This window comes from Primulina tabacum, chromosome 6, assembly GCF_025594145.1.
Source record: "Primulina tabacum isolate GXHZ01 chromosome 6, ASM2559414v2, whole genome shotgun sequence".
Taxonomy (NCBI): Eukaryota; Viridiplantae; Streptophyta; class Magnoliopsida; order Lamiales; family Gesneriaceae; genus Primulina; species Primulina tabacum.
This window is the reverse complement of record NC_134555.1, coordinates 40,641,906-40,758,697: the sequence shown is the minus strand read 5'-3', so window position 1 is coordinate 40,758,697 and position 116,792 is coordinate 40,641,906. Positions and strand designations below refer to the sequence as shown.

At 33.9% G+C, this 116,792-nt stretch overlaps 8 protein-coding genes across 12 annotated transcripts; 1 reads left to right on the top strand and 7 right to left on the bottom strand.

The window, feature by feature from the left end:
• Positions 1-4,951: 4,951 nt before the first annotated feature.
• LOC142549554 (uncharacterized) lies at positions 4,952-10,015 on the bottom strand. Of its 4 annotated transcripts, none has more exons than XM_075658548.1 (3): positions 6,741-10,015; positions 5,896-6,612; positions 4,952-5,790 (listed from the first exon to the last, which is right to left on the bottom strand). In XM_075658548.1, the coding sequence occupies exons 2-3, from the start codon at positions 6,053-6,055 to the stop codon at positions 5,126-5,128; spliced, it is 825 nt and encodes a 274-aa protein (XP_075514663.1). In that variant the 5' UTR covers positions 6,056-6,612; positions 6,741-10,015; the 3' UTR covers positions 4,952-5,125. The 4 variants fall into 4 exon arrangements, with proteins under 4 accessions (XP_075514663.1, XP_075514664.1, XP_075514661.1 ...); XM_075658549.1 differs by having other exon boundaries at positions 5,896-6,603; XM_075658546.1 differs by having other exon boundaries at positions 5,896-8,267; positions 9,711-10,015.
• A 1,880-nt stretch (positions 10,016-11,895) lies between these two features.
• LOC142549553 (mitogen-activated protein kinase kinase kinase 3-like) lies at positions 11,896-15,834 on the bottom strand. Its single transcript, XM_075658545.1, is given in 12 exon segments — positions 11,896-12,400; positions 12,555-12,649; positions 12,744-12,749; positions 12,751-12,981; positions 13,077-13,184; positions 13,263-13,322; positions 13,578-13,656; positions 13,778-13,935; positions 14,023-14,085; positions 14,177-14,264; positions 14,399-14,725; positions 15,173-15,834. Coding segments are annotated over 12 exon segments (1,896 nt in total). The 5' UTR covers positions 15,592-15,834; the 3' UTR covers positions 11,896-12,138.
• A 14,007-nt stretch (positions 15,835-29,841) lies between these two features.
• On the bottom strand, positions 29,842-31,949 carry LOC142549552 (nascent polypeptide-associated complex subunit beta-like). Its single transcript, XM_075658544.1, has 6 exons — positions 31,794-31,949; positions 31,098-31,165; positions 30,791-30,939; positions 30,636-30,692; positions 30,255-30,293; positions 29,842-30,158 (listed from the first exon to the last, which is right to left on the bottom strand). The coding sequence occupies exons 2-6, from the start codon at positions 31,163-31,165 to the stop codon at positions 29,992-29,994; spliced, it is 480 nt and encodes a 159-aa protein (XP_075514659.1). The 5' UTR covers positions 31,794-31,949; the 3' UTR covers positions 29,842-29,991.
• Positions 31,950-34,972: 3,023 nt separating this feature from the next.
• Positions 34,973-53,472, bottom strand: LOC142549551 (uncharacterized). The gene is made up of 9 exons (XM_075658543.1): positions 52,602-53,472; positions 52,394-52,513; positions 51,958-52,006; positions 50,863-51,077; positions 50,708-50,776; positions 45,140-45,234; positions 44,384-44,477; positions 37,506-37,575; positions 34,973-35,977 (listed from the first exon to the last, which is right to left on the bottom strand). Exons 1-9 carry the CDS (start codon positions 53,424-53,426, stop codon positions 35,226-35,228), a joined length of 2,289 nt encoding a protein of 762 aa, XP_075514658.1. The 5' UTR covers positions 53,427-53,472; the 3' UTR covers positions 34,973-35,225.
• Positions 53,473-55,726: 2,254 nt separating this feature from the next.
• LOC142549550 (NAC domain-containing protein 82-like) lies at positions 55,727-69,169 on the bottom strand. 2 transcript variants are annotated; one of them, XM_075658541.1, is made up of 10 exons: positions 68,851-69,169; positions 68,211-68,425; positions 67,400-67,478; positions 67,272-67,326; positions 65,519-65,681; positions 64,245-64,399; positions 61,652-61,926; positions 56,563-56,904; positions 56,321-56,440; positions 55,727-56,223 (listed from the first exon to the last, which is right to left on the bottom strand). In XM_075658541.1, exons 5-10 carry the CDS (start codon positions 65,530-65,532, stop codon positions 56,098-56,100), a joined length of 1,032 nt encoding a protein of 343 aa, XP_075514656.1. In that variant the 5' UTR covers positions 65,533-65,681; positions 67,272-67,326; positions 67,400-67,478; positions 68,211-68,425; positions 68,851-69,169; the 3' UTR covers positions 55,727-56,097. The 2 variants fall into 2 exon arrangements, with proteins under 2 accessions (XP_075514656.1, XP_075514657.1); XM_075658542.1 differs by lacking the exons at positions 55,727-56,223; positions 56,321-56,440 and adding an exon at positions 58,910-59,285 and having other exon boundaries at positions 56,821-56,904; positions 65,631-67,478.
• Positions 69,170-77,921: 8,752 nt separating this feature from the next.
• On the bottom strand, positions 77,922-79,197 carry LOC142548229 (transcription factor MYB61-like). Its single transcript, XM_075656544.1, has 2 exons — positions 78,894-79,197; positions 77,922-78,805 (listed from the first exon to the last, which is right to left on the bottom strand). The coding sequence occupies exons 1-2, from the start codon at positions 79,021-79,023 to the stop codon at positions 77,955-77,957; spliced, it is 981 nt and encodes a 326-aa protein (XP_075512659.1). The 5' UTR covers positions 79,024-79,197; the 3' UTR covers positions 77,922-77,954.
• Positions 79,198-102,713: 23,516 nt separating this feature from the next.
• On the bottom strand, positions 102,714-103,692 carry LOC142548228 (uncharacterized). Its single transcript, XM_075656543.1, has one exon. It carries the CDS (start codon positions 103,556-103,558, stop codon positions 102,818-102,820), a length of 741 nt encoding a protein of 246 aa, XP_075512658.1. The 5' UTR covers positions 103,559-103,692; the 3' UTR covers positions 102,714-102,817.
• An 8,929-nt stretch (positions 103,693-112,621) lies between these two features.
• Positions 112,622-114,471, top strand: LOC142550277 (uncharacterized). The gene is made up of 2 exons (XM_075659509.1): positions 112,622-112,907; positions 113,012-114,471. Exons 1-2 carry the CDS (start codon positions 112,622-112,624, stop codon positions 114,469-114,471), a joined length of 1,746 nt encoding a protein of 581 aa, XP_075515624.1.
• Positions 114,472-116,792: the final 2,321 nt, after the last annotated feature.

The following is a 116,792-nucleotide window of genomic DNA, read 5'->3' as shown; positions in this document are numbered from 1 at the left end:
TGATGACATTCTTTATTAAAAGTTGAAAGGCATAATATTATATAAAAATTTATAGTTTATTTAATATTTTATAGAGTGTGTAGAACTAAATATATAAAAGTAACACAAAACTCAAAACTGTGACCGAAATTAAATGATACGATCAATCCAAATATTTAAGGACTATTATTTACGCTCTAGTTTTTATAAAACACACTTCATATTTATTTTTTACTCTAAAATACCTAATGTGTCATCAAATGATTTTAAAAATATTGATATATATACAATGTCTTTTATATATTTTTCTTTTACTATTAAATATAAGAAAATATAAAAATTATTCACAAAAACTCTTATGAAAGCATCTAATGAGTCAATTTGTGATACGAGTCTTCTACCCGATCCAACTCCATTGAAAAATATTGTTTTATAGAACAATTTCAGTGATGGCCTTTTACTGATCTCATCTTTTGTGGTTGTTCTTCCCGACCCAACCACCCACTCAATATTAGAGAAAAACATATTCTGAAGTTCTTTTTCTATTATCTCGATCTTCTGCATAATCATTATCACAAAAAGGCATCAAATCCGATTGTTTTCCTTCCTTATAATAGAGACCAAGTTCTGGCTTTCGTTGCAAGCATCATAAAATCTTCTTGTAGGCTAAAAGATGCATTTATGTGGGATTCTCCATGTATCTACTTATGGGACTAAAATAATAGATGATATACGGCCTTCTTGTTATCTAACACATTAAGCTTCCAACAATTTGATTGTAAAGTGTGATGACAATATTCTTTCCTTCACAATATTTGGTTAGCTTCAAACCATACTCTACATGAGTACTTGCAGAATTGCATTTCTCCGTCTTAAATCTGTACAAAATTTTGAGAACATATTTCTTTTGGGAAATAAAAATCCCATAATTAAGTAGATTGAACTACTGCAGTATCAAGAAAATAATCCATCTTGCCAAGATCCGACATATCAAAGTCAACCATCATTGACTCTTTAGAATTTTCAAACACGACACTATCATTACCCATGAATATAAGAATATCAACATATAATCAAACAATGATCATTTTTCCTTTGTCTTCAAATTTGTACAAAGTGTATACTCATATGGACATTTTTGAAAACCCACCTTAAAAAAATAAGCCTCAATTCGACTATATCATGTTCGTGGGACTTGATTTAGTCCATACAAAGCTTTCTTCAATTTATATACTTTATGCTATGTATATATAAATGTTCTTCTAAATCTCTATGTAAGAACTCCGATTTCACTTCCAATTAGAAGATAAACCCATGAATATTGCGCTACTGGGGAAATTATCAATATGATCGTATCATGTCTTGCAATAGGAGCAAATATTTCTTTATAGTATACTTCAAACTCTTGTTTGTAACCTTTTGCTAACAATTGTGCCTTGAATTTGTCTATTTTTCCATTTTCTTTCAATTTACTCTTGTAAATCCACTCCACGCCTATTATTTTTTGAATTTTTGGAAGCTCGGTCAGTTCCCAAGTGATTTCAGCATCCATTGTCTTTCGCTATTTTGATTCTTTGACATCACCTTCAAAAGCTAATGGGTCACAATATGAATATAGAGAAAATTGTACAAATAGATCATCAATTTGGTTAATACCGATTATCTTATAATATGTCATCCATGGCGGTCTTCTTCTAACTCGTTGAGATCTTTGTTCATTTTCTATCTCATTGGCTGAAATGTGTTGATTGATTGTTGCTTGTTGCTTGTTCTGTATAGATTGTGCATTCTTCAAAGGATGCTGCATTTCTTCTCCATTTGTTCCATCAAAATCAGCTTGAATTTGTTGTCTAATAGTATTTTTATCATCGAAAAGCTACAGAACATCGTGAATATTTTTTGCATTGGGATAGATAAATCTGCATATTCTCGTGTCAGTATCTATTTTGTTCAACTTTGAACACGAGTCTTTTTTCGTGCATATATTTTATCTTGCTGACATGTATCTCAACAGAGTTGAGATAAAGTTATTATGTTTTGTTAGCCCAAATCAATCATGCAAAAAATCTACTAGGTTGAGTACATATTGATAGTCATAATTTGAAAATTGAAAGCTAAAGAATTCCACTGTTCATTGTTGCGATTGCAATTAATAAATAACAAAATGACACGTAGTTATTGTATGTTGTTGAATTAGTTCAATATAACTCGTCATAGTAAATTAATAAAATAATGAACTTCTTCGAAAACATTGCTTAATAATTGAAATTCAATCATTATATAACATTAAAGAGTATGTGCATTAATCGAGATTATAACAGTTGTTTATTTTTTAAAAATTATTTATATTGTGTTTGTTTCATTTTATTTTAATTTCAATTTAGTTTATTAATTTATTCAAGTTTTTGTTGAAGTTAATACACAATGTTATTGAGATAGAATTGTAATATATCAATTCCTGTCGGGTGATATCCGTACTTGTTATTAAAACTTGACATGTACACTTTTAATAATATTGTGTTTAAATATATTCAGTTGTTATAAATTAATGTGCTAACAAAACTCGAATGGCTAGATTACATACAAAATCGATATTTTCACATATATTGTATTAGATATTCAAGACATGCATAAAATATATCATCAACATTTCATTTACGACTAAGAAAGTACACCTTTGATATTAAATATAATGAGAAAAATTTGTATTCACTAAGAATTTAAGAGAAGAAGATAAATGAAATGGTATAACGAAAAGTAAACTATATAAAATAAACATGTGAAAACATGCAAATTTCATATTTGTGATTAATATGAATTTATAAAAAATAAATTTTCATTTTTATTTATTAAATTAACTAATTTTATCTCAAATAAAATCGTTTCCACGTGTAACCGTTTATAATTTTAAATTCTCAACACTTGCATTTTATATTTATATTCGAAATGACTGATTGGGTATATGAATTCATAGACATGGAATGCATTCCTTCTTGCGTGAAGTAAAATACGATGGTAAATGATTATTAGATTATAAATTGAATCACTCACTAGTAAGTTGATGGTTGATTATAAGAAATAAATAGAGAGGTAAACGAAAAAATTATAGCTTCAATTACAAATTATCTATGGAGAATTAATTCATATATAATGATTATATCAATGCACTACTCTTTTCATAGAATAAGATATTCTAAAATGAAGAATAATGCAATTCTATAATGGAGTAATCATGAAATTAATAAATTAGATGAATTAATTAAAGAGTAATTATTTATCGATTTTATTATAGTCTCTCATAAACAAATGGTCCCCATTACGTATTCCAAATTAATGAAGAGATAAAATGTAATTTAAAAAGTATATGTGAAGATGGAAAATTATTTTCATAACTTCAAGAGTTTGGATAAAAATATGATTTTGAAATATTAATTAAATTTAAATTATGATTTGGATTATTGTGATGATATCCAAAAAATATTAATAATATCTTTAATATATAGAGAATATATATTATATATTATTTGATATCTAAAAGACATTAATAGAATAAGATTTTAGAAATATAAATTTTTAGAGATTATATTTTGTAGGAATTGAGAAATCCTAAACAAAAGAAAATCGATAAATACAAAATTCTGGCGTAATTTCGGTTTTTGGATCTTCAAAATCTGAAATTTTGAGTAGATTTTTTGTGAGACGATCTCACGAATCTTTATCTGTAAGACGGTCAACCCTACCGATATTCACAATAAAAAGTGATACTCTTAGCATACAAAGTAATATTTTTTCATTAATGACCCAAATAAAAGATCTGTCTCACAAAATACAACGTGTGAGACCATCTCACACAAGTTTTGCCTTAACTTTTTAAACATAAATGTATTTAGAAGTTTTTTTAGAAAATTAGTATTATTTAAATTCATCATTGATTTATGTTCATGAGTTGGAGTTTAATTAATGAAATTATATAGTCGTTTCCACGATGATCGATAAGAAATATGTACCGGAAGCTCAGAATACTAAACTTCATATTATGCATCCACCACAGTACCATGATTGTTGTTCACAAGATTATGATTAATACCCTTTTCCTCGATCTCATTGTCTTTGGATTTGGATATTTCACAACATTTATCTTTAACAGAAACATAGTCGTCTGATACACATGACGAGTGTAGAAGTACAAGGAAAGAAGAGAGACGACCGCCGAAAAAACTAAAGGATTTTGTAGTTCAATGGAAATAGAAGATATATAGATACAAAATATAGTCACTTGGTTGTATGAAATGGTTACAAACAAGCGAAAAATATTCTTGAATTCTATTGAGTAAAATCTCTTCTTTCTCGTCTCGCCGGGTTATTCACCTCTTTCCTCTTCTTTCTTGGGACTTCGGCCAACTCAAACTAGCCTTGCATCATGTGGTCTATAAGTTATGACACATTCCTCCTAATTTGTTTGGCAATATTTTCAGCATAATGGGAACTTTGGTGTTTACATCATAGATATGTATAAATTTCTTAGATTTGATCAAAGTAAATTGACTTTTATGCAGTGAGAATCCATTTGTGGTATTTTTGTATTATCCAATTAAAACTACGGGTTGAGTTAATGAATGTCGCATCATAATTTTTCCTCGCGGCTGCATTTGAAGACAATCTTGTCTTTGTGAAAGAAACTTCCAATGCTAAATTATGTCTTTCTATGAATTATAGTGCCATCATTGTGGCAAGAAATGCCTCGACAGATGGACTTGCCAGTGTGGTCCGAACGAATGCTCCGGTTAAAGTACAGCGGACAAGGTGCATCCAATCTGGTTCAATCCCAAGTCATTACACAGTATAGGGACTCGCAATTTACGACCTTGCCTACTAGTCTTTAATCGGCCTCCGCAGGCAGACGAGAATCTAGCATCTTGCAATTTGGGAATCGAATAAAATTTACTTATGTGCAAGTTTAAAAACCCAGATAGAAGCCAAGACAGAAATAGGGAAAAGGAAACAGTTTTATTAACTCAACAGACCCAAATCAACAACAGACTGACTCAAAGCACAAACTTTAACAGGATGACATTTCCTGATATACAAACTTCAACATAAAAACAAACACACACAACATAAAAAAGAAAGTACGAAAGCGACTTTATCAAGGTTTTTCAAGCCCAAAAAAGTCTATGAAGCTATGATCTTTGACACATCCTTGCTGGGGAGGACTGACTAAAGGAAGATTCAAGAGTTCGGTATAGCTAACATCAGAATTCATCGCATCGTCCCAGATTGTGTTCTGATCGGTACCAATGTATCCTAGATTAGCGTTATCAAAAGAATGAGGACCAATCATGCCCGGATCCGAGCCACTTGCAGCATACCACATTTCATTCTTGCCATAAACAGAAGGTCCGTTGTCAATAAACGGCACCTCAACCCTATAAGGTATGACATCAGAACATGGATCAAAGCCACTGTTGTTATCTCTGTTATAAGAAATATTTGAAACTTGAGTTCCAAATGCCATTGTTGATACATTCTCAAACTGAGACAAATTCATAGATGATTCTTCTTTAGGAGTGTCTTCAGGGTTGTCACCAGAAGGTGGGCTAGTGGCTCTGAACGTCCGACTGCCGATAAGTACATGGTACTGATTCTTCACTTGATTATCTGTTCGACCACGAAAATGCTTAGAAATAACTGACCATTTGTTTCCATAGCATTGATGAAGTTCAAGAACCTTTCGCTTCTCCTCTACATTAAACGGCGTCTTATTAATTTGGGGATCCAATTGATTCACCCACCTTAAGCGACAACTCTTCCCTGCAATTAAAATAAAACAAAGAAGCCGCGATTTTAGTTAAGAAAATTGGAATGGATGGGAAAAATGCAATCGCATGTGGTGAAATAAAGAATGGATATGGATACCTGTTCTTCCTGGGAAGTGTTTTGCTATAAGCTCCCAATTATTTGGACCAAACCTTTGGACAAGTGTTGTCAGCAGTATATCTTCCTCAGGCTTCCAATGAAATTTGCTGCATGTGAACTTCTTTTTGTTTGCCCCATTCCCTGTTTTAGAGTCCTCCATTGCCAGAAATTCATAGATTATCGAGCTCTTATCCCATGGGTTCTCCCACTAAGCAGCCCGCACCGAGATATAAATAGGTACAGAAACAACTATCATGGATGTATGGTAGGTGAAATTTTATTAATTTGAATCAGATTATGAAAGTGAAACTGATTGTGTCGATTTGATTACATTGACCGAATCTGTCACCTAATTCACCAAACTCAAGGCGTAACGTAAACACATTTATTGGAACAATAAATTAGTCCAACGCCCTCGATATCTCTTTTCCACGTGTCAATACAAGGTTAAGTACATAATAAGAAAGACATGCAAAGAGAACATTTGCTAAAGCAATACTAAAAAGTAATATGAAATTAAATTAAAACGTGTTTCCCTCGTAATCATAATTGTAAGTTGATACATGTGAATACTCGAAATGATGCGATTTTCATCTTTCTAACAAGAGTGGAGAGAGTTTGAGGAACTTCTCTGATAGTAATTGGCACATTATTTGAATTTGAGAAGACCAGTAGACCACCCAGATATGCAAGCCACTAGATCAAGGGCTGTGCCAACTGTGCCAGACATAGATACCAACAAAAGTGGGCAAGGATGAAGACATCTAGTTTTCTAAGATAGCTGAGTACAAAAATACACAGCACTGTAAGCTCTTAATCATACTGAGAGTCTTTAGTCGTGTTACCTCTTTTGGCATTTCGAGTTATCCAGGGACATCTTGAGGACGCCCTCGTAGAAAATAGAAAGAAGGAACATAGATTTATCGAAATTAAACAACATGCCAGTTTAGTGAATAAATGCAACTCCAAAAAAGAAAATGACCAGCCGAAAACTGAACAATTAACCAGATTTTTTTAGAAAAACAATTAACCAGATTTATTTTAGAGTAATAACAGATTTATCTAAACCAGATACATCGTCGTTACTGTAATTTTTGTTTACTTAAGTTCATTTTTCATTCCATTAAATAGTCAACCCCCAAACATCAATGAATTTTCTTCTATTTCTCTGAATTTGTCTCATCACGAATTTGGTAGGACATTACTTTCTCACATCGAATGGAAAATATTATTAGCAAGATCCAAGGCCAGTTCAACACTGCAAGTTGTGTCTCAATAGGGTGAAACCTTGTGGAAAACAAGAGCATACAATGTCATTTTGTAGAACAAATAGAAAGCAACTACGTATGATGCCTTACACAGAAATATTTGGAAATTAAGATGTCTTGCATACCACCTCATGTTTACACTGATGTTCACCAAACCAGTGCCAAAGATTAATTGACGACTAGACCACATAAAGGTGGTGGAACCTAAGAATAAGTATTTGCTTGTGGATCACTGGCATATATTTGACAATCTGCAAACCTGATCTATTAGTGATGCCAAGTAAATGTTCATATAAATTGAAGGGAGTTATACATTTCTGAAATAAAAACAAGGAATATTTTCATCTTGTATAGGTGAAAAATAGATTGTCAATAATTCCAAAGTCATTGAACAATTTTCTACAATATTATTAAGTGAAAAAGAGATCGGGATGTTAACAAGAAGTTATTGCCAAACATTGAGCAATTTGGTGATGTCAAATTGATTATGAGGGATTCTATGACTTATTTAAGAAGCTTTTGTGTAAACATTGTTGTTCAATTGTTTCATCCCGATTATTTTGAAAATCACTTCACTGGTTCTTTGGAGTAAGTTAATTGACATGATCAGAACTTAGAAGATATGATTTTTTACTTTTTTTATGTAGCTGTTATTCTATCTCTATATTTGTTACTCAGCTGAATCCACATTCGTAATATAAGTTGTAGACATAACTTGTACCTTTAAAGCTTTCAGTTCATATATATTTGGGGTCTCTAAAATCATGAAGATAATAAGCTTCTAAATCACTTTACACACATCAATATCACTCCAAGATCCAAGTTACTATCACAAAAAACAGAGCAATTTAACTGTCTCAATGATCCACCGCCATCATAGGTTTTTGTACATTTTGAGGTATTATACATGATTGGTTTTCAGATAAATATTCACTTTGGGATTCATAGAGTACAACGATTCAGTAGCCGAATATTAGAGGAAAATGTCACAAGCAAGAAGAGTACTGCCACGTCAGCTGAACCAATCAAGCAATATGTAATGAGTAATCCAGCCCACAACCAGCCCAGCACACATCTCGGATTTGCAAACAAGGAAGATATTATCTACAAGGGAGGCACATGGGAAGTTTAAAGAGAAAAAGAAGCAACTTGATTTTAGAACAAAAAAAAATCTTCATTATTGTTACTAAAAATAAAGGATCATCTCTTATTGAAGTAATCATAGGCAGATCAGAAGCATTCATGGTTATTAGCATGATTAATTCATAGGTTCAATTTGTATCAATAATGGCAAGCACTTGTATTTATATGATTGAATGATGAATGAAAGAGCATCAGAAAATTTATTCACAAATTCATTTGTTACACGAGCTTTGGAGTTTTCTCAAACGAGCCTCGCCCATCATTAACATCGTAGGGAAGAAAGTCAAATAAAAACAAAAATATTTCGGATTTAAATGATTAAGCACTCAATCGCCTTATAACACAGTCATTTGCACGAGCTCATAACAGAAAACTCTTGGGGTTCCTTTACCAGATCCATGATGATAATGGGGAGGATGATTTTACACTTTCCACGTGAAAAAATCATTCCAGGCCAGGTAATCAATCACAAGGAAATTGCATTTTTACTAGTAATGTGACAGCTGTGTGCCAGTGAAACAAAAAATGAGGTGCTCGCAGAAAATGAATATAATATGGATGATGTTCAAATGTATATCTTTAACATCAGACACAGACAACACAAGAAGGATAGGCAGCTCTTTTTGTACAGCCTTGAGGTAATAATTGGTAGTCCACTTCATTCTTCTCTGGATTTTGTCAACAGTATACAAGAAGTATTTTTTCTCAGATGATGGATTGTTTAGTTTTCAAGTTATACAAATCCTCACAGGCAAAAGGAGGTTTATGGAGCCTGCACGAGACATTTTTACATTCGAACAACTGGAAAGATAAGTCAAAGGTTAGAGATTTAAGGTATAGCTCTCAATAACAACCTGAAAGAACTTCACAAATATCAGAGCATTTTGTGTTCCAAAACCCCAAATATCAGTACTTCTAATTTTTTATTATCTTGTCAAAAGGGTTGGAATGGCCAAAATGCAGTAAGCCCGTCAAAAAACCAACTATTTTATATGCCACTAGCTATTCTCCAATTCCTAGGCAATAAACCTAAATCGTACTCCAAGCATTGAGGCTTAAACTTAGGACTGAAACACTATTTTTCAGCAGCTTCAATTAGCATGTCCATTTTGAATAATTCTGTCACATACGAATCTGTTTGTTGTAAAAACGGGACCTAAGACCCAAAAGAACACAACGGAAAAGGAGGATTAAAAAGCTCACGTTCTAGGGGGTGAATCACCTGTACCATCCAAGAAAACTAGCTAAGCTCTAGGCAGGACGTCAATGAAGTAAAAATTCATGCTTTATAAAACCAGAGAGTTGGCGAGTAACTCAAGATTGTTTCAAACAAGGAATAACATGTCTAAATATATCAAAAACAAGCAAAATGCTGCCTCCAAATCGTTGAAAATAAGAACTTACAGTGACGGAAAAGGGGGTCCGAATGACGAGAATGTGGCTGGCAAAGGACTGGCCTGAAGTAGAAGAATTAACGGCCCAGAGAAACGGGAGGCAGAAAAACCCCCACTTGAAGAATTTTCGGGCGTAGGTCAAATATTCATCATGGCTCAGGCCGAGCAGACCCTCGATGGTGGGACCATTCGACCCGCCCAGGTCTTCTCGAAGATGAGTTGCCGACATCCACTGCGACGGCAGCGGTGGGATTGGGGTATCCACCGGGAGTTTTCCATGGTATCAACACTTCCACTAGCTGGGTGCCTGATTAGACCTTTTGAATAAATTTTTATTTATTCGAGTTTTCTTTAAGAAAAAAAATTAAGATTATTTAGATATCAAAATTAAATATTAGATTTTTTTAAAAAAATAAATATTAGTTAACTTTTAGAACTAATTAATTACATAATGCACGTTCGAAGATGAGATAGTATATGATTTATAACAGAGAAAACATATTCAAATATATGACTAGTTGAATAACGTATTAATTGTCTCCACTAGGAAAATAATCGATATTTCATATTTTATGGTTATTAATAGCTATAATTTTTTATAAAATAAAAAAAAAAACTCGGTCATAAAACTCTAATCATAAACTATATTATATGTTATCACTTACTTGATCATACTGATTCATATGCATATATACGTCACTATAACTTCACTTCTCATTGTGGAAAGACTTGAATATAAGGAGAAAAGAACCAAATACTCACCTTCCTTTCAAAAATTACTCTTCAAATAGATGTTATTGACGATCCAACTTCATATTTAATGAAGAATTTCATTTCAACGTTAATTTTTCTTAAAAAAAACGACGAAAGTTAGTATGAAGTTATTTTTTAAAATATTTAATCGTGATTTAATTGCAAACATATGAGCATTTTGTAAAGAAGTAAACGTCGTAGACAAAATTTGGTTATTATTTAGTTGTTTCGAGTATGGGCTATACTTTCGAGTCCCATGCATTTCTAGGCAAAAGAGATCCGAGCATATTAATCGTAGAATGTCGATCAAGCTTGATATCAAATATCATAATTTCTATCAAAAAAATTATTCGATGCATAGGTTCGGCTTGATTTGAGTACTTTATGTCTTGCATCAATCCTGACGAGCCCTAGTCGTTATTTTGATAAGATATTGTTGGAAATTGGCTTTTGCTTCGTCTTGGAAAATAAAACTCAAAATTATTAGAAAAACTGGAACCTACTAAAATATTAATTTGCTTTCGGATTACTTTCAAAATAAACAAATATTAAAGCAAGATTGGGTTTGGAATATGAGGGAAAGTGAGGTCGTCCCACATTGGAATAATATGGAGAAGGGAATTACCATTACACCATAAATAGTCATCGGCAATAAGGATTAGTGGCTCTATTCATAGCTAGACTTTACTTTAGCCATCGGCTGTAAAACTGTAAAAATACAATTGAATAAATTTGGATTCTATGGATTTAAAATTTATTAATCCTAACACAATCCGAATATATGTTTATTTTATGTTAATTGAGACGTGGATTTAATCATTTAAAATTATTTTGATGAAATTTAACTGGTGAATCACAAATCCATTTCTTATCAACTTCCTACACATTGACGCTGTAAACAACACCTAACAAAGTTTGAAATTATTGCCGGATCAAATCCATTCATCTCAAACACAACCTAAACCAACAATTACCATAATCACAATAGGATATTGGAGACTTTGGAAAATGATAAAAAAAAAAAATCATGTATTATCATACACAATAACTACTTTAACGTTTAACGTACGCGTTGTATTATTGTACAATCTTTTCAAAAAACATATAGAAAAAAATTGTACTCTAATCAACTTGTCGTGATTAGCTCGATTTATAAGGTTTGTTACAGTAATTTGGTCAGACCAACTTGTCGGTCTAGGGTGACGAGGCTTAACGATAGTAACAGACAGATTTATACTTGCTAAACTACAAAATAAAAAATTGAGGAATTGTAGCTTATATGTTTGTGTATGTGTAGTAGTAGGAAATGTATCAGTTAGGGGAGCAGAGGATTTTGTTCTTTGAAAATTTTCATGGTGCGGAGTTATCCATTTATTAGGAGGCCTAACTTCAGGGTTAATGACTCGATCGAACACAAAAGACTACATGCTTCAATCCACGGATGAGAAAGTAAATAATTTTTATGATTAATTAAAATATGATCTACATTCAAACAGCAGACAACAGTAAATCTATATTCTATTTACAGAGGAGCATCAAGAAATCCGGTGATTACAAAATAAGACGAAACCGTAACCTGTCCTGCCGGATTTTTCAAGGCCACAAAGCAGCTCTCACGTGCATCGACGACCACATGTGGAAATGAGTTTTCCAGGTAAAAGGATTCTTCGTAACATTTTAAAATTCTACGGCATGGTTCTTGCAGGGGATCTTGATGAGGTTATAGCTCTAAATTGAGGGACTTCGAGAAATGGATCAAGGGTGCTTCTCGAGTTGGGTTGTCTGAACGGAAAAACAGAGTGTTCACTATAATTATGATTGTTTTGACCAACAGTATAAGAGGGGTGTGGTGGAGAAAGGAATGCGTTCCTATACGCAGGCGCATCTCGTCGTAACGGGCTAGAGCTGGGGGAGACAGGCAATGATGTTATGGTTCGTGCATTATCCCTGAAGAAATAACAAATAGAAACAATTCAAGACTAGAGTAATTCAGTAACATGCACAGTGAAGAACAAATCCAGTAACATGTCGCCCTTCTTTCCCGATACTGGATGGATATGCATATATAAATAGCAAATAGTTCAAGATTTAAATTGAGTACCTCGGACTTATCAAGGTTCTCGGGACTGCGAATCTCAATGTGTCGTCTCTGTCCAAAGAATTGTTGTTTCTGCTGGACTGAAGTTCTTGGGCCGTCTGTAAGAAAAAGAGTTAATAAAAAAACCATGAAATTTGTACCGGTTTCTAACTACCTTTACTAGAAGCAATGAAGTCGACAAAAAGGAAATACCGGAGTAGCGGCTTCCATCAAAGGCACGAGGAAATGCTTCTCGGGTTATATTGGCATTGGTTGCTCTTTGTGGAGTTTGGTTTTTAACAAAAGGGTGACAGAGTAGTTGAGATGCAGTAGGCCTCGCAGATGGTTCACGCTGCAAACATAGCCTTATAAAACCTTTCAGATCGGGAGATAAGTGATCGGGAATCTCTGGAGCATCTCTACTATTTCCAATCTTGAATATAGCAGCTACCTGTCAGATAATAAAATCAGAACACTATTAACTCCAGTACTTTCAATGCTACAAGTCAATCTTTGGAATCAATGGCGTGAATCTAAAATACGAACCCCTTCATATTGGCTCCAGGGTGGTTTTGATGTTGCCATTTCAAGAACCGTACATCCTAAGCTCCAAATGTCCACTGGAAGGCTGTAACCATTTGTATTCATCACAACCTGAGAGGCAATAGCATATGCTTCCTTAAAAAAATAGCACACAGAATAAAACATATATATATATAGAAAGAGAGAGACCTCAGGGGCCATCCAGTAAGGGCTGCCTTTGAAGGATAACATCGACGAACAGGCAGTTATCTGCATTTGAGTGTAAGACGAAAGTAAATACCAAGATTTTATTCAGATTATCCATTGATCTGAAAAAAAGAATCGGCCAAAATATTACTCCGATCACCATTGTAACATTTTTTACTAGTTCAAGAAATCAGTTTGTGTTCATGTAATGTTCTATGTTTAGATAACTATTTACTTCGGAAAAAATCATTGATCATAATGTGTCTAAATTCATCTGACAGACAAGTACACAATGACAACGTGAAAGAAGATACATACATGTTTTGCCATGCCAAAATCGGCGAGCTTAATTTCACCATTGGGATCCACTAAAATATTTGCGCCTTTTATATCCCTGCAGAGAAGAAACCGAATTGGAAAAAGAAAAAAAGAGAAAAAGAAAAATGAAACACCCAAACAATATTTCATGCAAAACAAATAATCTTTAGCACCAGGGGAGGGCATCGGGCATCACCTAGTGAACTGTATTTTTTCCATGTAAGTAAGAAAGGCCAGAGAGAATCTGCCTGGTGTAATTTTGAATAACAGGTTCCCCAAAAGCTCCATATTCTTGCAATAATTTGTGGATCGAACCACCCGAAACATACTCCAAATAAACGGATAACCTTTCTTCGTTCTGGAAGAACAAAGGCACATTGTTACAAGGTGTATGAGGCTGAATGTCAATATTAGATTGAATAATAAAATAATATTTGACTCTCACCAGATCACTTCCATAGTACTGAACGACGTTTGGATGGGAAAGCTGACTAAGCAAGGTTATCTCCTGTTGTAATAATCAAATATGCCATAAAGAAAACAATCAGTTAAAAGCCTTTGAATTATATGCACGAAAGTAAAAAAATATTCTATAGTACCTGATTCAGTTGCCTGAGGCTCTCTTTTGATGATTGATCATCTGAAACGACCCTAACTTCTTTTATCGCGCACATTTGCCCATTCTCACTGCAAAATTACACAATACAAGATAATACAAATAGGCCAAAAGGTGTACATAATGAAACCTATAAAATATAGTAATAAATGACCATTTTTTCCCAAATTCGTGCATATGCTAACGATATTAGAATCTCTGTTACCTATTAAACCCGAGGTAAACATGACCAAAAGTGCCTCTTCCAAGAAGCCTCCCTTTCCTCCATTTTGACGAACTACTACCCGAGCTTTCGGGGATCCCGGGACTTCTTGGGGGAGTAGGTAACGCAGAAGGGCTAACAGGAGCACTACCAGGTGGAAGAGGTAACCTGTGGCACTCGCCTTTTACATCTTCTAGTCTACCATTTGTCGTGTCCAAGTTAATACCATTAATTCGAGCATGAAGAGGCGATGTGACAGCGTTGGTACACCGCGATCCTCGACCTGGGCTCCGTGACAATGGGCTTAGCACTTTGTTCTCCCCACTCCCTCTGCAAGATAAACAGGAATTAATTGAGACACAACCGAACCGTAAACAGATAATGGTGTAATTTATTGGCACAAATTTACCACTCTGATAGGGATAATACTGTTGTGATATTTGATTCTTGGAGTTTCTAGTTTTACTCTTCACAATAAGTCAACGGCTCAAGTATAGGATGGATGGACACAAAATCAGAGAAACACAATAAAAAAAACCCTAAGACTGATTGAATTAAACATTTTACAAACTTCCAAATTAAAAAGAAATCCAATAAACTATAAAACGAATCAAGAAAAGATTGACCCGCGAACAAAACGAACCAAAATTTTCAATCTCGATGCCAAAAATCCAAGAATCGATTTAGATCCAACAATTAAACTTATCCAAGAGTAAGATTTCATTCGTCAAGAAACAAGAATAAAATCTAAAATCTTCAGCTGAAAATCCAACAAACCTTAAACCAGCCATATCAGCAAGATGAGCCGGATCATCAGACGACCCAGATGAACTAACACTGGAAGCAGAGCCCGACCCGTGCCCCAAGCCGACACCATGGCCCGGATGCTCTGACGGTGATTCCAAAGGCCTAGGCAAAGGGTGCCCCCTCTCCAAAGATGAAGCCGAATCAAAACCCGAAAACCCCGAACACCCTCCTCCTACAGGGGAGAATTCCCGACTACTTCTCGGAGAATTTGTCGATTGTTTCAACACAAGAAACTCGTCAAAGCTCCGGGCTTTACTGTCTCTGTTGTTTCCATTTTCTTTCCCCTTCTTCTTCAAATTTTTCAGTGATGAACCCTCTGAAGACGAAATCTCAGGCCTGGTTTCTGAATCCTTGCTCCTCCCGGATATTTTATCCCACCAAGCTGGCATTTTTTTCACAGAAAAAAAGTAGATAAAACACCAGAATCAAGCTCACCTATGCGTGTATCTTTACATTAACACACCTAGATGTGTGTGTTGGGTATCCGTATACCTATCTTCTATGCGTAAAAAAGAAAGAGGAAGAACAAGTCTGGAATCGGGATATTTGGGTTGAATTTATATGAAGAAAGAAGAGGTGAAGAAGACAAGTTGAAGAAGAAAGGACCCATTTCTTGTATTCTCTCTCTTATATTTAATAATTGCGGTGGTGTTATCCTTTATTTGTATTTTCTGTATTTATTATAAAAAAATATAAATAAATATATATATAATTAATATAAGTGGAGAGTGGTGAAGGGTGGTGGGGTCCCCATAAAAAAGCCAATGGGAAATGCCACAGTTGGGGGTCGGCAGCCGGTTGTTGGATCGAACCAGCTGTATGATGTGGTTTATTATCATGTGTGACACGGACTTTTTTATTTTAGATATATATGAAAAAATATTTTTAATTTTTTAAATCTATATATATATAAAAGTAGAGTTTTTGTCAAAATAGAAAAGTTCTCGTCAAAATTACTTATTAAAAAAAAAATAAAACATTTAATTAGTTTATTTATTTTTTCTTAAAATAATTAGTTGAGTATTAAAAATTATCACTTAAATAAAGTTTTCAATGAACATTAAATTACCACTTAATAATCATAAATGTTTAACCAAAATGCACGTTATTTATTTCGAGATTATTTTAATTTGAAAAAGTTAATATATATTAGTTTTTAGGGATGGCCCCGCGGTAAAAACCCGAAACGGGGATGGGGATCTCCTAACCCGCCCCAAAAATAATATCAATAATAAAATAATAGTATTATTAATATTGATAATATAATAATAATAGTATTTTTTAAATATTAATAATGATATTAATATTAATATTATCTCTAATAATAATAGATAATAATAAGTTTTGATTTGAGAAAATCTCCGAATTCTTTATCGTCTTGCAATATTAATATTTTTGAAACGCGGATGGGGACATGGATGGGAAGTTGATCCTCGAAGTTTCCCGAACCCGAAAAAATGGGGATTGGGGCGGGGATAGGGGTGGGGGTGGAATTCGGAGATGGGGATGGGGATGACAAAATTATATGTATATGTATATTGTATCTCTTGATCTTCTTAAAATTCAAATAAGAGAGCCCAATAAATTAAAAGATAGATTCAAGAGGGTTTCAAATAGACATTAAATCATCATCAACAAACATGTTTATTACCCTCAATAATCTGAAATATTTGACACTCAATACATGCAAAGAGATTTTCATAATTTGAAATAGTTAATGCATGGTATAATTCTGTTAAAAGCATCTTATGTAAATTTTTGTCTATTGGACCGACTTATTTGAATTTTAAATTATAAATAATGCAGTGTTGCATATTATATTGGAAACCAATTTTATTATATTTATCTTACTAAATTTATATACTTCAAAATTGAATTCTGAAACGACTCCTCTTTTTAGGATCATACGCGAGTTGAATTCTTCCAAGATGCAATACACGTTTAAACTTAGATTTGTTTGTTATGAACTACCTACATATGGAAACAACAAAACAATGAGACATTAAGTTTTGAATCTGTCTTTTCCTGATCGAGAAGTGAAAAATATCATTCTCATATTGTACAAAATTTTAATTATTACGTATTTACTATATGATAATTTTTTCCTATATTAAAAAATTTATGGATACATGGTAGTATAAAATGTCGCATAATAGAAATGATTAAACCAATTCTAAAGGAAGCATCTTATTAGAGGATACCTTATAAAAATTATTGGCATCGTTTTAGAATACACATAGTAAATGTTGATAAAATAACTTTTCTGGTTTATACATAACTTACTTACAATCACATATTTCACTTTTCTTTAGGAATAATAGGTTGTTGTGTATATTATGAAGAGATTTTGTGGACAATCTATTTGGATAAGATACTGATGAAACAACAATTGTTGTTATCTTTTAAATGTGTCGAACACGTAACATTTCACAAAAGTATTTTTGAATGAGGATTTTGAATTTTGAAAAATGTATTTCTCATTAATTTTAATGAATTTGATTTTAAAATATTTATTTATCACATGTTAAAAAATTATATATATATATATAACTTCTCGGAAATTAAAGAATTAAATATATATTTAGGTTGGTGGTCGACATCGATATACTAAACATGATAAGCACCATGTCATTATCTTAGGCTAACATAATCTAAAAATTTGATATATGATAGTGATTATCAGTCAAAAAATTTAATTGACATACATTGTATTTAAGAAAGTTATTCAAAATTAGCGATTTTTAGTTTTTTTATAATTATATTATTTTTTTGTAATTTAAATATATATTCATTTTTTTATAATAATTAATTTTTAACGTGCATCGCACGGGTTAAATACTAGTATAAATAAAATTGATCTATTTTACCGATATTGTCTCATAAAATATCTACTAATTATCATTTTAATATAACCAGACATATTTCACATAAAACTAAATAATTTGATTCGGTAAGAGATATATAGATTTTTTGTCTCGTAATTTACATGGTTATCGATTACTTCACAGTTTCAGTATACTAATTTGTATATTTTTAAGTTTTAGTATTTCTCCACTTGAGTTGCTGATGTAACATTGGACACGTTAGGAATTTATGCCCACATTAGCAGTTTTTATGACACGTCATTTTTTATGTCATGTCATCATTTTATGAGGTGATGTCAATTTTCAATGAAAAATAACTAAAAAATTGAATAGAAAACACTAATTATTGCACCAGAACCACGAATTAACTTGTAACATTACCCAAAATTAAGAAATGTGTGAACATTCATAACCGAAAATAATATTTTTTCCCCATCGTTGAGATTTCCACCCAAGTTATCGAGACATGATTCCTTCCGATAATCTTTTGGGTATCATCGAAAGGATGACACATATCCAAATCGAGATGCGTTTAGTTTTTGGAACTTTCGGAGAACTCGTATAATTTCTTACAAGTGGCTAAGGAAATTTTGGTTTATAGCCACTCTCAGTTTTGTTTTCGAACAATAATTATCATTATCTATGTTAGATGACAATCAAACATATGATTTAAAAGATTAAAATTTTCGATATCATCACTTATAATTTTTAAGAGTAGGTCTCTTGTGAGACGGTCTCACGAATGTGTATCTGTGAGACGGATCAACCCTACCGATATTCACAATAAAAAGTAATACTCTTAGCATAACAAGTAATACATTATCATGGATGACCCAAATAAGATACTCATATCTCATAAAATACGACCCGTGAAACCGTCTCACACAAATTTTTACAAATTTTTAATACAACCACTCATACGTTATTTTCCATCTAAGTATTATCATGGCGGCCACCAATCATCAGGTGAATATTGAAGCACAGAGGCAATTAGGTAATTTTTTTCTCTGGATAATAGATAAATAATAGTTAAATATATGGTTAATTATCTCATATCGGTTGGATAGAATTTTTGGGATTTGTATATATAGGCCTGGATAATCATCCCCCTTGATATATATATTGGATTTATTTAAATATTATATGATGGAAAACTAAATTTTAAAAGCGTGTCTGCGTGTGAGTGAATGCATGTATCTGGTCAAGGGAAAAGGATGTGCTACTGGCCTACTTGTACTGCTGCCTAACTCAATCCCTAATTTTACATTAAATCACTAACTATTGAAGGCTTTTATCGTAGATGACTTTTGATTAATAGACAAAGTACCATTAGTATAATTACTAAGCCAACATAGACAAGGGTTATTTTACATACTCGTGCCTGCTCTCGCGATTAAACTAGTATAAAATTTATTCATACGAATATCATTATGCACGCGTTGAGTGTTTATATATACTCGCAAAATAATTATATTTAGTAACCCAACTCACTAGAAAGCATTTTCCACCAAGAAGAATCAAATTTCTCTTATTACGATAGCGGCACTGTTGGAAGGAAGGGGCTTGGAGTTGGGAAGGGCTTGCGCGGGAGAGGATTTGACCTTGACGAAGGCTTGCGGTGGCTCAGAGAACCACATATTTGTCCAGTCTGTCATTCTGGGGTGGTTCTTGGTAAATTACAAACCTCACGTTTCTTTTTCGTCTTGTTATTATGTATTGATGCTATCAATAAAGAGACTAATGAGTATGTTGTCGATTCATTTAATAGTTGTAAAGATGTCAAAAAAGATTTTCAGAAAGATTTAACTTTTATGCCACTTGGATCATTAAAATGTTGGTTGAACCTATTATTCTGCTAACTTTTGCAGTCTTGATAAACGAGAATCACACTTCGCTACATAACAATATTGTGAAATTTATGAGTTTTGATGAATGTAAGTGACACATCTATGTGATGGATGCATAAATATTAGAATAAGTGAAAAAGAACTGATTGAGACTTATAACAAAAATTGAAAACATTCGTACTTTGTTTGCAAGGACGTGCATTAGAAGGATGCGATGAATCTTGATCTTTCAAAAATCAAGGTAATATTATAGAGATTATAAAACTTGAATGTTAACATTAATAACATTGTCTTATTAAAAAAAAAACCAAAAAATGCAAATATATATCACCAGACATTCAAAAAGATATTTCGCATATTCTCATCGAGAGAGTGAGAAGAAAATATGTGAGGAGGTTGGAGCTGCAAAACTCTGTCTTTTGGTTGATGAGGCTAAAGCCATATTAGAAAAGAGCAGATGGTTATTGTGTCGAGATTTGTTGATCGTGAAGGGTTCTTAATAGAGCGTTTATTTGACTTTCTACGTGTTGCTGACACCACTGCGATAACACTTAAAATATGTAATGTGATTGACGACATAAGTTGCATATAAAAGATATTTGGGATCAATGATAATGTGGAGCTAGCCATATGTGTGGCTCATGGAACGGATTGCAATATCTTTTTTCTTAGGGATTATCTTCAAGCATATTATGTACATTGTTTTGCACATATGATTCAATTGGTGTTGGTAACGGCTGCTGAAAATAAGAGTCATATTTGGATACTTGTTTCAAAATTGAAATCTATTTGTAATCTTATCAAGGCTTCTCCAAAACTCAAAATAAGTTGTAATATGCCAAAATATTGAAATTGCAAATATGATAGCTATTGGTATTCGCGAGAAATGTACTGCCATTGATCATATGAAGGTACTGACCTTAATCAGGTTGTTACTTCGTAGCAAGATGAAAAAACACATTGGAGTTCTCATTTTGAGTCGATTTGGAGTATGATAAATATGTATTGTGATACCCTTATTCCACATCTTAAAAATTAAAGATTTAAAATGAGTTTATAATGTGCTTACAATGGACTTCTATAGCAACATGGGTTAATCATTTTCGTAAAACGAAGACGAATACGAAGTAGTTGCTATAAGGGCCCATTGTGCAGTCACGTAGGCGCGGGCCCTGACTCGTGGCATAACAGAATGGTATCAGAGCCGGTCACCAGCAAAGAACACCGGGAAATAAGTGATATGCGGGGCAAAGTGCTACGTTCATGAGAACCACCTCTTAAACATGCGGGGCAAAGTGCTATATGACGGGAGCCACCTCTTGAACCTGTAGGAGCCACCTCTTGAACCTGTAGGAGCCACCTCTAGATTCTCGGCGCTTGTGGATTCAGTGGTCAGGCCGCAACGAGAACATCGCGTTCTGAATGAGGGGTGATTGTGATACCTTTGTCCCACATCTTAAAAATTAAATATTTAAAATGAGTTTATAATGGGCTTACAATGGACTTCTATAGAAACTTGATTTAATCATTTTCGTAAAGTGAGGACGAATACGAAGTAGTTGCTATAGGAGGCTCATTGTGCAGTCACGCAGGCGCGGACCCGGGCTCGGGACGTGACAACAACTATGTGATTATCGTGCTTGAGCACATGGTGGATGAAGCATCTTCAAATTCTAAAATGTATATCATTATCACTTAATTGACATATTGATTCATCTCATTTTAATGTTTCTTATTTCTAATATAACAACAGAACGATCATTCTCAACCATAAAACTTCTTAAAACACTTCTCCGAAATAAGATGGAAGAAAAGTTCTTGACAGATTCTATTTTTTTCTATATTAAAATAGAGTTTAATGCAAGAACTTATTCAATAATCGATTAGTTACATTAAATGAAAAACCGCATGACGCATCTTCAATAGTTTATATATCGTTCGTGTCACCGTCGTTTATCGAATCACCCAGTCCAGAATCAAAAAAATGTCTGCCTATGCACCTGTTTACATGTACAGATATATTATCATTATATAATGTATAAACGAATTACATATATTTACGAGACGGAAAAATTATAATATTTGTTCGGTATGTTTGTCTATTTGCAATTTTGATATTTTTTATAGTCAAAATTGAGTCTTAATTTTTTTCCCAAAGAACAATTAAGGCTTAAATATAATTTTATTAGAAAAAATGAAATGATATTTTTCTTGAAAGAAAATGAGGATTTTTTTTTTAAGTTTAAAATAGAATAGAGGTATTATAATTTATTTTATTTGTTTGTTTGGTTACTAAATTTGTATCACTGCGTGTGCAAGTTAAAAGAAAGAATAAAGTGAGAATCCATATCGACATTTGTGCAGCGACAAACGCGCCTACATGTGCCTTTTATTTGCTTGAGTTGTTTCTTTGTTACCAGTTATTTTGCAGCATTTTTTATCATTATCGATATATTAAAGTGAAATTTAACAAATTATGGAGGGACTAAATTAATATTTAAATTGTTGAAATAAAAAAATAAAAATAAAAGTGTGTTGAAATTAAAAACAAAAACAAAACACAAAAGTGTAATATTAGTATCATATATGTGTAAAATTGGAATAAAAAGTTGGTGTTCCCCAGGTGGTTACTATCATTTCCTCCCTTTTAATAAAATAGAATATATTATTAAAAAATAAAAAATTAAAATGAATATAATACATATATTATTTGTTGTAAAATAAAATATTAAGCAGTTATTTTTAATTTTTTTAAATGAACTTTCAAAAATAATCTCATCAAATAAAATAGATAATAATATCTGTCATTTTATTTTCTTTTAAGGCACTTATAAATTATGGTTTTATACATTTTTTCTTGCGATAAGTATAAATATAACATGAAAATGAGTTTTTTGTTCGTGGTTCTGATTTTAAAAATAAAGATTTATCGTCCCTAATTTTAAAATAAAAATACAGTATAAACGAAAATAAAGATTAAAAATAATAAATATTCGAAGTAACCATGAGAAAATCTCATTAAAATCATCAAGAAAACTAATTTTAATATAATTTCTAATTTTTTTTAGGTAAAACGATTTGATCTTTGAAAAATATTAAACAAAAAAAAAAAACATGGACACAATCTATATGTTAGGCATGTTACTTGAGCGATTAACTCGGTTTTTTATTGTGGAATAATGAGATCGAACCAATCCAAATACAAGATCGAACTCGATCGAAAGTGTTACTTTTAATCCGAAACCAAAACCAAGTTGAATCAGATTGAACTTGATTGGATCCAAATTGGAATTAAGGTAAATTATTTATCAAACAAAGTATTCAAAAGATTAAGTATATTTTTTTGAATAGATCTCTTGTGACACGGTCTCACGAATCTTTTATCTGTGAGACGGGTCAACCCTACCGATATTCACAATAAAAAGTTATACTCTTAGCATAAAAAGTAATACTTTTTCATGGAAGATTCAAATAAGAGATTCGTCTCATAAAATACGACCCGTGAGATCGTCTCACACAAATTTTTGCTTATTTTTTTTCAAGTTTAAAAGTACAATTGACAATTATAAATTTCGATATGATGTCGAAATTGGTAAACTAAATTAAATCCAATCAATTTTATTTTTTTTTTTTCAATTGATCCGATTCGATAAGTGTGTATAAAAGGTACCCACTTGTTAGTACTTTTTTCTTTTTTTTTTTTAAAAAAAAAAGGAGATTAGTGTATTTATTTATGTGGAGAGATTTAATAATTTTTTTTTTTGGTGAAAGTAAAATTTAAAACTAAAAAATATTAAAAACGGAAAAAACGTGTGGATAGTTTAGGAGTTGGGACCATTGGCGCGGCGCGTGTTGCGATCCTTATTCATATTTTTTTATTTACTATTTTTTAAATTTCTTGTCGTTAAAATGCATCAATTCGTTAAAATAAAACAATGAGGTTCAGTCTCTCAAATTAAATAAATAAATAAATCGAATAGTAAATATAGATTTCCAAAAACTACATATAAATTTGAAGGGGAAAAAAAAGCAAAATATATTAAAAAAAAAGGCTCAGTTGATATCATTTTTGATACTTTGATTGGTAAAAATTAGATCATACAATAACTTGTTATTTTATATAAAAATGTATTTCACCGACGTGCATTTACAACGTCATTTATTGTTGACATGGTTATAGTTTATATATATTGCCATATAAACACTCCAACGAAAAAATAAAAGTATAAAAACAAAATCTTGTGTGAGACAGTCTCACGGATCGTATTTTGTGCAAAATATTACTTTTTATGCTAAAAATATTACTTTTTATTGTGAATATCGGTAGGGTTGACCCGTCTCACAGATAAAGATTCGTGAAACCGTCTCACAAGATACCTATATAAAAAAAATCAAGTTGGCGTGATTTTGATCAATTGAAGAACAAAAAATATAATTATTTTGATCCATTGTTCATTGTTGACATGGTTACACATATAACTTTTATATATATATATATATTGTCATTTTAACACTACAAGGAAAATAACTGTATAAAAAAAGTCAGGTTAGAGTAATATCTGATTTTTATCAATTGAAGGGCCAAAAATATAATTATTTAATCGAATGTTCTCGATCTTTAATATTTTTAATAAATATAATTTGATTTTTTCAAGTATTTATTTTCAATCAACAGGTTTCAAAAATTTAAAAATATGTTTAAATCTTTCAAGTCAATCTCAACCTCAAACAAAATTTCTAAACTATTCAAATTTCGAATCGGACTTGCAAAATGAGATTTGTCAAGAGGTCAACAGGGGGCTAACTTGTTTTTATTTGCCAATTTTTTTAAAACGAAACAAAAATTTTTTTATGGCCAATTTTTTTTATATGGTTAGCTTCTTCATCTGTCTATTTTTTTATGGGTCGACATTTTTTTTTTTTTTAATGAATCCAATCGAAAAAAAAAATTAGTACGAATTTAAGGTTTGAATTCAAATTGAATTAAGTATATTTTTTGTTCGAACTCGATTCGAAACTCGAAATTTTAATATTTTCGAATATATCTAATTCAAGCCGAATTCAAACTTTAATATTTTCTTTATATTTAGTTCGATTCGATTTGTTTACACAATGTGATAGATCAATGAATTTTATTATCCGAAAGATAACCCTTATTTAAAATAATGATAAAAAATTATTTAAAAAATTACAGAATAAAATTTGCTATAAAAAAAATTTGGACATTAGTAGGAGTTTGTGTCCGTCGGTAATTTCAAGTTTAATATTTTTAAAATAAAGATATATATTTGTTTTTGTATTGAATAAAAAGGGATATTGACGTGTCTAGCTCTTTCGAACTAAACCCTAGACATACAAATGTCCAAAAAGCAAGATTAAAATGTAAACAGTGATATGTTACATGTTCAACTCATTAGCATTTGCTATCCAATTTAATAAAATATCCCAAACTTGACCAAGTGCTCTTTGACACAATTGTTCGATATCCTACTATATCGTATTGAAAATTCCATATATCATATGTCGTATCGAAAATTACAGTACATATAACTAGCATACTAGTTATACCAAAATTTTTGGTACGATATTAGTATATACCATTTTATACCAAAAATCTTATATTTTAAAATTTTTATAAATTTATTGTTTAAATTTTGTATATTTTTATATATTATTTCGGTATTTTGTTATTCCGATAAATATCGAAATTTTCAAATTTCATACCGTCACAATACCGAAAAATTCAATATAATAACCATACCGTACAGAAACCTTCGATATACCGAAGTGCTCTTTGACACAATTGTTAAAATGTCAACAGTAATATGTAAGCATTTGCTATCCAAATTAATAAAATATCCCAAATTTAACCAAGTGCTTTTTGACACAATTGTTCGATACTCACTACTGTATCGTATCGAAAATTTCATATCATATATTGTATCGAAAATTACTGGTAGATATAACTAGCAAACTAATTATACCAAAATTTTGGTAGGTATTGTTATATACTGTTTTATACCAAAAAAAATTTATATTTTAAAATTTTTATAAATTTATTGTTTAAATTCGTTATAATTACCATAATGTACAGAAACCTTCGATATACCGAAAATTTAACAAATTCGATATTTTTTCGGTATAATAATATTGATATATCGAAAATTCAGTATTTTTATCCCTTCTTAATCAGGGGTTCAATTATCAACAAGTACAATAATTAAGTATCATTTTGTCGAGTTGTGTTTCGAACACGGACAGATGGTGGATGATATTGGAGCTCATTTTATTCATAGTCTACATAAAATTTAAACTATGAGATTTGAAATGTAACTCAATTTTACTTTTTAGGGATATCCGATAAAATTGTAATGTTATAGAAAAATTTCATGATCATTGTGTAAGAATGACAAATATAAATCGAGAAATAATTTAAATTTAATTGTAACGGAGAAATAAGAAAGTATCTTGTAAAATAGTCGTTAAATCAATCGAGCTAAACAATATCTATTATGAAAAGTAATATTTTGATATAAATAGAATACTATTTTTTTAATGAAATGAATCAGATTAAAAATCAGTCTCATAAAATTGACGCATGAGACGATTTCACTTAATTTTTTGTGTTTCTAAATTAGTTGAGAGAGTCCAACAAAGAAATAAAAATAATATAACTTTGAGTAAATCTCTTGTGAGACGGTCTCACGAATCTTTATTTGTGAGACGGGTCAATCATACCGATATTCACAATAAAAAGTAATACTCTTAGCATAAAAAATAATATTTTTTCTTGGATGACCCAAATAAGATATCCGTCTTACAAAATACGACCCGTGAGATCGTCTCACACAAATTTTTTGCTACAACACCACTGAACTGACAACCTAATTATTCTCTCTTCTTCTTTTTTTTCGAAAAAAATAATAATAAAAAAAACAACCTAATTCCTAAGTCCTAACACTTCGAAACACCTTTATATAATTTTGGAATAATTTGAGGCCCCACACAAACACTTGTTATTTAAGCCATTTTTCTTCTGCGCATATCGTGTCAAAATCTACCAGAAGTCTCGGTTTGTTTCAACCAGTGCCTGCTCGGGCAATGAACGGTCCGGATCATTCCACATGAGTGATCCGAGCCCACCTCCCTGTAAAAAAAAAAAAAATTGGCTCGAAAAAATCCGAGCCGTTGGATCGACCCCTGCAAGCAGTGCTCGCAGGGGTAGGTCGACCGAACCAGAAGTCTCGGATTAATTTTTTTAAAAAAATTATAAAATAATATTTACCGATTAATTTTGAAACAATTAGAATTTTTAGACTAAAATCTTAATTTTATTGAGCTCTGTCTTTCTTTTCTATTTAAGTTATCTAAGCTAAATACAACCTTTTTTTTTTAACTTTTCTACTTTCTGTTTTTTTTTTCTATTTGATTTAACCTGAATAAACACAAGCTTGTGCCAAGATTTCAATATAAAAAATAAAAAACAAAAGTTCCATCCGGACTACAACCCGGATGGGCTATAAAATGGCGGGTTGTGACACAAGCGATATACGAGGTCGTGGAAAAAAATAATGAAATAATTATGGTTTAAAAAAAATTTGAAATAAAAGTTATCAAAATTTTAAATTGAAATAGCTAGTATGATTAAATATGATTGGAAGAGAAACCATGAATATGAACTTGCGTGGTTAAATAGTATTTTTCGAAATAAAAAATAATAATTTACCAACGTACTAAAATGAATTTAACTTTATTAAAATTATAAAGATAATAGAATAGACAATGTCATTTCGTTTGTTAGACTCGAGCGCGAATGCTATAATTTATGGTAATGATATAATTTAAATATTTTAAACCATATAATAACACACACATCATGTTACAATCGTTCTCCTGACATAAACAACTTAACTCTCCAACACGTCTATAAAATTAGCTACCTCTTTAAAAAATTCACATAATATTTAGCATGGATATCATATTTCGATCGCTCTTCTGATATAATAACTTTAACTCCTCAACACCGTATCTGAAATTAGCTATCCCTTTTAAAAATTCACATAACATTTAAATTTCATCACCAAATCCAAATGTATACCAAGTCTTTTGCGTTTTTTTAACGTCCCATCAATTAAAAAAGAGCTTTTGTTGGTTAAAGTGAGGTTGAAAAATGATTTGCTTGGTCTTCTTTATGAGGTTTCAAGTTTCCACATTCTTTTAAGAAACCCAGAGTTGCTAAATAATACAGAGTTGCAGTCATTTTTGGGAGTCTCCAATATTACATAAATTATTATCCCAAATGGATTAAAATATCAAGAGACTTAGTCCTGTTTTGACATTTTCTTGGCCACAAAAAATCTTCAAGATTTAGTTTCCGATACGATTGAGAGACAAAAATTAGATATTGTCAGAACAAATATTGCAAGATAAGAATTAAATACGATTAGAGATTATCAGTTAAAATTTGGTTGGTGAGTTGAGTCAACCCGACAGATCTAATTCGCATCGACGGCTATTTAAATATAATTGGTTACAAGTTTTTGAATCCCATAATTTTGTTTGTTATTACCATGTATCGATATATTTTAGCATAGTGAACATTGATATTCTTCTAGATAACGAACCAAGTAGACCCTAATAAAAATTGGTATAGCCATAGACCTCAATTTGTTGTAAAAAGGGGAAAAGCTTTTTTTTTTTTAAAAAAAAAACGTAAAGAAATGGTAAAGTTAAAAAATTGGCTTCTAATTTTAAAACGATAGCAGTATTTTACAAAATAACTTTTGGTAACAATTTGTGTGAGACGATCTCACTGGTCGTATTTTGTGAGACATATCTCTTATTTGAGTCATTCATGAGAAAGTATTACTTATTATGCTAAGAATATTATTTTTTATTGTGAATATCGGTAGGATTGATTCATCTCACAGATAAAGATTCGTGAAACCATCTCACAAGAGATATACTCATAAATTTTTACCATATTATTAGATTTGATTGAACTTATTATGAAACTTGTTCTCACGAAAAGTCAACTTAAAATATCCAATGAAAATAATATCCCTACATCATCTACGAACCTGTAAAATAACAAAGGGAAGATTTTTTTCTAATATTACATTAATTTCAATTCTTTAACGACCATTTATTTTATCATTCAGTATTTATTTTTTTTACTTAGGTAGTTCATATATATTTATTATTACAGAAATAATTGTTCAAAAACTTCTGGACGGTTTCAATTATTGCAACTTCCCGAAGATGACCGGCAGATTGATATTATTTTGGTGTAATTAATTTTGAGCAGAGTTGAAGAGGAAGAAACTTGTCTATCAGCGTGCGGGCACACATATACTTGTCACTAGGGGTGGGCATTTATTTTCGGGTTAGATTAATGCTCGAAAAAATCGAACTTGTCAAACTCAAGTTATCCGATATCATCAAGTATCTCTACTTGATCGAGTTAGAGTTCCAAGGATTTAATTTGTTTAACTAGTTCTCTTGTGAGACGGTCTAACGAATCTTTATCTGTGAGACGAGTCAATCCTACCGATATTCACAATAAAAAGTAATACTCTTAGCATAAAAAGTAATATTTTATAATAGATGACCCAAATAAGAGATCTTTCTCACAAAATACGACACGTGAGACCGTCTCACACAAGTTTTTGCCTGAGCATTAAGGTTTTGCTCAAGCCAACTTGGCTCATACACAGACCTAGTCGGAGAAAATGTCGAGACGAGGTACAGGTCAACGTCGACAGAACAGACTTTCACTCCAAGTGAACTTGCAGTGGAGTCCGTTGCAATTTAAATATTTTCATTCAACAAAAACATCTGCATTTGCTACAAAATCTAAATCATTTCATTGAATTTCCCGTATTACATATGTTTCGATATCCTTGGGCATTTCAGGAAAAAAGACATCTCAAGAAGCGAGTATCGAATAGAGAACTTTGTGAAAACATTAAGCCACTAATTTTTAAAAGCATCAAGAACCAATCTTCAATTGTCCGAATAGGTATTGAATAAAGCAACATAACATATTTCAAAGAAAACAAAAACGAAAAAGGGAACTCTAAGAAGCGTGATTATGGCCTTCCTCGGCAGCTGCTTCAAACGTCTCACCTTCAACAAGATCTGGCACCTCATCACCATCGTCTTCTGGTGCTCCGGTGCCAGAAGTGGGAGCTTGTTTTTTGAACTGTTCTGCTAATTTCTTCAAATTCTCCAAGTTATCTGGACCTGCAGGTACGGAAATTAATTCTCGTTGAGTAAAATCCTTGGAGCCAGCCGAATTACATATAATATATATCAGGAATATGTATATACAAAGCTTACCTAATTGGTGAATAATTTGAGGAAGAATGTCTTGCAAATCTGGAACAAATCAAGAAACAACATTATAAACTTAAATGATGAACAACAGCATAAAGGGATAGCGATCAAGTAAAAAAGGTTCCCTCCTAACTATAACCATATACAGGAAATAGATGTCCAGTACTAGGTGCCCAAAAACAATGGAGAATTGGAGACAAGGGCAACCACTGTCATCCCTAATTAATAATATATCACATGCATCCCATATAAAGAAAATTCATAGGTATCATAGAGCAATAACAAATTAAACTAAAGGAAGAAAAAAACACCATTGAAAGAAAAAAACATCATTCGATATAACAGCTATTGGAGAAGAATTTGAGTCGAGAAAAGAAATCATACTCTTGGTCTGAGGAGTTCCACTGACAACCCAAGTGTTTGCAGCAACAGAAGCTTGAACTGAAAACAAAAGAAAAGAAACAATCAATGGCAATAAGTAAAAGGTGAAGAAAGTGCGTGGAACAAAATGAAAATTCTTGTAACATATATTATGGTACCTTTTGGGTTAAGGAACTGGATAACCACATCCTCCTTGAAAATGTTGACTTCTTCGATTCCAGGTATGGCATTCACCCCTATTCTTTTCAAGGTGCTTTGAAGCCTTTTGTCATCTGTTGTGGTTGTCTTGTGAACAGCCTTCTTCTTCCTGCATTTGAGGGTAACTATATAATAACATTAAGGAGAGAAACATATGAAAGTAACAGACACTCAAATTCTGACTTCATGTTACACTAAAAATAAAAATCTCAGACTCACTCATCGCAGCCAAAAATATCTCAATTGCAAACAACAAAAAGACAATACCTTCTCACAGTACCCTTCCCGCCGGTCCTGACTGAACCAGCCATCTTCATTAGTTTCTCCACATTCATCTGCATTCAAATGCAAAAGAAAACTGGAGCTATTTCTATCCCTAATGTCGCAGTTACGCAAAAAACACAAGGCAAAACAGTATTCCACAAGATTCTAACCACAATCACTTAAAACTTTGCCTTTAAAATGCTATTTAATAAAAGAAAAGCAAGACCATTTTGATTTTCTACTCATATACCAGAGGTAAGATTTAGATTAAACCTTAAATCTTAGAAAAAATAGCAATATACATGGCACTTTAACCGAGCAAGTCTAAAAATTCAAATTCAAGTTCCGTACAATGAAGTTTAAGATGTTTCTTCCGGCAAACGTTAAACCAACTAAAGATAACACGGACTTACTTAAAAACCTGAAAACCGAATACATGAAGAACAAGCCCATAGAAGTACAGATTCAAAGTCGCAAAATTCAATAAAACGCTACAGATTCGCACAAAATCAAGAATCAAGAAAAGATTAATACCAAAGCCACAATCATTCCACGAACACATGCTGAAAATATTATACCCATAAAAAATTCCAGAAAAAGAACCCCGAAAACCAGCAAAAAAAGGAAAAAAATCACGTCCATAACTCACATTCCGAACTGAATGGAAAATTAAGAAGAAAATGGTGTTTCATGAATCACCTTTGCGATCTGTAAGAACTTGTGTTTTCGAGATTGAAGTACAGAGCAGGGAAGAGTGGGGACGGGGGCAGTAAAACAATTGCAAAACCCTAAATTGAACACGGAAGAAGAAGAGCAGGCCAATTTGGTAATTCCACACTTGTATTAGGGGTTAGGGCAGTAAATTTAAACTTTTCATGCTGTTTTCCGTTTCATTTCATCTCGCGGTGAAAACGAGTCGACTCGAGGTCGATTTGAGTCGAATTCGAATAGCTGACGCAGATATAATTGATATATATATATATATATATAAAATTTAAAAATCATCTTAAAAAAATTTGAAATCGTGTTTTTCGAGCTCGAGTAACTCGATTCATTATCGAGTCGAGCTCGAAAATAATTACTTGAGTCTAATCGAACTCAATCTCAAGTAGTTCAATTTTTTTTCCGGAGTGGATTACACCCCTAATTTCATCTTTATTATTTTTGATTTTCTACAATTTCATATACTTATATTGATTTTTTTTGTAATTTTTTTAAATGTTTCTGTTCAAGAAATAAAATTTAAACGAGTCCCAAAAATCGAATCAAATTGATCCAAATCAAAACATTGAACCAATCAACCCTCTAGCTTGCAACCCTTTTTTCCCCTAAAACTTTCAATCCTATTTTAAGGAAAAAGATAGACGATTGTTTTTCAAATTATATTTTAAATAATTCAACATCTTTAAAATTAATTTTAATTTCTTCCTATTACATAAAAAATATTTTTGTTTCATATTAATGTTTGAAAATATCAAAATATATAATTATTACATATAAATTTACTTCACACACAACTCGTGTGCTTGATCAGGGCTAGCATATATAAATTGGACACGTAGTTTAAGCTATTCTTTATATTAAGAAAAGATAAGAAAAATAATACCGGGAGAATTAGACACACATCCTCAACATGTATTGCATGCATGCTTATCTGCAAATCTTGTACTTGAATGATAACAAATTTAATATCAATTACAGGGGTAGACACAGGGCCGTGCTTATTAAGAGCCAAATGAGTCCAATGACTCAGGTCCATTTCTTTTTTGGGGCCCAAATTTTTTTAAAAAATTATTATATATAATACTAGTTACTAGATAGCCCAAAACCAAGTATTTATTAAATGAAACTTGCTTAGCATGTTATCGATTTATTCCTCATATCTTCCCCAATATTCATCTGCAGACAAGCCCTAATTGACTCCAGTCGTTGCGTCAACTCTAGGTTTGATTGAAAGACTTGTGAGGAGCTGTAAGTCTATTTTCTCGTATTTGCTTTGTTCGAGCTTCTAATTTTTTATTGTAGTTTTTTACTTTCTTCGGGGCTTTATGTGGTATCTATAATCTACGCTTTTGAGTGAAATTTTGGTGGTTGTAATACTTATCCGGCTTTCAATGTGTAGTGTATTTTCTGTTTTAATTCAACGCAGTTTTTCTCGAAAGTTTGGTCACGAGTCTTTATCAGACTATGTTGTCTCTGTTTGCTCATGTTTTTTGTTTCGCCCCACGTATGACAAGTTCTCTTTCTTCGTACGAGCTATTTGTCTGTCTCTGTATTAAAGCTCATCAAAACTTTTCTCCGATCAACCATATCATAAGAAAGATTGAATGTATTGGCTATGTTATCGATTGAGAAAGAAATTAATGAACAACTTGATTATACAGACTTGATTAGTATTTTTAGCTCTAAAACTGTTAGGCATGTTGTTTTTTAGTGATCATTTTGGACATGTTTGATATTTTTATTTATTTAGTTTTTCATATTGTCTTTGACGTGTTGATTTAATTTGAAAAATTGATATGAACTAAAAAAATATTAACACACATTATGATCCGGATGCCTGTTTTTAAAAGTTAGACTCAGGCCCAAATATTATTAGGATCGGCCCTGGGTAGACATAAGCTCTCATAATATGTTAAGATTGATATTTGAACCTAACTCAATCTCAAAAGTTAGTTCAAGAAAGGAGGGTTGTCTAAGTCCATAAATACAACACTCGAAGACTTAATCTAGTCGATGTGAGACATCTAACACACTCCGCACACGTCCAAGAACAAACAACTGGAACGTGAAGTTTACAAAACATTATCGAGTGAAACATATGATAGTCCAAAACATAATGGTATGTTAAGATTGAGACTTGAATCTAAGTCAACCCCAAAAACTAGCTCAATATGGATGATTGTCCAAGTTCATATATACAAATCCTAAAGATTTAATGCAGCTGATATGGAACACTTAACACACATCTACACGCCCAAAAATGAAAAAGTGGATCGTGAAATTTACAAGACATTACATTAACATGTCACCAATATGGCAGTCCAACACATAACTATTGACCTGAGCTCCGATACTATTTAAAGACTGAGACTTTGATCTAACTCAAACACAAAAACTAGCTCAAGGGAAAAGTATTGCCTAAGCAATCTGTTAATAATCTAATTTTCATATTGGAATTTTACTTGCGAGTCCATGTATATAATTCGTAGCTCTCCTCCGAGTGTCACTATATAATTAATAATTTCACACAAATCTGAAATATATCTTAAGGTCCGAGCATAGTAGATAGATAGATAGACACAAGGAGTACGATCCACATTTGCAGCATAAAATCATCCAAATTAATAAAAGGCCTGGCTTCAATAAAAAATATAAAATTTATAACTTTTATTTGGTCAAATTAATATTAATTTCGCCATAAAAAAATTCTCTTTCTGGTTCAGAAACTATACTTCATAATTTATATGTACAAATTTATATTTTAGCCTACTCAGACTTTCCTTCTCAACTTTGGGTTCAGGTTTTGCCGTAACAGAAGTATGATTAGCAAAGAGACCGATGAATAATTAATACTGCAGACCTGATTTTAGTTTTAAAGGAATTGTTCTTATCGGAGATCAAAATAATTTGTCACATAAGCTATCCAAATGAAAAGATATGCATGCTAAACATACTTTATATTAAAGTTTGATATAAAGATAAGACAATGTTACATGTATCAATAATTGTGACATGCTCAGGAAAAAAACTAATCACATACCGAAGCAATAGATTCTACGAAAATCCTAAACACGATTCATGTTACGAATCACATTTATATGATGTCGTTGTAACCATGATCATAACTTGAAAACCTTAAAAAGATGCACAACAAGCACAAAAACACACAAAAAAGAATGAAGAAAACCCAAAAACTTACAGTCAAATAAGATGTTTTCATTTAGAAGTATACTTCCCATGAGGATTCAAGAGGAACACAGAGAATTTATGAGCTATGTTTATAACATTTTGTTGCAAAGAGCAAAAGATGATCAATATAGATGTAACAAAGCACATCCTTGACAAAAAAATTATTTTAGGAGTTCAAACAGGCCATCAAAGTCCACGAATTCTTCAAGGAGGAGATCATCAAATTCTGGCGATAGGTACTTGCCTTCGGCATTGTGAGGGAAGTACGTCCATGTCCATAAAATTGCTTGGATTCATTTCATTATTTGGAGCAGAAAAACAAATCTCACTGTTTTTTACCTCGTACTTCTCAAAATCCATATCCACAACCCGATCTGATGCAGCTGAATTGCCACCATTGCTTTTGTCACCATTTGCATGCATAATCCCATTCACATTTTCAGCACCATTGTAAGATTGAGCTGCCAGGACCCTTTGAATGATTTTATTAGCAGTGCTTGGGGAATTAATAGGATCAGCTAAGTTTGGGCGATGATCTTGCTGCAATAGCGGTGAGATTTGGGGTTCCAAGTGTCTTTTTCTGACAGTTGATTCTTCCCTTAATTTCCCATGAAAAGATTGAGACCCTAGAGGATGACTGCTTAATAATGGAGTTGATGCAGCAAGTGCAGGGAAGTTCAATTGTCTGTCAGCAATGGCTGAGAATCCAAGAGATGTCATCTCTACTGGGGTCTGACTGTTTGAATCATTACGCTGCCGTTTCTGGCCATTTGATCCCTTAGAAGTATAAACACCAGTGCTACCAAATCCATTGCGGCAGAAGCCAGTCCCAGTTCCAGCAATGACAAGAGAGGAAAACTGCGGTGGCAAGGAAGTTTCTGGAGGTGAATGCTGCAGCCCAGCTTGCTGATCTGAATTTCGCCCAGATTGTGATATGTCAGAGCCACATTGTAGAAACTTAGCCATACATTCTGAAAGATCATAACACGAGTGAGCAGATGGCTGTAATGTTTAATCACATCTACAATAATGTATTTTTTCCAATATTGGGCAAGAAAGGTAGAAATTCTATGAAATCAGTAGGACAAGAGGAAATTTTTAAAGGAAATATACTGTGATTATTAAAAGAGTTACTACATGTAGACCTTCTGGGGTGGGCATTTCCCACCAGATCTTTCACTTATCAATGTGGAAGACAGCAAAACTTGAAAAGATGGTAATCGATTCCTTCCAGTATAGTTAGAAAAGTGTCAGTGTCTTTTTTTTAACTTCTCCTGCATTAGTAGAACTACTATTCCTAACAACATGTCATTACTCAGATGTCATCTTACGGGTTAGGCCAGTGGAATAAAATGTTCGCTACATGCCTAAAACGTCAAGATGGTTAATGGATCGCATTGATCCAAAACTGATCCAGTTTAAGTCCAACAAAATCCGATAATCTAAATGAATCAGATTTTTTTTAGAAATTTGATCCGGAACCGGATCCAAAACGGTCAAAAACTGAATCCAATCCAGCCTCGAACCTATTTGTGTAATTAAGTTATTCTTCCGCTATAATGATATTATAAAATAGTTTACTATAACACATTATCTAGACATGGAAAAATATGATAAATCAATATTTAATGATTTAAAAACAAATAAAAGCCTCATGTTTAATAACTGAATTTAAAATGACAATATATTGGATTAAGTTAAAAAACTTGAGGTTTGACAAGTTGTTCCACATCATATTTTACTAATCCCGTGCTCCTTTATATTTGCTTAAAATGAATATTGATGAGAATTTAGCGGCACGTCATGGGCCCGAGCCCGCCGCAAAAGCGCGACGTCACAATAAGCCACGCAGCAACTACTCCGTATTCGTCATCGTTTTATGAAAATGATTAAATCAAGTTGTTGTAAACGTTCATTGTAAGCTATCATAACCAACTTTAAACTTTCATTTTCAACCAATAAGAGACAAGAATATTACATTTAGAGTGTTAATTAAAAAATTATTCCAATTCAATCAAAATCGGTTCAATATATTTCATCTTGACCCAATTTTGGAGTGGGTTATACACCCAATCCAGTCAATATGGAACAACTCAAATCCGTTATACTATCGGATTGGTCCAATTCCCTTACTTTACACCATGGAACCAACTTAATCGGTCCGACTCGGTCGGGTGACATGCCTACTAAACAGATCCATTTTCCTAAAGCAATATGATAACATGATTTTCCAAAACCAAAATGGAAATAAGAAGCTTGAGTAATACATGGAAATAGCATCGTGAAAAAACATAGCATACATTAGATAAACTAATATATTCGGTACTATCGAGATAAAGTCAAGCGTGATATTGTCACATTATTAATTCAGTATTCCATATCTACTGCATGTATCTTGTCTCGGTATATGATAAATTACATACTCACTGAATGATAATAGTATTGAGTAAAGCAAACATAATATTGTGAACCTAGGCGAACTGATAAACACTAACTTACCCGTTGGCCTAATCCCACTTTCTCGGCTGTAATGAATCAAATCATTCATTAAATTGAGCACCTCTGATATCTGTCATTCAGGGACAGAAAACACCAATTAATGAACTGATAATCATACACACTTTCGGTGACAGCGATATAGTTTTTTCAGTTTATTCTGAAGAGCATGAACATAATTTTCCTTATTGCAATTGTATTTTTCCTCCTAACTGCAAAAGCCAGGAGTGCGGCCAGCCATGACTATACTGGTTTCCCTTTTCGGTAGTACAATATTTTCTCGAATGATAAATCACACCGATCACATAGAGCAAACATCTTTTACTAAAGGCAACAGTTAATATTTGTCTACCATTTATCTGACAAGTTATGTTTCGCTCTAAGTTATCCTAAGTGATCCAAAAAATTATTTGATCTCGTTTGCATAGTTAAAAAACGATCATTAATCCTCAACGCTTTGAAGTACCAACGTTTTGAAAAATGTGGTTACTCATATTCCAGTACAGTGTACCCTTCTAGACAAAAAATATTAATTTATTCAACATTTTCTGAAATGTGACCATTTTTTAACTAAGTTATAAATCTTGGATGTATAAAACTGTGGTGGCCTAAAGTCAATCACCTATAAATAATGAAGTGAGGAATTTGGGTTTACCCAAAATTAGAACAAATAATTATAAGATTTACTAATATGCTTTGATGGAAGAATAACATTTGGTAAAGTAATGTCTTCTTGAATTTACGCTCATAAATGCTTTATAAGCGGCTGGGTTCAGGTCCACGCAAAGCATTGGAAATTACATGTTCAGCCAATAAGGTAGACTTCATATCCACTAACATGGCTAGCAGTCATATCCGGACAGTTACAAGTAATGCGCTACCCAATTATGATAGCAGACATGTTGCATTGTACACAGTTCAGTCTCAAATATTGAGACAGAGGACAATTAATGGAACATCCGAGTCAGTCATGGTACACTGTTAAACCTAACATATCTTTCCAGGCTATTTTTGGCAATAAATATAATGGTGAAGAACACTTGAAAACAGAACATGGAAAGCTCATAAGATGGAAATAGAACAACCTATTGCTTCAAATAAGATGGAACTCGAACAACCTACTGCTTCAAATATAGCTGGAATGGCTGTTCCCCACCCATTTTAGAATCAGTAGAGGGGGAAGTTTGTATTCTAACCAGAAAACACGCATTAGGTTACACAGTCGGACACCTAGAAGAGTTGAAACTCATGAGGGTTCAATGAAACCCCTAAAGTTCTGACTGAGTGGAAAAACACACTGATGATTGAGACATGCCATATTCATGCAAGAAAGCAAGTCTATAGTTTGACATAGTCCTCTACAACAAACATGCATTGGGTAATACGGTGGCCGAAGAGGTGGCATCTTGATGTGAAGCATTATGAGTCTGGATCCGCTCCCAGTTTACATTGGGAATCAGCGAGATAATACCACAACTGATTTTCCAAATAGTGGAAGCAAGTCCAGTGAATAGGAAAATAGCTCTATATGATACACGAGTAGATGTTGGAATATGAAGAAAAAATTTGTTTACCTAAGTCCTCACTCCTCACTTAAAGGACCATAGCACTTTTAGTAATACCGTTATTCTGTTTATGAAGATGGTTAGCCAGGATGATCCATGCAAGATGATAGTATAGGGGAGCAACCATCTCTTAGCAGGCGGCTAGGAGAAGATCTTGCTAAGGATGGAAGGCTTCAATTAAACAAGACTGCCAGTACAAACAAATTTAATATCTAAGATCAAAATGCATGTTGCCGAAGTTAAGTCAATTTCAATGCTTAAAGTGCCAAAAGCACTATTCGTAGGCAACAAAGCAAGTTGCGAATTTTAGAAACTGATTAACACTTTACCTCATAGAATGATGGTTTGGTTCAATAGTTTGGAGGAAGATATCCGTTTTCTTGAGTTTTTGGTTTCTTAATTAGAAACAAGCTCCCAAAGTTCTATTGTTTTAAGGTTGCTTCACAATATCTTAGAAAAGTGCATGGTTTTAACCAAACATGTTAAATTTGGGCTTCTAATTCATCGCTAGTGATTATTTTCTTTTGGGGGTATTGTCATGACATTGTCAAATGATATCTTCCAGGTCTCCTTAAAGAGCACTTATGGCACTACAAGACACATCCCAGAATCATATGAAACGAAAGAAGAGAATAGGGGAATATAAAGGGTATGGGAAGATGATTGTGAGGGGGTCGGGGTGGGTTTCCTGGAGATTTCTTAAAGTCTCTCGACCATATCTTTTGTAATAGAACATTGTATTATGTAGTTTAAATATGTTAAATGTGAGAACATCTAATTTATCACTAATACCATATCAAATTTTAGGGACTGAGTCTGGATATTGTGAAAAAATATCTTCCACGCTCCAGAGCATTGCATGATAACAGTGTGGAAGGGCCGAAGGGGTAGATTAAGATTCTAGGAATATGATCAGGAAGGAGTAGAATTTTCTAAAAGTGGATATCCAATCCATCCCAATTATTCTCCCCACATAATAGGCTTCTACTGAATTTTTCAGCAGCTGAGAAATTTATTGTGTTGCGAACCTTCATTTTTGGAAGAGAATTCCCCCAAGGAAACGGCAGTAAAGTCATGATTTTCATGCTTAGAGAAATTTAAAGGCACCACTTGACTTGTAGCATGAGATAATAAATGATTTATAATATGAAAATAATTTGAATCGTATGGATAATATAATTACTTTTAACTTAAATTATCGTATAACTTGAGCAAAAAAGGAGAAAAATCAAAGATGTGAAGTCTCGTCCTTCGTTCTAAACGGTGCCAAAGACTCAAAGAGTAGGAAGTTGAATCATTAGGAATGTCTGGCTGTAGGAGAGACACAAGCTCATTTTCATGTGAATCCCTTTGTCATGGACCTACAAGATGGAAAGTTCAAGCCCAATGAATTATTCATTTATCATCTTTTATTTAGAAATATGGTTTGTTGTTATCTTATCTTCATTTGAATAATATATTCATTTCATAGATATGGTGATCTTCTATTTATGACAGGATTTGAGATTTTCTTTAGTAGTTAATAGGAAAATTTATCATGATCTTTTAGTAGTTGAATGGGAGAAAGGATTCTATTAGGGATCACAACTTTCCCCATGGGGAAAAGCTGACATGGGGACGGGAATCCCCGATTTTTTCGGGTTTGGGGCGGATATGAGATTACTATCCTCATCCCCGAATCCGTCCCGAAAGTAATATTAATAATAAAATAATAATATTATTAGTATTAATAATATAATAATAATATTGTTTTTTAAAATATTAATAATAATAATATTATTAATATTGATATTAATATTATCACTGATAATAAGAGATAATAATAAATTTTTGTTTGAGAAAATCTCCGAACCCGCCCTTGTCTTGTCCCGTTAATGTTTTTGAAACGGGAATGAGAATTTAATCCCCGCGGTTTCGGATTCGAGGAAAAGCGGGGATCGAGGCAGGTATGAAGATGGGGATGGAATTCGGGGGTGGGGGTGGAGATGGAAAACCCGGCCCCGCCCTGCCCTATTGCCATCCTTAGATTCTATGTATTTATAAGTGTGTGCATTGTATGGAAATAAATGGTTACGCATAAATTTTCTTAAAAGCCTAGTGCTAAAAGATCACGGGGTTCTCTTCAACTAGCCTCAAACTATCTACGAGATCATGAGGTTCTCTCCCAAAACGAGCCTCAATTTTCATCATAATTCTACCAACCCCTATAACGTGATCCATAACTTGGGATCATAACAAATTGGTATCAGAGACAATTGTCATGGGAAAATCCCAGGCACTACAACATCAATTTGAAGCTTTCATGAAGCTGTATCGGGAGGACATGACAGCTACTGAGAAAAATCAGCAAGCTCTAGTTAATCACTTAGAGAAGATGCTCAATTATCTATCAACCATGCAGACTAATATTGGTGAGGACAGCAGTAACCACCGGCATGATGAGGAAGCATGTTTTGTGTACACAATCCCCATGCCACGATCGAGCTTCTCGAAAGTAGTAAAATCTCATATTTCCACCAAGGATTGCAACAATCAATAAATAATGTGCAAGAAGGCGAATTGGTAATTGAATGTGAGGGTCAAATCGCAGAGAATCTCCAACTACCGGAAAATTAAAATATTCACGCCATGTTTCATTTCTCTTTCTTAGAAAAGGTCAAAGGAAATATTGATTGCAGTCTACAACTCCCACCTGAAGATTTTCAATCATTGCCCCAAGTTTTTTGGGATAAGCGAATACATAAGAGTAGAACACAATTTTCAATACCCTTCCCTCATGAGAAGGATTCTATGTATTTATAAGTGATTACATGGAAATAAATGGTTAAACATAAATTTTCTTAAAAGCCTAGTGCTAAAAGATCGTACAGTTATCTTTAACGAGCCTCAAACCATCTACGAGATCGTGAGGTTTTCTAGCAAAACGAGCCTCAATTTTCATCATAATTCCATCAACCCTCTTAACGCGATCCACAACTTGGGATCATAACACCGTTATTCTCTCTCTTATTGATAACTCCACCACCTTCTCGTACAAATTCATATTCACATTTAAAAAACTCGAATTCCTTCCAAATACAAGGATTTAACTTGATATTATCTTTCTATAAATCGAATACCACAACGTTTAGAAAGAAAAAATAATCATAAGGTCTCTTTAACAGATATACTATAACAAAGAATCCTATGATTCAGTATAAGCATACTAAATAGGACATCTAATTCATCACCAGCATCTATTCTGATTTTGCGGGGGCTATCCGAACGTTGACAAGAAATATCTTCTTCCATGTCCCAAGAGAATTGTTAGGGCACTACAAGAAACATTCCAGAGTCACAAGAAATAAAACAGTGATGGGAGTATATTAAGGTTCTGGGAAAATGACGGGGAGAGGCGGGGTCTCAAAGAGGTCACAATTCTTTCAACTATCTCTGCTGCATAATGGACCTCTAAAAAATTTCAGTTGATGAAAACTTCACTGCAAGGAATCTTGGAGAAGAATTACTCCAGCTGAAGAAGAGAAGGTAAGGTTCTTACTGTTCTACATAAAGGAATCCAAGTATAGAAAGTTGAATGATGGGAGGTTTTGGTTGTCAGAAACGATCAGCTCATTTTCAAGCAAATCACTCTCTTTCTCTTGCTGATGATTCAACCTTCTTCTCATACAAATTACCACTCTCATTTAACAGGATATTATCGTTTAACAAAACTGAATATTCATATTCAGAAATAAAAAACTTTCGAGTTTTTTTCCCCAAATACCATGTAATGGGAAATTGTATGCTTTAGCAAAAGCATGTTGGATTTGAATTTGGACTCTTAATCCGTCAGTAGCACCTACCCAATTTAGGGGTTGGCAGGGCATTAAAGGACAATCTAGAATCATACGGAATGAAAGTAGGGGAAGATGATTGGGAAGGGATGATGTTTTCTTTGACAAGTTTCCGAATAATTTATATCATCTTGTCATGGACCTTTCTTGAACTTTTGAGCAGATGATAACAATAAAGTTTTTGAGAACCCCAAATAATGGGGTTTCAAAACGTATTTCTTAAATATGTTTCCAGAGAATAAATTGGTATTTTGGTGAAGGTCTCACTTTGTTTCCTGAAAGAGTCATTTCATTCCGCAAACATCTCGTCATGTAAAAATGCAATGACTTGTTTAATTTTATAATAAATAGTGGGATACTATAAAATATGACAATATAATTTATTGGATTTTTAATATAATATACAATTTAAAGTTGCATTTCCATGTAAAGAAAAGATGAATTGAAAATAATGATTGTATAGAAAAATGTGAAACAAGAAGGAAACATGTTTTGAAAAGGAATCGTACAATGTTTAATAAAGGAAAAAATCTTGATATTAAACCTAGATTGATGTATTTTTCAAAGATTTTAATAAAACTAAAAATCAATGTTTCCCCTCTTTGCAATTTCATAGCTATCTGGTATAAAACTATGAAGGAATTCAATTTTTACCATGTTTGGCCACATAAACCAACAAATTTATGGGAAATCAACCATATGGTTGGAGGAGAAGAAAATGCAATTTTTTTTGGAAATTTGTGATACTTGAACTGCATAGAAGCCACATAAATAAAGGATCGGGATGATTTTCGAATAACGACAAGTAAAAATAACTGAAATGTGAGAACATCAAGTATCAATCACAATTTGATAATAGTCGAGCAAAGATCTCGAAGGAATTCCATGGAGTTCTTGACCGACAGGATGAACTCGTGTTCTTAAAGTTTGTAACTCTGTGAGAATATAACAATTGGGGTTTTTCAGGTAATAATCTTTTACAAAAATGTATTATAAAAAATGATATCTGTATTTTAAATTGAATTATGTGTTTTGAGCAAAAAGAGGTCATTTTTTTAATAAGAGTGGCAGGAAGGTAAAAAAAATTAAATGCCTCTATCTTATCCTCCAATTGTGCTTCTCTACATTTATCAACAACTTTCGTTTCTTATAACTAAAAATATACACGGCAATAACTCCTTGTTGAACATCTTAAGAAATTATTAATCTTGTTGTTAAGACATTTTACGGCCCTACTTATATGTGATTTGTTTTTAACATAGAGAAGAGTGCATAAGCATGCATTGTTTAACTGATTAATGTTGGGAAAACATTAAAGTTCTCAAAGGACAAAGAAAAATCTAACGCCAAGGTTTATCCTAGTAATTCATGAAGCAATTAATGTGCAGTCCATAACCACAAAAATACTAAATATAGAAAGTCCTATGCTATGAGAAAGTAGGTTGAAAATAGAACAATTCCATAAAACGGATATTAAAAGTACCTGAAGACATCGCACAAATCGCTTTACAATTCCTATTTGACTAATAAAAGGCATTTTGAGAGCATCCACAATTTGATAAGCAGATGAAACAAACCTGAAAAAGGAGAAAATACCAATTAAAACCTGGTATAGATGATGACAGAGAACATGAAACAAAAGGACAAATAGTAAATTCAGATTTCATATCCACAAGTCCACAAAATCGAAATCAGAAAATATTCACATAAATCATCAAGGTTTCCTAGTAGCAAAATGAGAGGCAGAAGCAAGGATTAAAAATTGAGGATGTTAAGTCGACATTATGATGCAGAAGATTTCAACCAGAACACAGCAGAACGTCACTAAGCTTCAAGAATATGGTGACAGAATTGGCTTGCTGAGCAGAGGTATCTTCAGCTGATGGGAACATTCTTAAATCAAAGGACCATACACATATTGTTTCTGTAATTTTTACAATTCAACATGATTTTCCTCCGATGAGCAGATGACCTTCAATTATGTGCCAATCACTATCTATAATTGCTCAATCAAAATTCTTCTCAAACGGAACGATGATTAAGTAGCATCACTGATGCTTAGACTGAGTACAAGCACAAGTGTGTTTTAGCAAATGTAGAAATTAAAGGCAACACAAACATCATTCTAATCAGCACATATGAATTATTATCAAATCTCAAAAGATAGGTAGCTCATTCATTTGACCACTAGATCTAAGGAAAAAGAAAATACGGCTAAAGGTACTTGATATAAACTTACATGTCAGAACTTTTTCGTAACTCTCCAAAAGGAACTAGAGAAACATCATGAGCAGAAAGCTGGTAATTTTGCGCTGCAGCTCCAAGCTGATGAACCTAAACGAAGCACACTTAAGTATGAGAATTCTATTCCACATAAACAATCACATAATTTATATGATTTTTAGGATTATAGTTGATTTATATTAAGAGTTGAAAAAATATTTAATCTGTTAGGCAAGTATGTATCAAAAGGTTATATCCATATTCTAGGGGAATAAATATGGTTCGTCGTGTGCTGTTTGTCAAGTGACACAACCTTTCGCTGGCATGGCGTCATACAAAGGAGAGTAGACACTGTTTAATGGAGCGCCGTGCAGGTGATGACAAATAACCATGCACGGTTTCACATTGGCATGCCAACACAATGCCATGTAAGAGCTGCCTTAGTTCACATTACGTAATCAATACAGTACCAAAATCTGGTCGGATGAAATTAAATAATCAATTATTTAATTTATTTGTCTAAGATGATAAATAGGGGTCAACCTGACTGAACTCAATACGCACACTCCCGTTCCCATCCTTGATCCGGCCTGAGCTCGGACTAACCGTTGCCGGAAGAGACTTGAAACAACTTATAATAATGAACAAACCATGGATAAATCGGATGGTTTAGGACACTACTTTAGGACTATCAACTTTAGGACTCACTACTTTTCTGTGAGTCTGTTTTGGCACACACTAACTTGGCCAGTGGTCCAACCATACTAAGAAAGCCATCAGAGTTACGGGTCCTAGCGATAGGAGGGCTAACCCAGGTGTCTTTTCTCTCTTGTATGATATATCAAATTTCCCCTCAAGGAGCACAATCCTTATATGATTTCATTTGGATCTTATTAACTGATAATATTTGTTTTGAATTTTCCATGTGTGATAGCTCACACCTATTCCCACAATAACTTCAATAATTTCAAATGACCAACTCTGACCATTAATTTCTAAGTCATCCAATATTGGTTTCGAGAAAATAAGCTTGCTATGATAATTAACAGCAACATAAATCACAGTTCATCCAAATTATTTTGATAATCAACTCAAGGAATCCATGCAAAATATTTTCTGAGAAAGACTGATAAACATGAACCAAATGCACATCAACACGTAATGACATAATTCCACCAATGACCAATGTATTTCTATTTCGAGCTTATAATTCAAAGTATATATATTAATACCATTAGACAATGTGGCTACTCGTGTTCCGACATATGAACTGCTGAGAGTTAAAAGAAATGTGAAAACACGTTTTTTGATAAATACGCTTACGTTTCTTTGTAGTAGTATAAATACTTGTAAATCTTGTATTCAGTTTTCGGTTGTATTCTTTCCATCTCTGTTTTACGAAATAAATCTTCTTCCTTCTGGAAGTTCGACAATGGAGTTTTTTCTTCTTTCCGCATAAGCTCTTCATGCTTTAACATGGAATCAGAGCAATCAATCATTCTCCAATTCTAAAATTTTTGCTTCGCATCAGTATAGGTGTGAGGATCTGTACGCAAACAACTCCAATTGTTTTGCTGGAAACTTCGATCGCGATTTTTTGGAATGGCGGCTAATATTGGATTCAATGATCCACTCTACATTCATCCATCCGATGCTCCTGGTATGTGTCTCGTTACCGATCATTTGTGTGGCATTGACAATTACGGAGTGTGGAGTCGAGCAATGCTCATTGCGTTACGTGCAAAAAATAAGACTGGATTTATTGATGGAACGTGTAAGAGGCCTCTCCTTGATCAGCCAACCTTTCATCAGTGGGAGAGATGCAATGCCTTGGTGTTGTCGTGGATCATGAATTCAGTTTCGAAGGAAATATTTGGGGGAATTGTCTATGCGTTGGATGCGTCCGTTGTTTGGTCTGATCTCAAAGATCAATATGATAAGGTCAATGGTTCCAGAATTTTTGCCCTCCACCGTGAAATTGGGAGACTGACACAAGCTAATAACACTGTGTCAAGTTACTATTGTAAGATTAAACAATTATGGGATGAGTATTCATCATTAGTCATACTGCCCTCGTGTGAATGTGATACAGCAAGGCAATATATTGCCCATGATCAGCAGCAGAAACTTCTGCAATTTTTGATGGGGCTCAATGACAGTTATGCACAAATTCGAAGCCAAGTCTTAATGATGATTCCTCTGCCCTCAGTTGGTCAAGCCTTTTCCATTATATCTCAAGAGTCACATAGATCACTCTCTGTTGTGGAGGAACCATCGACAGCCTTCTTCTCTGCACAAGGCAAGTTTGGTAACCAAAGGAAGGATATCTTAACTTGCGATTATTGTCACTGGAATGGTCACACCAAGGATTTTTGTTACAAACTTGTTGGATATCCTCCGGGCCACAAGTTGTACAAAGTCCATAACAATAAGAAAGTAGGACAAAATGCCAGAGCATATAAGGATAATTCCAGAAATCAGAAGCCCTATGCAAATTTGACTGATATGACACAAGTTGAGACAAACTCTCTGCCAAGCACAGAGAATTTCAATGCTGCAGCCACTTCAGTCTTCACTCCTGCTCAGTATGCCGAGATCTTGAAAATGCTGGGGACTCATTCAGCTCATTCAGTGGCCGAACCAGTTGTGAACATGGCAGGTATACCTGCTAACACAAACTTTTCCTCGCATTGGATAATTGACAGTGGTGCTAATGAACATGTGGTTGGAAATTCAAATATGCTGCTAAGATCTAAGTCTGTAGCAACTTCTCCTAGGTCTGTAAGACTGCCTAATGGTACCAAGGTTCGTGTCAACAGAATAGGGTCTGTCTTGTTCACTGATTCCATCACTTTAGACCATGTATTGCACATGCCTGATTTCAACTTCAACCTACTTTCAATCTCAAAGTTTACCAAAGATCACAATTGTTTTGTTACGCTTTATCCCCATTTTTGCCTATTTCAGGACCTCAAGACTGGGAAATTAATGGGTATTGGTAAAGAATCCAATGGACTTTATCATCTTGACACAAGATTCTTCTCCAGCTCTAGCTCCAGTCTAGTACCTTCTGTTTCATTTCCTAATTCCACTTGTAATAGCATTGTTGGTGATATACACTTCATAGTTCATGGTTAATGTGTCTAATGATCATTTTGTTTGGCACAAGCGTTTGGGACATATGTCTGTATCTAGAATGCAAATGCTTCCTTTTATACCAACTTCTATGATTCTACCTCACTGTTCGGTTTGTCCTATGTCTAAACAAACCATAATTAAGTTTCCTTCCAAGAGCTTATCAAATTCTTCTTGCTGTTTTGCCTTAATACATGTTGATGTGTGGGGTCCCTTCCATACCCCCACACACAATGGTGAGAGATATTTCCTCACAATAGTGGATGATTTTTCCAAAGCAACATGGGTTTATCTTATGCGTTTTAAGGTTGAGGTGCTGCAGATTCTTAAAATTTTTTTCCAGATGGTCCATACCCAATTTTCTGCCCTTGTGAAAATCATTAGAACTGATAATGCTAGTGATTTCTTCAACAATGCTTGCACTTCATTGTTCAATTCCTTAGGTATCATACATCAAAGTTCTTGCACTTACACTCCACAACAAAACGGAGTTGTTGAACGAAAACATAGACACATACTCAACATAGCTCGAGCACTCCGTTTTCAGTCCTCATTACCATTAAAATTCTGGGGAGATTGTGTCTTAACTTCTTGTTATTTCATTAATCGTACTCCTAGTCCGTTCGTAAAGAATAAGACACCGTATGAAATGTTGTTCAATAAATCTCCAACCTTTGATCATCTCCGTGTCTTTAGGTGTTTGTGCTATGCAACTTCATTGACCCTTAAGGATAAATTCGCTGCTCGAGCAAGTCCTTGTGTTTTCTTGGGTTATTCCAGCACACAAAAAGGATACAAGGTCATGAGTTTGGATTCTAAGAAGTTTTTTGTGTCAAGAGATGTCATATTCCATGAAAATGTTTTTCCCTTCGCCACTCCTGATAAGCTTTTGCCTATTTTTCCTCCACATGATACTTCTAAATTACTTTCACCTCAACCAGATTTTGTTGAAGACATACTCCTTGTTACTCCTGATATTGTTGATCCTCTGACCCAACCTTCTGTTACTCATGCCGTTCCTACTGTTTCCCAGCCTCATAAACGATCCTAGCGTGTATCCATGCCTCCTGTTTGGACCAAAGATTACTCCTGTCCTACTTTATCTCATAGTAATTTGGCCACTTCCAAATATCCCCTCACTCAGTACCTTAGTTATACCAAATTTTCTAGACCTTATCAATCCTTCTTGGCCTGTATTTATGCTGACAGAGAGCCTCACTCTTATCATGAGGCTGTCTTGGACCCAAGGTGGAAGGCAGCTATGGATCTAGAACTAGCGGCATTGGAATCAAATCATACTCGGGAGTTAGTTCACTTGCCGATTGGGAAGCGGTCTATTGGTTGTCGGTGGGTTTATACGATTAAGAGACACCCCGATGGAACAATGGATCGTTTTAAGGCTCGTCTTGTAGCCAAAGGCTACACACAACAGGAAGGAATTGATTATCATGACATCTTTTCTCCTACCGCTAAGATCGTTACTCTAAGATGTTTGATTGGTCTTGCAGCTGCGAGGCATTGGCCTCTTTATCAAATGGATGTGACTAATGCTTTCCTCCAAGGTGATTTGGATGAAGAGGTATACATGCAAGTGCCACCTGGTCATTTTCCTCAAGTGGAGCAGCGTGTTTATCGACTTCTCAAGTCACTTTATGGCCTCAAACAGGCTTCACGCCAATGGAACACTAAATTTGCTAGTGTTATGAAATTGGCAGGTTTTATACAGTCACCCCATGATCATTCGCTTTTCACCAAGCATACCTCTTTGCGTATTACATTATTATTGGTGTATGTGGATGACATTGTCGTGACTGGAAGTGATGAGCAAGCTATTTCTGATCTCAAGTCGTTTTTGCATTCTCATATTCATATTAAGGATCTTGGGTACTTGCGTTATTTCCTTGGCATTGAAGTGGCTCGGTCTAAGGAGGGGATTTATCTAAACCAACGTAAGTATGTGCTAGAATTATTAGCCGACTCTGGTTTGATGGGTGCTAAAACTTGTGACACCCCTGTTGCACAACATCAGAAGCTCACAAGTTATGCGTTGGATGAGTTCAATCGGCAAACTTCTGCCAGTAATTTTGATGATAGCTCACTATCCGATTCTGATGCTTAACGTTTTTTGATAAATACGCTTACGTTTCTTTGTAGTAGTATAAATACTTGTAAATCTTGTATTCAGTTTTCGGTTGTATTCTTTCCATCTCTGTTTTACGAAATAAATCTTCTTCCTTCTGGAAGTTCGGCAATGGAGTTTTTTCTTCTTTCCGCATAAGCTCTTCATGCTTTAACATGAACTCCGATATTTTACAACATTTTGTCCCATGATAGCATGTGATAATCTAATGAATTTTTTTAAAAAAGGTCAAACTTTCTAAAATCTAATCTCTAAATCTTGAAAGACGTTCCCTACAACATTGAATCAACTGGAAGAGCGAAAATTTACCTGAGAAGTTATGGAGTTGCGGCGTATAAACTCTTCGTGATTCCGGGAACAAAAATCCCAAGAACAAACCTATCAGACCCAATCGCAACAAATTAAAAACACAGAAAACGTAACTCCCACTAAAAAAAATCAACAGCAGAACTGAAAACTCAAACCTTGAGGTCCGGAGAGAAAACAACGCGAAGCTGACCGTATCGAACGATTCGCACTTGCTCATATTCCGTCTCCTCAACTGCCTCAGAATAGCGCACGTAAATCTGACCAGATTCATCTCGATGCTCGCTGGGTGCATCAATTCGAAGATGCTCTTCCAGCAAACCAGTATCGTACTTGATTTTGTATAGCCTTGGGAGAGGCTCTCCACTGATTTCTATAAATGAAACATGTCTAATTTATTTATTTATAAATAGATTGTAAATAACAAAAAATATTGCTTAAATATCAACTTCTCTTAAATCTTATTCTTATTATTGTTATTATATTGAGTCTCTTATGAGACGATCTCACTGATCTTTATCTGTAAGACGTGTCAACACCATTGATATTCACAATAAAAAGTAATATTCTTAGCATAAACAGTAATATTTTTTCATGGATGACCCAAATAAGAGATCTGTCTCACAAACTACGACATTTGAAACCGTCTTACACAAATTTTTGTCTTACTATTATTTTTTATTCAGCGTATATGTTGCGTTGCATGTACATAAAATATAATTTTGTAAATTTCAATTTATATATAATTTTTTTTCCTTATTATGGTATTGAGATAATGGTAATTAAGATTCGAGATAGAAGAAGTTTTGGAGTGATCAAATTTTTTTTATATCAATTATTAAATATATTGAAAAAATAATACATAAATTTGAACATCAATTAAAATTACTAAATATAATTTCTCTAAAAACTTTATCAAATATAGTAAATATTATTATTATTATTATTATTATTATTATTATTATTATCCAAATCCATGATCAGCTCCTACATTTTGATGAGAATTAGGTCCAAGTAATATGGCATCTCTTACTGGTTATCGAGAAAGATTTTAGTTTTTAATAATAATAATTATTATATCATGTAATTGAGACAGTTCTATGTCAAATTATATTTATATATATATATATATATATGATGTTATTTGCTATCAACTTAATATTAAAAATCATCCATTTTATGAATAAATTTTTATATATAAATAGAGTATATACAATATAATACTAGAGATCAATATGAATTTAAAAACATACCAAATCCACAGCCTGCCTTCTCATTACACAAGTCACATTGCCAAACTGCCTGCAAAAATTAATGAATGCAAGAACCTAGATAAGTTAGCAGCAATTACTTGGGAAAAATTGCAATATTTGCATCGTTTGTTTGCTTCTTTGTAATTTTGATAAATAATACGGTGAAAACTAAGTTTTAATTTCATATATAATTTTTTTTGCAATTTCAGTCATTTTTCCTTGTGGTAGTGGTGATGTGATATTGAACAAGTCAGCAATGGTCGATGTCATACTAGTGACATGTCAATATTTCTGTAAAATTGTACCAAACAAAAAATTAATTTTGACTAAAAAAAACCAAAATTACAAACTTTTCTGGTTATATGAGCCTCGATTTTTTATAATCCAAAAGGTTAAATTTTTGTATAATCAGTGAGTAAAAAGGAAAGCAGCAAACCTTGGAGAAAAGAGTCTCTATCTGCTTATCTTTTTTGTAAAGAGAGACACACCATCTTTTCTTAGCATGGGGAGCAAAGAAATCAGCAACAAGTTTCTTCCAAAACTTGATATTGTTGTCCTGCATGTACAAAAGATTTACGCTGGTTAAATGTGCAAGTGCTAGTCTTGCATTCTTTTCAAACTCAATCATAAAAAACAGCATATACTTTGGGTCTGTTTCGCAGCTCCGATACGAATTCATTCACACGTTCGCCACCACTTCCAGGTTTATAATCCGAATTGGATCCACATTTCTCAGGTGGGACATCTTGTTTTTCAATCATGATCTGTTTTTCCTTGTCGATTCCGTTTTTTTCAATCTGTCGAACCAGATTTATCTGAGCCCAAGTAGTCATTGGAGAGACTGAAGATAATGTAGGGGCCTGTAGAGGCTTAGCTTCAGCATTAATATATCCCTGGTTCTGGCCAAGATTTTGTGGAAAAGTACTGGAATTCGTCAACAACCTCGAAAACTTCTTGGGGCCGTTTAGGCCGCTTGTCGTAGTTGCGGTCCTCGGGGAATTGAACATGATCAATCCACAATCCTTTGTTTTCTGCTGATCCCAGATAGACTGATCCCTCATTTCTAGCATGTTTGGAACAGATGATTGTCCTGGTATCCCTCCATCCAGAACTGCTAGAGATTGATATTTCTCGCCAAACAACGAGTGTTTCCACGAATCTTGAATCTGAATTTCCTGAACAAGGGGAGATAAACCGGTGTTTCCTTGATTTTGCATCAGCTCAGGTGAGGAAAAGTCAGTGATTCGTTTCCCATTTTCAAGAAATCCTCCTCTTGTATATATATTGCTTGACGATCCAATCGGCGCTCCTGTCGCGTGCTGCGGGCTAGGGTGGGGGAATGAAGCGTTTCTCGCATGCTTCGACACAGGAACACTTGCTAGTTTCAAGCCTTCGGAGCTTAGCTGCAGAAGTACTGCTGATAGGGGCTCGGATCCGCCGATTGGGATTGGTAGACCGCTCGACTCCATGTGATCTCGAAAAGAAGATATATAAGTTTAAATTTCTGATGCTAGAGCTGTTCTTCGTCTGCAAAGAAATGGATTCGTCCACAGATTGAGGATGTGAGTGTCTTAAATTAGTCTTTGAAATTAGATTCATGTTGAAGAAACATGTAAAAATACATCGGTATTAAATTTTCTTTACCAAAAACTGGATTTCATTCCTTTATTTCCCTGCTTTATTATCTTCTCCTAAATTTTTCAACAAAATCCTAAAACAAACATAATCCAAACACAATCTACACCTTTTAATTTCTCCACATGCATTCATGACTTTCTTTTCTCTCTTTTAATTTTCTCCATTTTCAATTCCAAACCTACACACACACTCATACGCAAAAAAAAAAAAGAAGGAACTCAAACACAAATGACTTTAAGTACATCAAACAGACACAACCTTAAATCTTCATTTGAACAAGATCATATCTTGTCCAAACTTGCATTAAAACTGCAGAAAGAAATTTGCTAGATTCATATTCAAATAAAAAACTTGGATCGTTGAAATATCATCTTGATTAAACATATATATTTTTAATTTATGACCTTTTTTAATTTTTTTTCCGGAATGAACTTCAAACATATAGGAAACAAAGAGCAGATGCGTATTCAAAATATGAGTCAAACAAAGATTATATTTTCAGTATTTATCTACATATGGAATAAACAGACATAATCAGAATAATCCGATCAGCATCTGCAGTAGACTAAATGATTTTGAGACACAATTCAACACAAAATCAAGAAATTGGACAAACGAATAAACAAAAAACAAGAAACTTCAGACAAGAAGATACCCAAAAGAGAAAAATAACAACAAAGAACAATGCTAACATCTCAGAAACTCACAGAACTTCGTTTCTTGTTCAGCGAAAACCTTCGAAGTTCACAAGATATTTATGAATCAAACATTCATGATAACATTAACATATGTAAAAAATTGTGGGCATTCTGAAAAGCTAAACAAGAAACTGACCTATATATAAACCCTATATATATACTTTTTTCTTCTGCATGCAGAGAATTGTAACCGAAGCTAAAAGTAGAGGGGATGGAGAATTCTAGGCAGCGGGGATTATATAGGAGAACGTGAAGAGGTTGAGTACGGGATTTGCTTCGGTGTGCAACTTTGTTTTGTAACATGAAATAATTGACGTGTGGAGGGAAAGACAATAAAGTGACCGTTTCTTGAATTCTTTTCTTGATTTTTCTTGAATTGGCAAAAAGCTAAAGATGGAAAAAAAGTAGTGGCACGAGTTGAATTTCTCATTATCAAAAAAAAAAAAACAAGTTGAATTTCTCAAATACTGACTATGCTATCAGCATTACGCTAGTATTTATGGAATTCATTTCTTTTTCACATGTCAAAACAATATAACAATTTGACTTTTATTTCGGACTTTTTTGAAAAGCTAATAAAACCTTTATTTCCCTCACTTCTATATCCGAAAATCAAAACTGCTTCTTCTATATATAAAAACTGAGTTTATTGGAAAAAAAAATTAGTAACCAATATTTCTAAACTTATCCTACATATAGTAGAAGTCGACTAATAGCTTGGTCTCTACTAATGTATCTTATATTTCATGGTCCATGGATTTTATAACCGAGTAAACTATCAATATTAAAAGCTAGTCCAAACACATTTTTTAGGGAAAAAGCCTCTCTTAACTCGAGTTGTGGAATGAGTTTATTTTTGTAATTGAATTATACATAATCAATCAATATAAATATCACAAGAACTCATGTCACCATCTCACGTGTTAAATTTGTAAAACAGATCTTCGATCCGACGTAATTCAAAAAAATATTATTTTTATGTCAAAAATATTATTATTCATGATAGTTATTGATTGAACCAACTCGTCTCACAGAAAACTTATTTTATATTTATATAATTAAATTATATCGCCGAATTTCTTATTTTCTGAAGAAACATTTATTATATATTTTAATTAAAAATGTAAAATTTATATTTTAAAGAACTAGCAAATGAAATTAAACTATTTTCCGAACAAGCATGCTTGTCATAGCGACAATTATTTAAATTTATTGCCTAAGTTGAGCTACAGTAGATCCCATAAAGAACAGAGAAAATCTGACCAGGTACATGTCTGAAAAAGAGTAGAAACTCAATTAAATGAGAGCCTAATTCTAAAGTTCATGAACCATGAGACAGAGAAATAAGACCGTATATGACAGATTGAGAGGGAACTAAAAATGGTGGAATCAGTTCATACCAAGCGTAAACAAAATAGACAAAGTCCCAAACAAAGCAGCAATACCATGGATAATTAAAACTTCAGTCCATAAAATAAATCCAATGAATCCCAAGTGACAGTCATAATTGGTGAAACTGCTGGAGATAGTTTCTCCAGCTGCTCTAACAGGTAGACTCCACCCAACGGAGATGGAGAGAATCTACATAAAAATAACCATAAATTTTCAATTTCGTTTTTTTTCCAACTGCTCATGGTCTCAAAATGAGGAGTACGAAGGCAAAATCCAAATGCAAAAAAAAAACATCCCAGTTTTCCAAGCCAAGATGTGCTTGCAAAATATTTCAATGCTCACCAAAAGTTCCAAGTTCTAATATTTTCTTAAGTAGATGTGACAGAAGCTCATCACATAATAACCAGCTCCATCACAGATTGTCATCATATCCACCTGTTTCCATTTCATGATAAAAAAAGGCCCCGTTCTGCGGCTGTCCAAAAGAGGCGTCCAAGCCAAACATAGCATTAGCTCCATGGTAATAATTATCATTTTCCTACGTTTCAAGGTTAAAGCATAAGGATGGAATGTGTAAAAAGAGGAATACTGAGTGGAGTTCTTTTCCATTTTAAAAACCAAGTTACTGGTCTCACCATCTGAACCAGATTCAGAAAACTGTCTGCCATATTTGATTCTTCTGGCACCACAGGTGGTTGACTTGAGAAGTCTGAGGCATACGCAGCATTAGATCCATGGTAATAATTATCATTTTCCTGTATTTCAAGTTTAATTTATTAATGTTAAAAGGAAAAAAAATAAAACGAATAATAAAATACAGGAATGATTCAATGGGAATTCCGTTTAAAATTTGAAAAATCAAAATTAATGGTCTCACCATCTGAGCCACATTTAAAAAACCTTCAATCTCAGATTCTTTGGGAAGCACTGGTAGCTGACCAATGCAAGAAGCATAATGGGCCGCACCAGATAAATTGCCTCCTTGCATATTCTCATTAAAGTAGGATCCCACTCTGTCACACATTTGAAATTGTTCGGTTCCACAGACTGCAGCAGAGAAATTCACTGGAGCTACAAGACCATCTTTTTGCATAACTGAGAAATCAATTCCAGCTTCATTTATCTGTGTATAATGTGCTTGGACATTGGTGCTGGTGTTTATATCATTCCCATCAAAACCAGGTAAGACAATGTTCTTTCCCTTGCCAACGAGGTCAGCCTGCTAAGCACAATATATTTCAGCACATCTTCAAATCAATACATAAAAGTGGACAAAGTTTTATCACTCGCATTTAAAAATATGGAGATCTATCTTAATATTTCAAGTTGTGGCAACCACAGACTGAGAATTGTTTGCCATAAGGAGCATCAAACAGTTGAATATTTGTAAGAAAAAAAGAACAGAGGTGTATGCCAATGACACAACATTTCAATACAATAACAAGGGATAAGCATAAACAAACAAATTTAAAGAATAATCATAAAAAAAAGAAGAAACCTGGGACCTCTTTCACATAAATTTTGATTATTCGCGTTACAAAGTCAGAAAATTAATTTTCACCGACAAATCTCAATAGATCAGTGTCGCTGATAAGCCACCAGAATCATAAAGATGTTGTTAGTAGGACCATGATTCATATGCAATTTTGGAAATACCTCAGAGCTGATGCAGTTAGGTGTGTAGATAATCTGATAAATTGTATGTCATCATTGGTACTTTACAGGATATTCCCTTTCCACGTTTGCATCCTCATTGCCCAATTTTGAATAAATCTAGTCTTACGATATATCTGATTTGTTCAAGATCTGACCTATCAAGTACATGTTTGATATTCTTGCACTCAAAAGTGATGTAGATGTTATTTTTTGCGATGTTACTCCTATAATTTTGCTTTTATATACCACCTTTCAGCATTCTCCTTATTTCGTTCAAATGATGAGCATAAATTGAGACTTTCTCCATTTTTACTTCAGCCTACCAACCTGTCAGCATAATGATGTATTTGTTTCTATTATAGGCAATCGAAGCCTACCACAAAGCATTTGTCCCTAGTAGATACCTCAATGCTATCGTAAGGGCTACTGCAATAAAATAAAAATTAGAATTGTCTCTCACAAACTAGAAAATCCAAAACCGAAACCGAGGACTTATAGTTCGTTTTGCTTCCTAAATACAAGAAACTTGAATACGTAGAACCATAGTTAAAACCATTATTTATTCATAAATTTAAGGTCCTGAAATATACATAGATGAATTAATTTATATAATCAAATTGATTTGATCACTTCACTAGTCATACCTTTATTTTATTCTTGACGTTGATAATTTAAACGAATAAATTTCATTTTAAACTGGTTCAAATCATAACATAATCGAAACCATATTTAGATGGTTCTGTTCTGAATGTACCACCTTTCACTGGAACTGGAACCATCAATTTTAAAATCCTGGTCATGTTTACAAGAATCTATTTTCAGTGTATTAGTGTTAGTTTGGCAAACTAATCTAATTTCTTAGTTCCACGTCTTACACTGGCTAAAGAAACTAATACATTTGGTTTTGGCTCACAACAAAATTGAGCATAAATGAACAAATATTATAACCACAACTGCTTCAAAATTTAAATTTGGCTCATTTTGGTTTATGCTTTGTTTAATTCAAAAAAAAAAAAAAATCATATGATGCTTGCCACAGCACTTCTAAAATATTACCGCACTAAAGCAGAACAGACAAAATCATGAACTCGTGGTTGGTAGTCCTAATCAAATGATTTAGGAATGAAGCTTCTTTCTAATATTTTAAAAAGGGATGCACATAAGGGGGAAAACTGATGATTGACTGCATGATTACTATACAAATTAAAGTCTTACACCAGCTCACACCATTTATGTGGCTAGACGATCAAATTGGGTATACATATGAAAAGACCGGTACAAAAACAAACACATTTGAAAATTCAAAACGAGTAATGATGCCATAGTCATGTGGTTGATAACATTCACGTGATTATATCATATGCAAACACGTTGCATCTCTTTCATAGTTCATATTTTTATCTTTCTAAATGATACAGGTGGCCACGTTCACCCCTTCATGCATGGCCGAGATGGGCCAGGATGAGGAAATAAAGGAACAGGAGGACAAAACAATCAAATGCATATTCAACTAAAAGGATATGATGAGATCAAAAAAACAAATCAAAGTTGATATAAAATATAACTACCTTGAGATTTCCATTGTCATTCAAAAGCAACAGTGTCATTCACATTGCAATCCACAAGCCAGGCTAATAAACGCTCAAGTTCGGCATCTGGTTCATCCACAAGAACCTGGCTGGTAGAAGGGCCCACTGAGGATAGTGGACAATAAGCAGAAGTGCTCCCAGGATCATTTATGCCTGGTTCAAGTGAAGGGCTTTGCTTTTCAGGCAAAACTAATGCAAAAGTTGGACCATTACATTGAGAAGATATGATATGATTTTGAGAAATATTCATATCATCACTAGCCCAATCTGCCTCATCAAATAGGGCTCCAACACGTGAACCATTTCTTGGACTCAAACCGTTCTTCTTAAAGACTTTACAAAGCACATAATTGTCCTGCAAAAACGGCAGAACTTGAATAGGAATTTTACAACTTTCATATCAAACATATATCAAACAGGATGAGTGCCTAGAACTATTTAGCAGTTCATAAAAAAATTGAAGTGTTAATAGTATCGTGTAGTTTATGATAATCACAACTTCGTTTGCAACATCGAAGAATAGAAAAAGTAACTGCAGTCAAGAGACAGTGTGAATGCACGTCATTGAGTTTCATATAAATCAAGGCCTTATCGTGCATCAAAACAATCTTATTTGATTCCCAGAGATGCTTATGATCCTAAAAATTAATACTTTAACCGCAAAACATGGTCTATTACTTCTATTGATAATCATACTCGACTTAGTTGGATTTATCTGATGATTTGAAAATTTTGAAGTTGAAAAATTATTCAAAGATTTCCACAATATATGGTCGAAAAACAGTTTTAACCAAAATAAGCATCCCTCAAACTAATAATGGAACTTCATCTTTAACAAATATTTGGGGAATTTTTTTTAAATAAAAAGACATTGAACATCAATCACTTGTCGTGTTACTCCTCAACAAAATGGACTTCCTGAAAGAAAATCCGGCATCAACGCAAAGTTGCCCAAGCAATAATGTATTCTATGCATGTTCCAAAGTAATAATGCGAGAATCTGTTTTAACATCATGGTATCTAATTAACAGGAAGCTAACATGTAATTTAAAATATACAATGCCCCTAAAGAGTAAAAATGGCTTTTGTGAAAAATGCATTGTATTGGCCATGTGTTACGGACCCAATTATTGCCTAGATCCAAACAGCCCAAGAGTTACAAACTTTAGAAGAGTCTAGAAAGAGGGAAAGAAATAAAAATGTGAAGGAGGGGAGCTGTTATTCATTCTGTTTTTCTTGTTTGAGTGTTGAGACTAGCTTTTGCTAATGGAATTACGCAGATATATGAAATCTATTATCAAGAAACTTTTGCATAAGTTGCAAAAATAGACTCAATCTAAGTTCTTATGTCTCCAACAATACACTTTGATTAGCCATTACACCAATGAGATGTGAAGAATGGCTTCCTAAATGAAAACTCAGAATAAGTGTTCCTAGAGTCACCACTAGGTTTTGAGAAGAAATATGGCACATATAAAGTATGTTGCTTAAAGAAAGCTCTTAATGGACTCAGCGGTCTCCCAGAGCTTAATATGAGTGATTTAGGAAGGTTTTCAGAAGCCAGGGGTATTGCCAATTCCAACAGGATCACACATATTTTCAGATGCTCTAAAGTAGGGGACGATTTTCATCGCATTGATGAAATCATCTCCATTAGCGATGATCATGTTTAACTTAAAAGATCGAAAGAAGCGCTTGTTAATGAATTTGCGATCAAAGATCTAGGAGCATGAAAATACTTTTGTGCAGTGCAGAGTTTATATCATCCAGAGAAGATAAGCCTTCTGAAAGAGGGGCTTACTAGGATGCAAAGCAACTGAGGCACCAGTTGATTGTAATGTGAAGCTCCAACAAGTCACGCCTAAAGAAGTAGTAGAAGAGATCGGTACCAATGACTTGTTGTAAGACTGATCTATCTTTCACATACTTGCCCTGATACTTTTGCAGTTGCCAATTTAAGCACTCCCAATGCCAAACACACATAATTTTTAGGTATTTGAAAAGAACTCCAGGAAAAGGTTTATTATTTTAAAAACATGGCAGCCTCAAGGGACAGTTTGCATCGATGCAGATTGGACTGAAAGTGTCACTCATAGAGATCGGCTTCTAGCTATTGTACGTTTGTTAGGGGTAATTTGGTTACATGGGAAGCCAGAAGTAACTTGTGGTGGCTAGCTGTGTCAGGCTGAGTTCTGAGATCTTGCTCGAGGTGTTTGTGAGGCAATGCGGATCAAGAGATTATTTGAAAATTAGGAGTCTCTCATTCTATGCCTATGAAAGTATTATGTGACAATTAAGCGACCATCTCCATCTCACATAACTCAGTTCTTCACAATGGAATGAAGCATGTCGAGATTGATAAGCACTTTTATCAAGGAAAACTGGATAATTATATGGCTCATATTCCAAGTACAAATAAGGTTGCAAATATTCTTACTAAAGGACTACCACCATCAAGAGAATTCGAGTACTTCGTCCGGAATATTCAAGCTGTATAAATCTGTATTTTCAGTAAAATTAATCTAATATAATTAGCTTAAATTTAGCTTTTCTTAACAGTTCCTTTGTATATCTTTGAACACAAGGCATGCAAATTAATTTTATATTGCAATGAGAAATTAACAATCTTGATTTCTCCTTTCAACATTCTTTTTACAAAGCCGAACTTAATTAAATTGGAAACTTTAAATATCTCAATCAGTAACTAATTCGCCAATATACCTGAGCGCCTGTTGCCGCCAATTCTTCATCGAGGATCCTGTACTCATGAATAATCCAGTCAGTTCTTTTCCCTACTGGTGCAAGACCTAGGTGGAATACCAAGGTTTTCACAGTTCCAACAATTTTATCATTGTAAAAGACATTTCTGTCTTTTCCAGTAATTTTCCAATATCCATTATCTGTAGTACGTTTCACTCTGAATCCACTTGCATACTTCTTCTCTCTAGGGCAAAAGAAAAACCATTCCAGATCCTTACCTTTTAAACAAGCTTTATCTGCAGAAGAACAAATAAACCATTACGACTCTAAAATTTGTTGACACGATAACAACAATTGGAATTGAGACTAAACAAACAATATACATGGCTGGCATGGATGATGGTGTGAGGGAGTCTATTTTGGACCTATTTTATTTAACTTCCCTTCTCGGTTTGTGGGATGGATCATGGAGTGTGTCACAACAACCTCGTATTCTATATCTTTGAATGTACAGATTCATGGATTCTTTCTTGATCAATGGGGCCTCACACAAGGTGACCCGTTATCCTCTTTTCTGTTTACATTATGTATTGAAGTGTTATCGAGGTCTCTGAATCACATATCTTTATCCCCATCTTTTGAGTTCCACCCGAGATGCAGTAAGCTGGGTATTACACATCTTGCATATGCAGATGATTTACTTCTATTCTCAAAGAGGGGATATCAACAGTGTTTCTATGATGATGGATTGCTTGAATCGTTTTGGTAATACGGCGGGGTTGACAGTAAATATGATGAAGTCTAACATATATATGGCTGGTATGGATGATAGTGTGAGGGAGTCCATTTTGGATATGACAGGTTTTAATTTGGCCATTTTCCGTTTCGATACCTCGGTATTCCTCTTGCATCTAGGAAGATGTGCACTTCAGATTATACTCGTGGATGCAATTGGGGCTAAAATTAGCTCCTAGCCAAGACACTCACTATCATATGTCGGGAAGATCGAATTAATTCGATCGACACTTCAAGAGGTAGAATACTTCTGGTTATCTATTCTACCACTCACTTCTAATATCGTGGATGACATTTATAGGATTGTAGGAAGTTTGTGTGGCCCTCGAAGCAACCTCCTATCTCATGGAACATGTTTTGTAGACCAAAGGAAGATGTGGGCATGGAGCTTAAAAATTTATTGGCTTGGAACTGCTTTGATTGCAAAAACGTTATGGAAGATTCATATGAAGAAGGATTAGCCTGTGGGTGAAATGGGTGAATGAGATCCATGTATGGTTTGGTGGTGTTTGGGAATGAAATTGGAAAAAAGACGAGTCTCATTTGATTAAACAAATTGTGAGAATTCGAGAAGTTCTTCTACTTAGACAACCCTCGGCTGAGAGTGGGGGATGCTGTGGAGAGTTGGTTAAGATTTCATGGTGGTCTTGCTCGAGCTTATGAATTCTTTGTTCAAAAACAAGGGAAAACCTACCATTTGGAAACATTGCATACTCCCCAAGCATCGTTTTGCAACGTGATTGTTTGCACACGGTAAATTCCTAACTATAGATAGACAATGCTATATTGAGAACAAGATGTGTGTACTTTGTAATAACAATGATGAATCAGCTGGTTGTCTTTTCTTTGCACGTGATGTGTCGAAGAAAATCTGGAATGACATCAAAGAATGGCTGCATAAAATCAAGGGATCTGCAACATCGGTTCAGAAAGCTTTCCGAGGTGTCTATAGAGGTAATTCTGCATTGTCCAAGTTGACATGCATTGCAGTGGCAAATTGTGTCTACAACATTTGGAATGCATGCAATCGAGCTATTTTTGAAAAAAAAATGCTGTGTCCCAAGGGTATCATTAGAAAATCAAGATCCTTACTCTTGATATTCGCTAAGTCATCTGGATATAAGTTCTTGATTGCATTATTACTATTTATGATGTGTGTGGATACGATCATTTTTGCTTGTTTCTAGAACTGGGATATGCCTTGTGTAGTTGGTGATGATATCATTGATTTTATTGATTCGATATTTGCTTTCTCCCGGGTATGTCTGATGTACTTGTACAAAAATCTTTTACCTTATTTTAATGGATTTTATTCTTAAAAAAACAAACAAACAATAAAATACTAAATAAGTATCAAAAGTTGAAATGGAGGTGGCCAAACCTCAAGCCTCCACCTCTAAATACAGTTTGATGCCTAGGAAAAATAGGAAATAAATTGTAATTTTTAGGTAATTGTTTTTAAATTTCTAGATTATTTACGTTTATCCTTTGTAATTTATAATTTACTTGGTGGTTGAATAGCACCGTTGGTACTAGGGCTTCAACTACACCATGTCCACCCTAGATTTTTAATATTAATAATATGGCATAATGATCTTTATTAAAAATAAAAGAAAATATCAACATTAACATGCATCTTTCTTAGCATGTTCTACAAACAATAAAATTGACAATTATTGCTCCTACAAATTCATTCCCAGAAAATTAAGAAAATCTATATAAGTAAAACAGCTCATCTGGTAAAGTATAATTTTTACTAGATAAAAACAGAGAAGTGCCACATAGAATGAAGTAGAAAACAGACAAGTAATACATTTACCTGGAAGATCCCACGGGGCGAAATTATGAATGTTGATCTCTGAAATAGCTTCAAAATGAAGCTTCTTTCCCGTAACCTTTCTCTTGAGATAGTACATCACCAGCTCAACATCAGTTGGATGAAATCGAAAACCCGGGGGTAGGGTGAGGGACATCCTTGCCATTGAAAGAAGAGAAAAGAACACACGGAATCCAACTTACTTAGACTTTCACAAAAAAAATTATCCTGCACTAAACTTTTATCAACCTTTTTCCACGGGAAAACACCCCTATAGCAATCAAAACAAAGAAGAAAATAAAAGATTAAAATGTAAATACACCACAATTCCCTGGATGACAAACCTTCCACTAAACTACAGGAGTGATAGTCAGGTCCAATGACGAAATAAAACATTGGTGGAGCATCAAAGCCCCTCTTGGTTCTTGAAATATAAAGTACTCCAGATTAACCACCGATGCCTTTTGTTGGGATCAAAAGGCATACAGTGTGCAAAACAAGCCCTATCGTTTTCACAACATAGGTTTATAACGCAAAAACACCGATAAAACCCTCTTCAAATAAATAAAGACACATCAAATGACTAAATTAAATAACACACAGATCACAAAATAAATGTTGTTTTGAAATACTACATTTGGAACTCGACTACAAGGACAAGAAGCCAAATCTAATCGTAGACCCAAAACCATAGAAAGGCTTATGAAAGGTGACCGATTCAACAAGAAATCATGAGAAAACAAAACAAACTATTTTATAGCAAAAAATTGTTAAAAAAAAAGACAAACAAACCTTGAAGGAAGCCCTGCACAGAAACAAAGTGGGGAAGGTGGATCAAAAAGTACTAAGGTATAGAAATCTTATGAATGGGAAAGGGAATGAGAGTAAAATTATAGGTAGCATTGGATTTTAGATAGAAGATCACAGGAAAAGGTTTAGAGAAAGCGAGTACGACAAGAGAATTTGCGATGACTTCTGGGAGAAGCTTGGCTTCTCATTGGTTGATTTATACAATCCTTATACTTTCTATGCACAAGAAATTGAAATTATTAGTATTTGCGGATTTGAGTTCACTAGATTACATCGAATTAATGACCTGCATTATATCTTTTAGCGAGTTAGGTATATGCGTCGCAATTGATTATACAACTAGTTAGCGGTTAGCATATAGAAAGTACTTCTTTGAAAAAAAAAATTAATAATAATACCTAGGCATAATTCTACACGGTAGTGTGTGCATGATTTTAGGGAAAAAAAAGTTGTGCAACAAAATCTACCTGGATATGGTCATTGTTTAGTAGTCTACGCCATGGCAGTTACTTAACTCTTGTGAAAGATAGAAACATTCCATGATGTTTAGAAGACATGGAGTAGTAAATTTAGTGATACCCTTTGTGATTTCCATTGCAAGGAACCAAATCCAGATAAAAAAAAACATGCCTGCAATTACATTTCATGTCATTTAATGCAAAATTTAGTGACACAAAGGAACCGCTAGAATGCAGATAATAATAGAACAAAATAATATAAAGCAAATGTATGTGCATTTAAATAGAATTCTTGGTGTGTGGCCTTGAGTGCAGTAAAGTAAATTTTGGATGCCACTTCCAACCGTATTAGATTGAAAACGCTGGCATAGTTCAGCAAAAATTACAGAGCCTAGGAAACATTGTTAAACATTAGATATCAAAATATATTCAATCACTTACAAATATTATAGTAGCATAGTAGTACATGAATAAAATAAAACAGGAATAATATTATCTTACAAATATTGAGAAGCCTTCTGATCCACCCTTGAATCCAGCTCATGATAAAATACACCGATACACTCTCAGTTTGAGAATGAGTTACAGAAAATATTCCCACCAAAAGAACGAACTTTTAACATAACAATCAAATATAACATTTTCACAAAATGTGAATCATTAAAATATGCAGATGGTATTTAAAAAATAAATTTATGTTAAAAGCAACATTTATTTAGCATAGATGTGAATGCGACCAAAATTTCCTATACAGAAAAAAATTAACATGCATAAACTAAGATTGATTTTAATAAAATCATATATGATATACTTTTATCAGTTTTACATAACATTTCCAATGAATTTTAGTGCATGTTAAAACTTTTGTAAATTTTCAAGAATTTTTCATCACACAAACAATTTTTTTAATCAATGAATGTATATACTGTATATAAGAATATATTCTGTCAGATTTACTTTAATTGTTATATTGTTCTTTCTATCTAATTAATAAGATATTGTTTTCTATCATTTTTTGGTGAATGCACAATATGTTAATTGGGTACATATATATCCAAATAAACAAATAGTTCAATACTTTTCTTAAAAAAAATATTAACATATCGTTCACCAGCATGAACATATGAAAAAGTAAATGTCAAATGATATATACTTTATTATCATATGATAAATATATATTAATCATAACATTTTTATCAATTGCTCTCGGAGTATCAACTATGTCACAGTCGACCACATGAAATTCGGAGATTGCAGTGTCATACTCCGAAACTCCAACTCAAGACTCAGGTCCAGTTTACAGGAGTGAGGATTAAAATTCATTAAGCATAGCAACTAACATCTGCCAGTGTAATGAAACCAATTCAACATACTCAATCCATAAAGTTCATGCTAATTTAGTAGCCTCCGAAATATATGGCTTCTCAAACACTTTGCATACTAATTACTAAGTGAAAGTCAAATTAGTGCAATATATAGAATAATGCATTGAATATTTGATCAACTATGGGGAACCGACCCTTGAAAACAATAATCTGATTGAACAGTTTGGTACTCAAAAAATGTGTTAGTTCCAATTCAAGCCACCAACACAGTAAAGGACAAAAGTAAATCAGAAAATCATACTCAACTATGAGCCAAATCTAACAGGAAACTTTCTGATAAACAATCATCGATTTATATCAAATGATGTTGACATCTGGAACTTAACATAAACAAGGACAACTTTCTTTCTTAATTCTATAATGAAACAGGAGCATACCTGGTATATCTCCTGGTAAGTAATGACCATTCCAAACAATAACGTGTGCCCAAATCTACATTTAAAAATCATTACACCATGAAGCAACCAATTCAAACCTCTTGGCCTACAAAGAGAGGACAACTGACCACGTGGACCGGGGAGCAGCAGACTGGTCCCATTCCAGCAACACACAGAGTTCACACGAGTCAACAAATGGACCGTAGTCTAAAAATAAATAAAGTTAGTCGAATGACGAAATGGTCTTCAGAACGCAACTATAATACTATATTAGAAAGACTAATCCTAACAAAATCTATAAACAAAAACATTCAAAATCTGAACAGATTGTTTATAGTTTGAAATCACGGACACTATTCATAGAACTTAATTCCTTCCAGCTAAGGATATAACAATTTTTATTTGTGGACTCTCACAATGAAGTTGCTTCGGAAGAAATTAATGCTAGGATTTAACACCGAATAAGAGCCAAATGCATGATATAAAAGTCTAGCCAAATCTCATCTTCCTTCTAAACCCTTGTTAGATTGAGAAGATCCGTTTTTAAGATGTTCTCATATAATTTTCCATTAAATAAAACTGCTAAATTCTTCGATAAATGTGATCATTATTCAAAGTAATTTAATACAACTAATCACACCATTACATTAAAGGTCAGAAAAAAACTAAAAATGAGCGGAGTAAAATCAATTATCTGAATGTCCCACTACAGTTTCAAGAAAGAAACTTCATTCCAGCCAGGTGAAAAAATTTTCTTTAAACAGCAGAAAGTTTAGAATACAAAAAAGGGAATTTGTAAAGTGTTCTTTCATCAAATAAGCCTCCACATATCAGTTTTGCTGACGTAGTCATAATGCGTTGTTGGGAACTGTTGACTTTGACAATATCTTTGAACAAGACCAGTTATTGAGAATGTCTTTAGGAATCGTTGACTCTGACAACATCTTTTAAGCAGAACCATCGCTCTGTAATAACGAATCCTCAAGCATATCAATCTGCATATTCCCATCTCCATGTATGTCATGAACAGGAGATTAAAATTCCATCCGTGCTTGCTAGTCTATCTCCTATTTAAGAACCTTCAAGAGTAGTGATAATGAAGTGTCCCCAATGCATCCCAGCAGTTACTCATTGGAGAGAGGACACAGGATAAGCTGCTATCAGAGACCATAATTTTAGTGAAGGGAAGCACAAAACATAAAATAGTAAAATAAGAGCGAGGAAAAAGATTGAACATCTTAAACTAAGATGAAACTGTTCCTCCCTGTTTGTATTGTTCCCAGGAACGGAAACCAGAACCCGAGCAAAGCATATATTTTAAATCTGAAATCAATTCAATCTAACATCAACAAATGGCCTATTCATCTATACTTATTTCAGTTCGCTCATGCTATGAAGGAGATTTTTCCGTCATCCATCATCAAGCACAAATACTGTAGTACATGAATATTCACAATAACGCACACAAAACAATAATTTGTAAACATAAAAGTTTAAAATGCAACTGAATGCATTTCCATCATGAAGTTTCAGTGTTGATGTATCATTGATATATACAATTGCACAAATAGTTGCGAACCTCGCTTTATGGTGCTCGTACAAGAAGACAGACTCAGATAATTGGGCTAACCAATGCTTTCATCCATCGATAACTCGCGGGTGCTTAGGCCTGATCGCCGAAGCCCCGATCGGATCCCTGCAAAGCAGCCATGTTCAAATTCCATATAATCCTTAAATTGAGATTCCAAAGCCGAACCCCTAAAACCGGTAATATGGAATAATTTCCTCTAATTTTGAGAGATAGAAGTTGGGCTGGGGGGGTAACATGCTTCAGGTTAGGGCTAGAAATGGCAGATTGGGAAACTGGGGCCTTTAGACGACACGGATAATATGGAATAATTTCCTCAATTATTCCATATATTATTTTTAGTCATTAATTTAAGTAAAGAATAATAATAATATATATAAATGAAAAGAAAATGAAAAAACTCATATTAAATCAATTCTTCCTTTCCCAATTATCGTAGTTAAAGACCAAATTAAATACAGTTTCTCTAAGATACCGATTGGTTAGTTTGATGAGATAATTCAATTATTTGATATACGTCGATAAAAAAAACTGAAAAATATGGATAATTATATATAAATAAACATGTCAAAATAAGACTTGAAGAGGTTTTTAGTATGGTAACAATGATAATTATGAAATTAAATATTTTAATGTTATCTAAGTTAGTTACTCAAAAGATATCACACATAATAATATATATAGTATATATGTAATTTTTATATGTTCCAACCAACCATGTCTTTATTTACACCGTTGAGGTGATACTTACTTGTTGGAGGTGACGAAATATATCAAAATTGTATATTTTTTAGGTGAGTGTGGACACAAAAATAGAAAGTTGATGTGTGTGTCCGTATATTGTACTTACATTCTCATTTGCTTCAATACTTTCAAATTAAAACAGAAAACCACATATGGGATTTTGTTGGTTTTTTCTCTTTTTCATTCTCTACATTTCTTTGTATCCTATTATTTCATCCGCGAATGAAAACTCAAACTTTGATTCAAGAAACTTGCAAAAACGCCAATTTCAGAATCTCTGCGTATCGCTGCTAGTATCCAATTCATCCAGTGGTACGAAATCAGATACAAAAGAATTAGCTCTGATCATGATAAGATATGGGATAGCCAACACCACAAACACAAACCTTTGCCTGTCGAAACAAATACAAAGTGTGGCAAATGACACAATTACGAAGACAACCACGAGAGAATGTGCAGACAAGTATGCTCGGAAGTTTTGAGTGTAAACATGTATGATTATGCATATTTGCATGTAATGGCGGTCGGAGATTACCCAAACGGTTGTCAAAAGCCAGGGATGTGTTATCCGTCCGAGCTTGCTCTGAGGGAAGATGGATTGAAGCGTATTTGTGATGTGGTTTTAGGGATTACTGATAGTCTTGATTGGTGATATATGGTCTCCTTGTTTAAGCTTTCAAGTTTTTGCCTTTAGAAAAACAAGTGCAATTTTAATGAGATTCTTTTGATAAATCTCCATCACATTTTAAATCAGTAGTCCCTAAAACTTGAGATAATCGTATTAGTTTATATATGGTGATGTTGCGTTAAGTTTTCGATTTGAATTTTTTTACGATGTATTCTTCACGTATGATGAACACAAAATTGAAGGAGATTCTATGGACCTTCATTTTCTTATTTCTTAACCCAAAATTTGGGTCAGCTTCTTAGTTTAATCAAAATCAGTATCTTTTGCAATCCTAATAAAAGGAAATATAAGTCGCCAATGCGCTTCATCGGGGTTTGCCTGGAACAAAAGGTGTACATGAGCTGGAACTAAAGGTGTACATGAGTAGGAGAACCTTGTTTTACATTCTCATTCTCACCATTCCTGTGAGGCCCGTGGCCGAAGAGGGTGAGAGATGATCGTCGATACCATGAGATTACACAGACAATGAGCGGCTTCTGGCAGGCTTCTAGGCGAAGAGAACATGAATGAACCGATCTCACATCGGAAGAATATATTGGTCCCACGTGCGGAATTTGAGATAATAAAACCCGAAAATAAAGAATAAAATGGACACCGAGATTTACGTGGAAAACCCCTAAAAATTATTAGGGTAAAAATCACGGGCAAGATGAAAAGATTTTCACTATAATATTTTGTGGTGTACAACTCACTCACTGTGTTTCCAAAGAGAACACACACTCTCTTAATACAGGAGAACAAACACCTCACAAATATTATAGAACTAAGCACTCATTACCTGCTGCTTACGTTTCTGCTAGGCCACTTGAGAATCTACACCACTCAAACTTATCAGTGTTTATTGGCTTGGTCAGAAAATCAGCTATGTTATCCTTCGTATGGATCTTTTGCATATCCACGCTTCCTTCTTCTACTACTTCCTGCACAAAGTGAAATTGTACTCCAATGTGTTTCGTCCTGGAATGAAAGGTTGGATTCCTTGCGATATGCAAGGCACTCTGACTATCAGAAAACAAAGGAACATTATCTTGTTTGTGTCCGATCTCCTCCAATAACCTTTTAATCCATATTGTCTCCTTGCAAGCTTGAGTAGCTGCCATATATTCTGCCTCCGTTGTAGATAACGCCACAAATGTTTGCAGTTTTGAAACCCAGCTTACTGCTCCTCCTGCAAGTGTAAACACATAACCAGTAGTAGATTTCCTCTTATCAGAATCACCTGCATAATCTGAATCGACATAGCCCCTGAGTGTAAAATCCGATCCTCCATAACATATTGCAGCATTCGAGGTACCCTTAATATATCTAAGGATCCTCTTAACAGTGCTCCAATGCTCTCGTCCAGGATTCGCCATATACCGACTAACTGCTCCCACTGCTTGAGCAATGTCCGGTCTTGTACAGATCATGGCGAACATCAAACTTCCCACTACTGATGTATATGGTACTCGAGACATCTCCATCCTCTCTGCTTCACTGCTAGGACACATCTCGGAGGATAACTTGAAGTTAACAGGAAGAGGGGTCGATATTGGCTTACTATCTTGCATGTTGAAGCGTTGCAAGACTTTCTTCAAATAATTTTTCTGGGAAAGCCAAATCTTTCTGTTATTTCTATCTCGGTGAACTTGCATCCCTAGAATCTTGTTTGCTGGTTCCAAGTCCTTCATATCAAATTCCCTAGCCAACTGTGCCTTCAATCCTTGGACCTGATCTTTGTTGGGGCCTGCTACCAACATGTCGTCCACATACAACAGCAAAATGATATAATCATCACCAGACCTCTTGAAATACGTTCAAGGGTCTGCACTCAATCTGTTGTATCCAAGGCTCATGATATAGGAATCAAATCTCTTGTACCAACATCTCGGCGCCTGTTTGAGACCGTACAAAGATTTCTTCAACCTACAAACCAAGTTCTCTTTGCCTATTTCCGCAAAACCTTTTGGCTGGAGCATATAGATTTCTTCTTCAAGATCTCCATGAAGAAACACCGTTTTCTCATCTAGCTGTTCTAGATGTAGGTCAAACACCGCACACAATGCCAACACCACTCTGACTGTTGTAAGCCGAACCACAGGAGAAAATATCTCATTGAAGTCAATGCCTTCTTTCTGAGCATACACTTTTACCACCAATCTAGCACGATACTATTCCACTTGGTTATTACGATCACGCTTGATCTTATAGACCCATCTGTTTCAATGGCTTTCCTCCCTCGTGGTAGTGTAACAAGATCCCAAGTTTTATTTCTGTCTAATGCCTCCAACTCTTCTTGCATTGCTATCATCCACAAGAATACATCCGAGCTTTGAGTAGCCTCGTGGAAATTCGATGGCTCACCATCCTCTGATAATAGACAATATGCAATGTTGCTTTCAGTGACATAATCTGAAATCCAATCTGATGGTCTTCTATCTCGAGTTGACTGACTCACATTGGAAACCTCAGACTCAACATGTTCTTGTTCTTCGTGCTCTGGTACTGCTTCACAAGAAACTTGACCTTCGTCCTGTCTTATTTTCCACCTGAAAAATAGTAGTTTCTGAATTCGATGTGCCTTTGTCTCCCTTTATTTTATCTTCCTCGAAGATAACATCCCTGCTGATGACAAGCTTGTGAACAGTAGGATCCCACAAGCGAAACCCTTTTACTCCATCAGCATAACCCAAGAAGATACATTTTCTGGATTTCGAATCCAACTTCGATCTTTCTTGCTCATTGTACAGAACGTACACCGAACTTCCAAATGTATGCAAATGAAAATAATCTGTCGGCTTCCCGGTCCACATCTCCATCGGAGTCTTCAGATCAATCGCCACTGAAGGAGAACGATTGATAATATAACAAGCGGTTTTTACTGCTTCCGCCCAAAATGACTTTTCTAGACCTGCAGTCCTCAACATAGCTCTTGTTCTGTCCAACAAGGTTCTGTTCATCCGCTCTGCCACTCCATTCTGTTGAGGTGTGTAAGCCGTCGTGAATTGTCTCTTGATGCCCTCATGTTGACAATATGCATCAAACTCATCACTGGTATATTCTCCTCCATTGTCAGTCCTCAAACACTTGATTTTCTTTTCAGAATCAAGTTCAACCCGCGCTTTGAAATCTTTGAAGATCTGGAAAACATCTGATTTCTTCTTGATTGGATACACCCAACATCTCTTAGAGAAATCATCAATGAACGAGACAAAATATCTCGCTCCTCCTAGGGATATAACCGGTGCTTGCCAAACATCCGAATGAATCAGCTCCAATATGCTTTTGCTCCTGGCAGTTGAAGTGCCAAATTTTAATCTGTGTTGTTTACTGGTAACACAGTGCTCACAAAAGGGTAGTGACACTTTTGTAAGTCCCAGCAGCAGCTTCCGTTCTGAGAGAATTTTCAACCCCCGTTCTAACATATGCCCGAGCTTTCTATGCCATAACACTGTTAATTCTTCTCCTGAACCAATTGATGCAACAGCTAGTTCTGCCTCTTTGTGTGTTTCTCCCAAAATTACATACAGATTTGCAGCAACTTTTTCCGCCTTCATAACCACAAGCGCGCTTTTCACAATTTTCATGATCCCGTTCTCGATACGAGTTTTGCACCCGATGTCATCCAATTGCCCCAAGGACAAAAGATTCTTCGTCAGTCCTTTCACATGTCGTACCTCCTGTATGGTGCAAATGGTGCCATCAAACATTTTAATTTTGATAGTACTGATCCCAGCGATTTCCAAGGCATGATCATTTCCCATGAATACAGATCCTCCTACTGGTTCATAATGATCAAACCATTCTCTCCGAGACGTCATATGCCACGTCGCTCCTGAATCCATAATCCATGTGTCACAAAATTTGTGTCTGCCTTATGCAACAGTTGCTGCTTCGCTGAATAATATTTCACCACTTCCTGAAGTACTGGCCACATTTCCTTGAGAATTTTTATCGATACTCGTACACTCTTTTTTGAAGTTTCCTTTACCGCCACATTTAAAGCAGTAAATATTTTTCTTCTTACTTCTTGACTTTGATCTACCTCGCCTTTGGCTCCCACTGGAATCACAGTTCATAAATCTTCCTCTTATCATCGGTAACGCCTCTGCCTGCTTCGAGGTTAACAATCTATCTTCCTTATTCTTGCGCCGGCTTTCTTCTTCGAGAACCGCAGTTAAGACATCGTCGAATCTTAGAAAGCCCATAAGAATATTGTTGGTTATGTTGATGATAAGTTGATCATATGAATCTGGTAGACTTTGAAGTAGAAGCTCCGCACGTTCATTTTCCCCTATTTTATGCCCCATGGAATTGAGTTGGGCAAATAGAGTATTGAGTGTGTAGATATGGTTGGTCATCGATGAAGATTCTGCCATCCGAAGAGTATGAAGCCTTCTCTTTAGGAAAATCATGTTGTGTAGCGACTTGACCTCGTACATCTTTGTCAGAGTATCCCATATAACTTTGGTTGTTTTTATCTCAGAGATACTTGACAAAACTTCGTCAGCTATAGCTAAGTGTAAATTAGCAACAGCATTATCATTCATCTCATTCCACTTTCCATCATCCGTAATCTCCACCGGTCTATCTCCAATAGCCGCCAAGCAATTTTCTTTTCTTAAAACTGCTTGTATCTTTATTTTCCATAGCATAAAATTGCTTCCATTGAATTTTGCTATCTCGTACTTTCCCGCCATTAGTCTACAACAATTTTAGTAGACCGGACAAAATAATCCCGCCTTAAATAAAAAATCTAAAAAAATCTTTTCTGATGTGCAAGATCAGTCTAGGCTGCAACCACAGAGCATACTCAGAATTTTAAGAAATTTTAAACCAAGGCTCTGATACCACTTGTTGGTCCCACGTGCGGAATTTGAGATAATAAAACCCGAAAATAAAGAATAAAATGGACATTGAGATTTACGTGGAAAACCCCTAAAAATTATTAGGGTAAAAACCACGGGCAAGATGAAAAAATTTCCACTATAATATTTTGTGGTGTACAACTCACTCACTGTGTTTCCAAAGAGAACACACACTCTATTAATACAGGAGAACAAACACCTCACAAATATTATAGAACTAAGCACTCAAATGCTTATAAGATGAGAGAAAACTCGAAGAATGAATGATTTCAGAATGAAGGGGGGAGCTCTATTTATAGAGCCTCTGTCAGTGTGAATACGCGTTAAAAACGCGTATTCATATTTCCGTCTGAAAATTCCTTTTGCTGCAAAACATGTTTATTTTTTCTTTGACTGGTGACTGGTCCCCCCTCCCCATTTTACCAACAGAATAAGGATTCCAAAACCGTTCAGGTATGAAACTTTGCAGTTGAGGGTTGTTAACAATCTCGGAATTTCACAGAGATAATGTATGCAATTAACCATTTCTTTTCAATTTTGAATTTTATTAGTGCAAGGATCTTAGCTCCTACTGGTAAACCATGCAATTTTACCACAACCTAGTTAAATTTTTTGATCAACATGAGCCAAAAAGTCCTGAGTTTTGTCACACTAAATTGTTTAAAAATTTTAAAAATCATCCTTGCTTCTATCTTTAAGAAACTTGGGTAAAAGTAGAATAATAACCGGTCATAGGCTCCTAGAAAAGGCTTGTATCGATTTTGATGACGCTTGACGTAAGCCCTAATAATCTCATACCGGATCGATCTCACATGTATAAATAAATTAAATAACCAATATGAATCGCTGGATATACAATAAGGTAAATTCGGTTTTGTTCATGCTAACCATATTGGTAGTGTGTTTATTCACTCAGCACATGACGCATGCGTTGAGTTAGTTGTCATAATTCACTCAATACAAATATTATATGATGAGTGGATGATGATAATATCCATACAAGTATCATATATCATGTCAGTAAATTCATTGTACTTTCCATTTTTACCGCCTTAGTTAATTAATCTAATCATTAATAAATATTTGCCGACAAGAAGTTGTAATTATCCACCTTTGTCCTGCTTTTTTATATTTTAAACTTTATTTTATTTTCATAATTACCATGGCCACTCGCCATAATCACTACTCTTACTTTGTCAATTACTAATAATTTATCATGGATGCTTCTTCCACTTTTCCGACATCGCATCCTGGTAATTTACCAAATCCGGCCAGGTAAATTGCTTGTATAAATTTTATTGATACTTTTATAACTACTATATATTAAATTTAATTAAAAATATGCATAATAAAATACAAATAAATAATTATTAATCAAGTAAGAGAAAATTGCAATTTTAAGTCTTTATATTTATCTATTTGAAATTTTGATCAATGTCATCAAATCAAGTTTTGGTCTTTTTTTGGGGACAATTTTAGTCATTTTTCTATCGAGAGTGTTGATATGATACTGCACACGTAAGCACCACATCGACTTCAATTCAGCGCCATGATAGTGACTTATAAGCGCTACGAGGAAAAAAGGTCAAAATACAAAAAAAAATCAGGATAACAAATTAAAACTGAAATTTAACAACATAAAATATCAAAGTTATAATAATTATAATTATAAATATATAAATATATAAGATGAACTTTGTAGTTTTTTATTGAAGCAATTATGAAAGAAGTGACCTTGTGAGAGTGATTCTTCATTTTTATAAGAAACCCAAACCCGAAAACATCTTTCATTTCACGTTTCTATTTATTTTAATTTTAATTCTTTCTTGTGCCAATGGCAAAGAGGAAGAAGCCTTGTGTTTTGCACTCTCATATTATAAATAATTATAATATGTTGAAATTATCAAAACCCAACATTGGGATCAAATAAATAAAATAATAATTAATTTTTTTTCCTGGAATTGAAATAATAATAAGTTAATAACAATTATTGTTTATTTTTCCAAATATTAATTTAAGTAATTGATATTGTATTATTTGTTGAACCAATTAGCGTCAATACTATCAATTAGCTTTGATTTAGTTATAAACTTATGAAAGATATAATTCTATATAATACTCAATTGCAACAAAGACAATTACGACATTTACCATATTCTTTTCTACATCATACAAGAACATTAATAATTCTAAACCTTGGCTTCTTTTATATTATTAGATTTCTTGTGAGACAGTCTCACATATCTTTATCCTAAAACGAGTCAATCATGCCCATATTTACAATAATAAGTAATAATTTCGACATTAAAAATAATATTTTTTCATGGATAACCTAAATAGGAGATTCATCTCACAAAACTGACTCATAAGATCGTCTCACAAAAGTTTTTGTGTATGTATAATGTAGCAAAATCTATACACCAATTGGATAATTTTACAATTCATCAATTTTATTTTTTTTCCAATTAATAATATCAATTACTTACACACACACACACACATATATATATTAAGTATTTAACCTTTCTAGAAGCCCTTTTACTCACAAGTATCACAAAGTTTTAATATTTTAAATATACATGCAATCTGAACAAGCCAAATGGCAGAGGAGTAAATAACATGAAAAAAATTAAATGACGCAAGTACTGAGGTATGTATCTTGCTGTCCTAAGGTCAAACATGAACCGGATATATTTGGATTCACGATGGTCGTTACATCTGCGGTGAAAGTAATATTAACACTGTGATATCTCTTTATCTGATATATACGTACATTGATGGTAAAATTAGGAATTCGTGTATTATCATGAATAAATTTAGCTAGGCATGTAGTCCCAAGCAACCTGATCGTCCATAGAGTTTACACTACAACCATTGTATAGTACAGGAGAAGGCAATGGCAAAGAATCAATGAACTCAAAATCGAATAATGCAGTAATATTCCTGCAGTTATGATCCTCAAGATTTCCAGAGAGCGGTTCAGAAATATCGTTTTGCTGATGTGGTTGCAACTTCATTGGGTCATAATCTTGATGATCTGCTGCCTGTTTATGAAATGTCGACTCGGCGTTAATGTCGCTATGATGATGATCCCAATCATCAGTGTTAATGTTGTGGTCAATATTCAAGATTCCAAAGGGTGGATCTGATTTGGAGTAGTACAACATACAGTCAGCAGCAGTAGTAGTAGCAGTATTAGTATTAGTAGTAGTACTGGCACCACACGAGATGAGCTGGGTAAATCTTGATGGGTGGTGCTGCTCATTGGATACTATAAATCTTGCAGTAGAAGGAGTATCCTTTGTGAAGTTAGAACACGAGCTTGATCTTGTATTAGGATCGGAATAATCGTTGTAAGGTTGTTGAGGATATCGACTTTTACTGTTAGCAGTAGTAGAGTTAGAAGAAGACGAGAGGAGATTGTGAGTGTTGGGATCAAAGCCTCGAGCAATGAGCTTTTTCTTGATGCAAGAATTCCAGAAATTCTTAACTTCGTTGTCGGTCCTGCCGGGCAAGTGCTTTGCTATTTGAGCCCATCTGTTGCCTAAGATCCTGTGCACATCTATGATTGTTGTTTCCTCTTGCTCGGTGAAGGATCCTCTCTTGAGGTCGGGTCTCAGGTAATTTATCCATCTCAACCTGCAACTCTTCCCGCACCTTTGCAACCCTGAACGCACACATAACATCTATATTGAACCAATCATTATAAATTTAATCAGTGGCTATCGCAACAAATTAATGATCGACACAATTACCCGCTAATCTTGGAATCGAACTCCAGCAAGCATGGCCGTGTTTAGTGATATGGGCGACGAGCTTTTCGTCCTCTTCGGGAGACCATAGTCCCCTCTTGACTCTCTGTTTATTACAACACTGATGACCCATTCCTCGAGTTCTACTACCACAGCTTCACCAAAATCATCAGCAGGCATATCCACGCTTATTGCTGGCTAGTATTGCATATTAACAACTATATATATATGGGCATGGTGCATATACTTTATTTACTTATGCTACACTCATTACCGCAGGCCCCCCAGAGTTTGAGTGCCTCAGCGGCTAGCTTCTATGTTTCCCCATTGTCAATATATATGCGTATATATAGTTTTGATATGATGCACACTTACCAAATATACTTATAAGAGCACCGATGAGATCACATTCATATATTTAATGTACTATTTTATATGTTTCGTCAGATCCTATAGGTTAATGTCACCTCATTGGTGCTCATATGAATATGCATGGTGGATATACAACATATGAAATACATATACATACATACTTATATATATATATAGATATATATTAAATATATATCTATAATATATATATCTATATATATTGTGTGTAAAGTGTCAATCTGAAACATCGGTTGTTACATGGTAATATCGATTTCACAAGAAATTAAAGTTGTGTTGTTTGCTCAAAAAAAGAAAAAGTCGTGTTGTCATTTATACGATTATATATATATATATATATATATGTATATATATATGGTCGTACGGACATAAATATACATATATACTTACAGGGTTGTATCCTAATTGGGGCAAAAATGGGTTGTGGTTGTCTTGAAATTCAAGTAAAACTAGTCTTTGTGATACCTCATCCCACGAAACTGGATGTTTAAAAAGAACTAGCATCTCATTTGTAGGATGCACGTAATATTAATTAATAAGTATGAACTTTTAAATAATTACTTAAAATTATTAATATAATGAATATATTTAATTATTATATACGTTTTTTTACCATTTTAGATTATATTCAAATAAGGATAATAATTCTACCGTCAAATTGAATTATTTATCATTGTATTCGATATATTGATTTAGTAGAACTGTTACGAATAAAAAAAATAGATTTTTTTTTAATAAATCATGTATTATTTGTCTATCAAAATTTTAAATGATAAACAAATATTTTTCAAAAAACAAAAAATCATTCATTAGATGAAAAATTTGATTAAAATTTTTAATTATTGTTTTAACATTTTTAAAAATATTTATACTAAAGTTCTAATTAAATAATAATGATGATGATGTATGAATGGGCAATATACAAAAATCCACAACGATATTTTTCATAAAAAAGTTGAAAATGTAATAATATATAAATTGTTTATAGTTTATTTAATATTTTAGAGAGTATGAAGTACTAAATATATAAAAGTAATATAAAATTCAAAATCATAATTGAAATTAAATGAAATGATATGATGAATTCAAACATATACGAGAATGTTATTTACACTCCATTTTTTTTAAAATACACTTCATATTTATTTTTTTACTCTAAAATGTCTAATATGTTTTCAAATGATTTTTTTTTTAAATATTAATATAAAGATACAATGTCTTTTTTATATTTAAATATAAAAAATACTTAAAATAATTCACAAAAACTTTTATGCCGTCTCATTAGTAAATTTGTGAGAGATACATTCTACCTGATCAGACTCATGAAAAAATATTATTTTATGTCAAAATTATTATTTTTAATTCAAGATATCGATCGAGTCGACTCGTCTCATTAATATAATTTGTGAGATAGCCTTAAACGAAACTTAATCAAACTAACTTAGGCAAAAAAAAAAATTATCTTAATTTTTTGGTTACCTCGAGTAGTTTTTCATAAATATTTTGACAAACAGTTTAATTAAAATATTGATTTTTAATATTTTTTAAAGTATCGTAAAATGTTATTATAAATAATTTTTTTCTTGAAAAATATATTGTAATGAATTTTAAAATAATTTTTTATTTTTATTTATAATATTTATTTAATGAATTACAAAAAGAAATGTAAATACTTGTATAGTTCATAATTATTGTCTGAGTCATTATAGATTTAAGTTTCTCTAATGAATTCGTCTTTACTGAAATAATAAATATTTGCACTTTTATAATTTAATTAATGTGAATTATTACTTTAATTACATAAATAAATATATTAATATATTCTATTTAAAATCTATTACAAAATAATAAATTTAAATAAGTAAATGAGAAATAATGATGAATATTATTATTTTTAAAGAATAAATTAATTAATGATATGGAAAATTGGAACATTATTAAATATAATACTAAACCATATTTATTTACTTTTTTAGCATGAAGTTCTAGGTGGGAACCAAGAATCTACTATATATAGCAACAATTTCACTTTTATATATGTATAGATTTATAAATTCTTACGATGAACTCCTATAGTAATTTAGGTTTGAGCTTTCATTGTAAAATCGTGCTAGTGCGAGCTTGAGTTCGGGGCACGACAATCTTCCAATTTTTGACATCCTTTTAGTTGTTTTTCTTCTTGTTAACGTATAGGTAGGACATAGACAATAATTATTTAATAATCAATCATTTTCCGTGCGAATAAACCTCATTAAGGAAAGCCTATCATGAGACCATGTTATTGCATAGACATTATAAATCAGTATTAAGGACAGATTTCAAACTCCATCCACACTCATCATTAATATCCTCATCTCAATCTAATCCAAACCATACATGTACACAAAATGCTTGTCAACAAGAAGTAGTTGTAGCTAGATGTGTACGTAAACGAATCAAGCTGGTTTGATGACTAAAAAACCTTTTATTCATATTATATATTATCGAATTCAATACAAACTCGAATAAATTTGAACTTTTTCGAAATGATTCGATCTTAAATTATTTTATTCGTTAGTGCACAAGTCGATTACGATGTTTAATATTTTATTAATATTTTACGATGTTTAATATTTTATTAATATTTGTAACTAAAAATATGAAATAAATATATTTTGAGTCTTTTGAGAATTTTATTTTCGAGCAATAATTCGAATAGCTCGTAAACATGTTCGAATATTTTGAGACGAACTCTAAACTCGACAAAAATATATATTTAACTTTGTGAGCATCAAATTGAGCTCGAAATCGAATACAAGCCTGAAATTTCTCTTGATATTCAACTCGATTAGATTCTTTTATCCTTAGATGAAGTTATCTACCTTTGTCTTTCTTTTTATATTTTAAATTTAGTTTATTTTCATAATTACCATAGCCACTAGCCGGGTCCTAATTATAATTACTACACTTCATTTATCAATTACTAATAATTTATTATCAAGCATTCTTCCACTTTTCCCGCAAATGATCCTGCAGGTAATTTGTCGAATCTGGCCATGACTTATGTATAATTAATTGATACTTTTAGAACAACTAGTTGTTGTAAAATTATAAAAAAACAAATAATTACTAATTGAAGTAATTATGATCAATGGAGTGATCTTGTGAACGTGATTATTCATTTTTATAAGAAACCCATTATCAAAAAAAAAAAAGAAAAAAAGAAAAAAAAGAAACCAAGACCACCAGCTCATTCAACTCACAAAACCCAAGTCCAACGGCAACTTTCATTTCACGTCTCTATTTATTTTATTTCTTTCTTGTGCCAATGGAAAAGGAGGAAAACTCAAATTATATATTTTCATTATCTACCTACAAATATATATACAATCAGTCATTTAAGTTCAAATTATGAATTGAATTGAATCTTGTTATACCAATGACATTATCCTATTAGGCATAGTTTGGTACATGAGATAAAGGAGGGATTGATAAATAATTCTCATTATCTCATGTTTAGTATCTTTTTAAAAAGCCCATCATAATTTCATTGGCACTTGATAAATAATTTTTTAGAAGGATAAAATGTCCCTTCTATTATATGTGATAATTTTAATCTAATGATAAAATACACTACAAATGACTTAATTGCCCTCAATTTATAAATGATTTTTATAAATCTATGCTAGTGGGTAGAAATTAAAATCAAATAAATATTTTTATTTATTTTTATATATTATATAATATGATAACTATATAAATGAATTCGAGATAATTATATAAATAATTTTTATAAATATCAATAAAATTATTAGTATCACTCGATTAACATTAAAAATTGATATTTGACTTGACTCACAAAATCAAGGGCTCACTTATCATATTATATAATATATAAAATTAGGTAAAAATAAATAAATCATGCAAGCACTATTGGCGCATGAACAGATAAAAAATATGAAATCAAGCAACAACTTTGAAATTATAAAATTTATTATGATAAAATGTTAATTTTGTCATTACAATCTAATATATAAATTTAATAACTCTTATTAAAATCATACCAAATATTAAATATAATATCCTACATATTATTTATCCTTAATTTATCCCCTTATGTTATATATCACATTATTTATCCTATCATGTGTACCAAACTATGCCTTAATAATAAATAAACATATAGGAAACATGTGTATCCGATAGTTTTTAGGTTTGGAACGAGTTTAAAGAATGGACTCCTACGAAAAATAAAGTGCTTTCAATTTTTATTTATTTATAAGATATTTTTTTTAAAAAAAAACATGAAGAGTATAAATAAAAAAATACTAAATAATATACAATATTCAAATATATTTAATGCATGGAAATAATATAACAAAAATATTCTAAATAATACACATCGGTAGACACAAGTTTTTGATAAAAACAAAGAGATGATAAATCAAAGATCCGTTTTGAACAAGTAGTTATCGGTTCCATGTTTCAAAGGTTCAAACAAGTCAGAATTGATTAACTTCATAAAGTTAATATAGTCGTTGAACGTAGATGACAAAACACTAAATAGCAGAGTTTCGAAAAGATCAAACATGACTGTTTGAAGATGCTTATTATATAAAAAGAGAAAATCTCTAAAGAAGTGAGTGATCTAGAACACAAGAAAAGTTCAATCAACATTATCATAATGTACCAAGTTCTCGCATCATCATGGATGCCATTCAAAGAAGAATCCATTTATATGCTCACGTCTCACCGCCAAATCTACTCAACCAAAGAGGACATTCAAGCATTAGAGCACAACTTCAATGTCTATATCAGATAATCAATTATCATTGTGCTTGCCCTGCAACAGCTTCTTGTTGCATCCAAACTCAAGCTTCAAAACCGATTTGACTCAAAAAGAGAAAAAGAATGGTCGTAGAAGCTAAATTTGATCGCTAGGCATGTCGTCTGGTTGATCAGTAGAGGATCACCATGCTTGTCATCTGGATGATCGTTGGTGGGTCAGTTATGGCTTGTCCTCATGACTTATCGTCCTGACTAACTAAGTATGATAGGAGTTCTGATATAGAGTGTGAATTTAGTTGGAGTGAGTTTGTAAAATATGCTTGTATAAATCAAAATCTTATAGATGTAGAGGGATTTGGTCTTCGAACTTCCATAAACAAACTCATGTGTTCATTTATCTACTTTTACATGATTAGTTTTGACACACATAATATTAGTTTGGCCAAAATATTTATTGTATTAAATCAATTTATTTATGCATGCAATTTATATTTGAAGTAATTCGACCAATTAGTTTATATTAAGAATAGCTTCATCGGTTATGGAAGTCCCAAACCGATCCTTACATATAGTATCAGAAATAGTTTTTCTTGATCTATAGAAGATCAAATCTGATGGACTATTTGTTAATCGAAAAGTTGAAAACATATAAACCGAATAAGATCTCAAAAGTATTCTTTTGTTGACCATGTGTTTTGATCGCATATATTAAAACAGAGTTGATCGGTTCCAGAGTTTGGACCGACTTGTTAAAATCAGATATCTCTCTCTCTTTTTTTCTATTCTTTTCAAGTTCTTTTAATATGCTAGTTGATAGGGGAACAATTGTAAGTTTTATCTTTAGTGTAAATAGTGATCGATTGCAGAGGAAATACTCTCTCCAACTCTTTTATATTATTTTAAAATTCTTTTTTATATGCTAGTTGATAGGGAGAATGACTGTAAATTTCTTCTTTTGTGTAAATAAATAATGATCAATTGCAGAGAAACTACTAGTTGGTTTTTAACTTAGTATCTAACTGTGACTTATTCTAGGATATAGGAAATAAATTATATTACTCCCTTAAATCCTTCCCGTCATGATAAAAAAGTGCATAAAATTTTTTGTGAAACGGTCTAGCGAATCAATTTTCTAAGACATATATTCTATTTGGGCCACCTATGAAAATGTAATATTTTTTATGCCAAAATTATCACTTATTATTGTAAATATGAATACGGTCGACCTGAAACGTCCTGCTCTTTTTATTGCTTTAAAAGTACTAGAAATTTTTTTTTTCCTTTCTCTAAAATTTTCGGCTTTCACTAAAATATTTTATAAAAATATTTTAACCCTTAAAATAAAATACCCACCATCTAGCATTTTAAAAATCAAGTGCAATGGTCATAAAATAAAATCGTCGCATGATTACCAAACCTAAAAAGCAATAAATTTGAAAAATAAAGCCCATACTAAACCTCTCAAAATCTCTCAAAAGCATAAGTAAATAGTCTTAAAATCTTTAAATAAAATCATAAAGCATAATGCGGAAAATGTAGCGCTGGTCCTCGGGTTATGTGCGCCTTCAGTCCAGTCAAATCACTCATCAAGTCCTCCCTCAATACCACATGCATCCATCAAACCTAGTGAGTCTAAAAACTCAACACACCATAATCTTTATAACGAGTAATACGTAATACACTCAACATATAACGGTGAAAAATATTTCTACTTAAAATATCGTTTTCATGAAGATGCATAAACTTGAACATAAACATTTTCATAAATATTTTCATGATGCATTTCATTAACCTTAACCTTTTTCCTTTTTCCTCAACATGACATGACATAAAACATTTTTCATGATCATAAACATTTTTTTTCCTTTTCCTTTTTCCTTTTCCTTTTGTCGAATTCAGATTGTTAATTGTGACTTTCCTGATCATGCTCATGAGGGTCGATGGATCCATCTACATAAAACCACAGTACTGGGCGGCGGGGGACACCAGCAACACTCTCACCGGTCAACTGGGCCCTGGCCTATCATGATTCGAATAGAAATACGATCGTCGGGGCTCCCTCTGGGGCCTTTTCCCATAAATGGGCTCCCTCTGGGGCCTTTTCTCCTCACGATATTCCCATTCTTCCGTTACCACAAAACCGTTACCACATATCCGTTACCACATATTCGCAATGATGGAAACACGATCGTCAGGCTCCCACTGGGACCATAACCCTCACGACGTCGCCAACATTAACGAATTTGTCACAATTATTTCATATCCTTCAACATTTTTCATTCACATCACTTTAGAAAAAAAATCATGAATATCATTACGTTTTTCATTTTTGAAACCAAGCATGCAACATGTATTTTAAATGTCTTCTTAAATCATAAAAATCCCTTAGACATTTAACAATCATCATTTAATCATGAACAATTCATAAACATTTAAAAATAATCATATTTTCGTAAAAATAGCATTTAGGGCACTGCCATGACCTTTACTAATTTCCCGGTGTAAAAAGACCGTTTTACCCCTGGACTCGACATTTTACCTTTTCGACTTTTTTTCTTGATTTCATGACTCTAACATGTCCCAAATAATTATTTAAGCTTACGTGAATTTTTCCATAATTTTATTTGGCTTAAAACATAGACTTTTTCAATTATATTTTCTAAATTATTTTGACGGTGTTTTAATCCCGAAAAATCCCAAACTTTAATATAAAATTCCTAAATTCTAAATTTAGTCCTTTTATATTATTTTAGCCCTTGTGGACCACGACTCAACCCCCGTGAGCCGTTTTCCAATTTCTTCTTCTTTTAAATACCCTATTTGACACCTAAACTTCGACCCCGAGCCATCTTTTGATTTTCACGAGTTACTCCCGAGCCATGTCGAACCAAAACTTGCCCAACATGCTAAAGTACCCTACTGGACTCTAGGTTTGTCAAAATATCCGCCCAAAATCGAAAACAAAGCAGCCCCAGGTGACACCTAATCTGGCCGAGAGTTTTAAATTGTGTGGACTCTTGTTTGTTGTGTTAGGGACCATAGCCAACGACCCTAGCCCCGAACCCGTGTGTTGTGCACCTCCTTAGGACCCTAGTGAACCACCCTTTCCTAGCCCGTGCCCCATGCATCGAGCCCCTGGACCCCTGAAGCTGTGCGAAACATGCAGCAGCTTTGTGCCACTCTCTCGGGTAGAGTCCTTCCTACGATGGACTCTTCGCCGCCTCTCCTCTCGAGTCCTAGCATGGCTAGGACTCTTCCCTGGTCTCCCCCACGCCCCTGGCTAGCCCCTGGACAAGAGCCGCACCAAGCCTGGCCGTGAGGACCCCTAACCGAACCCATGTTCTTCCCATGAGAGCAACTTACGTTTTATTTGGTGCTCTTCAAATTCCAGCATGTACGGTGCGCTTACAGGACCCTAACTCACGTGTAAACCCTTGTATATCATGGCCTAGATCATGGCAGTCCTTAAACAACATACAATCATGTTTTAAGAATCAAAAACCTTGCTTAACATATCATGCTATGATCCAAAACGAAAATTTAGAAAAGTGGCACTTGTTTTTCTTTCATGTTATTCATGCATCCAATAATTTAAGCATTAATATGATATGATGGATGAGTAAAGGGAGATTAGGGTGTGCCTTTGCGTTTTATACGCACGAAAAACCGTTGACGACGAAGAACGGGACGCGACGATGGCTTGCTCTTGGCTTGATGCCTTCGAAAACCTCTTCTAGCTTGGTGTGGTGAGTGCCGTGTGTGTATGGGAGGGGTGGGGAATTTTCAGAATAAAAACTATGTGGTGGCCGATTTATTTGATGGTAGACTAGGTTTTGCAACTTTTTACACTTTAAATACTAATTAAATCCCTAAGTAGGCTTTAGGCCTATTAAGCCAAAAAATTAGGCCCATTAGTTAAATTAGGATTTAAATAAAATAATACCAAAGTTTTTCTTTAATTAAATATGTGAATTTATTAGCCGGGTTGCCAAAAAGCTCGTATTTTAGTTGAAAAACCAACACCGATAAAATTTACGCCCCGGCGTATAAAATCACCTCAAAACCCTTAATTTCACAAAAATACTAAAAAGCATCGACCATCTTTTAAATAATTAAAAATAATTATTTAATAAAAATATTTTACGTTTTCTTCGGCCCCCGGTCCCCGTTCTTCGATGGTCACTTGAATATTTCTAAAATACTTTTTTTTATGCATGATGACAAATAAATCTCATTTAGCATATAAACAAGTACGTCACATAATTAATTAGCAACTAAAATCAATTAATTACTCAATTTTTCATAATTTCCTAGATTCGCATGCAGTTGGATTACGTCGTCTTAATTTTGGACCTTACAATTCCTCCCCCCTTAAATAAAATTTCGTCCTCGAAATTAGATCTTACCGAATAGATCCGGATAGCAACTCTTCAAGTCCCTCTCGGTTTCCCAAGTAGCTTCCTCTTCCGAGTGATTCAGCCACTTGACCTTGACCATTGGAATGACTTTGTTACGCAGTCGTCTTTCTTGTCTAGCCAGAATCTGGACAGGTCTTTCTTCATACGACATATTTGGAGTTAGTTGAAGAGGTTCATAATTAAGCACATGTGATGGGTTAGACATGTACTTCCGCAGCATCGAATGGGCCAATAAATCTAGAATGGGCCAATAATCTCGAATGGGCCAATAAATCTAGGACTAAGCTTGCCCTTTTTGCCAAAACGCATAACACCCTTCATGGGTGCTATCTTCACAAACACGTGATCGCCTACTGCAAACTCCAAGTCCCTTCGTCTTTTGTCCGCATAACTCTTTTGTCGGCTTTGTGCAGTCTTCATTCTATCACGAATCTTGACTACAAGCTCAGCTGTTTCTTCAATCACATCTGGACCAATGTCTCTTCTTTCCCCAACCTCGTCCCAATGAATAGGAGATCTACATTTTCTTCCATAGAGTGCCTCAAAAGGAGCCATTCCTATTGATGATTGATAGCTGTTATTGTAAGTGAACTCCACTAGAGGTAATTTTTGTTCCCAACTGCCTTGGAAATCAATAACACATGCTCGCAGTAGATCTTCCAAAGTCTGTATAACTCTTTCTGACTGACCATCAGTTTGAGGGTGGAACGCTGTACTGAACAATAACTTGGTCCCCATCGCTGCATGCAGACTCTTCCAAAAAGATGAAGTGAATCGCGGGTCTCTATCAGAAACAATAGATACTGGTATCCCATGCAGACGAACTATCTCCCGAATATATAACTCTGCATACTGAGCCATGGTGAATGTCGTCTTAATAGGTAGAAAATGCGTTGATTTCGTAAGACGATCAACTATCACCCAAATGGCATTCAACCCCTTAACAGTCTTAGGCAATCCCACAACAAAGTCCATGGTGATATTTTCCCATTCTCACTCGGGAATAGGGAGTGGCTTCAATTTTCCCGCTGGTCTCTGATGCTCTGCTTTGACTTGCTGACAAGTCAAACATTCGGATACATATCTCAAGATGTCTCTCTTCATGCCTGGCCACCAATATAACAAATGCAAATCTCTATACATCTTTGTACTGCCCGGATGAATGGAATATGGTGTGTCGTGGGCTTCCTTCATAATAAGATCTCTCAAAGAATCGTCACTAGGAACCCATAGACGGTCTCGATAACGGACTAAACCATCCACCACTGAATATAAATTCCGGCCCTTGGCTTCATCTCTTGCTCTCCACTTTTGCATCTGCTCATCAGTAGACTGCCCATCACGAATTCTATCTCTCAAAGTCGACTGTACTGATAATGTGGCAAGATTAGGGGCCTTGCCCCTAGCATACACTGTGAGTTCAAACCGCTGTATCTCGGACTGCAACGGTCTTTGGAGTGATAAATGAGTGATAACTGCTGCTTTTCTACTCAATGCGTCTGCCACTACATTAGCTTTCCTCGGATGGTAACTAATGTCACAATCATAGTCCTTTACCAATTCAAGCCATCTGCGCTGTCTCATATTCAACTTCTTTTGGGTGAAGAAGTATTTCAAGCTTTTATGATCGGTGAATATTTTGCACTTCTCCCCATAAAGGTAGTGTCTCCAAATCTTTAGTGCAAAGACTACTGCTGCAAGCTCAAGATCATGAGTATGGTAGTTTTTTTCATAAATTTTCAACTGTCTTGACGCATATGCGATAACTCGGTCGTTTTGCATCAGAACTGCACCTAGACCTAGCTTAGAAGCGTCGGTATAAAGAACATACTCCCCTTGCCCTGAGGGCATGGATAACACTGGTGCTGATATCAAGGCTTGCTTCAACTTGTCAAAACTGTCTTGACACTCGGATCCCCAAATAAACTTAGCATTTTTCTTCATCAAAGATGTCAAAGGCACTGCAATAGATGAGAACCCCTTGATGAATTTGGGATAATAGCCGGCTAATCCCAAGAAACTGCGAATCTCGGTGACACTCTTCGGTACTGGCCACTCTTTTACTGCATCGACTTTACTCGGATCAACTTCCACGCCATCACTAGAAATGATGTGGCCTAGGAACGCAACTCTGTCAAGCCAAAACTCGCACTTGCTGAAATTTGCATATAGCTTTCTGTCTCTTAATACCTGCAGTGCTGTCCTCAAATGGCGACTATGCTCCTCTCTGCTCTTGGAATAGATCAATATGTCATCAATGAAGACAATAATAAACTGATCCAGATACGGCTGAAATACGCGATTCATGAGATCCATGAAGATCGCTGGCGCATTGGTCAACCCGAATGGCATGACCATAAACTCATAGTGCCCATATCTTGTGCGAAATGCTGTCTTGTGCACGTCAGACTCCTTGACTTTCAACTGATGGTATCCAGATCGCAGATCAATTTTAGAAAATATCGAAGCTTCTTGCAACTGATCAAATAAATCCTCAATTCTTAGCAGTGGATACTTATTTTTGATAGTGACCCTATTGAGCTCTCGATAATCGATGCAAAGACGCATACTACCATCTTTATTTTTCACAAACAAAACCGGTGCGCCCCACGGAGAGTAACTAGGGCGAATAAAACCTTTGTCTAGCAATTCTTGAATTTGATCTTTCAATTCTTTCATTTCAGCAGGTGCTAGACGATAAGGTGCTTTAGATATAGGAACAGTGCCCGGCATAAGATCAATAGAGAATTCCACTTCACGATCGGGTGGGATGCCAGAAACGTCTTCGGGAAAGACGCTAGGAAAATCCCTCACAATATCAACATCTTCTAACTTCTGGCTGATAGATTCATGTGTAGTAGTGACACATGCTAAATACGCCTGACATCCATGCTTAATAAGCTTCCTCGCACTTAGACAAGAGATAATGTGCGGCATTTGCTGGTTTTTTGCCGCCTCGAAAACAAAAGATTTACCACTGGGTGGCCTAATTGATACTGATCGCTGACGAAAATCAATCGAAGCTCCATTCGCTGATAGCCAATCCATCCCAAGTATAATATCGAATTCGGGCATAGGAAGCACAATAAGATCTGCCCGAACAACATCTCTGAATAAACGAAGCTCAAGATTCTTAACAATCTTAGATGTGAGCATCTGATCACCGGAAAGAATCGAAACTTTGAAACCCAAACCCATATCTTGAGAAGTAATATTCAGTCTTTTGATGAAGGTTTCTGATATGAAAGAGTGTGTAGCTCCTGAATCTAGCAAAGCATAGTTAGCTACGCCTAGAATGATGATATTCCCCGTGATGAGTGTAGTGTCTGCCTCTTCCTCAGCTTCCTCGGCATTCATAACATAAGCTCGGGCCGTAGTAGCTGCTTTCCTCTTTGGGCAATCAATAGCTTTGTGACCGGCCTCCTTGCAGTAGAAACATTTATATGATCCCAACTCGCATTTGCCAAGATGTAGACGGTTGCACTCCTTGCATGGTTGCCTCTCAGCAGGCTTTGGTACTCCCGGATTCTGTGGCTTTGGTGGCGCTGGCTTCTTGACTTGACCTTGGGGCTTTTGAGGCCCTTGAGGTCTAGGAGGACCCGTATTTGGCTTCTTGTTGGGTTGATTGTTATTCTGATAGTGCTGCCTCTTGCGCTGAATCTCAAAGTCAATGTCCTTTAAGGACTGCTCAGCCTTATATGCATAAGTAACTGCCATAGCATAATTCTCCGGACGCATCATCATAACTTTATCCTGAATGGTAGGTCTTAGGCCATCCTTGAAATGCCTAAGTTTTTCTTCCGCGTCTCCAGCAATAAGGGGTACAAAGTGGCAACCCCTATCAAACTTCTTCACAAAATCAGCAACAGATATGTCTCCCTGACGGAGGGTCATAAATTCCCTCTTTATCCGGCTTCTGACATCAGCAGTAAAGTATTTCTCATAGAATTTCGTCTTGAACTGTAGCCAAGTGAGTGTAGCAAGGTCAACACCATGCTCGGCTCCTTCCCACCATAAAGAAGCGTCGTCCTTAAGCAGATAAGTAGTGCATCTCACACGGTCGGCGTCTCCCATGTTCAGATAGCGAAAATGTACCTCGAGTGATCGGATCCAACTCTCAGCGGCAAATGGATCGGTGGTGCCAGAAAATTCCTTCGGCCCTAGCCTCCGGAACTGCTCATAAATATCCTGCGGTGGCCTAGGTGGCTGCTGCTGCATCTGCTGTAACTGCAGCTGTAATTGCTGCTGCTGTAACTGCTGCTCGAAGAGGCGAGCCATGCCCTCTAATGCACGAGTAGCAGGATCCCCAGGTGGAGGAGGTGGTGGTGGTGGTGCATTTTTTTGACTATTCCCTCGGCGATTAACACTGTTCTCTGCCTGATTCTCGATAACGGGTACGCGTCTAGGAGGCATTTTATCTGAATGTTTTCCAAATTCTAACGTAACCAACATGCATTTAAATCTAAGTTATCTAATCATGTAACACATCCTGACTTAATTAGCATTTTAAGCATGCAAGGCAATACTAAAAAAAACTATTAAACAGGTATCATAAACATAATATCCATAACGTCATGCGGGTTAAATCATATAGAATCACATAAAGCAAGTAAATCTTACAACTTGAGGCTTGACGACTGATCTTCAAGGCGCTGATGGTGGCACAACCCTTTACAGGACCTTTGCTCTGATACCAACTGAAACGTCCTGCTCTTTTTATTGCTTTAAAAGTACTAGAAATTTTTTTTTTCCTTTCTCTAAAATTTTCGGCTTTCCCTAAAATATTTTAACCCTTAAAATAAAATACCCACCATCTAGCATTTTAAAAATCAAGTGCAATGGAAAATAAAATCGTCGCATGATTACCAAACCTAAAAAACAATAAATTTGAAAAGTAAAGCCCATACTAAACCTCTCAAAATCTCTCAAAAGCATAAGTAAATAGCCTTAAAATCTTTAAATAAAATCATAAAGCATAATGCGGAAAATGTAGCGCTGGTCCTCGGGTTATGTGCGCCTTCAGTCCAGTCAAATCACTCATCAAGTCCTCCCTCGATACCACTTGCATCCATCACACCTAGTGAGTCTAAAGACTCAACACACCCTAATCTTTATAACTAGTAATACGTAATACAGTCAACATATAACGGTGAAAAATATTTGTACTTAAAATATCGTTTTCATGAAGATGCATAAACTTGAACATAAACATTTTCATAAATATTTTCATGATGCATTTCATAAACCTTAACCTTTTTCCTTTTTCCTCAACATGACATGACATAAAACATTTTTCATGATCATAAACATTTTTTTTCCTTTTCCTTTTCCTTTTCCTTTTTCCTTTTCCTTTTGTCGAATTCAGGTCGTTAATTGTGACTTTCCTGATCATGCTCATGAGGGTCGATGAATCCATCTACATAAAACCACAGTACTGGGCGACGGGGGACACCAGCAACACTCTCACCGGTCAACTGGCCCCTGGCCTATCATGATTCGAATAGAAATACGATCGTCGGGGCTCCCTATGGGGCCTTTTCCCATAAATGGGCTCCCTCTGGGGCCTTTTTCCCTCACGATATTCCCATTCTTCCGTTACCACAAAACCGTTACCACATATTCGCAATGAAGGAAACACGATCGTCGGGCTCCCACTGGGACCATAACCCTTACGACGTCGCCAACATTAACGAATTTGTCACAATTATTTCACATCCTTCAACATTTTTCATTCACATCACTTTAGAAAAAAATCATGAATATCATTACGCTTTTCATTTTTGAAACCAAGCATGCAACATGTATTTTAAATGTCTTCTTAAATCATAAAAATCCCTTAGACATTTAACAATCATCATTTAATCATGAACAATTCATAAACATTTAAAAATAATCATATTTTCGTAAAAATAGCATTTAGGGCACTGCCATGACCTTTACTAATTTCCCGGTGTAAAAAGACCGTTTTACCCCTGGACTCGACGTTTTACCTTTTCGACTTTTTTTCTTGATTCATGACTCTAACATGTCCCAAATAATTATTTAAGCTTACGTGAATTTTTCCATAATTTTATTTGGCTTAAAACTTAGACTTTTTCAATTATCTTTTCTAAATTATTTTGACGGTGTTTTAATCCCGAAAAATCCCAAACTTTAATATAAAATTCCTAAATTCTAAATTTAGTCCTTTCATATTATTTTAGCCCTTTTGGACCACGACTCAACCCTCGTGAGCCGTTTTCCAATTTCTTCTTCTTTTAAATACCCTATTTGACACCTAAACTTCGACCCCGAGCCATCTTTTGATTTTCACGAGTTACTCCCGAGCCATGTCGAACCAAAACTTTCCCAACATGCCAAAGTACCCTACTGGACTCTAAGTTTGTCAAAATATCCGCCCAAAATCGAAAACGAAGCAGCCCCAGGTGACACCTAATCTGGCCGAGAGTTTTAAATTGTGTGGACTCTTGTTTGTTGTGTTAGGGACCCTAGCCAACGACCCTAGCCCCAAACCCGTGTGTTGTGCACCTCCTTAGGACCCTAGTGAACCACCCTTTCCTAGCCCGTGCCCCATGCATCGAGCCCCTGGACCCCTGAAGCTGTGCGAAACATGCAGCAGCTTTGTGCCACTCTCTCGGGTAGAGTCCTTCCTACGATGGACTCTTCGCCGCCTCTCCTCTCGAGTCCTAGCATGGCTAGGACTCTTCCCTGGTCTCCCCCACGCCCCTGGCTAGCCCCTGGACAAGAGCCGCACCAAGCCTGGCCGTGAGGACCCCTAACCGAACCCATGTTCTTCCCATGAGAGCAACTTACGTTTTATTTGGTGCTCTTCAAATTCCAGCGTGTACGGTGCGCTTACAGGACCCTAACTCACGTGTAAACCCTTGTATATCATGGCCTAGATCATGGCAGTCCTTAAACAACATACAATCATGTTTTAAGAATCAAAAACCTTGCTTAACATATCATGCTATGATCCAAAACGAAAATTTAGAAAAGTGGCACTTGTTTTTCTTTCATGTTATTCATGCATCCAATAATTTAAGCATTAATATGATATGATGGATGAGTAAAGGGAGATTAGGGTGTGCCTTTGCGTTTTATACGCACGAAAAACCGTTGACGACGAAGAACGGGACGCGACGATGGCTTGCTCTTGGCTTGATGCCTTCGAAAACCTCTTCTAGCTTGGTGTGGTGAGTGCCGTGTGTGTATGGGAGGGGTGGGGAATTTTCAGAATAAAAACTATGTGGTGGCCGATTTATTTGATGGTAGACTAGGTTTTGCAACTTTTTACACTTTAAATACTAATTAAATCCCTAAGTAGGCTTTAGGCCTATTAAGCCAAAAAATTAGGCCCATTAGTTAAATTAGGATTTAAATAAAATAATACCAAAGTTTTTCTTTAATTAAATATGTGAATTTATTAGCCGGGTTGCCAAAAAGCTCGTATTTTAGTTGAAAAACCAACACCGATAAAATTTACGCCCCGGCGTATAAAATCACCTCAAAACCCTTAATTTCACAAAAATACTAAAAAGCATCGACCATCTTTTAAATAATTAAAAATAATTATTTAATAAAAATATTTTACGTTTTCTTCAGCCCCCGATCCCCGTTCCTCGATGGTCACTTGAATATTCCTAAAATACATTTTTTTTTGCATGATGACAAATAAATCTCATTTAGCATATAAACAAGTACGTCACATAATTAATTAGCAACTAAAATCAATTAATTACTCAATTTTTCATAATTTCTTAGATTCGCATGCAGTTCGATTACGTCGTCTTAATTTTGGACCTTACACGACCCATCTCATTGATAAAGATCTGTGAGACTGTTTCACAAAAGATCTACTATAAAAAAATGTTATTAGGAAGATCACATGCCTCAAATCACCTGATTTGATTACGGTTATTCATCTACCACCATTCCAAATTCTAGGTATGCAAGAAAAATATATAAAAACAGTTTGACTGAATCATTTTATCATACACTTGGCATGAAATATGATATTTTATAAAACACATTAAATGATTCAACAAAGTAATACAAAATAGTACGAATAAACTCAAGAAACTTAAATATTCATGCAAGATAAAAACACAAGATTTATTGAGGTTCGAAGATGATGTAATCTTTCTACTCATCTCTTCTTATCGGTGTAGGAAAAATTCACTAGAAAGCTTTGATTTATACAACTTTTGTACGAACCCACTTCGACTAAGGTCGCTCTTATATCCAAAACTCCTAGAAAAAACTCAACTACGACTGGGACGATAAGTCACACAACAACGATTACAAATTTGATTGCATATCCTCATTCAACTAATCTATATAACTCATGTATTTTTTGAGAGCGATCTATTCAAATGATAATTTCATGTACGCTTGAACATGTAAAAGTGCTTTATTAACTTTTAAGAGTTGATGCTAATATATTTTCTTGTTCCTCACAACTCTCTCTTTATGGGTGGAGTTCTATTTCAGCTTGGTTTGTGTTTTGATTTGCTCATGCTGTCACGTATTGAGCTCGATGCGTATAGACACCGACGTTGTTTAATAATCACATAATTGTAAACAACAAGTCTCAAAAGTACAGACTTCCCAAACCAGTCTATTTATTTCATAAAACGGAATATTGTCTTTACAAATTCAAAATAACATAATAGCATAATGTTTTGCAGCAGCATAATATAAACCATAATTTAAAGGAAACGAAACTAAACAATGACAGCGATCTTATTCTTCTTCATCATCCTCAAAACTGGGCATGTTCCTCATTCTCTAACAGTTCATTGTTCTTATCGAAGAAGGGGTGAGTGGATAAGTCATATGGTCATCATTCACTAAGAGGGAGGAATCCTTACAACCTTTAAAAATAATTTTCAACAAAAATTGCAAGTATAACAGTAATAGCAGATATAAGCATAAATATTCTTATTTTCATAAATAAACAACCATTAAACTTTTGCATTGAATAGATAATGAATTTCATGGCTAACTAATATCAGTCCCCTATTTTTTAATCTTCTAAGGGGTGAGACATGAATCGGGAATCAAGTATGTTCAGGATATACATTCCTATCATTTGTTCATAAAATTCAGTGTTTCAAATATGCATATATCAAAAATCATACATAAAATATATGCTGGTTGGTTTAAAACAACATAACGAGTTAAATGATTCATATATCAAAAGTGAATGAACTACTCGAAAATAATGCTTATATCTTGACAAAGTTTGGACAAAACTTCGTCTTGCAAAATCTTCAAAAATTTGGCACTACTTTAGAGAGCAATTCTCGAAATTTGAGTGATGGAGAGATTTGATTTTCGAGAATGCCTTGGCCTTGTATTTATAGGTATTGGGTGGCAAGACTTACCATACTTTTGTGAATCTCCTTCCGTAATTGCAAGTAGGGGTGCTTATCGGTTCTAGAGTTCCGGTTCCGACTAGTTCCAGAACGGGCAATGCCAGAACCGGTCGGAACCGGTTCCGGTAAATCTTGGAACCAATCCAATCTTGGACCGGTTCGATGAATTTTAGACCGGTTCCGGTTCGATTTGGACCGGTTCCGAGTTTCTTGTTCGAATATTATTATTTTTAATATATAATTACATTTATTAATGAATATTTTTTTATTAGTATTTTGAGTTGAAACAATACTGAATAATCATAAAAATAAAATAATTGAAAGATTGATATTACAATTGAGAATCTAAAATACATCACGATTTATTAAAATATATTTTCAATATTTCGGATCTTCATCGGAATTTGAGCTTTGAAATTAATCGATTGCGCCAACAGTCCTATTCTTTTTTTCGGCTGCAAACCAATCTTGTAGGCATGTTAGCATTGAAAGTGTTTCTGACTTTAAATTAGTTCTTTGTTCACCAATGATCATTCCACATACTGAAAATGCTGATTCGGTAGCAACACTTGAACTTTGAATGAGTAGGACATCTCTTGCAATTGTAGCTAACACTGGATAAAGTTTAGAATTTGCTTTCCACCAATCAAGAACTTCGAAATTCTCCATAGTCTCAATATACTGGCTTAGATAAATTTGGATCTCATTGTAATTGGTTGTTGTCACCGATTTTCCTTTGAACTTTTGTCGTTTCAAACTTTGAAAGAAGTTCAGTGCTCAACTTTTGCTTTTATATGTCGGCATCTCCTTCGGCTGTGCACGCGGTTCATCACATTGTTCACTAGCACACAAATCAAACAATTTTTGGAGAGAATGCATGATTGACTTCTTTTGTTCGTTAACATTTTTTCGAAGAAATTTAGCATAATATTCAAAAAACATGTCTAATCCTCCTTGATTTTGAGTAGGATCAAGTAATGTTGCTAAAATCATGTACAATTGGGATAGTTTCCTAATATTTTAAAAATTGTTTTCCATATTTGAAGCAAAACCACGCATAAACAGAATTATCACGATATTCAATAAATTTATAAAACATATTGAAAAGCAAATGTAGAAACATAGTTGAAGTAGGGTAGTTAATGTTAGAAAATTTCTCGGTTGTTTTTTTAAAAATTAACAATGCAAATATATGAAAAACTTCAATAGTTGAGATTTTTTTTAAAAAAAATTAACAATGCTACACAATAACAAGATATTTCAATGCCATCGATTATATTTTGATAAAAAAAACACATATCCAAGAAATATAAATAACATAAAGAGAAACTTAATTATAAAAATTGAAAATCAAAATCGCTAAATATAAATCAAATGCTAGTCTCAAATTCAAAAAATGCATACTCTAAAAGTAAGAATCTTGATGCAAAAATTTCACAAAATTTTAATGAAAAATTAGAATTTTAAATAAATGGCCAGCAACCAGCACGACCCCCAAACCAAATAGGTCATTAACATTGTAAACCAACCCGCTTATTTTCTTTGGCGGGACGGATCTAGCCCATTTTTACAGCTTTAATTTTAAAATCCAAATGAAAGTTTTTCGCTCTCTTTTTTTGCAAGTTGTGGGAACCCAAATTTGGCAATCAAGCCATCAAGTTTTTCCAAAATCATGCCGCATAATGGCAGCCTTGATTTTGGCCGGTTTCCATATTTGACTCTCGCATCCTACCTATAAATACTTGCTCTCATTTATGAATAGAAAATACACCATTCAACATACTTTCTTCTCACATTTTTTGTTTTAACAACAAAATTCGTGAGCAACATTCAGTCCATTTTTCAAATGGCGCTTGCCATCCAAATTTGTTCTGAATATGTTCTTCACCATTCTAAATACACAAAATAATGTTTTAAATATCATGTTCAAAATTCAGCCAAATTCAACCGTTCAATTTTTGTATATAACATCTGCAAGAAAACTACACAAATCCTAGGCGAGAATTCGCAAACCTAACGTTTTTGATCATTTTATCGGTCAATTCATAGTCTTAGGTCATTAACTTTCATTTTTTAATTTTAATTTTTTTCTTCGGAGAGCTTACTTGACATTGAAAATGTCATCGATGTTTGTAGTCACATAAACATATTTGGGTGACATATCATCATTTGTGGTGCCATGTCAACGTTTCGATGAAAACACATTAAAATTTAAAAGTATAGCAATTATTTGACAAGACTTTAAATGGCCAAAAACAAGACCAAAATGAAAAAATCCCATATTGTGAGATCGATAACTGTGACTTGATTTAGAGCACTTCATGATGTATTAAATTATTATTCAGAAACTTGGTTCTTGGTTTTGGTTCTTTAAGTAGTTAATGTCTGGTCTTTAATAATTAATTTTGTTTTTTGTTTTTCTTTTTTTTTTTGTTTCTAGTATTATTTCGCCAAAGTGACGATGGAGAACTTATTGATGTAGCGCTGGAAATTACCGATTTGGCACATGATATTATTGACGTGGCACGAGACATTATTGTCATGTCCAGCGCAACATCATCACTTTAGCGAGACAATTAAGATCGACTAAATACAATTTTTTAAAAAAACCAAGTTAGTGCAAGTAGACCAAACTTTAACGAATTAAAGGATGAAAACACAAAACACAACTTAGAGGATTTTTATTAAACAAATATAGAATTTATATGGGTAATTTTTTTTTCATGGAAAACTTACCTTTTGTTCTATGAATACGTTACATCATACTCTACTAGCTTCTTTCACCAACTCTTGCTATCTTAATTGGATCCCTCCTTCGGCATCTCCAACTTGCAGTAGTCCCACACAATCTCACAGTTAACAAACACATCTTCAAGCACTACATTTCTCAATGTAAAATGTAAACAAACATATATATAATATAAATTTGGGCTAATTTTAAGCATACCAAACTCTTAAAAGGACCAGTAAATTTGTGATGATCATGTTATATATCTAAGCTGATTTCCTTTTAATTTGTGTACTCAAACGGCTGCATGATGATTCACATGATGATTTTCTCTAACGACCAATTTGTATCTATATTCGATTTATACGAAAATAGTAAACTCAAATTATCGTAGGATCCCATTAAATCCTTCTAACTCGTAACATCTCTTCCAATTTAAACAAAAAATGAAAAGAAACAAAACAAATAATTAGTTAAGCTAGATATTAGAACCACCTTGATTTATCTCTCTTAGTCAAGTGAATACCAAGTTTATGTGCATGCTATACTTCAAGGAAATTAACTTCAACACACAGAAAATTATCGAAATTATTACCATATTCGTTTTTTTTATAGGCATAGTTTGGTATATGGGATAAGGGAGGGATTGATAAATAATCCTCCTTATCACATGCTTGGTACCTTTTTAAAAAGCCCATGATAATATCATGAACCCTTGATAAATAATTTTTTAGAAAGATAAAATGTCCCTTCTCTTAAGTGTGATAATTTTAATTTAGTGATAAAATACACTACACATGACTTAATTGCTCTCAATTTATAAATGATTTTTATAAATCTATGCTAGTCGGTAGAAATTAAAATCAAATAAATATTTTTATTTATTTTTATATATTATATAATATGATAATTATATAAATAAATTCGAGATAATTATATAAATAATTTTTATAAATAGCAATAAAATTATTAGCATAACTCGATTAACCTTAAAAATTGATATTTGACTTGACTCACAAAATCAAGGACTCAATTATCATATTATATAATATATAAAATTAGGTAAAAATAAATAAATCATGCAAGCACTATCGGCGCATGAACAGATAAAAAATATGAACACAAGTAACAACTTTGAAACTATAAAATTTATTATGATAAGGTTAATTTTGTCAGTACAATCTAATATATAAATTTAATTACTATTATTAAAATCATAACAAACATTAGATATAATATCCTACATCTTATTTATCATTATCCTTATATTATATATCACATGTTTATCCTATCATGTGTATCAAACTATGCCATAATGTATTGATACATGTATAAAATTATCCCAACCAAAAGTTCATATACATTTATTGATGTATAATATGTTAATTATATTGTAGCAAGATTTTTCGAGTTCCAAGAAATTAGTTAATTAAAGAAGCTGTACATCGGACCATCATCATTCAATTAAAAAGCCTATTTCTAGACGAGAAAAAGCACATGATCAAATCCCATGCTCCATAGGTTGCATGCTTCAGTAACTAAACTTATATATATGCACACAACTTTCTCCAGAAAACCCATAAAACTTTTTACAAGTATATGCATAAATACACACACACACACCAGGTTTTGGATAATCCCTATGATAATTTTGTGTGCAGTCATGCAGAGGCATCAAGAAAATTCATGATTATATGGTAATATCACTGACAAAAATCCTAAAAATGAAAGCTTATTGCAGTTTTTTTTTTGGGAGTACAGGGTTTGATGAAATGATGATCACTGATGATTTTCTTATGAAAACCATCATATTTTGTGATTACCATGAAGTCTCATCATATGATATGATTATATAAAGCGTGCAAGAAACACACACAGACAGGTGTGCGTGCGTGTGTGTGTTACACACAATATATTCAGAGGGGAATAAAGGCTATACATATAAGTTTCTCACGTCACGGGTATTTTAATATTCCGGGGAGGGAATTAGGACAAAGGAACTTTCAGAACAGAGAGCCAAAAAGCCTTGTTTTATAATGCTAAAATATTATCCATATAACCGTTTTGATTATTACGATTTCGCCTTGGTCAACTATATCCTAACAAACTTTTTCTTGTTCTTGGTATAACAATCATCACATGCATCACAGATTTTGGATATTATGTAAAATTGCATCAAATCCCAACATTAATCCGATATAGATTATACACACAATTGTTGCGTTTTTAATGAAATTTTTATAATTATTGACCAATAAACTTAGGGTTATAACACATGGGATGATGCTCCTCACCTCCCCCATGATCACTATTATTACCTCCAAACATATACGAGGATGTTCCTCCTAGCGCCACCCAGTCTAAGTCCGTCGAAGTAGCAGCGGCGGTGTCGGTGAGCGCCGTGCACGGTTGCTGATGGTGGCTTCCACCACCTTGGAGGAGCCTGATTTGTCTTTTCAAGAACTTAACATATCGAATAGCTTCATCCAGCATTGAAGCAGTGTCCATTTTAGTCCCACCGGGCACAAGTCTCTGCAAGATTCGGATCTTCTCGCTGATCCTCTCACGGCGGTGACGAGCCGCGACGCTTTGCGGGTCTTCGCTGATCCGAACGTTGCGCCTTTTAGGTTTACGGATCGTGGCCGGGTCGATGTCGACTGGCTGCATTGCTGCAATCTTGAACATCATTTCTTTCATGGCTCCTAGTTCTTCTTCTAGCTCTTCAGATTCTTGATCTACTTCTAGCTTGAAATTCGCATTCTGGTCGACCCCGACGAAACTCGGAGCAGCTAAAAACTGGCTTGGTTGCGAATTATTTGACGTTTCTTGGAGAATCGCAGGATAACTCGACCATTGTGTGTGATTATTATCAAAAAGGGTTTGGTGATCTTGAAGATGAAGGGGAAGGGCTTGATCTTCCATAGCCATGACGTTGTATTGCTCCCAAGTGTTAGAGTTTCTCAATCTATGATGGCTTATATCCATAATCTTGTGTGAAAATTGTGAAACTTCTACTCAAGATTGTAAGAAACTTGCTGAAATATATATATATAAATCTATAAATATGCTTCTTTCTTGGGTGAAAAAATGGAAATAATTCCTCAAAATAATCCACCCACGATCGGGAATTCCATATTTTCTCAGAGCAAAAGGGAGTAGAAGAAAACAAAACAAATGGGATTCTAATAAGAATTCTCTGCAACTTTTGGAAGCTCAAAGCATTTAAATACAGCCTGAAAGTGTGTGAGAGAAAGAGAAGTGTTATATTTATGGACAGAGGGAAACAACGTACGTAGGGAGATTGATTAATGTTGTAAGAAGGGACCACCTTTTTTTTAAAATAAATAAATAAATTAAATTAAATTAAATTAATAAAACTAAAAAAAGTGTTATGATATTTCTTTGTTAATCCTGACTAATGTGTGTAGATAATTGTTAGGGTTTGTGTTTTTTCAAGCCCTCTTTCCATTGCAAGTATATTTCACAAAATTAAACATGATTATGTTCATCGTTCGAGCTTGTTTAAGTGTAATTATATAAAATGTAAGTTAAATTATGTATTGTCACATCTTTATGGGACAAATAAATTAATTAATCAAGGGGATTTAAGAGTTCAATTCTAATCATATTTGGATTAATTTTGTCGTCAATACGAATTATATCTAGGAATAAAATGGGGGAATTTATATTTTTGGTCATGTTGTTGGTTGATAAAGAAATATAAAACCATAAATCAACCAATTTATACTTTGTACAAATTTATATTTCTGGGGCTGGTAAAGAAATATATACTTTGTACAAATTTTAATCATTTTCACCGAAAATAAAATAGAAAAAATTACAATTTTGATCATTTAACTTGTACATTTTTCATTTTTTATTTTTCAAGACGTAACCGACAACATGAACAAATCCAAATAAAAGGTGCTATAATCTTAGTATGGATAATGCACGATGTGCATGCGGAAGTTGATGTCAACTGAATAAAGATAAACAAAACTATGCTTAGGGCTTAAAAGAAGATAAATAAACACACAAATTTGCATCTGGAAGTTCAATGACCAAATCTCTTCATGTATCTCATACTGCGGTTGTCGGAAGGATTCCTGTCATGCCTCGTGACCAGGGTCGGGAGACATCTAACCTTGTCCCACAATCATATAATTGTAAAACAACAAGTCTCAGAAGTACATAATTTCCAAATCAGTTTATTTATTCATAAATAGAAAATGTTGTCTTTACAACTCCGAAATAATCACAGAGTATTTTATAGCGGCGGAATGTAAAACATTAACTACGACGTGGAAGTATATAACTTGAAATAAATTGATAACGAAAATGAAATTTAAACATTGACAACGGTCTTATATTTCTTTACCAGCCCCAGAACTAGGTTTGTTCTTCATCCTCTAACTGATCTTTATTCTTCTTCTTTTTTTAACCCCGTTTTCACGGTGATTGATATGGTCGCCACTTAGTAAGCAGTCTCTCTGGCTTTAAAAGCATTTTTCCAACATAAACAATAATATATATATATATATACATAAATATTTTTAATTTTCAGGAATAAACAAGAATCAGAATTATGCACTGAACAAATTATAAATTTCATGACTGACTGATATCAGACCCTCTATATGTTATCTTCTCTAAGGAGTGAGGTAAAGGATCAGGAATGAGGTATGTTCAGAATATATTGTATTTCTACTATTAGTTCACAAAGTTCCAGTGCTTCAAACATACATATTTCAGAAATCAGACTTTAAACACATATAATACATATATTTCGGTCGGTTTTAAAAATATATATCAAGTTAAAATAGAAAGTCTACTCACCAAATTATGCTCCAAAAATTCGGAGGAACAAGCTGGAATTTTGTCACCAGAAATTTAGTCAATTTTTAGAAACGTTTGAGTCTAATTGAACCATTGGATCGAGCTTAAATTCAGACATAACTTTCACAAGTAAAGGAACTAAATTGTGAATAATGTAGATCAGGTTTTGATGTCGTTTGAATCATTATTGACGAAAAACAGTAGATATGCTATTCTCGCATAAAATTTGAGCAGTTTCCTTGTAGATGCTATATACAAAAATTGAACTATTGGATTTTCTGAATTTTCTATATAATATTCAAAACATAATATTTTATATTTTGAATGGTGGATATGAGATTTAAAGCTATGTAACTATGACAGTAGGGTATGAAGTGTGCCTTTAGTGGTGTAGTAGTGTGACTTTTTACATGATTTTTCTATTCTATTTATAGGGCAATGAAGTGGAAACGGAAGAGGAGCTGCCATTATCCTCAAATTTATGGCTGTAAATGACTATAATCAGCCATGATTTGTATGTTTAATGGCTATTCAACAAGCCATTAAATTGGCTATTCAATGCGTTTTTTCATGTTTCAAAATATTTCAATTTTTTTGGAATTTGATTTTTATGGTCTTGCTCACTCTTTTACATGGTTCAACTTCAAAACTATTGAAGATTTTTCTTCGAATTTTTGGGTCTTCATAATTCCACTATAAGATATTGATTTATACAATTATGTCGTACAAACTCATCTCAATCATTGTCACGCTCTCAAATTAAAACTTATAGCTTCCTTAGTCAGTCAAGATGACAAGCCCTAACTAACTTAAGCTGATCAACCATACGACATGCTTGTAGATCAAATTTTAATTTAACAACCATATATTCTAAAGAATTCAGAATTATGGCTTCAGGTACGTTTCCGCTTAAGTTTTCAATCAAATTCTTAATGATTTGGTATGGTGGATTATGTGATTTATGGATTTTCTCCAACAAGCACTTTTTACTACATTGGGAAAAACAAAAGCATTTGATGTAGATCATATAATAAAATATATATTCATTATCTATTCTACAACTTTATCTGCATGTTATCAAAATTGTGTTTTATTCTTATATAGTTGATAATGAAATTATATTTTTGTGACATTTCAATTACACAAGTCAATTAAGATGTTTTAGAACCCAATAATAAAATCACTAAAGCAACGATAGTTTAGATTAATGATCGAAACATTGGACAGGAAATTTACCACAAATCCAACTTTTTAATACCATATATAGAATTGATTCATTTTAATAAAATATACAACAAGAAATATATTCTTGCTTTTTAATAGTTAGCTAATGATTTTTTCCAAGTACACACACATAAAAAACTTGGACGTTCAGTTGTATAAACGAATCGAGTTGGTTCACGAGCTTTTCGAGTCAAATATAAAAATATTTGATTCATAAACGAACTTATCGAATTCGAGCCGAACTCGATACTAAATTATTTTGTTCTATAGTTCACGAACCATTTGGGAGCTTCAATATTTTATCAATATAACATGTATGCAATTTCAACTTTTTGCTTAATATTTCTCTAAAATGGTATATAATTAAAACCCAATAGATAAATCAATTCACAACTAAAATTTTGAATCTATCACTGATGATTAAATCATTGAATACATCCATGTATGCATGTATATCATGTCTTGGTTCTTTGCATTGAGTAGCGCATCATCAAAGCGATCAAGAGCTAGCCCAGACGTCGCCCGATTATAAACGATTTCAGACAATACATATAAAAGAAATGATAAAATATTGAAATAATTAGCGTTTGTTTCATGTGTTGGAGCTTGGATGAAGCCAAAGGGTACGTACTTGTATGCAAACCCTCACACGAAAGACAGAATGTATAGTTTCCCAGAGAAGGCAAAATAAAAAGAGAGAAACGACTGACAGAGGGTTTAAAGATTATGGGAACTGTGAAAAATAAAGACACATAAAAGGCACGACATGAAGCTATACAAGTATGCATATGATGAAATCAAGTCTTGCTCTCAAATTTAGAACTGATGACGTCCGATCCTCACCAGTGAATTAAAAAGCAAACATCTGAACCACCATCACTGCGAAAAACAAACGTATACATTAACCCCATTATATATACACATGCACGCTCTCATAACTCATATATATATAGACACAGACACACACACACACACACACACACACGGGTACGTACAACCTGGATATTATTTAATTTGGAAAATAATTCATTTGCTTGTTGTTTAAAGTTGGATTGGAAAACTGCAACATTCGCCCTGTGTGTTCGTCTCTTTATAGCTTTGGTTATTTATATTTGTCAAAAGTACTGGATCTGAGACTCAATTTTGATAACCCACAGTTTTGATAACATGGATTATCAAAATTTTCAAAAAAGAAAAATATACTACGGCAAAATTGAAAAGAATCGGTGTGGCAATCGTACCAAAACGCTAACTCTAATAGCCTCAACTATCATATATAGTATAAGCAAAGATGATGAAAAGGAGGGAGAAATTAGAGCAGTTGTGGATATAACTAAAAAAAACCCATAACTTCAATTCAAGACAATTGCATACACTACATGTGTGAAAAAATCTCTATATTATTAAAAAATTTATAAAAAAATAATTTATTTAACTCACCATCTTTTCAAATCTTGAGCACAGCACATCTTTGTCCGTACTCGTTTTCAGGAGTATGTATGCTCAAGATTTGAAAACACTATGAGTAAATATTTTTCTTTCCACAAGATGTTTTCAACAATCTATGTTTTTCATAGGGGTAGCGTATGCATTTAACGCTTGAATTTACATGGAAAATGATGTTATAAGACCAAACTTGGAAAAATTATTTTGTTGTGATTAACGCACCGAATAATTTTTATGATATATTCCATTATTATTATATAATAATAGAGATATAAAAAAATTTTAGGTGAATAATGTGCATCCACATAATACAGTACTTAAGCGAATCAAAGTAAACTTAAAATTATAAATCACAGATTAACTTCACAAATTCAATAGTGCTGTTACTGCTAGTAGTATGGATTTAAAATTAAAAAGAATTTTCTCTCGGATAATATATGTACCAAACTTTTGAGTAATTTGCTCATTCTGTTCTGTGCGAAGCGAAATTAAAACGAAAATAATTAATTAAATCGACCCTCGAGTTTTTCAGACATTGCATGCACATCTGATTTTATATATCGTAAAAAGCTGATTCTCAGTTGAAAAAACTAGGAAATTTAACTAGGAAAACAATCAATTAATACTCTGTGTAAAAGAAGTCGAGTTATCACACTAAAACCTATTTTCGGCAACCTAGAAGACCAAAATCGAATTTAGACCAACGTACAAAACAATGGTTATCTTTTTTTCCTATATGCATGCTTGCAATCAAATCTCGTTCCGAAAAATATTACATCTATTATTTTATATTTGTGAAGTTTGAAAAAATTGAAATGACATTAACATATACCATTTATTTATTTATTTTTACATACAAATCAAATTAAAGGATCTGGCCAATTTGCCAATCATACGATGCAATTAATTACTCACGGTTAAAAAACAGCAGGTCCTCTTTTGAACAAAGAAATTTATGATAAAATAGCAGAGAAGAGGAAATAATTGATCTTTTCTTGAACTGTACGTACAAGTCATAAATTTACCACTATATTTGCATCTGCATTTGTAAATAAATTAGTAAGATGGCTTTTAGAGCACCAAGTCATGAAATGCTATATATACTGATCGAGAGTAAAAAATAATAAAATTAATATTTTCAGCATTGTATAGTTCTAAATGTCAATAACATTACAATTATCGCTCCCGCCAAATATTGAAAAAAATAAAACACCCTATGTCACGCTCCGAGCCCAGGCCCGCACCCGCGTGACTGCACAATGGGCCTCTATAGCAATTACTTCGTATTTGTCCTCGTTTTACGAAAATGATTAACTCAAGTTGCTATAGAAGTCCATTGTAGCCCATTATAAACTCATTTTAAATCTTTACCAGTATTTTTATAAGTCAGACACATATATCTTACATATGATTTTTAAAAACACGAGGTTTTAAAATATAAAGGTTTATATGTTTTTTTTTCTCGGAGGCGACGTGAAATGCTATTTTACATATAAGCACATTTTTCTTCTTCATATTTATGATGTATTAAGTAAAAGATGGGAAGAATAGTAGGATTTTACACTCAGGCCTAATGGTATTATATCTTTGACCCCCCTTGTCTCCATGCTACTGAGATTACCTATGATACCATCTACAATATCTCAAAACTCCACAAACAAAACATAAATTGATAATAAATCATTTCCAGAGTCGATTATATTTGGTAAATTGACAATTTATACGAAATAATTGCTATGATATATATTGTGTTTTTCTTAATCTTTTGCTTAAAAATTAGATTAAAGATGGGGAATTTAATTATCATTGACTTAATGAAGTTCATGTTTGTACGTATAATTTTTATTTCTATGTGAACAAATTTCATATTTTTACATCTTCGTGATGATCGAAGACTAAGTTATCAAATATTAATCAATGGAAGTTTTACTTCGACGAAAATATGTTGCACAAACAGTACGTATACTTTATTAATTCTACTCAAATCCATGGTCTCGTTGAGTACTCTATAACTTTCTAATTATTAAAGATTGATTTTTTTTTTTTTTCACTTGGTATTATTGTTCATGCTGCTGCCTGCTAATGACTCAAAAGTTAATATTATACACGATTTATTATAAAAAACATATATATAATATTTTAGAAAATGAACATAAAATTTGAAGAAAAGAATTTCATTGAAAGGGAGCTATTGTTTGGTTCAATAATTGTTCGTGTTAAGTAGAGCAATCAGAACATGGTGTTTGAGCTGCATACGTTTAAAAAATTTGAGTTGCACCGTTATCGCCAACTATAGCTTTTGGTAAAATGATAAATGATCGCTCTTACAATTGGTATCAGAGTCAAGATCAGGGATTCAATTCTCATTGATTGCAAAAGTGCAGTTATTGGGAGGCAGATTGTTGGGTGCAATAATCGTCCCTACTAGGTAGAGCAATCGAAACATGATGTTTGAACTGTTATATGATCTAAAAAATTTGAGTTACACAGTTAACATCAACTATAGCTTTTGGTAGAGCGTCAAACGTTCGGTCTTACAGATATATCATGAATTGTTCGTCCATGTTCACACTATCGAATCCACCCCGAGTAATGTCATCGAAAACAGGTTTCATGGTTCAATTATTGACACTTCATAAAATTTACTTACGCGATCAAACAATACGAAAGAAAAATCGAAATAAATTTAGGGTTACTTGGATCTGGTGCATATCAAGAAAGTAATGAAAAAATGGTCCACACATTAACAAAATAGGGTATAGTTATGCCCTCGTCGCAAGACACTTACTTTATCAAAACTTTTCAAAAAAGGAAAGCCACTTTTAGCTGAAATGACATTAATAGGCCTGAGCACTCTCATTCAATTCCACCATACAAAAGAGAAGAAAATTAAAGGGATGCCTTAAAATTCAATACCACTCACCCATTGCTCCTCAGAGTCTGCATTTAACAGTGACTAGTATAGCTTTGCGAGTTAAAATTTTCAACTTTCCATTAATAGAAAAAGGATTTAAAAAGTGAATTTAACATTTGTTGGCGCTGAAAATGGGAATTAGGCAATGGTCACTGTAGTGTTAGGTCATGCAGAGTGAGGGAGTTCTTCATTTAAGTGTCATTGGAATGTGCAATGCAAAGGCTAAAAGGCTACTATTCTAAACTTCGGTGCAATTTGTGGATTGAGTGAGGCTTTTGGAATTTCAAGCTTTCTTTTTATCAGATGAAAAACAATCCGTGGATGCCTGCGTGATAATGATTATGAGATAATCTACAGGAAAAAAAATGGGATTTAGCGACGGTAGATGTCGTTGCATGGTTAACGCTCGGTGATCAACCATTCGCATGGTGTATAAGTAATGTTGTGTCCTGAATTCGAAGCATAGCATATTGTTTATATCCTCAAAGGTTTAAAAATAAATTGGATAGATAGTCAAATTCGTCATACAAATTTTATCTATTTTGGGGTTTCGTCCTTAACTCATCAAAATTGTTACGAGCGCAATGACAATAATTTTCTTTGTTTTTAATTGGTCTTATTTCGCTGAATTAACTATAGTTGTCAAAATGAACTAGATAGCCAAATAAGAGGGTTGAGTAATTTTATGATCCACCCAAACGACGGATTGCGAACCAAACCGCCCCAGACCGCCAAATGGACAAGTCATATTTGGAGGCAAGTTGCTGGCAACACAGAGGTGTAAGTAAAAAAATCATCTTGAACCTTTTAATTCTGTTTCTGTTTTTTTTTTTTTTTTTTTTTTTTTATAATTTGACATTTGTATCTTTAAACATTTATCATATTCCAAAATTGTTCTTAATTTTTATAAATATTTTTGAAAATTTTATAAAATACTAAATTTTATTTATATATCAGTTTTTAAGAGTTTTAAATAAAACTCATAAAATTTCAATCATATTTTATCATAAGCATTTATTTTTAAAAAAAATTTATATTTTGCATATCCTGGAAAAAAAAATTAACATATTTTTGTGAATTTACACAAATTTTTTCTTTTATTTTTTTTATTAATCTTATATAAATTTTCAAACATCATGTTATAAAAAGACAAATTAATTTTGATACAAAATATTTAAAATGTAATAATAAGATAAATACAATGTCAATGATTTAGATATCAACATTTAGATAATTTAAAAAATAAATGATGTATAACTTAAAGATATTATTATCATTTTACTAAAAATTAAGTTTGAAAGTAATTTTTTCTCAAACACTCAAATTTGAACATATATGTTCTGTTAGTGTTCATCTTGACAGTTGGCACCCTTGACAGTTGGCACTCATCTTGACAGATTAATTCAAGTAGTATTAGTTAGTTTGTTTTTTAACTTGCACATATAAATAGGTCAACTCTTGTATTTTTGGGACAATTTTTACTTTTTAATAATATCAGATTCATTTCCTTCTTCTTCCCTTCACGGCAAGCTCCTCATAACCGTCAATGGCAGATTGATTCAGATTGGAAGCATCTTCTAACATGGTATCAGAGCTTTGATTGCTTCCGCACCTGATCGTCTTCATTCATGGCTGTGAATCCGCTCAACATTAGCTTCAATGATCCTCTTTATTTGCATCCTTCGGACACTCCTGGAGTTTCTCTGGTACAAGATCCATTGATCGGTAATGAAAATTATGGTGTGTGGAGTCGTGCAATGTTACTTGCATTGCGTGCTAAGAACAAGCTTGGTTTCATCACTGGATCTTATCGAAAACCAGCAGAAAATCACCCTACATTGCATCAATGGGACCGATGTAATGCTATTGTTCTGTCATGGATCATGAGCTCTGTTTCGAAGGAAATCTTCGGTGGTATTATATAGCTAGTGTTTGGTCGGATCTACAGGAGAGATTTGATAAAATTTGTGGATCAAGAATTTACTCGCTTCATCGTGAAATTTCACTTTTTTCACAAGGTGCTTCCAATATTTCTACGTATTTTTCGCATCTGAAGAAGCTATGGGATGAATATGCTTCACTTGTTACACTACCGTCTTGCAGCTGTGATACTGCCAAAGCTTATGTTGAACATGATCAACAACAACATCTCCTTCAATTTCTCATGGGCTTAAATGAGAGCTATGGACACATTCGGAGTCAAATCATTCTAATGACTCCATTACCATCAGTCAATCAAGCTTATTCAATTCTTAGCCAAGAGGAATCACACAGAAATGTTCTCTCATCTCCTGTTAATATGCATACAGCAGCTTTTTATTCCTCATTGAGCAGGGGGAATGACTCAATGAAATGTGAGAATTGCAAAATTCCAGGTCACACAAAGGATCAGTGTTTTCGTTTAATTGGCTATCCTCAAGGAAATGACTCGGTGAAATGTGAGAATTGCAATATCCCTGGACACACAAAGGATCAGTGTTTTCGTCTTATTGGCTATCCTCCTGGCCACAAGTTATATAAAAGGTTTCCACAAAATAAGAATAACAAATTCAACCAGAAACCTTTCAAGGCATCTGCAAACCACACAGTTGCAAGTCCTGCTGCTTCTGATGTCTCTCATGAATGTTCTTTTACTGATGATCAGTATCATCAAATCTTACGGCTGCTAAATCATTTTCCTTCGCCTACGGAACCTACAACAAACTTGGCAGGTAACTTTACTAGTCTAATGACACTTACTGAACCTGATGAATGGATTTTGGATAGTGGTGCAAAGGCTCACATTACAGGTACTTCAAGTGTTTTGCAAAATCCTAAGCCATGCGATTCATCTACTGGTTCTATCAGACTACCGAATGGTAAAACCACCATCATTCTCTCTACTGGTTCTATTAAAATTTCCCCTTCTTGTACTCTTCCAAAAGTTTTACATGTCCCTGACTTTAGCTTCAATCTTATATCCATCTCTCAATTTACCGAAGACCATCAATGCTTTGTTGTATTCTACCCAAATTTTTGCTTATTTCAGGACCTCTTAACTGGGAAGATCACGGGGACTGGTAAACAAAAGCATGGATTATACTACCTTGATCAATTCCCAGTCAATATAGCTTCTGTAGCTCACTCACCCTTAAGGCCCTGTATTAGTTCTTGTAATAACTCGTGTCTGTCAAATCCTTGTGTTTTTTCTGCTTGTAAGGATGATGATATTGATACATGGCATAAAAGATTTGGCCATTTGTCTATTTCGCGTCTACAATGCTTATCTTTTATCAAAGACAAATCTCTTACAATGCATTGTCCTATTTTTCCACTAGCAAAACAAACCAGAAATCCTTTTCCTACTCGTGAACGATCAAAGTCTACCCGTATCTTTCAATTACTCCATGTCGATATATGGGGTCCCTATAGAACTCAGACTCACAGTGGGGCACGTTTTTTCCTCACATTAGTTGATGACTTCTCGAGATGCACATGAGTTTTTCTCATGCAATTCAAATCTGATACCCTACAGATTTTAAAAGGCTTCATGACCTTTGTCTCAACTCAATTTAACCAGCAAGTTCAGATTCTTAGGACTGATAATGCATTAGATTTTTTTAATAATGATTGTAATTTTTTTCTCACCTCATTGGGGATCATTCATCAAAGCTCTTGCCCGTATACACCCCAACAAAATGGCCTAGTTGAACGAAAACATCGGCACATTCTTAACATAGCTCGAGCCATCAAGTTTCAAGCCTCAATACCTGATCCCTATTGGGGTGAGTGTGTTTTACATGCCGCCTACTTGATCAATCGAATTCCAACACCGTTGCTAAATAATCGAACTCCCTTTGAAATATTATTCAACAAATCTCCTTCTTTTGGCCACATCAAAGTGTTTGGATGTCTCTGTTATGCTTCTAACCCCAAACCAATTGATAAATTTGATGTGCGTGCAAAGCCTTATGTCTTTCTTGGCTATCCCCTTCACCAAAAAAGATACAAGCTTTTAGATAAATCGACCAACCAATTTGTTGTGTCTCGAGATGTCATCTTCCACGAGGATATTTTTTCTTTTTCAACTGCTCCTTCACCACTTAACAATGTTCTCCATCCATCTTTTTTTGATCATGATGATTTGTTCTTGTCCTCATCATCAAATTCTCCTACTGTTGATGATCATCCTTATGTTCCCATGCCATCTCCAAATTCCCAGGTTGGCATTCCATCTTTAAGACAGTCTACTCGAACCACCAAACCTCCTATTTGGACCAATGATTACATATGCTCCACTATCTCCTTAACCTCATGTCCTTCCACAGCTCACAACATCTTTAAATATCTCTCTTACAACAAGATATCCCCATCATACCGATCCTTCTTAGCCTCTGTTTCTAATCTCACTGAACCAAAATCCTACCACGAGGCAGCTTCTGATCCGAATTGGCGTGAAGCCATGGCTAAAGAGATTGCAGCCTTGGAGACTAATAACACATGGGAAATTGTTCCTTTGCCCTCTGGCAAAAAGATGATCGGTTGTCGATGGGTTTATAAAATTAAATACAAAGCCGATGGGAGCATTGAACGTTTTAAAGCCCGCCTTGTCGCCAAAGGCTATACGCAACAGTACGGAATTGATTATGAGGACACTTTCTCACCCGTAGCAAAAATTGTCACTGTTAGGTGTCTTCTTACGGTTGCAGCAGCCAAAGCATGGCCGTTACATCAAATGGACGTAACAAATGCGTTCTTACAAGGTGATTTGGATGAAGAGATATACATGTCCATACCGCAAGGATTTGATAGACAGCCGGGGAATTTTGCTTGCAAGCTTCGTAAATCGCTTTATGGTTTAAAGCAAGCATCTAGACAATGGAATTCAAAATTTACTCAAGCACTGATACAAGGTGGTTTCACTCAATCCATGTATGATAATTCACTCTTTGTTCAGCAGCAGGGGTCCTTGATCACTGTGCTTTTAGTCTACGTCGATGACATCGTTATTACTGGAAATAATGAGGATGCCATCACAGCTCTTAGGAGTTATCTTCACGCTACTTTTGACATCAAAGATCTTGGGCCCCTGAAATTTTTTTTGGGCATTGAAGTGGCTCGTTCTAAGGCTGGAATTTGTTTGAATCAACGCAAATATGCTCTTGAATTACTGTCGGAGGTGGGCATGACTGGGTGCAAGCCCTTTGACACTCCTATGGAGCAACACCTGAAACTCATCACACTTGAATTTGATCACTCTAAAAAATCTGCTGGATCTTCCTCTGCATCTGATCCACTATTATCTAATCCCTCAAGTTATCAGCGCTTGATTGGTCGACTTATTTACCTCACCATTACTAGGCCTGATATTTGCTATGCTGTGCAAGTTCTCAGCCAGTTCATGCACGCCCCAAAGAAATCTCATTTGCTTGCTGCTTACCGCATTGTTGGATATATAAAGCGAACTCCTGGATTGGGTCTTTTTCTATCATCTACCAATGACCTTCAGTTGTCTGCATTTTGTGATTCTGATTGGGCCTCTTGTCCCATGAGCCGCAAATCAACTACCGGTTATGTCATCAAACTTGGATCCTCCACCATTTCATGGAAGACAAAGAAACAACACACCGTTTCCCGTTCATCAGCTGAGGCAGAGTATCGTTCCATGGCCATGACAGCGTGCGAAATCGTTTGGATTCGAGGCCTTCTTAGTGACTTGGGAGTTATTGTGAACACAGCTACGCCTCTTCATTGCGATAATCAATCTGCTCATTCATCTTGCTGCCAACCCAATTTTTCATGAAAGATCCAAGCACATTG

Bases quoted from the DNA above. Each gene is read 5' to 3' on its own strand.
- LOC142548229 (XM_075656544.1), bottom strand. From the start codon at position 79,023: ATGGGTCATCAGTGTTGTAATAAACAGAGAGTCAAGAGGGGACTATGG. The intron at 78,806-78,893 runs GTAATTGTGTCG...GTGTGCGTTCAG, and splicing joins TTCGATTCCAAGATTAGCGG to GGTTGCAAAGGTGCGGGAAG.
- LOC142549551 (XM_075658543.1), bottom strand. From the start codon at position 53,426: ATGGAGTCGAGCGGTCTACCAATCCCAATCGGCGGATCCGAGCCCCTA. The intron at 50,777-50,862 runs GTTTGAGTTTTC...TGGGTCTGATAG, and splicing joins TTTTCTCTCCGGACCTCAAG to GTTTGTTCTTGGGATTTTTG. The intron at 44,478-45,139 runs GTAAGTTTATAT...CTCCTTTTTCAG, and splicing joins TTACGAAAAAGTTCTGACAT to GTTTGTTTCATCTGCTTATC.
- LOC142549550 (XM_075658541.1), bottom strand. The intron at 56,905-61,651 runs GTATATTGGCGA...TGTGCTTAGCAG, and splicing joins TGGCGGCAACAGGCGCTCAG to GCTGACCTCGTTGGCAAGGG. The intron at 56,224-56,320 runs GTGAGACCAGTA...CTTGAAACGTAG, and splicing joins TTCTGAATCTGGTTCAGATG to GAAAATGATAATTATTACCA.
- LOC142550277 (XM_075659509.1), top strand. From the start codon at position 112,622: ATGGCTGTGAATCCGCTCAACATTAGCTTCAATGATCCTCTTTATTTG. The intron at 112,908-113,011 runs GTATTATATAGC...TTTTTTCACAAG, and splicing joins TTCGAAGGAAATCTTCGGTG to GTGCTTCCAATATTTCTACG.
- LOC142549552 (XM_075658544.1), bottom strand. From the start codon at position 31,165: ATGAATGTGGAGAAACTAATGAAGATGGCTGGTTCAGTCAGGACCGGC. The intron at 30,693-30,790 runs GTACCATAATAT...TTTTGTTTTCAG, and splicing joins CCAGTTCCTTAACCCAAAAG to TTCAAGCTTCTGTTGCTGCA. The intron at 30,294-30,635 runs GTATGATTTCTT...GATTTGTTCCAG, and splicing joins TGGAACTCCTCAGACCAAGA to ATTTGCAAGACATTCTTCCT.
- LOC142549554 (XM_075658548.1), bottom strand. From the start codon at position 6,055: ATGGAGGACTCTAAAACAGGGAATGGGGCAAACAAAAAGAAGTTCACA. The intron at 5,791-5,895 runs GTATCCATATCC...TTTTAATTGCAG, and splicing joins ACACTTCCCAGGAAGAACAG to GGAAGAGTTGTCGCTTAAGG.
- LOC142548228 (XM_075656543.1), bottom strand. From the start codon at position 103,558: ATGGATATAAGCCATCATAGATTGAGAAACTCTAACACTTGGGAGCAA.